This window comes from Nicotiana sylvestris, chromosome 8 (genome assembly GCF_000393655.2).
Source record: "Nicotiana sylvestris chromosome 8, ASM39365v2, whole genome shotgun sequence".
In the NCBI taxonomy this organism is placed as follows: Eukaryota; Viridiplantae; Streptophyta; class Magnoliopsida; order Solanales; family Solanaceae; genus Nicotiana; species Nicotiana sylvestris.
Genome location: NC_091064.1, coordinates 58,777,968 through 58,922,146, shown reverse-complemented (window position 1 = coordinate 58,922,146; position 144,179 = coordinate 58,777,968). Strand labels below are relative to the sequence as shown.

Here is a 144,179-nt window from a genome sequence, read left to right as displayed (position 1 = left end):
CACAACAATACCGCATATACCATACCATCCTAGCATAAACATGAGAACTTTATATCCCTTCCGGGTCACAAGCAGCTATATACTCAACTAGCCAAGAACTTTCCATTGATCCCATCTAAAAGAAAATCACCATACATCCCATGTTCCTCATCTCGTAGAAAATATTCATCTCTAACCATGGTAGAAACCATCAAGAACTCTCCGAATTCCATTTGCACAAAACTAAACTGTCAGGATTGAATCATTCTAACTCAACAAAGCTACGCAGACCACCAAAACCCAAGAGCATTGCCGCGAAACACTAGTAGAAAATCATTACCTCGTAAACACCCAAAGAACTAGTCATATCCTTACCATGGCGATCCCGCCTACTACCAAGCTATCCCATCTATCCAAGTTCCTTCTGATTTACCTTCACTTGATACTTCTTCTTGCTATAACACCACAATTCCTCAATCCAGACTAACCATTTGAGACCCAATCATAAAACCACACTGTCTAAGGCTCATAAGACGCTGGATACTCTCTTAGATATTCCCAAATGCACCTCATTCAAAATACCTACCTTGAAGTGACTCCCTGCAAACCCAAAGCCATTACCTTCACCTTCCTGATACTGATACATAGAATCCCATAATGATATAGAAATACCACGATTCTTGACACCCTTCAATACAAACCTCAATTTCTAGCCAAATATACAACCTGAAAATCTCCAATTATTACATGTAAAATCTTGAACCCATTATAACTGTTCTCGAGAGTCATCCACCTTACTTAGACCTCAATTAGACTGATCAAATGAACCAAACAACATGTGCCTCTTCTTAATGCAACCAAGCAACTTCCTGTTCTATACATTGTACATGTCACGACCACGGTTCGCCCTTTGTGAATCATCATGATGGCACCTAATCTCTATGAATAGGTAAGCCTATCAATGCGGAAAATAAACAAAACTTGCAAAAGAAATAATTTAAAAGACAAAATAATCGAATAAAACAGTATTTAAAATGCCGCTCGGCATATACAATACGACTTCTCGAAACTAACAACATTTCCCAAAACCCGGAATCTCATGAAACCACAAGCCTTAGAATGTCTACCAGTGTCTAACTCCAGAATATCTAACAAAGAAAAGAAATACAGAAGGGCTAATACAATAGGGAGAGTAGAAAGGGATTCCTCGATCTGCGGACGCGGCAGATATACCTCGAAGTATCTGGAACAGTCGCCTCGCCTCAAGGGTGATAGGACTGAGTCGGAGTACCTGGATTTGCACATGAAAAACATGCACAGAAAGGGCATGCGTACACCACAACGGTACTCAGTAAGTGCCAATCCTAACCTCGGTTGGGTAGTGACGAGGAAGGTCATAACCCTACTGAGGTTAAATAAAATATAAAGTTCGACAGTGTAGAACAGAATAGTATAAGTAAGTATAGCAATAAAAGTAACACAAAATATAAAGGACAACAACAACTATTACAGAGGCAAAGTAACACAGGAAGAAATACAGCTCAGCACCAAAAATAACAATCGGGGACCTCCCAGGATACTGTCTTGTAGTCCCAAATATACATATCCAATGGATCTCCCGGGATACCATCCCGTAGTCCAACTCATAGTACGCAGGGATCTACCGGAATCCCGTTTTGTAGTCCTAAATTTAAATACCTAGTACTAGGGGAATCTACCGGGTGCAGTCCTGTAGTTCCATATAGTGGTGCAGGGGAGATGTACCGGAATCCCATATCCGTAGTCCCAAATATAAACAGACAAAGGGGAGCTACCGGAATCCCACATCCGTAGTCCCAATGTAAATACACAGCAGCAACAGGAAACTATTCAGAAATGTTAAATTTCATATTAAGGCAAACAAGTAATTCTAGCCTAGCATGCTGCACAGAATTTAGGTAAAGCAGTTTGAGCAAATAAAGCAATTAAATCACTTAGACATGCTTTCCTAAGCTAACAACAGGCTTAATAGTACAAGTAATAAAAACAGGAAGGGTAGCATACTAGTAATTACGTAATGAAAATCGGATTTCCAACAATTAGCACTAGTACACACTCATTACCTCACGTACAAGGAATTTAATTATCAAAAATACCAAATCCTAAGGGGAAGGTCCCCCACACAAGGTTAGGCAAGCCACTTACCTCGTACCGGCTCAAAATCAACCCGAGACCACGTTCTTGCCACAAGTACTCAATTCCAAATGGCATAAATCTATTCAATTAAATTGCATAATGTAAATAACACTTCAAGTAACTGATTCCATAAAGAAATTCTAAGCTAATACGCGAAATTAGGTAAAATGACAAAAAATCCCCTCAGGGCCATGTCTCGAAATCGGGTAAAATTTACATTTCTAGAATCCTCATACTTTCACGAGTTCAGTCATACCAAAATACCAAAATCGGACCTCAAATGGTCCCTCAAATCATCACTCAAAGTTATCTAATTAATCAAGCCCTAACCCCCAAATTACCACTGATTTTTCTTAATTTTGCATGCTTATAATGATAAAAATCACTCCAATAACGAGTTTAGGGACCAAAGACCTTACCCCAATGAACTCCTCTGAAAAATCTCTCTTGAAAATGCTCCCCAAGCCTTCTTCCCATTTGAAAAGAGGTGAAAAATAGCTCAAATTTGTGAAGGCAAGAATTTATATGTTTCTGCCCAGCTAATCCGCTTCTGCGGTCATTGGACCGCACCTGCGGTCCCTCTTTTGCAGACAAACGGTCGCATATGCGACAATCACTAACTCAGCCTGTTTCCATACCCGCGACTCCCCATTCGCAGATGCGGTACTGCTTCTACAGTAATTCTACCGCTTCTGCGGCTCCTGCTGGCTTCTCCCCTTTCCGCTTTTGTGGCTCCGTACCTACGGAACCCAACCACTGGTGCGGTTATGATAGAGATCAGCAACTTTAGCTACTTCAAACCACTTCCTATTCTTCCGACAACCATCCAAAATCATCCTGAAGCCCCCGGAACCTCAACCAAATGCACAAACAAGTCTAATACCACTGTCCAAACTTATACCAATCCTTAAAATACCTAAAACAACATCAAAACAACGAATCAACCACGGATTCAAGCTTAAGAACTCCAAAACTCTAAAAATACGCTTTCGATCAAAAGGTCTATCAAACCTCGTCCAAATGACCTAAAATTTTGCACACACGTCACATTCAACACTACGGAGCTTCTCCAACTTCCGGAATTCCATTCCGACACTCGGATCAAAATCTCACTATCGAACTAGAAACTTCAAAATTCAAATTTCAGCATTTCAAGCCTAAATTAGCTACAACCTCCAAAACACAATCTAAACACGCCCCTAAGCCCGAAATCACCCAACAGAGCTAACGGAACCTTTGGAATTCCATTCCGAGGCCGTCTTCACACTGTTCCGACTACTGTCAAATTTCTAACACTTCAGCTCTCATTTAGGGACTAAGTGTCCCAAAATCTCCGAAACTCAAAACTAAACATCCATGTAAATCACAATAGCAGAAATAAACATAGGGAAAGCAGTTGATAGGGGATCGGGGCATTAATTTTTAAAATGACCGGCCGGGTGGTTACATTCTCCCACACTTAAACATTCGTTCGTCCTCAAACGAGCATAGAGACCTACCTTAAGTAGTGAAAAGATGAGGGTAATGGTTGCACATATCCTGCCCGGTCTCCCAGGTCGCCTCCTCGACCGACTGAATCCACCACTGAACCTTTACTGATGCAATGTTCTTTGGCTCAGCTTTTGAACCTGCCTATCCAATATCGCCACTGGCTTCTCAACATATGATAGATCCTTGTCCAATTGGACTAAACTGAAATCCAACACGTGCGACGGAGCACCGTGATACCTATGGAGCATTAAAACATGAAATACTGGATGAACCCCTGCCAAGCTTGGAGGTAAGTCAAGCTCATAAGCAACCTGCCCAACATGCCGCAATATCTCAAAAGGGCCAATAAACCTCAGACTCAACTTCCCCTTCTTCCCAAACTTCATAACGCCCTTCATAGGCGAAACCTGAAACAGAACTCGCTCTCCAACGATATAGGAAACATCACGAACCTTTCGGTCCGCATAACTCTTCTGTCTGGACTGGGCTGTATGGAGTCTATCCTGGATCACCTTAACCTTCTCCAAGGCATCCTGAACCAAGTCTGTGCCCAATAATCTAGCCTCACCCGGCACAAACCAACCCACCGGGGATCTACACCGCCTACCATATAAAGCCTCATACGGTGCCATCTAAATGTTGGACTGATAGCTATTATTGTAGGCAAACTCCGCCAATGGCAAGAACTGATCCCAAGACCCTCCAAACTCAATCACACACGCACAAAGCATATCCTCAAGAATCTGAATAGTGTGCTCGGACTGTCCGTCCGTCTGAGGGTGAAATGCTGTACTCAACTCCACCCGAGTACCCAACTCATGTTGAACGGCCCTTCAGAACTGTGATGTGAACTGAGTACCTCTATCTGAAAGGATGGAAACTGGAATACCTTGCAGACGAACAATCTCCCGGATAAAAATCTCTGCCAGACGCTCCGAAGAATAGGTAGTACACATAGGAATGAAATGCGTTGACTTGGTCAGCCGATCCATAATCACCCATTGCATCGAACTTCCTCAAGGTCCGTGGGAGCCCAACTACAAAGTCCATGGTGATCTGCTCCTACTTCCACTCCCGAATCTCTATCTGTTGAAGCAACCCACCCGGTCTCTGGTGCTCATACTTCACCTGCTGACAGTTGAGGCAACGAGCTACAAACTCAACTATATCTTTCTTCACCCGCCTCCACCAATAGTGTTGTCTCAAATCTTGATATATCTTCGCGGCACCCGGATGAATGGAATACCACGAACTGTAGGCCTCCTATAGAATCAACTCCCGAAGCCCATCAACATTGGCTACACAAATCCGACCATGCATCCTTAATACCCCATCCTCACCAATAGTCACATCTCTGGCATCACCATGCTGAACCTTGTCCTTGAGGACAAGTAAATGAGGGTCATCATACTGACGCTCCCTGATACGATTAAATAAGGAAGACCGAGAAACCACACAAGCTAGAACCCGACTGGGCTCCGAAAGATTTAATCTCACAAACTAGCTGGCTAAGGCCTGAAAATCCATCTCCAGAGGCCTCTCTGATGCTGGTAAATAAACCAAACTCCCCAAACTCTCTGCCCGGCGACGCAAGGCATCGACCACCACATTGGCCTTGCCCGGGTGATACAAAATAGTGATATCATAGTCCTTCAGCAACTCCAACCACCTCCTCTGGCGCAAATTAAGATCCTTTTGCTTGAATAGGTGCTACAAGCTCCGATGGTCAATATAAATCTCACAAGGCACATCGTACAAGTAATGGCACCAGATCTTCAGGGCATGAACAATGGCAGCAAGCTCTAGATCATGGATAGGGTAGTCCTTCTCATGCACCTTCAACTGTCTGAATGTGTAGGCAATCCCCCTACCGCCCTGCATCAGCACCGCTCTAAGGCCAATCCTCAAGGCATCACAATAGACCATATAAGATCCCGAACCTGAAGGCAATATCAAAACTGGGGTTGTAGTCAAAGCTGTCTTGAGGTTCTAAAAGCTCGCTTCACACTCTTTCGTTCACTAGAACGGAGCACCCTTATGGGTCAACCTGGTCATAGGGGCTGCAACAGATGAAAATCCCTCCACAAAATAACGGTAGTAACCCACCAAGCCAAGAAAACTGCAGATCTTTGTAGCTAAGGATGGTCCGGACCAACTCTGCACTGCCTCTACTTTCTTTGGATCCACTTGAATACCCTCACTCGATACCACGTGGCCTAAGAATGCCACGAAATCCAACCAAAACTCACATTTTGAGAACTTGGCATATAACTTCTTTTCTCTCAAGGTCTGAATCACTGTCATTAGGTGTTGCTCATGATCTTCCTGACTACGGGAATACACCAGAATATCATCAATAAAGACAATGATGAATGAGTCAAGATATGGCCGGAACACACTATGCATTAAATGCATAAAGGATGTTGGGGCATTAGTCACCCCAAATAACATAACAAGGAACTCGTAATGACCATACCGAGTCCTGAAAGCAGTCTTCGGGATATCTGGCTCCTGAATCATCAATTGATGGTAAACTGAGGACAAGTCAATCTTAAAAAACACACGTGTGCCTTGAAGATGGTCAAACAGATCATCAATACGCGGCAAAAGATAACGGTTCTTCACTGTAACCTTGTTCAACTGGCGATAATCAATACACATATGCATAGAACTATCCTTTTTCTTTAGAACAAGATAGGAGCACCCCAAGGTCATACACTAAGCCAAATAAAACCCTTATCAAGCAATTCTTGTAACTGATCCTTCAACTCCTTCAACTCAGGAGGAGCCATACGATACGAAGGGATAGAAATGGGCTAAGTGCCCAGCAACATATCAATGCCGAAATCAATATCTCTATCAAGCAACATGCCCGGAAGATCAGTTGGAAACACATCAAAAAAATCCCGTACTACTAGGACTGAATCAACTGAAGGGGTATCAATACTGACATCTCTCACATAAGCTAGATATGCATCACACCCCTTCTCAACCATACGTTGAGCCTTAATGAAAGAAATAACTCTACTGGGAGTGTGATCTAAAGTACCCTTCCACTCAACACACGGCACACCTAGCACAGCCAGCGTCACGGTTTTGGCGTGACAATCAAGAATAACATAATTGGAAGACTGTCGAGCCCCATTTTCTCATGAAAGCGGGCTTAGACATTTTGACTGAGAGAACTCTTTCCTTTTGTGAAAGGGGGTTTGCATTTTTGAAGAGTCGCCACCTAATGATTTAAGGTGCGTTAAGATACCTATAGGGTTCATTTATAACTACGCTTGGAAACTAGAGATAGGGTAAGGGATTGAAATTATCCCAAGGTGAAGGTATTAGGCACCCCTTAAGATCCACTAGTATGGTTCCCGGCCAAATAGTTTTTGTGAATTTGTACAATTAACAAATAAACAAGTATGACTCAAATAGTAGGGGATTTAAGTTTAAGAACACAGATGTTTGAAAAGCAATTAATGAAAGCAAGATTTTGAAAAGAATTACAATCTAAGCATATTAGGGAATGTGAAAAGGGGTGTCCTAGGTTTGCTTATAATATGGATCACATCAATGCAATAACCGGTATGACACTCCTCCAAGAGGGGCTACACGTGGTAGTAATGCACCGGTCATCATATTCATATGTACCCTTTCCTGCCCCTTGAAGGTAATTAAAGCGAGGGTTGGTCTCGAACCCTATTGCATGTTGTTACCCGTCCCTTCCTATCAGTCTCGGAGGAATTTAGGACTCTTATCCTATGGGGGGGAGTTTCTAGGAAGACCCTCAAATTTAAAAGCAAAATTATAGGTGAAAAATAAGAACACATATGACTGTATTTAGGGGGGAAAACACATAAAACAGATAGAAAGCTCAAATATACCTCCACAAGTAATGCACATAGATAGCACGACTCATACACATATAAGGTCTAAATTCAGATCCTAACAAGATGTCTAAGCAGAACCAGATTTATTGCATGACTCAGAAAAGAAGTCCGAATCAGGCTTGCCTACTGATTTTAATGGTTGATAATTAAGCGGCATACATAAAGAAACATGTTTTTAGTTTTGACAAATTTAGCACCTAAGGCTTGCATAGGCGTAAAATAACATGCAACAGTTATTCAGAATTATTAAAACAGTTTGGAAATTGTTTGTACCTAAAACATGTTGTTCTAAATATTGCAAAGACATGCAGGGATTATTACCAGTTTGTTTATAGCAGGATGAGACTGTTGATACTCCTTTTCATGCATCAGTAGTTTAACTAAGCGTAGCTGAGTGAGTATGAATGAGAACCTAATCATGGTATCTAATGATTTATATGCAGTATTCCTAAAGCAGGATTTCTAAGTGCACAACATGATTGTAGAATTTCCTAAGAGCGAGATTTCTAAATACACAACACGATTGTAGAATTTTCTAAGAGCAGGATTTCTAAATGCATAGCATGATTGCAGAATTTCCTAAGAGCAGGATTTCTAAATGAAATTTCGGAATATGCTTACGTGGGCAGAATCACATAATAGTAGCATATTTTGTTATTATTATCTACCCTATAGACAGGATTTCTAATGTGGATGAGATGTTGAAAACAATACATATAAATCCTAAATAGCATGATCTCTAATGTATGAATCTTGAGCATAGTTTCTATTGCACAATTAGGAATATAAACCTAATAACATGTCTTCTACCCTTAACAACTATGGCATGCATGTTTACCCCATCCTTTTTCACTAGGCACCCCAATACGTGTTTACAATAGGTTTTTACAGACTAATATTGAAATGAATTACATAAGAAAAATAGTTACACTATAGAGAGCTTAGAAACAAGCCTAAACCTTCAGCACCTGATTAGGACTTCCTCCCTGAGTTATGTAACAAATCACCTCAAGTGCCAAGATTGTTTCCATAGTCTTTTCTTATCTGGGTATGTCAGAGTTACCTAAGGACCTCAAGGGATCCCGAGCAGTGCTCACACCCAGATTTCATAGCCAAGACTGAGTAAGTGCAGTGTGGAAAGGCTAGTTTTTATGTGTCCAAGTTTAGAGGGAGATCAAGGGTCCCAAGGCAAGACTCACATGAAAGGGGAAGAACCTAGTGGTCTGAGAGTATATTTGATAGTGCTTGACATAGATTTAAAAAGGTTGAATTGGAAAGCAGTTTTGAAACAACATGTTTGAAATAAGTTTGCAAAAACAACAGAAGAGTTGCTTAGGGAAAAACAGTTTTGAAAGGAGAAAGGGAATAGGAGTAACAACAACTTGGAACAAGCCAACACACACAGAACAAACTCAAAGAATAATATCATTTACAAGTGGGGAAGTAAGGGGTTGGGGACATAGAGAGCCCAAATCATAAACACATAAACATGGATGAGGAGAGAAGCATATAGACCAGCAAGTACAAAGAACAAGTAGCAATTTATTGGCCTCCAAAATACAAAACTATTACTTCAAAGTGTTAACAAGGGAATCATGCTCGAAATTAGAATAGTAATAAGACATATAGATAGGGTATTGGAGTAGTCATGTTGGGGACAGGGGTTTATTGCACATAATTAGTCATGCCACTTAGGGTTAATCAGATACATTAGGAGTCTATGATACTAACATGGCATACTAGTTGAAGGAAATAAACAAGAACTAAAGTAGACATGCTGATTACACTTGAACAAGAGAGGGCAAAACTTAAGCATGCCGATTAAAGTAGTAGACCAGAAGGGCAATTAAATACATAAGCTATTAAATTAGTGCAGAAGGAGACATGGATTTAACAGACATGGAGCACATAGAGTTGAGTTTCTTAATTGAACTAGGAACATACCAGTTTAGGAAGCAAAGTGCAGAAAAGTAAAGCAAGTAGAGTTCCACAGTCTAGCCTTGGCTTTCAACCGGCTAGACAAGCAGTTAACACAAGTAGCAGATAAGGAAGAGAGAGTTTGAGCGTGTGTGTGTGTATTATGAACTGTATTCGTGTCTTGAGAGGTGAAACAAGAGTGTATATATAGCACTTTAGAAGTAGAACAGAATAAGGTAAAGGAATCAACATTCAGTCAATTAAGGAAATCATAGGATCACAAAAACCAATCACATAAATGAGTTCAGAATAGTCCCCTTAATTAGGGGTAATTGATCAAACAGTAATAGCATGGATCTAATTAAGGAAAAATCCCAATCATGCCATGCAAAGGAACCAGTAAGAATCCACAATTATATGGGCAATCAAATAAGGTCAGTATGACCAATTACGGTCACAAACAAGGAAACACCCAAGATTTACGCATATGGATCTCTAATAGAGTAAATCAACCAGCCAAAACTTTTATAATAACACTGATTTCCAGAAAGAAATACTCAACTTCCATAAACAAAAATTAGGCTAAGTAAAACCTCACAAAGATATAGAAATTAGCCGGAGAAATAGGTTCGAACCCTAATAAAGATTAATTAGGGAAAAACCACAAAAATACACAAAGTCGAAGCAAAGATTGAAGGAACCACATAGAATCAACTAGGGTTTCATATTCTTGCAAAAATCAGCCACGAAGACGAAATGATAATTAATCAAACACTTAGAAGTCAGAAAAACTCTTTGAAAGACAACTTGGGATGAACCTAGTTTAGGAAGAGTGATTAAAAATTCGAAATAGTTAGTTAGAACAGGAGGTTTTTTAAAGGAAAATGCTTAATAATACTCAAATCACCTCAGATCTAGAAAGATCCGAGAAGAATCGAATAATAGCGAATCTAGGGTTTTCGGAAAATAGTAGAGATGAAGAAAAATCGGTTAAAAACTCATGGATATACTTAGATCTAATATGGGTCTAAAAGAAAATTGAAACTCAAGAGTTAGAGTTTTAGAGAACCCAGAGAAGACGAGAGGACCTTAAAATGTTACTGGTCTTAGCCGGAAAAGTCATAGATCTTACTCGAACAGCCATGGATGGCCGGGAAATGGCATGAACAACCATTGATAGGAGTTGAACATCTCCAGGTTCACCTGAGGACCTCAGGGTAGTGTCAAACCGGTGTGGGGTAAAGCAGAGGCCAGGAGATGATGAGAGGCCATGGATTCTGGAGAGGGAGATGGCCGGAGATGTGTGGATAGTGATTAGGGTTTGAGGGTGTCTGACAGAGAAGATAGGAGGAGAGGATTCAGAGGCAACTCAAATGAAAGAATGGGATAGGGTTTGGGGGGGTTGTTCGATTAAAAAAGGAAAGAATCGACGTGGACCGTTGATCTGAGAGATTAACGGTCGAGATTAAATAGGGTAGATGGGTTCCGGGTTTGGGTATAGGTTAGTAGTGTTTGGGTAAAGTTTTAATTATAAAATTGTGCTGGGAATTTGGGGTCTGATTTGGCTATAATTGAAAGCCAATTTGGCTATAATTTAAATAGCCAGTTTTCCCTATTTGATTTATAAAAAAATAATAGATAGTTTCTGAAAAAAAATAATTTAAAAAGTTAAAATGGTTTATTATACATAATTAGAAGTTTAAAAATACAGGATCCAATTTTATGCATATAAAACATAATTAAATCTTAAAAGGGCTAATATTGCAATTATGTGCAATTTAACTTTAAAACAAAATATAATTATAAAAATGTATAAAAACTATCTTAGCCATATTTTGGCATAAATATAGAAATCCAATAGATAAATTATCAAACAATAATTTTGGAAATAATTATTGGGGATTTTATGGATAAAAAGGGAGAAAATAAATTAATTTAAAACCTTAAAATTGTGAAAAGATAATAAAAGCCTTGGACATGCTTATATATGCATATATATGTTATTTTGAAAGTATTTTGCATATTGAAAAATATATAGGAAAAATTCTGTATCAACAGCTGCCCCTCTTTACCCGAGAAGAATGAAAGAGTTTCCGGGTAAAGAAATGATGACCAATTTTGACCGAGTGAAATGTTTTGAAGAGGTTAGGACGCACCCTATATTTTGAGCTGCCTACATATCCTTGGTTTCACAGGAATCAGGCCGTGTGTAGTTCCGGATTCATCGGCGGAGTATACCGATGAAGCGATTTCAAAAAACGGACGCAATATCTAGGGCTAGATGAGTGAAAGGTTTACGGGAATGGTTAGGTTTGATTTGGCTGAGGGAACTTGAGCAGGACTGCTCCTGCTAGGATAGCCGTTGCTAGCCGACTTACCTGCAAATAATCAATATGAGCATATATTTTGTGTAAATTTAAACATGATGCAGATTCCTATTGGACCATGAATGTTGTCTTCGGACGATGAGGATGACGTCCTTAGACCATGATGTCCTGGGCCATGAAGCGTATGATAAAGGATTCGCAGGCCATGAAATGATGTTCTTGGGCTATGATGATGGTGCCTCCGAACCATGACGCTTTTGAATAATGATATGCAAAAGATTGGAAGAGATCATCAGGCCATGACATGGTGTTCTCGGGCTATGAAGATGGTGCCTCCGAACGATGACGCCTTTGGATGATTTGGCAATATTTCAACCCATGAAGGATGCAGTAGTATGGTACGGACAAGACAAAGCTTAGTCTTGCGAATTAAAGGACAGAGCATAGCCCATAAGAGAAGCGAGATAAATAGTGCTTGGGATAGCGCTTTAGCTTTGAAAAAAAAAATGGGAGGTAGAGCTTAGCCTTGTAAGGAAGAATGATAGCCTTATTCAAAGATGCGAATGCAAATGGAGGTAGAGAATAACCTCAGAAGGCAGAATGGTAGCCTTATGCAATGCAGATGCAAATGGAGACAGCATTTAGTCTCGGAAGGCAGAATGGTAGCCTTATGCAATTTGGAAGGCAGAATAGTATCCTTATGCAATGCAGATGCAGATGGAGATAACGTTTAGTCTCGGAAGGCAGAATAGTAGCCTTATGCAAGGAATGAGGTAACAACTGACAGTAGAGTTTTCTTAGCTGGTAGCAGATCGCGACGTTGTGATTACTGGAGCCTTGTGGCATACGGAACATCGCTGGTGTGTGCTGATAGAAAATGTTGGGAACAACGTATTCTTGAACAATATTTATCCCATGGGCGTACAGTATATTTAATGATTTCTCAATCCTAGTGGCTGCATCCAAAGAAAATCGTGAGTTTTGTAAGGGGGAAGGTTTGTTCGTATCCCTGCTGGCTTTGCTTGACTCGTGCGGCTTTGATCTGGTGATACCGTCTGTGTTATTGGGGTAGCATTGATAAGCAAAGCAATTTCAATAATAACATGCATGAATTTGTAAAAGTATAAAAAAAATTAAAAAAATTAACTTTTAGATGAACCAATGACTATGATGTAGTTCAGGACATTGCAACCTCTCCTGCTATGGAATTTTGAGGGTCCTCCTCAAAATTCTGCCCCAGTTTGATGGGTTGATGTTTTTGACTGCGGGGAAATGAAATTCTTATTGAATTGTGACCGAACCCATAGGGCTGCCTACGTATCCCCTCTTAAAGGGGAATTAGGTCAGGCGTAGTTCAATTTACATCATATAAGGAAAGCATAAAGATTACACATAGTAACACTTGACTGCATCTGAATTGATCGGCTTTGGCCAAAATTCTCCGTCCATTTCAGCAAGTATGAGGGTTCCTCCTGTCAAAACCTGTTGAACAATGTACGGACCCTGACAGTTGGGAGATAACTTCCCTTTGGCTTCATCTTGATGCGGAAAAATTTTCTTCAACACCAGCTGCCCCGGTGTGAACAGTCTTGGCTTGACTCTTTTGTTAAAGGCTCTGGACATTCTGTTCTGATAGAATTGACCATGGCAGACTGCATTCATTCTTTTTCTGTCAATAAGGGCTAGTTGCAGAAAATGACTTTTTATCCACTCTGCGTCGTCGAGCTCAGCTTCTTGTATGATCCTTAGGGAAGAAATTTCCACCTCAGCGGGAATGACAGCTTCTATACCATAACCCATCATATAGGGGGTTCCCCCAGTTGATGTGCGGACTGTGGTGTGATACCCCAATAGAGCAAATGATAACTTCTCGTGCCACTATCTATGATTCTTTATCATTTTCCTCAATATCTTCTTGATATTCTTATTGGCGGCTTCTACAGCTTCATTTATCTGAGGTTTGTAGGCTGTGGAATTATTGTGTTTGATCTTGAAAGTTTTGCACATATCTTTCGTCAAGTTGCTGTTGAGGTTGGAGCCATTATCAATAATGATTGGCTCTGGGATTCCGAATCGACAAACGATATGGTCGAGGACAAAATCTGACATGACTTTCTTAGTCACTACTTTGTAAGATGCTGCTTCGACCCATTTGGTGAAATTATTGATGGCTACTAGGAAAAACGTGTGTCCATTGGAAGCGGCAAGATTAAATTGGTCCAATAACATCCATCCCCCAGGCGCAAACAACCACGATGAGCTTGTTGTGTTGAGCTCGCTTGGAGGTACCTTTATCATGTCTACATGTATCTGACAATGGTGGCATTTTTGAACATACTGGATGCAGTCTGTTTCCATAGTCATCCAAAAGTAACCAGCCCGGAGTGTCTTCTTTTCTAAGACAAAACCGTTCATATATGGACCGCAGGTCCCATCATGAATTTCCTCTAGTAACCTGGATGCTTCCTTTGCGTCGACATATCTAATAATCCTAAATTGGGAGTCCTCCTATACATGATTCCTCTACTATGAAAGAAGTTGTTGGACAATCTCCGAAGTGTGCGTTTCTGAGTAGGATTTGCAACCTCTGGGTACTCTCCTTTTGCCAAATATTCCTTGATATCATGAAACCAAGGCTTTCCGTCTGCTTTTTCTTCAACATGGGCACAATAAGCTGGTTGATTATGGGTTTTCATCAGAATGGGATCAATGCAATTCTTGTCGGGGTGTTGTATCATAGATGATCGGGTAGCCAATGTATCGGCGAACTCATTCTGGATTCTGGGAACATGCAGGAATTCCGTCTTCATGAACCTCTTTCTCAATTCCTGTACATGATGCAGATACGGGAGTATCTTGGAGTTCTTGGTCGTCCATTCTCCTCGTACCTGATGTTTAAGTTAGTCTGAATCTCCAATCACTAGCAACTCTTGAACGTTCATGTCAATGGCCATTTTGATTCCTAAGATGCAGGCTTCATACTCGTCCATATTGTTGGTGCAGGAGAACTTGAGTTTGGCAAACACCGGATAGTGCTGACCGGTTTTTGATATTAGGACTGCTCCTATGCCAACTCCTTTTAAGTTTGCTGCTACATCAAAGAACATTCTCCAACCGTCATAGGATTCCGCAATGTCTTCTCCTATGAATGATACATCTTCATCAGGAAAATACATTTTCATGGGTTCGTATCCTCCATCCATGTGGTTTTCAATAAGGTGATCTGCCAGTGCCTGTCCCTTGACCGCTTTCTGAGTTACGTAAACAATGTCAAACTCACTCAACAAGATTTGCCACTTGGCTAGCTTGCTAGTGGGCATGGGCTTCTGAAAGATGTACTTTAAGGGACCCATCATTGATATGAGATATGTAGTGTAGGCGCAAAAGTAATGTCTCAGCTTCTGAGCTACCCAAGTCAAAGCACAACAAGTGCATTCTAATAGAGAATATCGGGCCTCGTACGGGGTGAACTTCTTACTATGATAATAAATGGCTCGTTCCTTCCTTCCTGTTTCATCATGCTACCCCATAACGCATCTGAAAGCTTCATCCAACACTGCAAGGTAGAGTAATAAGGGTCTACCTGGCTCGGGCGGGACTAAGACTGGTGGTGTTGACAGGTACTCTCTGATTTTGTCGAAGGGCTTTTGGCAGTCATCGGTCCATTTGGTTGCAGCGTCCTTCTTCAACATCTTAAAGATTGGCTCACAGATAACCGTAGACTGTGCTATGAATCGGTTGATGTAGTTAAGACTTCCTAGGAAACTCATCACGTCTTTCTTGTTCTTTGGCGGTGGTAGTTCTTGAATGGATTTGTCTTTCAATGGATCCAGTTCTATTCCTCGGCGGCTCATAATAAACCCAAGCAATTTCCTAGCAGGAACCCCAAATGTGCACTTTGCGGGGTTTAGTTTCAGGTTCTATCTCCGCAGTTTATTGAAGAACTTCCTCAGATCTTCTATGTGGTTAGTGGCCTTCTTGGATTTGATAATAACATCATCCACATATACCTCTATCTCTTTGTGTATCATATCATGGAAAATGGTAGTGATGGCCCTCATGTAGGTGGCCCGTGCATTCTTCAGGCCGAATGGCATCATCTTGTAACAGTACACTCCCCACGGCGTAATGAAACCGTTTTGTCAGCATCTTCCACATCCATCTAGATCTGGTGATAACCATCGAAGCAATCTACGAATGATTGTAGCTCATGCTTGGCGGAATTATCAATCGGGATGTGTATATTTGGCAAAGGGAAGTCGTCTTTCGGAATGGCCCAGTTGAGATCCCGGAAGTCGACACAGACTCTGACTTTCCCATCCTTCTTTGGTACTGGAACAATGTTGGCTAACCATATCGGGTATTCTACTACCCTGAGAACCTTAGAGTTGATCTGCTTGGTGACTTTTTTCTTGATTTTTCAAACTTATATCAGGCTTGAATTTTCTGAGCTTTTGCTTTACCGGTGGACACATTGGATCGGTTGGCAGTTTGTGAGCCACAATAGGCGTACTCAGACTAGTCATGTCATCATACGACCAGACAAATATATCCTCATACTCCTTTAGAAATTCTATATATTCCTTCTTCTTTGAGGGCGATAGCTGAATGCGGATTTGCGTTTCCTTGATATTTTCTGCATCTCCCAGGTTGACAATCTCGGTCTCGTCCAGGTTGGACTTAGGCATGTTCTTAAAGTCCTCAACTTCTTTGACAATCTTGTCAGGTATGTCATCTTCCTCTGAATCAATGTATGTTTGTTGCGTTGTCTCATTGCATGTCACAGTCATTGGTTCATCGAGACAAGTAATAGTAATGATGTATTGGTAAAGCATGGAGAGAACAATAGCAATATTAATTCATAAGAAAAATCAAAAATGCTTTTGATAAATTGAATAATTATTTTGAACACTGAAGATCTTATTGCATGAATTGAAAAATGCGAAAAGAAAATCATTTAGTGAATAAAATAGTGAATAATGCTTGTTTTAACCTTGCTACCCCGAGACTCGTCGGGCTTTGGTTGTCCTGATGGTCCAATTCTTGAGATGTGCTCCTCTACTCACAGCCTATATGCAAGGTCCTTCCTTCCCCTCCTTTCTCGAGAATAAAACAACAGTCCATATCACTGTCCTCTAGAAACAGTAATAAAATCAGTAGGCCAATTGATTAGGTATTTACTGCCTCGCCTTAATGAAACTGCTGCATATTTTATGCTCATCTAGATATCGTGCTATAGGACTTTAAATCATTTAAAACTGTTTATTTGAGGCTTGCAATGGTTTGCTTATTTGTGGAGGTAAATGTGAGCCCTTTTAACTGTTCCATGTGTGATAGTCCTACCAGTTTTGTTTGACGCCTAGTTTTCTCCTTTTAAGAACCATACATAAGTCTAGAACCACCTTAAATAAAGGTCCTAAACACCTCCAGGGCCATAGGCAAGGGACGGGTAGTGCACGCGTAGGATACATATTTGATGTTGTTAGAACGCTTAGTTAATAATAAAGGGGAGAGTAATTGGGTAGTAAAGGATATGATGACCTGTGCGCTAATGCTACGCGTAACACCTCTATTTGAGGAATGTTTACCGAGTATTGCACATAAGTAATCCTAAAGGCTAATAAACATAGGACCCCCTTTATTCCTGTTTAAATAATCTCTATTTTTTTATCTGCTTATAAGACTAATTCGCTTAAGTTGACTTTGGCCGGGACCCACTGTTGTGGACCTCGAGGGGTGCCTAACACCTTCCCCTCAAGGTAATTTCGAGCCCTTACCCAATCTTTGGTAATGCAAATCGGTTTATGAGTTATTTGTTTTAGGTGCCCTAAAGCACCTTAAATCCATTAGGTGACGACTCTTCAAATTCCATACCCCTTCCCAAAAGAAAATGAGTTGTCCCAAAAAATGTCAAAACCTTGACTCCGCGAGAAAAAAAAAGGGTGCGATAGTTATCAAACTTGATTATGGTATGTTGGAAGAATAATGTCAGTAGTCAACTTAGAATTTGGAAATGGTTCTTATCGGTTAAGAGAGATCCACAACTTGTTGATCTAATGAGTAATCATGCGTATATGTGTGTTTCAATTATAATTGGCAGTGTATGAGGGTTTAGAATAAGGTTTTGTTTGATATGAGGTTTGTTACCAGTATTAGGCTTGTTATTGGGCAACTATTGTGGTAGAAAGCTTTTGCTATGAGTACTTGAGTTATGGGTATATCACATGATTATGTTTAGGAATATGGTTATGGATCGATACAGCTTGTTCAGACATGTAAAGTGTACAGATGAGAGAATCAAGTCTTATAATGGATTTTCGATGTTGGAGATTGGGTTCTAAGGTTTATGGACTAAGGTTAAAGTAAGGATCTTCAGTTAGGTTGTGTTGTCAGGCTTATATGGATTTGAATGACATGGGATCACTCATGGGTATGTGCATGGTGAGTTTAAGTAGTGATTTGTTGGCTTTGGAACAACTCTTGACACATTCGAGGATGAACCTATGTTTAAGTGGGGGAGAATGTGAAGACCCGACTGGTTGTTTTGAGCATTTGCATTCAGTTCAGTGGTTTGAGGTCATGAGTAGCTTCATATGGTGTATTATGACTTGCGTGTATGGTCAGTTTTAGTTTTGGAGTGGCTTAGTACTGACTTGGAGGAATAATTCTTAATTTAGAAGCTTTAAGAAGAAGGGTTGATCAAATTTGACATTTGAGTATTTGACCTCGAATCAGAGTTTTTATTATTCAGTTAGGTCTGGATTGTGATTTTGGACTTGGATATATGCCCAGATTTGTATTTGGATGTTTTTAGAAGGTTTTGGCTCCATTTGGCGAAAGTTGGCAATTTGAAGATTTGGAAAGTTAATAGGTTTTACGGAGTGTTGACTTCGAGTTTATCGGGTTTGGATTGTGGTTCTGAGAGTTGGAATAGGATCTTTATTGCATTTGGAACTTCTGTGAAAAATATGAGGTGATTTCAAGTTATTTAAATGTATTCGGCGTAAGTTATTCAAGGTATGTGCATTACGTTCGCGAGGTTTGTGACGTGAATGTATAGGGTGTTTCTTGGACAGTAACGTTTTTGCTTCACGAGCACGATCGTGAATCTCTTCCCGCGATAGCGATGGGTATCCCTTGAGCAGTGTTATAAAATTCTATTTGCGGACATTGAGTTCATTTTATCACATTTTGAGATTTGGAACTCTGATTTGGGTGATTTTGGAGTGGTTTTCACCACTTGGATTGGGATAAATATTTTCAACTTAGATTTGATTATTTTACATGATTCCATATTGATTTTGGCATTTGAGTAATGATTCTAAAAGAGAAATTGGAGGTTTTGTCAAAATATTTCTAAAGTGAATACTTGGGTTTTGAACATCGATACGGAGTCGGATTTGAGTGAAACTAGTATGGCTTGACTTGTATTTGAATGGGTTATAAGAATATGTGAGTTTTTTCATGTTTCTAGGTGTAGTCCCGAGTTGATGTTTTGGTTGACTTTGAGTATTTCATTAAAGATTTGACCTTTATCGTTTGGGTTTGCTTCATATGATAATATTTGATATTTTTGAGTTGTTTTTGCTAGTTTCGATCTGTTCGGAGGTCGATTCGTGTGGGATAGGCCTCTAGAGTATTGATTTGGCTTCTTTAAGATAAGAGTCTTACCTAAACTTGGTTGAGGCACTAGTTGACTGAGTTATTTATGATAGCTACATGCTATGGGTGGGGCACATGTATGGGGATTGAGCCCATGTGAATGCACCAGGGTATTATTCATGCTCGGGTAGTTCTTAGGCTATAATATGCCTTGAGTTGATTGCTAAGTTTCATGCTATAATGGTTCTTATATTTGTACCCCTATTAGCAGCTAGTTAAGCATGTTTGAGGTTAACTAGAGAGTAATCTCCTGATTGAACCTGATAATTGCTACGTTTGTGATGTATTTACTTGATTTGAGCTATGATAGTCCACTTTGGACGTACATATACCTTAGCATGTCGCTTATTAAAATTTGATGTTCTTTGATCATGTACACGTATTCTTGCATATATGTTTTTGTGTGATATGGATTCCAGTAGCAGCCTGTGACCATGCTGGGCAAATTATGATACTGAGCATGTGACCATGTCTGACGGAAGGTGTTATTGAGATCGTAACCATGCCGGGCAGATTGTGATATTGATCTTGTGATCACACCGGGCTGATTGTGATATTTAGCATGTGACCACGTTGGTTGAATCTGTAATAATTAGCATGAGCGAATTATGATATTGAGTCAATGATCATGTCAGGCAATTTGTGATAGCACGTGAGTTTTCCTTGTTGTGCATAAATATGGATCCATCCCCCTAGGGTCACCCTCTTATGTTACTTGATGATGGTGTACACGCAGATTGTGAGAAACCGACGAGTTTCACGTTGATGTGGGCCTTGGGAAGGATGATTAGTGCTTTGGCTTGGTTATGTAGATTATGATGTGGGCCTTAGAGCTGAATTGTTATTTCTAATTGGATCAGGTTGAGCGCGACAAAGAATTGATATTTTGTCATTGCAAATCATCTTTACTTGAAATTTTTCCTTGGTCGTTTACCTAATTTAGTTGCATATCTTACTTATATATTGGATTGTTGACTGAGCAGAGTAATGTTAAGGAAATTGTGTGCACCAAGGTGGTCTTATCTGTGATTTCATGATTTGTTCATATTATTTTTCTGTACTTGTTGGAATTTATGACTTGTAGAGGTGATTGGCGCGCATCATTTATAATTCTTGCTTCTATTACCTCATCGAGGTTAGTTATGATACTTGCTGAGTATATGGGGTTGGTTTTACTCATACTAGACTTTTGCACCTTGATCTTGGAGCTGAGATGTTGTAGAGGATATGAGCTGGCTCTAAAGATGTACTTTAATTTTGGATATATCTACCACTTGTCCTTGATATTTTTAGATTCGAATTTTTTTATGTGCATTCTAAACAGACGCTGTATTCATTTGATACCATCTTTTTAAATATAAGTCTTAGTAGCTCATGACTTGTACTATCAATCCTTGGGTTATTGTATGAAATTCCAGATATTTCACTTATAAATTTCTTATTATTTTCATTAGACTTGTGTTGACTGTTATTTGACTTACCTAGCAGGTTGGGTTAGGTGTTATTTTGACTAGGCAAATTTTGGGTTGTGACATAGAATTAGAAGAGTGTTTATTGCTTTACCCGAAATTCTTGTGATGTGCTGCAGAAGTTAAGCGACATGCCTCATCTTCCATTTAATGCTCGAGACACATAGTGCAATGTGATTGGATCTATAATTTATAGTGTTTTCTTCAGGCACGGACGGCTCTGTGAATTCAAAGTGACACTCCTATGATGATGGTTCATGATGACATATTTGTCTTATAAATACGAAACCCTCAAACTTTTCCTTTTCTTGCTACTTTTTTGTATTCGTTTATCTCCTTCTTCTCTGCTTTATCTATGTTTTTTCCATACTTTTCCTCTATTTTATTTTCTTCATCTTAGTCATGGCCTCTCAAAATAGTGCCTCTTCTGTGTCTTCTAACCCTGAAGCCTCTCCTCATCATGCTATCATAGCCTATGAGTTACAAAATCTAGAAGCCCCTGTTAGGTCTAGGAGAAGAGGAGGAAGGCTTTTCAGTCTTGGCTACAAGGATAATATATGAGGTACCTCTACTATGAGGTCATCTCCCAAGAATCCAAGGATTGGAGCAATGTTTAAGGCAATTTTTACCATGTGGATTGGGGTAAGTGTTCTCTACTCGATTTTGGTTATATTTTTGTGAATCTATCTACGTTTTGGTAATTGGATTGTGAATTTTAAAGAGAAAATTGGGGGGTTTTGCCTAAAGTGTCATAGAGTGAATCTTTGAGTTTTGAACATCAATTCGGAGTCAGATTTGAGTGAAACTAGTATGGTTGGACTCTTTATTGAATGGGTTATCGCATATTGTAGTTTTGTCAGGTTTCTAGGTGCGGATCCGAGTTTGACTTTGGGATTTTTATTAAATATTCAAACTTTATTGGTTGGGTTTGTTTCCTTAGGCATTATTTGATGTGTTTGAGTTACTTTTGGCTAATTTTGAGCCGTTCAGAGGTCGGTACGAGCGGGATGGAATTTTTGGAGCTTGGTTGGCTTACTCAGTATTGGATTTGGCTTGTGCAAGGTAAGTAACACTTCAAACTTGGTGTTGAGGGTATGAACCCCCTAAATATACATGTTATGTGTTTGATATTGAGGTGACGTGCATGCTAGGTGAAGGTTGTACAGGCGTGCACCATGTGAATTATGACTCGATTGATTATGTGGTACTTTGTAGTGACCTAATCTTATTTCTATTCATGAAATTGCTATGTGCTAGAGTAATTAAGTTGTGATACATGTAAGAAACCATGTCTAGGCTATATACTTATCCTGTTGGGACCCACTAAGGTTATTTCTGTTGTTGAGTCATTAGTTACATTGCAATTACATACTGAGTCATACACATTCATTTGCATATCATATCTCAGTCTTTATTACCATTTATTGATACATCACATCATCTTTTTTGGGTTAATTTTCATGACATTGTGATCCCGATAGACTAGAGAGATTGATGACTGAGTAAGGTTGAGGGCCTGATTGTGAGGTTGTTATGGGATCGGGTTATACGCCGCAATAGGTATTATTGATTCATAATAGGATTTGAATGCACGCTGCAGCAGGTATTATTGATTTATACCATGATTGTCTTATTATAGCTCTTGGGCTGGATCTGCCCCTTCTGAGTTTGCACACCCACAGTAAGTGCATTTCCTATTGGTTTTTTTGGCTGGATCTTCTATGTACAGTGTTGAATGCGAGTTCGGAGTGACTGTGAGGACTGAGTGACTGTGAGGACTGAGCGACTGTGAGGACTGAGTGATTGGGAGGAATGAGAGAGTTGTTAAACCGAGAGTATGCATATGGTTACATCATTGCATTGTACTATAGTTGGCATGCATACTTGGCTTGTAGGCATTGAGATGCATTTCCTCGAGATGTACGGTATAGGGACACACATGACATTCACATGAGCATTGACATGTAGGCATAGAGAAATATTTTCCTTATGCTATCTGAAAATGAAACACCTTATTTATTGTTGAAAGTTTTTGAGAAAAATCACAAATTTCAGACTTACTCATATTTTGGTATTTTCGGTGAAAGATTTGGTATTTATTGTTAGACTTGAAAAGTATGCCTATTTTCCCTTAATTGTGAATGAGTTGAGCATCATATCTCTTAGTTATTACTTGTACCACTTTGATTACATTGTTATGAACTGTTGCTGGTTATTGGTGTTGGACTCTAACCTTTGTCCCAAATCATCACTACTTTCAAACTAAGATTAGGTTTGCTACTTATTGAGTACATGGGCTAGGTTGTACTCATACTACAATTCTGCACCATACATGCAGATTTTTGATGTTGTTAGTGTTGTGTATGGTAGGAGCTTGATTTAAAGACGTACCTACATTCCGGTCATAGCTGCCTCTTGATCTTGGTAGCTTTAGCATTTTAATCTGTTCATTTACATTTTAAACAAATGATGTATTTATTTCATACCAGCTTTGTAAATACTAAATCTTCAAAGCTCATGATTAGTACTACCAGTGCTTGGGAAATGTATAAGTTTGAGATATTTTATCATTTATTTGTCTCAATAAATCTCATTAAATTAGATAGTTCTTAATTGGCTTACCTAGCGGGTTGAGTTAGGTGCAATCACAACTACTAGAGTTCGGGTCGTGACAAATGGTTACCGCAATTACATTTGCAATCCTCTCTCATAATATTCTAAAAATATCTGAGTCCTAAATATTTAGATAAGAGACCACCATACATTATTCACGACCAATTTCATTCAACCAAACAATATCGAGCTGATCAACTTCTAATCGTTGTGATTGTTTTATCATCGGATAACATTCCATTATGTGAGAAGTTTATAAATACATTGCGTCAATCCCAAGTAAGGTTAGTCGAATATACCTCATTCTTCACACGATTGAGTGGTGGGTGAAATAAATATACTATTGTAGTGCTTCAGAATCAGTGATATCTGTTGCCGACCTAAGGTTGGCCAAGGCATAAGCTTCGGTATTCTCTTTTTGTGGTATTTGAATTACTTTTAACTCCTAGAATTTATTCAGTAGATTTTTTTAATTTCTCCGAATATTGTTGATTTTGAGTCTTTTATTCCATATATGTTCCTAGTACTTGATTTACCACCAATTAAGAATCATGTTTCATCTCGATTTTGTTATATGCCGAGCGCTCTAACAAGCTCTATACCTGCAATCGCAGTCTCATACTCGGCTTCGTTGTTAATGATATGATCACATTTGATTGATTGTCTAACGACATCCCCTGATATGCCAATATCATTATTCCTAACCCATAAACCTTTTCATTAGAAGATTCGTCTGTGTATAGGGTCCAAGTGCCCATAATAACTTTTAGAAGCGATATGTGCCTTTTTTAGATTCGGAGAGTATGCCCGAGCTCAAATCAACAACAAAATATGCTAAAACTTATAATTTTATAGTTGTGTGAGATTTACAAATGATATCGTACTCACTAATTTTGACTACCCATTTAGCAAGCCTACCCTAAATTTCTTGTTTATGAAAAATGTTTTGTAAGGGAAAGGTTATAAAAACAAAAATCGGATGAAAATGAAAATATGGTGTTAACTTTCTAGCTAATAATATTAATGCTAAATCTAATTTTTTCAAGTAAAGATACCTATCGTCATCTAGCAACATAATAAATAGGTGATTGCATACTTTTATCTTCTCAAAATAATATTGCATTTACAAAGTATTTCGATATTGCGAGATATACAACCAACTTTTCTCCCTTTTATGGTTTTGAGAGCAATGACAAGTTAGATAAGTACTTTTTCAAGTCCTTTTATATATGCTAACATTTGACATCCATTCATTTTTTCAGCAACAAGAAAAATTTGAAATGTCTTTCAGAAGTTCTCAATATGAACCTTCCCTGTTATTCTTCCTGTTAGCCTTTATACTTCTTTTCTTTTATGAGTCTGTCTTGAATTTCTTTGATCACTTTGATTTGGATGGATTAACTTAAATACCCCTGTTAGAAATAAGAAAACTCAAAAAGTTAACTGAAGCATCATCGAATGCATCTTTTTTGGATTCAACTTTATGTTATATCTTCAAAGAATGGCAAAAGTTTCTCTCCAATGTTTGACATGAACTCCTGCTTGAGTTGACTTCACCAACATATCATCGACATACACCTCAAATATTTTTTTCCAGATATTGATTGACATTCTGCTTAAGAGAGTTGAGATGTAGTCCCGACATTTTTTAGCCCAAAGGGCATAACCTAATATCACTAAGACCCCATGTCTGTACAAAAAAAAAGATGTTTTATCTTGAACTTTGGGGTCTATTTTAATTTGATTGTTCCCGAAGTAATCATAAAAAATTCAAAATTCATGACCAACAGTAGAATCTATCAATTGATCAATATGAGATTAATTGAAAGAATCCTTGGACAATGCTTTATTTAAATAAGTGTAATATATGCATAGTCTCCACTTACCATTCGTTTTTTGTACTATTTTAGCATCATCTAACAAATTGTGATATTTTATCTCGCAAATTGATCTAATCTTCAAAAGCTTGCTTTCTTCCTCTTCTATGACTCGATTCAAGAAGATCCTTGGTTACTCTTCTTTCGCTTAACAGGAGTGCACAATGTATCCACATTAATCTTGTGCGCAATCATTTCAAGTGAAATACCTGTCATATCTATAGGCGACCAAACAAAATAATCAGAGTTAGCTCCAAAAATTTTAATTAATTTACTTTTCTATTCTGGGACGAGCCTTGATCCTATATACACTTTTTCCTTTCTATAAAATCTATAGAAGAATATAAAAGCTCTCAATTCTTCCAATGTTGTTTTTATTGTATCATCTTCCTACATTTCTACGATTGTGTCTAGTACCATTTTATCTTCCTCACTAGCTCATACCTACCTTTGCCTTTATAACCGATTCAATGACTTCTCAGGAAGTACCCAGTTCTGCAGCCGATTTTCTTAATTGTTATTCGTCATTTTTAGCTTTAGCTGACCCATTGGCAATAGTCACCGAGTTTATCTCTCGTGAAGATCGTTGATCTCTCTTAAACTGACTTATGCCCCACTTTGAAAGGAATATGATCACTTGATTTATCATGTAGGGTACCGCATCCATTTTATGTATCCATGATCTTGCCAAAATTATATTGTAAGCCATGTGCATTTTTATCATCTGAAATAAGGTATCTTTCACCACTCGTTCGGCAAAGGTGGAGAGAGTAACTTCTCTTCATGTAATTACACTTGATTTATCAAACTCGGACAGAGATCGAGCCTTTGGAATGATCTGGCTTGTCACTTGCATCTCTTCTACCACCCCATAACTGGATGATATTAGTCGAACTTCCTAGATCAATCAAAACTCTCTTAACATCAATATCTCAAACATGTAAAGTTACCACCCTGGCATGTTTTGTGGTATTGTTAATGTCACAACCCGAATTTCCTACCTTCGGGATCGTGATGCGCCTAACATTGAACCTGCTAGGCAAGCCAACGTTACTGATTTGTTTACCTTTTTACTTTATCTTTTAGCAATTCACAAGTTAACATAACATAAACAATGGAATAAAATGCGGAAGAACGAAATATAACAATTTAACTAAATACTAGTATGAAATCAAAAATACAACTCCACCCAGAACTGGTGTCACAAAGTCACATACTGTCTACGAATACTACAAACAATGGCATAAATAGGAAAACACAAGTCTGTCTCAGAAATAGATAAAAAAGAAGGAAATATGATAGAAGGGAACGCCAAGGCCTGCGGACGCTTGCAGGACTACTTCGGGTCTCCACTGAAGGAAACAACCTCGAACTATAATCCGTAGAGTCCAGTACTGGGATCTGCACAAAAGAGTGCAGAATGTAATAACAGTACAATCGATTCCATGTACTGGTAAGTGTTGAGCCTAACCTCAGCGAAGTAGTGACGAGGCTAGGACACAACAACCATATAAACTTGTGCAATTTAATCATATACGATAAAAAATAATAACAAGAACTAACAGATAAGACGGAAAAATAGGGAAAATACTGTGAGAGATATCAGGTTATGACAATGATAAATTAAAGTGACAAACTAAACATCAAACTTGAAGAAACGGGAATAATAACACAGAAACAAGTGCACGACATCACCCTTTGTGCTTTTACTCTCGTCCTCACCATAGATTCAAAGGAAATGACACGGCATTACCCTTCGTGCTTTTACTCTCTCATAAGCATGGCACAGAATTACCCTTCGTGCTTTTAATTTTATTAATATGGCACGACATCACCCTTTGTGCATTACCACTCACAATATCGGCACGACATCACCTGTCGTGCATTATCTCTCACAATATCGTGAGCGTCATCACCCTTCGTGGTTTACAATCTTCCTTACCCAAACAAATGCAATGATAACATCCCGGCAAGGGGAATAAACAATAGGAACATCAAATAGAAACCATACTGTCCTGACAAGGGAGTCAACAATAGAAACAATATCATCCCGACAAGGGAATCAGCTATAACCAATCTAGTTTCAACAGTTACTTCACAAAATAAACATCAACTTGAACCAATACTCGACAATGGTTAATTACCAATAATTTATCATAAGTCTTGTTCCACAGTGCTAATCATCAATTTAAGCATGATCAATAGATAATAAAGACACAACAATATTAACATAAGACTCACGGACATGCTTGACACCAACGTATAGATACTCGTCACCTCACCTATATGTCGTACTCGTCACTACCACATAGAAAATAAGACACAACACCTATTCCCTCAAGCTAAGGTTAGGCCAAACACTTACCTCGGATTCCATGGCCAAACTCAAGCCTCAAATACCGCTTTTCCTTTTGATTCCACTTCCAATTCACTTGTTTCTTGTCATTATTAACTTAACAACATCAATAAATGCTAAAAAAATTCAACTCCAATGCTTAATTATGGGGTTTCTATCATTTTCCACAAAAAAGCCAAAAATCAACCCCAGCCCCCCTTGGTCAAAACTCGAAGTTCGGACCAAAACCCAATTACCCATTCACTCACGAGCCCGAATATGTAATTAGATTCGAAATCTGATCCCAAATCGAGGTCTAAATTCCAATTATACAAAAAGCCCTAACTCTATCCAAATCCCCAATTTCTACCATGAAACCCCTAGATTTTTGGATGAAAAATGATGAAATGTAATAGGTAATTGAAACAAAGTTGTTTATAATCATATACCAACATTTTGGGGAAGAACTTGTCTCTTGAAAATCACCTCTATGCCTTTTAGTTTTTGAAAATATGAAATTGTGGCCTATTTCCCATTCTGCTACTGTTTTAAGTGTTGGGTGACAGTGGTCATCGCGTTCGCGTGAACACTGTCGTGTTCGTGAAGAGCTTCCCACTAAGGACTTACGCGATCATGGAAAGGCTACGCGTTTGCGAAGGTTTAGCCCAGCCCTGCCTTCGCGTTCGCGATAAAGGGGTCACATTCGCGTAGGTTACCTTAGGTTCCCTGACCAGCCCATCCTAAAACTATGCGTTCGCGGTTGACCGGTCGCGTTCGCGTAGAGCAGTCCCCCCAATGCTTCGCGTTTGCGACCTTGGTCTCGCGTTCGCGTAGGGTAAACCCTAATACAAGTTTTTTCTAAGTCAAAAACACCCCAAGCCTATCCGAAAGGCTCTGAACCAAACATGCACACAACCCTAAAAACATCATACGAACTTACTCGTGCGATCAAATCGCGAAAATAACACCTAGAACTACTAGTTTAGCATTAAAATCAAAGGAAAATCTCAAGAGCTCTTAAAGTTTCAAATTTTACAACTGAGGGTCCGAATCATGTCATATGACCTCTGTTTCATACCAAATTTTACAGGCACAACTCAAATACCATATTAAACCTGTACTGGGCACTGGAACCTAAATATCGACCCGATACTATCAAATTCAAACATCGTTAAAGTTCCATAAACTCTTATAATTTCAATTAAACATTTTCTTTCAAAAATTCATTTCTTGGGCTAGGGAACTCGGAATTCAATTTCGGGCATATGCCCGAGTCCCATAGTTTTCTACGGACCTCCGGGACTGTCAAATCACGGGTCCGGGTCCGTTTTCGCAAAATGTTGACCAAAGTCAACTTAAATTTAATTTTAAAGGTAAAATTAGCATTTTTCTCAAATTTTCACATATAGGCTTTTCGGATATATGCCCGGACTGCACACGTAAATCGAGGTGGGACAAAAAGAGGTTTTTAAGGCTTCGAAACACAAAATTGACTTTTAAAACCTTAGTCATGGAAAAGATGGGGATATCAACTCCGCATATTAGACTCGAACTCCCAGGTAGCTGCCTCAGCAGGATGACCTCTCCACTGAACATGAACTGAAGGATAACTCTTCGATCTCAACTAACGAACCTTCCGATCTAGAGTAGCTACCGGCTCCTCCTCGTAGGTCAAGTCCTTGTCCAACGGGACAGTGCTGAAGTCTAACACGTGGGATGAATTGTCGTGATACTTCCGAAACATGGACACATGAAACACTGGATTCACAGCTGATAAATTTGGCGGCAACGCAAGCCTGTAAGCCACCTCTCCCACTCTATCAAGAATCTCAAAAGGACCGATGAATCTAGGGCTTAGTTTACCCTTCCTCCCAAATCTCATCACGCCCTTCATGGGCGACACCCGAAACAACACTCGTTCTCCGGCCATGAATGACACATCACGAACCTTGCGGTCGGCATAACTCTTCTGCCTGGACTGAGTTGTACGAAGCCTATCCTGAATAATCTTAACCTTATCCAAGGCATCCTGTACTAAGTTTGTACCTAACAACCGAGCCTCTCCCGGCTCAAACCACCCAACCGGCGACCGACATCGCGTACCATATAATGCCTCATAAGGAGCCATCTGAATGCTCAACTAATAACTGTTGTTGTAGGCAAACTCTGCTAATGGCAAGAGCTGATCCCAAGAACCTCCAAAGTCAATAACACATGCTCGGAGCATATCCTCCAAAATCTAAATAGTACGCTCGGACTGTCCGTCCGTATGAGGATGAAATGTTGTTCTCAACTCGACCCGCGTACCCAACTCACACTACACTTCCCTCCAAAAATGCGAGGTAAACTGCGTACCTCGATCAGAAATGATAGACATGGGCACACCATGAAGGCAACGATCTCCCGGATATAAATCTCTGCTAACTACTCAGAAGAATTGGAAACAGCCATAGGAATGAAATGCGCTGACTTTGTCAGCCTATCCACAATAACACATACTGCATCGAACTTCCTCTAAGTCCGGGGAGTCCAACAATGAAATCCATAGTGATACGCTTCCACTTCCACTCAGGAATCTCGATCTTCTGAAATGAACCACCAGGTCTCTGATGCTCGTACTTTACTTGCTGGTAATTCAAACACCGAGCTACATACGCAACAATATACTTCTCCATCCTCCTCCACCAATAATGCTACTGCAAATCCTGATACATCTTAGCGACGCCCGAATGAATAGAGTACCGGGAACTATAGGCCTCCTCAAAAATAAACTCACGAAGTCCATCCACATTAGGCACACAAATACAACCCTACATCCTCAAAACTCCATCATCTCCAGTTGTAACCTGTGTGGCACTCCCGTGCCGCACCGTGTCCCTAAGGGCAAGCAAATAAAGATCATCATACTGCCAATCTCATATATACTCAAATAATGAAAAACGAGCGACTATGCAAGCTAGCATATGGCTGGGCTCAGTAACGTCTAACCTCACGAACTGGTTGGCTAAAGCCTGAACATCCAAAGCAAGCGGTCTCTCACCGACTGGACTATATGCAAGGCTGCCCATACTGGTTGACTTCCTACTCAAAGCATCGACCACTACATTGGCCTTCCTTGGATGATACAAGATGGTGATATCATAGTCTTTCAATAGCTCCAACCACCTTCTCTACCTCAAATTTAGCTCCTTCTGCTTGAACAAGTATTGCAAACTCTTGTGATCTGTGAACACCTGACATGACACGCCATGTAAATAATGCCTCTAAATCTTTAGCGCATGAACAATGGTTGCTAGCCCCAAATCATGGACTAGATAGTTCTTCTCATGAATCTTGAACTGCTGTGAAGCATAAGCAATAACCTTGCCATTCTGCATCAACACCACACCAGGTCCAATACGAGATGAATCACAATATACTGTATATGGCCCTGAACCTGTGGGGCAATACCAACATCGGAGCCGTAGTCAAAGCTGTCTTGAGCTTCTGAAAGCTCTCCTCACAATCGTCCGACCACCGGAACTGGGCACCCTTCTAGGTCAACCTGGTCATCGAGGTTGCAATAGATGAAAATTCCTCCACAAACCGATGGTAATAGCCTGCCAAACCCAAGAAACTCCGGATCTCTGTAGCTGATGCAGTTCTAGGCCAGTCCTTGACTGCCTCAATCTTCTTAGGATCTACTTTAATACCCTCTACAGATACAACGTTAACCAATAATGCTACTGAACTCAACCAAAACTCACATTTTGAAAACTTAGCATACAACTAACTATCCCTCAAAGTCTGAAGAACGACTCGAAGATGATGCTCGTGCTCCTCTCGGCTGCGGGAATAGATCAAAATATCATCAATGAAGACAATCATGAAGGAATCCAAATAAGGCTTGAACACTCGGTTCATCAAATCCATGAAAGTTGTTGGGGCATTTGTCAACCCAAATGACATCACTAAGAACTCATAATGCCCGTACCGAGTGTGAAAAGATATCTTAGGGACATCGGATGCCCTAATCCTCAACTGATGGTAGCCAGATCTCAAATCAATCTTCGAAAATACATTGGCACCCTGATGCTGGTCAAATAAATCATCAATCCTCGACAATGGATACTTGTTCTTAATGGTGACTTTGTTCAACTACCGATAATCTATGCACATCCTCATCGATCCATCATTTTTCTAAACAAACAACACCGGTACACCCCAAGGCGAGATACTAGGTTTAATAAAGCCTTTATCCAGCAAGTCCTGCAACTATTCTTTCAATTCTTTCAACTCTGGCGGGGTCATACGATATGACAGAATAGAAATGGGCTGAGTGCCTAGAGCCAAATCAATGCAAAAGTCAATATCCCTTTCAGGTGGTATCCCTGGCAGGTCTGAAAGAAATACCTCTAGAAACTCATGAACAACGAGCATATAATCCATAGAAGGAACCTCAGCACTAGAATAACGAACATATGCCAAATAGGCTAAACATCCCTTATCAACCATACGTCGAGCCTTGATATATGAGATAACCCTACTAGTAGAATGACCAGGAGTCCCTCTTCACTCCAAACAAGGAAACCTCAGCATTGCTAAGGTCACGATCTTGGCATGACTGTCTAATATAGCATGATAAGGGGATAATTAATCCATCCCCAAAATGACATCGAAATCCACCATATCAAGTAGGAGATTTACACTAGTCTCAAGACCCCCAATAACAACCACACAAGCACGATAAACACGACCTACTACAATAGAATAACCTACCGGAGTAGACATATATATGAGAGCACTCAAAGAATTACAAGGCACAACCAGATAAGGGGTAAAATAAGATGACACATAGGAATATGTAGACCCCAGATCAAATTGAACTGAAGCATCTCTATTGTAAACTGAAACCGTACCTTTGATAACTGCATCAGAGGCCTCAGTCTCAGGTCTGGTTGGAATAGCATAACATCGAGGCTGGGCCCCACCACTTCGAACTGTATCTCGAGGACGTCCTCTTATTGCCTGGCCTCCACCTCTAGCTGCTTGACCTCCACCTGTAACGACCTGACCTCCACCTCTAACACCTCGACCCCTAACTCTAGCTAGCTGAGTAGGTGGTGGAACACCCTGTGCTGGAACCATAGCACGAGAACCCTGGTACTGAGATCTGCTCGGAACCCGAGGGCAAAACCTAGCAATATGCCTCATATCGCCACAAGTATAATAAGCCCTTGGCTGCTGGGACTACTGACTCTAACGGCCTGAGTAACCACCCGAAATACTTTGGAGCAGAGGTGCACTGATAGGTGCTGGTGGTGCATCGTAGGGCAATTGATAAGAATACTGCATATGAGAACCACGGCCACCTGGAGCACCATGAGAAGCCTGAAGGGCTTAATGAAACGGCCTGGAAGGATGGCCCCTATCAAAAAAATTCCTACCTCTAAATGAGGCACCACTTAACCTGCCAGAATGATGGGGCCTCTTGTCAGACCCTTGACCACTCCTCTACAATAGAACCATCTCAACTCGCCTAGCCACATTGGCTGCATCCTGGAAAGAAATCTCACTCACTATCTCCTTAGCCATCTGCAATCTAATAGGCTGAGCTAGTCCCTTAATAAACCACCTCACCCTCTCTCTCTCTCTCTCTCTCTCTCTCTCTCTCTTTCTCTCTCGGTGGAAAGTATGATAAGAGCATGACGGGACAGATCAATAAATCTGGTCTCATACTGAGTGATGGTTATACAACCCTACTGAATACACTGAAATTGCCTCTGATAGCCCTCTCTTTGAGTGATAGGAAGAAACTTCTCCTGAAATAGCTGAGAGAACTAATCCCAAGTCAAAGTCGATGACCCAGCTGGTCTAGCCAAACAATAATCACTCCACCAAGTCATGGCGGAACTTGACAGACGAAGAGCAGCAAAGTCGACCCCATTAGTCTTCACTATCCCCATGTTCCGTAGAACCTCATAATAGTTGTCCAAATAGTCCTAGGGATCCTTTGAAGATGTACTACCATAGGTAGTAGTGAAAAGCTTGGTGAACTTGTCTAACCTCCATAAGGTATCAGCAAACATAGTTGCTCCATCACCGGTCTAAGCTACAACACCCGGCTAAACTACCCCAACTAGCTGAGCTGCTGGAGTTTGAAATGGAGGAGTCATCTGCTCCGGAGTGCGAGTAGCGGGAGTTTGTGCTCCTCCCCCAGCCTGAGAGACGACTGGTGCTGCAGGAAGTAAGCCTGCCTTGGTAACACTCTCCATAAGTCCCACTAGATGGACCAGAGCATCCTGGAGTACCAGGGTAGCGATGAATCCCTCTAAGACCTTAGCTGGTCCTGCTAGAATGGTCGAGGTTGGAACCTCATCATCAAACTCAACCTGAGGCTCCACCACTGGTGCTGCTGCTCTGGGCTGAGCCCTGGCCCTGGCCCTGCCTTGGCCTCTAGCACGGCCTCGGCCTCGGCCTTGGCCCCTCATAGGAGCTGACACTGAGGGCTCGGGCTGCTGATCAGTTGATGAAGAAGCACGTGTTCTCGCTATCTGCGAAAAAATAGAGTAGAAGTTCAATTAGCATTGAGAAATCAAATCGCACGAAAGAGAAGAATATATATGAAGTCATTTATAAACTTTGTATCCTCTGGGGGATAAGCACAGATGTCTCCGTACCGATCCCTCAGACTCTACTAAGCTTGTCCGTGAATTGTGAGACCTAAGCAACCTAGAGCTCTGATAACAACTTGTCAAGACCCAAATTTCCCATCGTCGGGACCGTGATGGCACCTAATATTGAACCCGCTAGGCAAGCCAATGTTACTGATTTGTTTAACTTTTACTTTATATTTTAGCAATTCACAAGTTACCATAACATAAACAGCAGAATAAAATGCGGAAGAACGGAATATAACAATTTAACTAAATACTAGTACGAAATCAAAAATACAACTCCACCCAGAACTGGTGTCACAATGTCACGGACTGTCTACGAATACTACAAATATGATAAAAACAGAAGCAAATATGATAGAAGGGGACGCCAAGGCCTTCGTACGCTTGCAGGACAACCTTGGTTCTCCATCGGACTGAAGGTAGCAACCTCGAACTACGGTCCGTAGGTTCCAGTACCAGGATCTTCACAAAAGAGTGCAGAGTGTAGTATCAGTACAACCGACCCCATGTACTAGTAAGTGTCGAGCCTAACCTCGGCGAAGTAGTGATAAGGCTAGGATACAAAAACCATATAAACCTGTGCAATTTAATCATATACAAGAAAGAATAATAACAAGAATTAACAGAATAGGATGGAAAAGGGGGAACATGTTGAGGGAGATATCAGGTTATGAAAATGATAAAGTAAAGCGACAATGTAAACATCAAACTTGAAGCAATGGGAATAATAACACAAAAATAAGTGCACGACATCACCCTTCGTCCTTTTACTCTCGTCCTCACCATAGATTCAACGGAAACGACAGGGCATTACCCTTTGTGCTTCTACTCTCTCATAATCATGGCACGACATCTCCCTTTGTGCTTTTAATTTCATTAATATGGCACGACATCACCCTTCGTGAATTACTACTCACAATATCGGCACGGCATCACCCTTCGTACATTATCGCTCACAATATCGTGCACGGAATCACCCTTCGTGCTTTACACTCTTCCTTTCCCAAACAAATGCAATGATAACATTCCGGCAAGTGAATCAACAATAGAAACATCAAATAGAAACCATACCGTCCCGGCAAGAGAGTCAACAATAGAAACAATATCATCTTGGCAAGGAAATCAGCTATAACCAATCTAGTTTCAACAGTTACTTCACAAAATAAACCTCAACTTGAACCAATACTCGACGATGGTCAATTACCAAGAATTTATCATAAGTCTTGTTCCACAGTGCTAATCATCAATTTAAGCTTGATCAATAGATAATGAAGTCACAACAATATTAATATAAGACTCATGGGCATGCTTGGCACCAATGTATAGATACTCGTCACCTCACCAATACGTCGTACTTGACACTAACACATAGCAAATAAGACACAATACCCATTCCCTCAAGCTAAGGTTAGGCCAAACACTTACCTCGGATTCCATGACCAAACTCAAGCCTCAAATATCGCTTTCCCTTTTGATTCCACTTCCAATTCGCTTGTATCTAGTCATAATTAACTTAACAACATCAATAAATGCTAAAGAGTTCAACTCCAATGATTAATTATAGGTTTTCTATCATTTTCCCCAAAAAGCCAAAAATCGACCCCGGGCACGCTTGGTCAATACTCGAAGTTCGGACCAAAACCTGAATACCCATTCACCCACGAGCCCGAATATGTAAATAGTTTCAAAATCCGACCCCAAAATCGAGGTCTAAATTCCAATTATACCAAAAGCCCTAACTCTACCCAAATCCCCAATTTCTACCATGAAAACCCTAGATTTTTGGTTTAAAATTGATGAAATGCAATAGGTAATTGAAAGAAAGTTGTTTAGAATCATATACCAACACTTTGGGGAAGAACTTGTCTCTTGCAAAACTCCTCTATGCCTTCTAGTTTTTGAAAATATAAAATTGTGGCCTATTTCCCGTTCTGCTACTGTTTTAACTACTAGGCGACAGTGTTCATCGCGTTCGCGTGAACACTGTCGCGTTCTCAAAGAGCTAACCACTGAGGACTTGTGCGATCGCGAGAAAGGCTACGCGTTCGTGAAGGTTTAGCCCAGCCCTGCCTTCGCGTTCACGATAAAGGGGTCGCGTTCGCGTAGGGTAAAATCCTCCCCATCCCAGTTTCCCCTTTGCGAACACGAGAGTGAATTCTCGATCGCGAAGCTAGAGCAATAGACACCAGATACAACAACTATACTAGATTTTTCTAAGTCAAAAACACCTCGAAGACTATCTGAAACTCACCCGCGCCCTCGGTGCTCCAAACCAAACATGCACAAAACCCTAAAAATGTCATATAGACTTACTTGTGCGATCAAATTGCCAAAATAACACCTAGAACTACGAGTTTAGCATCAAAATCAAAGGAAAATATTAAGAACTCTTAAAGTTTCAAATTTTACAACCGAGGGTCTAAATTATGTCATATGACCTCCGTTTCATACCAAATTTTACAAGCATAACTAAAATACCATATTAAACCTGTACCGGACTCCGGAACCAAAATACGGGCCCGATACTATTAAATTCAAATATCATTAAATTTTCATAAACTCTTATAATTTCAGTTAAACAATTTCTTTCAAAAATTTATTTCTCGGGCTAGGGACCTCAGAATTAAATTTCGGGCTTATTCTCGAGTCCCATATTTTTCTACGGATCATCCGGGACCATCAAATCACGGGTAATGTTGACCGAAGTCAACTTAAATTCAATTTTGAAGGTAAAATTAGCATTTTCTCATATTTTCACATATAGGCTTTTCGGATATACCCCCAGACTGTGCACGCAAATTGGGGTAGGAAAAAAGTAGGTTTTTAAGGCCTCAAAATGCATATTTGACATTTAAAACAAGTGATGACCCTTGGGTCATCACAATTAACCTATTTGTATCTTTGTCATTGAGTGTTATATTCTCTTCGTCTAGGGTTTGCTGGGTTCGCTTCTCGTGTGTCATAGAGACATTAGTAAACTTTTTCATTGCGGTAAACATTACCCCATTAATCTACTCTCCCCCGATTATGACATTTACTGTCCTTTTTGGTGAAGGAGGTTTGGGTGGCTCTTCGTTCTTTCAATTCTTGTCACGACCCAAAATACCACCTTAAGGATCGTGATAGCACCCAGTCTCTATGACTCGATAAGCCTATATAGTAATAGTACAATCACAATCCCAAAATCCATAAATTGTAGTCATAAGCTCTACAAGAAGTACATGATAAGTCTCAAAGTACATCACTATTTGGAATACATGAACAATAATAAAGAAACTGTAGAAGGTTACTCCAAGGCCTGTAAGCGGAAACAATAGTTATACCTTGAAGTCTCCACAACTCTGGCTCAACTCTGTAGCGACCATCACGATCAGAGGTGCCTGAATCTGCATAAAAATATGCATAAGCATAGTATAAGTACAACACAATTGTTACCCAGTATGTATCGAGACTAACTTCGGTAAAGTAATGACGAGGTTCAAGTCAAGACACTCACTCAACAAATAACATGTGCACAATATCAATATGAGACTAACAACAAAAAAACTTAACCAAATAAATAGAAACAAAGAATAGGTATGTGATAATGATAACTAGGATTCTAGCCTATTTTATGCTCCTTTTTGCTTAGGTTCTGGATTAAAAGTGTGTACAAGTATTTCTGAAAGCTAACTTATTGTGCTTGTTTGCAATGTTTAGTAACAAAGAGACAATAAAGTCATAACCAGCTCATAAAAGAGTGACACCTGCACAAGTTCAAAATTGAGTCAAAAGGGTGAGAACAACAAAGAAATAGAAGCGGATGCGAAGGTCTCACTGCTGAGGCGATCTTAAATAAGCTCTCAGCGGTAGCAAGGTTCAGAGTGTCAATTATTGGGCTTAACAGTCACCACTGCCCACGGTGAAATTGTGCAGTAGCGGTATCATCTAACGCGACTGCAGTCCAATTCTCGCCCTCAGCGGAATTAAGAATCAAAGAACTAAAGTTGGAGCTCAAATTGAAAAGGTGCGGTCCGCGATCATATTTTGCGGCCATGGTTGAAGGAGCTCTGAGGCTAGTGCTATTCCGCTCCCAGTGGACTCAAGTTTAGATCCAGCTTAGAAGAGAAGAACCGCAGTCCGCACTTGCTTTTGCACGGTCGCGGAAGTCCTAGTGCTGAGGCGACCTATTTCTTCTGTCAGCGAAATCTCCGTAGGGGAAATTTTGTCCGAAAAATTTAGCATTGTATAAATAGTTCTTTTTTAGATTTTTAGGGTATCTATAGTTTGTGGAGCACGTGAACAGCTGCTTTTTACCTTTTCGAGTAATTTTAGAACATCTTTAGCAATTAATCTTATATTTTACTCTTGTAGTTACTTTTTATGGCTTATATTTCATCTCCATCTTTGATTTCTTCTTTGATTATGAGTAGCTAAATCCATTAGCTAGGGTTGTGACCCAACCCTAGTGTGAGTATTTAATGGATCTTCAATTTTAGGGCTTACATGTTTATGGGTTAATGATATTTAGCTTGATTCTTGCTTTAGTTATTGAATTAGTGGTTGCAAACATTGATTTGTGCCTTTTTGACATAGGTTGTTCTTGAGAAAGCAAGACTAAGTCTAGGAAATTCAGGCTAACAAGGAATTGGGGTGCATTCAAGAGATTGATAGCCCCAATTAAAGGGTTAAACCTAGAGATAGTAATACCCGACTTGAGCCAATTTTGCTTGCATTGTTTAAATACCCAATTAGGCTTGAGAAAGCCAATTAGGGTAAAGTCACTCAAACTACCGAGAGGTATAAAGTGAGTAACTATGTACCATGGTTATATCATGATCCCAATCACAACAAGTATGCCCTAAGTTTTAGACCCCATTAGATACTCACCTAGGTGTAAATCACTTTCCTAGTGACTTTTTACCAATTGAGAAAACCTTACAAAAATATCATACTTTGCTTAGTTTCATTCTTCATTAGTATTAAAAGTAGAATGGTAACCAAAACAAAACATGATTGGAAGTGCAATTAAGAACATTGCACATAACTAGATTAGATAGAAACCTAATTCCAAATCAATATTAGCTCTTTGTGGATTCGATCATGACCTTTCAGGTAAAAGTTGCATCGACCACTACTGCCATTCTATAGTGGTATAGGGTTGGAGCCGATCACTTTTTGGCACTTTTGCCGGGGAGATAAATGGGTTTGGCTATCTATCTGACTAGTTTTGTGTCTTATTTTTCTTTCCTTCTGTTTTTACTAACTTGTGTGAGTTAATCAATTCAGGTACAAAATGCCAAACAATGATCCTCTCGAAAATGTTATCCCGGGGAGGAGGTAGATGATAATGGTTATGATGAGGTGCCTTTAGTACCTCAAAGTCAAAGAAGATGTCGCCAGGCCAATGACAACATTCTAGAACCTCCCCGCCTTCTCCAAGAGTGGCTCTTCGAGTGCTTCCAAATAAAGGATACGCAAGTGCAATTGTCCCACCTTGGATCCGGGCGGGCAATTTCCAAATTACAAATGCGATGTTAACTTTATTTGAGCAACGAGGGTACTTCATAGGTGCTCCCCATCAGAATGCATATAAACATCTTAAAGGCTTTGTGGATACCTGTTGGGGAAGCAAACAGACAAATGTGTCGGAGGATGCTTTGAGATTGAGATTGTTTCCTTTTTCACTTAGAGGGAAAGCTTTGGACTGGCTTGAAAGACTTCTCAACCATTCCATCACTACATGGGATGAGTTGGCGGACAAGTTTATAGCTATGTTTTTTTGCCGAGGCATATGGCGACATCGAGAGATGAGATCTTGTCCTTTAAACAGGAACCTAATGAACCACTTCATGAGATCTGGGAGAGATATCAGACAATGGTGAAAGAATGTCCGAACAATGACATGACGCAAGCAATGATCCAACAAACATTCTACCGTAGTATTAACACGACCAATCAGTGTGTAGTGAACCAGCTAGCAGGGGGTAATTTTATGAACACACATTATGCTGAGGTGTGTGAGATATTGGATGAGATGGCAGATACTTCCTCAGTTTGGCAAAGTCGAGCTAATGTTCCACAAGGTGATCCCACTATCATTCACCTGCACAAACATCTCCACAACCATGAATAGGCAATAGCAAAGTTAACTACAACAATGAACCAGTTGGCAAAAGCTCAATTGCAACAAGTTCAAGCATCGAGACGAGTTAATGATATGGAAGGTGTAAACATGTTGGTCAAGTAGAGGCGACATAGAGGTCAACAAGGTTTGGATAGGACAAGAAACCCGGAGGTGTGGCAGTAGAGGTTTTTCAGTGAGTAGTTCCTATCACAAATTTAGGGAGTGGTGGCCTCAAATGTCACTCATACATGAGCGTCGATTTATACAAAAGGATCTTCTGCCCTACAACCCCAATGTGAAGAAGCACATTGATGAAAGAGTGGGGTGAAAATACTTCACAAGCGGGCTGCCCGATGCTAATGAGCACCTAGTCAAGGAATTTTATGTCAATGTCGCCCACATAAAAAATGGCACATTTGTGACTAAGGTGCGGAACCTGAAGATCAATTTTGATGGAAAGACTCCGAACGACTATATTGGTTTCAATGATGATGATGATCCGTTGTACTTATAGAAGGTGGCCATGGATGAGGCAACCCACCCGTGGTTGGCATCACTACTTGATCTCCCGGATACTACTCCATCTTGGTTGGCAGCGAGGGTCCCTATCTACAGGAACACCCTAAACTTTGAGGCAAAGGGTTGGGAGACTTTTGTGTACAGCAAATTAGATCCCACTACTCATGATAATACATGCAGATTTCTCGGGTGATTATAGTGGCGGCTATCATGGAGGGGTACCCGATCAATGTTAGGAATATCATGTCCAGGGTGATCACTAGATTGGTCAACAAGGGTGAGAGATCCTACTCCTTTCCGATCTTCCTGACCATGTACTTGGAAGATTAGGAGGTTGAGACGAGGGATTTCGATACGAAGGTAAAACCCAAGAAGCCCTTCTCATGGTACAACCTTCAGGGTCCAGGCAACCCCAAATCTAAGGGCAAAGCCACTACTTCTACTGGCCCGTCTGAAGAGCTAGTAGTGATGGTCACTACTTCTGAGCCTCCCACTGCCATACCAGATCATTCCCATGGACCTTCTACTTCTAGGCCTTCCTCAGTTCCCCCCTCGTCATTATATCCTTTGACTGCTCATCGGTTGAACCAAACTCTATCTAACATCAACAACTGGATGCAGGCAGCAACATCAAAGCTGTCTGTACTATCCAGTTCAGTGGCAGCCCAGTCAGCTCCTGCATAGCCCCAGGTGCCAGCTTTAGTGGAGAAATTTCTCAATGAGCTTCTTGTCAACCAGAAGAAGCTCCTGGACAATCAGAATCTCATTATGGATGCTCTTGCAGTACAAGGAAAATCAATAAAGGAGTTGAGCAAGAAGACAAAGAAGCTGAAAAAGACTCGGGCCTCAAAGGAGTCAGTAAAGCTATTGAGAGGAGAGGTGGAGAAGATGAAGTCAGCTGGTGACATACCATTGGAGCTATTATTGGAGGATCCACTACCAGCAGCTCAGGCAGAGCAGGTACCGGAGCAGGAGGCTGAGGGAAAGCCTAGAAGGAGGAGATTGATTCCCCAGGCTGATGACTTGGAGATTGAGCTGGAGGACCCTGAGGGAGGTGCCTTAGGCCAGCAACATGACCCCGAGAGAGGTGGTCCAGGGATCCAGCCACTTGAACCTATGCATACAGAGGACCCATAAGGAATTTTCTTTACTCTCTAACCCCTTTTTGATCTTATTTTTGCTATTTAGCATTGAGGGCAATGCTAGTTTCATTTGAGGGGGTGGTCCTATTTTGATGATTTGATAATTGGATTGTAATTATGATACTGATTTTTCTTTATTGTTATTTTGCACTTTTGGTATGTATATAACTTTACCATTTATTTTCACTTTTCATTATTTTTCAATTTAGGTATGTATATAAAGTTACTTTTCCATGTATATATTAATTCCCTCTTATGTATATTTATCTCAATCCCCTATTGTACATATTCAGTTTACTTTCTGTATTTCACTTCATAACTTCTTTTGCAATTTTCATTAATAGCTTAACTTCTTATTTCATTTAGTAGCTTCTTTTTAAGTCCCTAGCTTCTTATTTTTACAAGTTTCCGTAATCAATAAGCCTTTCGTTTTCTTAATACCACGGTTCTTTCCAAAGGTGGAGTTTGTGTGAACCGGGTGGCTCTTCCCGATGATGGATGGCATGACAACCTTCTTAAGGGTTTGAGTCTGTTTTTCTTTTCATTTTTAGTGTAAATAGTAGATAGTGAACAATAGCACCTCAGGAAAAGCTTCACTTTGTCCTAACACATTTACCTTTGACCTTATGGTTAAAAACAAACTAATGTCTAAAGGATGGTGTTAGTTGTGACCTTTAGACTCTTGTGTTGACTAAACAATAATCGAGTGGTTTCTCGAAACCATTTGTGTTGCTTAAATCTTAGCCAAGGTTGTTGTGGGCCCTAGACTCTATCTCTTTAGCAATCCAATAGCTTGTGAGGTGAGGTTTTGATTTGCAAGTCCAAGTCCCGTGCCAATAAGTCTAGAACTTGCATGAATGTTTGTCTAGGTGAAATCCTAAGTGTAGCTCGACTTGAGAAGTGATTATAGGCTCTCCTAAACCCAAATTGAGACTTTAAAACATCCATAGCCCACCAAAACTGATATCCCTAGTCAACCCCGTTGAGCCATAACCCTTATTCTTTAAAAAACCATGGTACAAGCCTTTATCCGTTCTATCATAATCCTCTCTTGGCACCCGATTTTTCCTTAGCACAAATTGGAAAAAGTATAAATTTGGGGGAAGAGACGAGGAATGCAAAAGTGATAAAAGGTACAAAATAAAGAAAAAGTAAGGCAAAAGGAAAAAGAAAGAAAATGCAAAAAGTCAAAAAGAAAATGAATAATGTAGAAAGACTGAAGGGATTCAATACAAGCAAAGATAAAAGGCTTGGAATGATTAGAAAGGAGAAAAAGGATTGACATGATAAAGAAAGAGTGACAATTGTCTCTCTAGCCCCCTAGGAAAGAAGTAAATGACTCAAAGAGTTAATAAAATGTGAGCCAAAAAGAAGAAAATGAAATGTTTAAGGAAATATGAAACCTTCATAGACCAATATATCCTACCTTGAACCAAAAAACTTCATTACATTCCCGCAAAAGCCCTATATGATCTTGAGTTGAGTAAGCTTACATTAGTGGTTACTTACATAAGGGACAAGCTTATGGTACTTAGAGCCGGACTTGTGATCTTCCTTTGAAAGAGATGAGTGAATTTTTCGCAAGCCTCATTCTGAGCGCTACAATCCAAAAGTGAGGTTTGCATATGGAGAGTCGAGGAGTATGAGTTTGGGTTCCACAATGACCAATGTAGTAGAGAGAGTTTCCCGGATGAGTTGAGTCAACTCTTGATGCTTTTGTGTCTCACTAAAGCCATGGTGCTAAAAAGGTTGTGTATTGTTAATAATTGCATTTGAGTTGAGGGTAATTGTTAGTCCCAATCGATTCTTGATGAGGTTACTTTAGGACAGCTAAAATTTTCCTTTCTTGTATCTTGAGGAGGTGGGAATTAATTTGTTTGCTTGAGGACAAGCAAAAGCTTAAGTTTGGGGGAGTTGATAGCTAGGGATTCTAGCCTATTTTATGCTCTTTTTGTTTGGGTTTTGGCTGGAAAGTGTGTACAAGTATTCCCCAAAGCTAACTTATCGTGCTTGTTTGCAGTGTTTGGTTAAAAAGAGACAAGAAAGTCATAACCAGCTCATAAAGGAGTGAAACCTGCACAAGTTCAAATCTGAGTACAGCGAATAAATAGAAGCGGACGCGGAGGTCTCACCACTGAGGCGGTCTTAAATACACTCTCAGCGGTAGGAAGGTTCATAGAGTCAATTATTAGGCTTAACACTAACTGTTGCACGCGATGAAATTGTGCGGTAGCGGTATTATCTAACGCGGTCGTGGTCCAATTCTCGCCCTTAGAGGAATTTTGAATCAAAGAACTAAAGTTAGAGCTCAAATTAAAAAAGGCGCGGTCCGCGATCATATTTCGTGGTCGTGGTTGAAGGACCGCTTAGGTGGGTGATTTTCCATTCCCAGCAGACTCAAGTTCAGATCCAGCTCAGAAGAGAAGAACCGCGGTCCGCGCTTGCTTTTGCGCGGCCGCGGAAGTCCTAGCGCTGAGGCGACCTATTTTCTGCTGTCAGCAGAATCTCCGTTGGGGCAATTTTGTTCGAAAAATCTAGCTGTGTAAGAATAGTTCTTTTTTAGATTTTTTCAGGTATTTGTTGTTTGTGGAGCACGTAAACAGCCGTTTTTTACCTTTTTGAGTAATTTTAGAACATCTTTAGCAATTAATCTTAGATTTTACTCTTGTGGTTACTTTTTATGGCTTATATTTCATCTCCATCTTTGATTTCTTCAATGATTATGAGTAGCTAAACCCATTAGCTAGGGTTGTGACCCAATCCTAGTCTGGGTATTTAATGGGTCTTAAATTTTATGGTTTAAATGTTTATGGGTTAATGATATTTAGCTTGATTTTTGCTTTAATTGTTGAATTGGTGGTTTCAATCACTGATTTGTGCCTTTTTGACTTAGGCTCTTCTTGAGAAAGAGAGACAAGTCTAGGAAATTCATGCTAACAAGGAATTGGGGTGCATTCAAGAGATTGATAGCCCCAATTAAAGGGTTAAAGGGCTTGAGAAAGCCAATTAGGACAAAGTCACTCAAACTACCGAGAGGTATAGAGTGAGTAACTATGTGCAATGGTTATATCATGATACCAATCACAACAATTTTGCCCTAAGTTTTAGACCCCATTAGATGCTCACCTAGGTGTAAGTCACTTCCTTAGTGACTTTTTACCAATTGAGAAAACCATACAAAAATATCATAGTTAGCTTATTTTCATTATTCATTAGTGTTAAAAGTAGAATAGTAACCAAAACAAAGTATGATTGGAAGTGCAATTAAGAACATCACACATAACTAGATTAGATAGAAATCCAATTTCAAATCAATATTAGCACTTTGTGGATTTGATCCCGACTTTTCGGCTAAAAGCTGCATCCACCACTCTTGCCATAATATAGTAGTATAGGGTTGGAACCGATCAGATAACACGACAAATTAACCAAAACTTGTAAAACACAAAGTCAAATCATTTAAGGTGACATATTCAAAATCATCAACCCATTCCAACACAAGAATAACATCAAGAATCACCCATGAATCACCACATAACAAAATCACAAATCATCCTTATGATGTGACATGAGCTTCACATTTAAATATTTTCCCTTATACAGCTACAAGCATATAAGAACCCTTATCTCGCTACGTGTGCATCACAACGAAGTATTTCTCCTTACTTGAAACAGGCGCATAAGGCCCTTTTGCTCGCCGCATGCGCATCAATAATCACCCCCCTGATATTACCGTATGCACATCTCATTCACAACACATCAATCAACACGTGCACATATGCCACAACATCGCCCAAAAAACAATACCAAAACCACAACAATATATAGCCCACCACTCAACAATAAGGTATACAAAAATCAGAATAATAACATAAGGGTACGGGGAGTGAACAACAATAAAATGTGCTTCATATAACAAACAATATCCAAAACAAAGCACATTAATAGACTAAGGTCTAATCCGGTCAGTTAACACACATACGCATGTATACGCATTTGTCATCTTATGTACACATCGTTTCACGTAGTACAAATAATGCAATTAGATCAAATCCTAAGGGGTAATTCCTCCATACGTAGTTAGACAAGATACTTATCTCAATTAGACCAATTCAATACTCTAAAAATGCTTTTTCCTTAATATTCATCTCTGCTCGGCTCAAATCTAACCAAAACTGATGTAATAATATCAAACAATGCAAGAGAAATCAATATCGATTAATAAAGTTAAGATCTGTACACAATTCCTCAAAATTCAGTCAACCCCGGGCTCCCGGGCTCCCTCGGTCAAAATCCAAGTCGAAGGGTAGATATTGATTATCCATAACCCCACGAGTCCATATATGTGTTTGGTTTTCAAATCCGAGTCCAATTCAACTCTCAAATCTCAAATTTTTATTTTTTAAAACATAGTTAATATTCCCAATTTTTTAATTCAAATCTCATGATTTGGATGTTAAAATTCATAAACAATCATGTTACATAATAAAAACTGGGTCAAAATCACTTACCAAATATCTTTGTACGAAAATCTCCTCCTAAAATCGTCTCCCACCGATTCTAGGGTAAAAATGTGATAAAATAAGACTGTCCCAAAATCCCACTATTTGTTAGATGTGGATTTCACAAATGCGACATTGCGAACCCCGCAAATGAGACCATTACATCGCAAATGCAATGCCTGCTGAACCCAGGAGACATCGCAATAATGATAGACTTCACATTAGTGAAGCTTGTCCCCTCCACAAAAGCGATCACTTGATCGCAAATACGATCGTCCCTACTCAGATAACCAATCGCAAATGTGATACAAAAGTCACAAAAGTGAACACTTCTGCCCCAACCCACCTTGCAAATGTGATACCCTCCTCGCAAATACGAGTTCCACAAAAGTGAACAGGATCTCACATTTGCGAGATCTGCAGCATCAGCCCAGCACTAGTAAATCTTAACTCTCTCAATATACTTCGAAATGCGTATGAAACTCACCCGAGCCCCAGGGCTCCACACCAAACATCCACACAAGTCCAAAATCATCATACGAACCTGCTCGCAAACTCTAAAAACTAAGATAACATCTGGAACCACGAATTGAACACTAAAACACGTAGAATTCATAATAAAACTCAAGAACCGCTAAAATCACAACCAAGCATCTGATTCCTACCAAACCAATTCGGAATGACACCAAACTTTGCACAAGTTCCAAATGACAAAATAGACCTATTCCAAGTCCCTAAACCAAAATCTGAACATGATATCCATAAAGTCAAATCATGGTCAAACTTAGGAAGTTTCTAAACCTTCAAATTGCCAACTTTCAGAAAAAACGAGCCAAATCAATCTAGGAATCTCCAAATCCAATTTCAGACAGACGCCTAAGACAAAAATCACCATACGAACCTATTTGAACTATGAAAACATCATTCCAGGGTAATTTTCACGAAAGTCAAACCTCAGTCAACAACTCCAACTTAAGCCTCTAAACTAAGAATCAATTATTCCAAATCCAGAAAAGAAACCAACCATCCCCGCAAGTCATAAAACTAAAAACACACATACGGGAAGCTTCAAAAGGGAAGATGGGGATAAAATTCACAAAATGACCAACCAGTTCATTACATTCTCCCCTTCCCCCTTAAACAAACATTCATCCTCAAACGAGTGTAGAGACAAACCTAAGGTGCCAAAAAGGTGAGGATAACGGCTCCTCATATCATGCTCGGCCTCCTAGGTCGCCTCCTAGACCAGTTGACCTCTCCATTGGACCTTTACAGATGCAATGTTCTCCGACCTCAACTTTTGGACCTACCAGTCCAAAACAGCCTACAAGTCCTCAACATAGGTCAAATCCTTGTCAAATTGCACTGAGCTAAAATCTAACACATGAGACGGATCACCGTAGTGCTTACAAAGCATGGAAACATGGAACACCGGGTTAACTCCCGATAAGCTAGGTGGAAATACAGGGATGTAGGCTACCTCACCCACTCTCTTAAGAATCTCAAAACGACCAATATACTGAGGGCGCAACTTTCCCTTATTCTCGAACCTCATCACACCTTTCATGGGTGAAATTCTTAGTAAAACCCTCTCACCCACCATGAATGCCACATCAGGAACCTTCTGATCAGTATAACTCTTCTTCCTGGACTATGTTGTATGAAGCTGATTTTGAATCAACTTCACATTCTCTAAGGCATCTCAAACCAAATTAGTGCCCAAAATCCTAGCCTCCGCAGGCTTAAACCAACCAACCGGAGAACGAAATTGCCTCACATATAAGGCCTCATATGGAGACATATGGATGCTTCACTACTATTGTAGGAGAACTCTGCTAGCGATAGAAAATGATCCCATGAACCCCCAAAATGAATAACATAGGCACATAACATGTCCTCCAAAATCTTAATATTGCGCTCGGGTTGCCCGTCCGACTAAGGATGAAATGTCATACTTAGCTCAACTATGTGCCCAACTCACGCTGCACAGCTCTCCAAAAAGGCAATGTGAATTGCATGCCTCGATCTAAGATAATAGATACGGGGACACCATGAAGGAGAACAATCTCACAAAAATAAATCTGAGGTAGCTGCTTTTAAGAGATTAGGTAGTCATGACTGGAATAAAGTGTGCAGACTTGGTCAGTCTGTCCACAATGAACCACACGACATCGAATCTCCTCACGGTCTATGGAAGTCCAACTACAAAATCCATAGTGATACGCTCTCACTTCTACTCTACAATATCACGCCTCTGAAGCAAACCACACGGTTTCTAATGCTCGTACTTAACCTGCTGACAGTTCAAATACCAAGCAACATACTCCCCAATATCTTTCTTCATTCTTCTCAACCAGTAGTGGTGTTTCAAATCATGGCACATCTTCATGGCACCCAGATAAATGAAATACCGCGAACTGTGTGCCTCATTAAGAATCTGCTCCCCCAACCCATCCACATTGGGCGCACAAACCCGACCCTGAAGCCTCAATACCTCATCATTACCAATAATTATCTCCTTGGAATCATCATGATTCACCGTGTCCTTAAGGAAAAGTAAGTGGGGATCATCATACTGATGCGCCTTGATGCGTTCAAACAAATAAGATCGTGAAACCACACAAGCAAGAACCTGGCTAGGCTCCGAAACATCCAACCTCATAAACTTGTTGGCCAAAGCCTGAACATCCAAAGATAATAGTCTCTCCCCAACTGAAATAAAATCAAGACTCCACATGCTCTCAGTCTTCCTACTCAAAGCATCAGCAACCACATTAGCCTTCCTGGGATGATAAATAATAGTGATATCATAGTCCTATACTAGCTCTAACCACCTCTATTGTCTCAAGTTCAGATAATTTTGCTTAAATAAGTATTGTAGACTCTTTTGATCTATGAATAACTCACATGACACACCGTGGAGATAGTGTCTGCAAATCTTGACCGCATGAACAATGGTAGCCAACTCCAAATCGTGCACTAGGTAGATCTTCTCATGGGATTTAACTAACAAGAAGAATAAGCAATAACACTATCCTCCTACATCAAAAGGCACCCAATACCAATCCCTGAAGCATCAAACTAGACTATATAAGAACCCGATGTTGAAGGCAAAACCGGAACTGGAGCTGTCGCCAAGGCAGTTTTGACCTTCTGAAAGCTCTCCTCACATTTACCCGACCACCTCAATGGGGCAACCTTCTGAGTCAATCTAGTCAAATGAGCTACGATGGATGAAAAACGCTCCACAAAATGGCAATAACACCCGGCCAAGACTAGATAACTTCGAATCTCAGTATCGGTAGAAGGACTAGGCCAACTCTGAACTACCTCAATCTTATACGGATCCACTTTAATCCCCTCACTTTGACACTACGTGGCCAAAGAATGCCATCAACTCCGTCCAACATATGCACTTAGAGAATTTAGAATATAGTTTATTCTACCTCAAATTCTAGAGCACGGTCCTTAAAAGTTGTTCATGGTCCTTTCGACTGCGAAAATACACCAAAATATTATCAATGAACACGATGATGAAGGAATCAAGATATGGATGAAATACATTATTCATCATGTGCATAAAGGCTACTGGGGCATTGGCCAGCCCAAAAGACATCAATAAGAACTCAGAGTCATAGCGGATCTTGAAAGCCATCTTCGGAATATTCAAAGCTCGGCTTTTTAGCTGATGGTACCATGATCTCAAATCAATTTTCGAGAATACCCTGCCACCATAAAGTTGATTAAATAAATCATCAATACGTAGTAGTGGGTACTTTTTCTTGACTGTAACCTTGTTTAACTACGTATAGTCAATGCACATCCTCATCAAGCCGTCTTTCCTTCACATATAGAATTGGAGCACCCCAAGGTAACTCAACGGTTTGAGTATCAGTTACGCCTTCAGAAAAGACACCACCCTACTAGGAACATGACCCAATATACCTCTCCACTTCAACCTCGACAACCCTAGCATCACCAATGTCACGGTCTTTGAGCGACAATCAAGAATAGCATAATATGGTGACAACCAATCCATGGACAAAATCATATTAAAATCAACCATATTGAGTAATAGTAGGTCAACCATAGTCTTATAACCCCCAATAGTGACTAAACAAGAATGATAGACATGGTCTACCAGAATAGAATCCCAACAGGCATAGACACACAAACAGGGGTACTGAAAGAATAACGAGACATATCCAAATATGAAGCAAAGTAGGATGGCACATACGAATAAGTGGAACCCAGATCAAATAAAATTGATGCATCATTATGACAAGCCGGAACAATACATGTGATGATGGCATCTAATGGAAGAGGTTCAATCCTTCCAAGTAAAGCATAACGGGCCTATCCTCTCCCTCTAAGATTTCTTATATCCACATGTCCTCCACCCCTAGATGGTTGTACAAGTGGAGTAGTAGCTGGACCAGAAACCATAGCTTGAGTACCATGCGGAGGTCCACCACTCTAAAATCTGGGACAATATCTCACTATATGCCTCGTATCACCATACTAAGAAACCCTCTCTGCAGGCGTGGGTGCTGGTACAGAGTCTGACCTAGACGGCTAGAACAACCGCTATAAAAACCCCATTCAAGAGGTGCACTAGAAGATGGTTTTCCAAAATGAGTACTCTAAGGTCCCTGAATAGATGGAGCACAACGAGTAACCTGAAGTGCAGACTGGACTGGTCAACTAATATTACCTCTGCCATAACGTGGTGAAATTGCAGACCGGGAACCACTAAATCGTCCAAAATCTTGAGGCATCCTAGCCTCCCTATCCCTTCTTTCCTAGTCGTAGATACACTTCAACCTCCTAGCAATCTCGACAACTTGCTAAAATGGAGTACCAGTCTCCTAATCCTGTGCCATCCTAATTTTGAGACCATAACCAAGTTACTCAATAAATCTGCGGACTCTCTCTCTAATAGTGGAGACCAAAGTAGGGGCATGATAACATAACTCACTAAACCTCATAGCATACTCGGACACAATCATCGTCCCTTGGCGCAACTACTCGAACTTGGTGCGCAACGCATCCTTGAGGGTCAGTGGAACGAACTCCCTAAACATAGATCAATGGATGGATCCCAAGTGGCAATGAGCATGCTGGCCTACTCTCCTTATATACCTGCCACCATCCATATGCCGATCTTGTCTGCTGGAAAGTAGTAAGATTGACCTCGCTCAACTCCGGTATGCCCATAGTGCGTAGAATATAGTGCCATTGGTCTAGAAAACCATGTGCATCGTCAGAAGCTATGTCACTTAAAGTAGGAGGATGATAGTTCTTGAACCTCTCTAACCTCTTCTACTCCTCCTATGATGACACTGGTCTGACCTCGGATTGAACTGCAATCATGGGTTGCACTGGCATAACACCCAAAGCCTGATCAACATGAGCTTGCTGCTCTAGAGTACGGGCGGCAAAAGTTTGAGCTTCACCCCCAGCCTGAGAAGTAGTTGGTGCAACTAAAATCAATGCTGCATGAGCCAAGGTACCAAACATGCTCAGGAAGTGCACTAAAGTCTCCTGAAGTCCAGGAGTAGCAATAGGCGCCTCAGGTGAGTGCTTCCCAATCGGCCCTAAAATGACCCCTCACTGTAGCACATGCTCCACCTCTTCCTCGGCATCTACCACGGCATCTAGTAACACCGGTACCGATGGAAGCATCATCAGTAACTGAAGCTCATGTCCTCACCACATGTGAGAGAATAAAAAGACAAATGCTCAAATTCCGAAATTAATAAATTCGCACAATAAGGAATGAAAGAAATGGAATTTCCTAATAGTTCTGTAGGCTCTCAAAGAGAAGTACAGATATCTCTGTACCGATATGCAAGACTTTACAAAAGTTGCTTATGAATCGTAAAACCTATGAACCTAGAGATCTGACACAAACTTGTCACGATCCAAAATCCCACCTTAATAATCGTGATGACACTTAGTCTCTAAGAATAGGTAAGCTTATCACACAACATCAGAAAGAATATAACAACTTAATATTAAATACAGTTGAGAATGCGGCCCAAAACATAGGCAATATAGTAATACAACAATCATAATTCCAAAACCCGATAATACGGAGTCATAAGATCTACAAGTCTCAAAGTGTACATCATTGTTTGGAATACATGAACAATAATAAAGAAAATAATAGAGGGTGACTCTGAGGCCTGCGAGCGAGAACAATACGCATACCTTGAAGTTTTCACAACTCAAGCTCGACTCTTTAGCGACCAGCACGATTTGAGATACCTGGATCTGCACAAGAATAAGCAGAAGTGTAGTATGATTACACCAAAATCAGTACCCCAATAGGTATTGAGACTAATCTCGATGGAGTACTGACGAGGTTAAAGTTAAGACACTCACTACACAAATAATTTGTGTAGAATATCAATAAAACTAACAGCGGAAAAATTTAATAAAATCAATAGCAATAAAGAATAGGTTTGTGATGACACGGCAAATTAACCAAAACTCGTAAAACACAAAGTGAAATCATTTAAAGAAAATAATAACATATTCAAATCATCAACCCGTTCCAACACAAGAACAACATCAAGAATCACCATCAAAGCACCACATAACATAATCAGAAATCACCCATATAATGTGGCACGAGCTTCTAATTTAAATATTTTCCATTATACAGCTACACGTGCATAAGCACCCTTATCTCGCTACATGTACATCGTAATGAAGTACTTCCCCTTAATTGAAATACGCGCATAAGCCACCTTATCTTACCGCATGCGCATCAATAATCGCCCCCTTATATGATTGCATGGGCATCTCATTCACAACACATCAATCAACCTGCACCACACGTTCATATATGCCAAAACATTGCCCAAACAACAATACCAAAATCACAACAATATATAGTCCACGGCTCAACAACAACGTATACAAGAATCATAACAATAACACAAGGGTACAGAGAGTGAACAACAATAAAATGTGCTTCATAAAACAAACAATCTCCAAATCAAAGCATATTAATAGCTTGATGCCTAATCCGTTCAATTAACAACGTACTCCCGTGCACACACTTGTAACCTTATGTACGCATCATTTCACATAGTACAAATAATGTAATAAGATCAAATCTTATGGGGTAATTCTCCGACACAATGTTAGGCAAAATACATACCTCAGTTAGGCCAACTCAATACTCTAAAAATACTTTTCTCTTAAAATTCATCTTCGTTTAGCTCAAATCTTATAAAAACAACTTAATAATATCAAACAATGTAAGAGAAACCAATATTGATTAATAAAGTTAAGATCTTTACACAATTTCTCAAAAGTCAAAAAAAGTTAACCCCAAGCCGGCTCGATCAAAATTCGAGTCGAAGGGTAGATCTCGACTACCCATAACCCTACGAGTCCAAATATATATTTGTTTTCAAATCCGAGTCTGATACGACTCTCAAATCTCAAATTTTTTATTTTATAAAATATAGTAAAAAATTCCTAAAATTTCCTTCAAATCTCATGATTTAGATATTACAATTCATAAACAATCATGTTATATAATCAAAATTGGGTCAAAATAACATAGCCAATAGCTTTATTTGAAAATCTCCTCTTAAAATCGCCTCCCGCCGAGTCTAGGGCTCAAAATATAATAAAATGAGACTAATCCCAAAATTTCACTATTTGTTCAGTTGCGGATGTCACAAATGTGACCTGGGGTTTGCAAACCCCACAAATGTGACCATTTACATCGCAAATGTGATGCCTATTGAACCCAAGGGACGTATCCAAAGTGACATAGACTTCACATTTGCAAAGCCTGTCCCCATTGCAAAAGCGATCACTGATCGCAAATTCGGCCGCCCCTGCCCAGTTGGCCAATCGTAAATGCGATACAAAAGTCCGCAAAAGCGAATACTTCAGCTCCCACCCCCCAACCCTACCTCTAAAATTCAATACCCTTCTTGCAAATGCTAACAGGATCTTGCATTTGCGAGAACTACAACATCAGCCAAGCACCGGCAAATCTGAACTATCTCAAAAAAAACTAAAACTCGTCCAAAACTCACTCGACCTTCGAGGCCCCACACCGAACACCCACATAAGTCCAAAAATATAGTACGAACCTGCTCGTAAAATCAAAATACCAAGATAATATCAGGAACCATGAATTGGACACCAAAACACATGGAATTCACAGTGAAACTCAAGAATCGCCAAAATTACGACCAAGCATCTGATTCCTACTAAATCAACTCGAAATGATAGCAAACGTTTTACATAAATTCCAAATGACAAAACGAACCTATTCCAAGTCCCAAATAAAATTCAAACCCGATAGCCATAAAGTCAAATCATAGTCAAACATAGAAAAATTTTAAACCTTCAAATTGTCAACGTTCCACAAAATGAGCCAAATCAACCTAGGAACTTTTGAATCCAATTACAGGCATAGGCCTAAGTCTAAAATTATCATATGAACCTTTTGGAACCATCAAAATAGCGTTGCAAGAATGTTTTCACAAAATTTAAATCTCGGTCAACATCTCCAACTTAAGCCTCCAAACTAAGAACCAATTATTCCAAATCAATCCAAAACCTTCCCGAAATAAAACCAACCATCCCCTCAAGTAATAAAATCTCAAATACACATATGGGAAGCTTAAAAGGGGAAGACGAGGCTCAAATACACAAAACGATTAGGCAGGTCATTAGAATTATTCATGTAAGTCTATTTGCCTTTCTCACTAAACAACTCAGTAATATAATCTTTTTTCAAGAGATAAACAACTTCATTTCGCAGAAAGATGGAAATTTGTTGTTCTATGGCCATGTTTATTAAAGAACTAGCACCAAAATATTTTACTCTATTTGATGGGGTTTGATCTAATTTCCTTGGGGCATCTTACCTTATCCCACATATCTCTTAACACTACTACTAGCTCGGAGGTACTTACACTAAATTGGTAATCTGCTAGCTTTGGCCGAAAATAGTAGTCATTGTGTTTTGATGTGTTCGAGTCTTTGCTAGCCCTTTGAGGTAAAGTGGTATTCTTTTGTATGAATCCTTGAGTTACCTATGCTGGCTATAGCTTTCTATAGTTGTCACATCGATATGGACTAGTATATGGTTCATATCAATTCCTCCAAACTCTCCTTGAAATTCTTTCTGTTTGTTCATTGAACATATTTCAAACTTTTTACTGAACCACAATCTCTTTATATATTTGAAGCTTTTTACTATAACGGTTATAACGTCGTTCCCCGTACATGGAGGAAATTTGTGAAGACTTTCTTTTAATCTTCTCGTAGCCTCAGAGCTTCTTTCATTCAAGTTTCTTGCGAAAGCTATTGCTGCCCAATTATCAACGACGGGTGGAAAGAGCATTGATGTCGTGCTATAATTCCATATATTTTTTTGAATTTATTTAACCTACATACTTGTTGTTTGGATGGTTATTGTGCGACAATTAAGCTTAATAGAGTTTATTTTATGCATAGGAATGCTTGGACATGAAGTAGAGAAAAATTGCACGAAATGGTACCTCAAAGCTACAAAATGGGGCAATAAAAGAAGATGTGCAAGGCAATGAAAAGTCATGGCCATAGACAGTGCAAGGCATTGTCCAGAGCACTATCATTGGTGCCCCAAACATTTCCTCGGGCGCCCCAAATAGTGCCTCGCACAGAAACATTGGTGCCTCTGGCAGTGCCTCGCGCCGATGATACTATCCGAGGAAATTTTATTTCCTCACTATTTTTGGACATGTAAACGTTGGCCCTAGCCCTATAAATACCTCTTAAATTTAGTTTTTGAGGGTGAAGACACTATTGGAGAGGTAAGAAGGCTATGGTAAGACTTGGAAGCAACGAATCACAAGAGTTATCTCTTCCGTTCTTCCTTAATCTGTACTTTAGTACTTTCAATTATTATCATGATTGTTAGTATGGTTATGAGTAGCTAAATTTTCTCATCTAGGGTGAATTCTTGTTCCATTTTAATATATTTTTTCCTTTGAATATCCCTAGTTGTTCAACTACATGTATATTATTATTGATTGAATGACCATCAATTGACTGCACATATCTATTATATATTGCTTGAGAAAGAGTGCATATTTAAGTTTTTGTCGAACAGTTTCACTCCCAAGGTATATGAGAGATCAATACTGTTACACCCCATATTTTCGTACATGAAAGTACACCATGAATAAATTGATAAAAGCTTGGAAATAAGGTATTACATCCCGCAATTTTTGTACGTTAAAGTTTTGTCGTAAGTTAATCAACATAAACTCGGGAATGAGATTATTTTGGGATTATAAGTATTATGCTATTTCAAACAAGGGATAAGTAAATTAGTGAAGGTGAGAGGGTAAACAAGTCGAAAAAAAATAAAATGAGTTTGTCAAAGTTTGGCATTTTGGGATAAAATATGGCCCGAGCTAAAATACCCGATAATTATGAAATAATACTATACAAGGTACTACAAGGTCATAATAGTAAGGTGTATAAGGTTTTTTAAAAGTGAGTAGTGTTTAAAGTAATTTGAGATAATTCTTAATTATATGGGTAATTGGTTAATTATTGATTTTAGTGGGAGATTAACAATTAATTAATGAATTAGTGGTTAAATAAATCAAGATCTTAGATAATATTTAAGACAAAACGTGGAAGCCATGAAAGCCACCAATAATGACTCATTAAGTCCATAAATAGGTGGTTGGATTAAATAAATCCCAAAAGTGGGGCCCAGAAGTCTTAAAGATAAAAGCTCATTTTGTGTATATAACATTAAATGATTCTTTTCTCAAAACAGGCTAATGGCTGGATAAGCTCATAATTTTGAAAAACCTTATAAGACTTCTCCAAACGTGAGGATTTTTCTAAAAGCCTTCAACCAAGTCATACAAGGATTCCAACGTTGGCAATGTGAATTCAATGAGATTTCTTATCACCTTAGCAACATGAGATTTTGCAATTCTAAAATAGCACGGTATAATCTTTTTCAAGAATATCATATGGATTTTTTTCTACTTCAATCCGCCGTTACGTGTTGTCATAATTGACGTGTGTTAGAGGGATTATTAAGACAATCGGCTCAGGTATGTTAAGACTATCCCTTCTTTCTTTTGGCATGATCTATACGACATAAATGAAACGAGTAAATGCACAAATTCCATAAATGACTCTGTTCATACAGTATTAGAGATATCTATGTTCTTGAATTTCCATGTGTCATAATATTCTATCATTTGTTCATGGGTCTCAGAAAAATATGAAAGTTGAAAAGAGTTTACTTTATGATATTACTCAAAGGCAAAATGGTCTTATGACATTCCGAAAGGTTTTATTAACATACTTTTCATACATTGCATTCATGTGCACTGGCTCATGACCAGATGGCGTTATATACGCGCATATATGTATGTATATATATGTATATGGGATATGGGAAAGGTTATGGCATTATATACGCACCACCACCTGATCAGCTGGTATACGTTGATAATTTTGCCCACAGTGGCCGAAATAATATGATGGGATGCTCTCAGAGGCTTGATGATGTGATGAATACATGTACCTATGAACGTCATGACATTCATACTCATATGCATGACACTATAAGTATTTCATAATTTACAGAGTTATCCAGACTTATAGGTTGAGTCATTTACTCTATGTTTCTTCCATGTCTATTATGTACTTATTTATGTGCCTTACATACCTGGTACATTATTCGTACTGACATCCCTTTTTGCCTGGGGACGCTGTATTTGATGCCCGCAGGTCCTGATAGATAGGTCGTGAGCCCTCCAAGTAGGTTATCAGCTCAGCGGAAGATATTGGTGCACTCCATTTGCTTCGGAGTTGCTTGATTTGTTAGTATAATTTAGACGTGTATTGTTTGGTATGGCGAGACGATATTCCAACCTTTATGAAAATAATGTATTCTTAGAGGCTTGTAGACAAATGTCATCTACGTAAAAGATTGTATGACCTTATCGTCCCATGTTCAGTACACGAGTGGCTATTTTGGTATTATAGGTCGTACTTCATATGTATAAGTTTGTATTCCCTCACGCTTTGCTCCGGTTCATTTATCTATGATAGAATGATATGAAAGATACGTTACGTTGGTACTCGGTTGAGTAAGGTACCGGGTGCCCGTCGAGGCCCATCGGTTTGGGTTGTGACAAAAGTGGTATCAAAGCGAGTTTCTATCTTAGGGAGTCTACAAGCCGAGTCTAGTATAGTCTTATTTATGGGTGTGTCGTGCACCACACTTATAAGCAGGAGGATACAGGGCATTTAGGAATGTCACTCTTTCTTCTTACTCTAGATCGTGTGGTAGAGCTCACTTATAAGAATTCAAATTCCGAAATTTTATTTTATTCGTAATAAGATGATACCTACATCTGAAAAGAAGATTGTAAAGAGAGATAGCTATGGAAGAGCTGAGTTAGAGGAATTCGATTTTTGTATGGTGCCTATGTTAAGTAAATGTGCGATCTTTAGCTGATCATGGGTATACTGAAAGGTGTAAGCTTCCTGATAATAAGCCTTAAGGAAAAAATGTCTATCCACCTTTATGGTGAAAGACAATGAGAGATTAAGAAGATAAATACAAGTTTCAATAAGAAAGAAGCAAGATGAACAAGGGTACGAGGCGCCCAGTTAATGAAGGTTAACAGTGTTTATAATTAGGGCAGAGGAACATAAGCATTTTGAGTTACCTTCAACAGTGACAAATGTATGTTCAATCGGCCACACCGATCTCAGTTATGCCTTATGGGAGCTAATAAACATAGTTTAAGAGAAGGACGAGTTATCAGGATCTGGTTGGGGATAGAGTAACACAAAATAGTGGATGTATTGGTAGACTTAGTTGACATTTCCAAAGGATAGTGCAAACGTGGTGATGGATCTCCTTGTGAGACACCTTGATAGTGCACCCTAAAATAGTACAGCTAGATATGAGTACTACAAAGATAACTACTGGAAGCCTGGAAGGGATGAATATTACCTTAGTGTGGCTCCCAACCTTGGTAGAAAGAGAATGTTAGGCAATTCGAGGAGCCAATGGATGGAGCAAGAGGGGCTAAAAGAAAAAGAATGTTTTGTTCGAGGTTTTAGAATAATGTGATAGATAGAAATGTTAGCAAGAAAATAAGAAGAGAGTTAATGAAGTAGTATGAGTAAAATGTGGTACATGGATAACAATGGTAGATCAAAAAATGATAGTATTACAGAGTCTATAGTCAAGTGAAGGAAAAGACGAGAGGTGAAAGGCCTTGAAACAACAAGGGAGTATAGGCCACAAAGTCATACCCTCATTTCGAGAAATAAGTTCGTGACTCCAACACGACTACCAGAAAGGAGAGATAAACCCCAGCATATTAGAAATCACTATGGGCTAGTGAATAAGATAAAATAAACATGAATTAGGGATCGAGGGATTTGATAATAGTCAGGATCATGATAATTTCAGAGTTGTGTTCCGGCAATAATAACAGAAGACGATTCATGAGAAATTCAGAGAATGGTCATTCAGAAGGACACTTCCCTAAAGCAAGCAATATGAGCAAAGTTAAGCTTAAGGGATTATAGATGCCAGTTACACTAAATGTCACCATTGCGAGTGAGGAATTTTGTTATCCTTGGTACAAAAGGATTACTGTAAGTAAGGGTCATCGATAATGTGAAAGGACGCCAAAGATGAAGGGGAAAAACATCTATCGGCAGGTTGTCATAGCTCCTAGTCTTAGTACTCCCCTAAAGGGGGGAATATGGAATGACAAAGGAAGAATGCGATAAAAATGAGAAAGGGATGAGATTGCACTTATCCAAATGTTACAGATATGCTATGATTCTAGGACGTTATGTAAGCACGAAGTCAAAAAAAGGGAAGTAAGGGTTCCTGTCCGGGTTATTATTGATAGATAAGGATCCAACACATGAGGTAAGTTAAGACAAGGAAATAACCCAAGATAGATTATGTAGAATATGGATATGAGAATGGGCCGACGAGTAATTAGTAGTTGATTTAGGAAGAGCCTAGGCATGACTAGGCAAGAAGTTATAGACGAGTCAGCAGATCGTGTAAGATAAACATAGTAAAACCCAATATAGTGAATTTAGCCTCACAGTTATGACATCATAACCTTAGAAAAGATACCGTATGAGTGTTACGGAAATAAAAAAGAGTTCCACTGGAAAGACAATCAAAATATCAGTTCAGAAGCAACCCTACAAGTACAAAGATGTGGAAGTAAGTAACTACGGGTAATTATAGGCGAGAAAGAACATCAAAAATTTCGTAAGGCATATGATTTGATAAGCTCGCAACCTTACAAGAGTCAGAGGATCTCCCCCCCCCCAAGTACAACAATGAAAGACTAGCTGAGGAAATAAGGAAGAAGGTTTCAACTAAAGCACAGTGACCTAAAGAGGAAATGGTTGTGTAATAACAGTCTCACTACAAAATTATATGCACTCCCTAAGAAAGTGGAACCTACCATGGCTAATGAGCAGGGAGTAAAACGAAAAGTAATATTCAAAACCATATGAGTTGCACAAAATTCTAGCATGCGTGGGAACTAAGATAAGCTAAGTATGGATGCAACAATGGGCAGAAAGACAAGGAAAAGTAATAGCTTACATTGAATGAAAGCTAAAATGGAACGAAAGAAATTATTCGAACAATGATCCAGAGTTGATTACGTTATGAATGCACTTAAGGGTTCGGAGTTTTATACATGCAACAGATACATCCCTAGAAGATTCTGGTATACATTAAAAGAAAGAATGAGCCCAGGTCGTAGACGAAGGATTAAATTGTTAAAGGATTGTATCGTAAATATTCCATAGCACCATGAAAGGATAAAAGTAATAACTAACACCATGAGTCGCAGATCAGAAGATAGCTTAAGCCTATATAAGGGTTGATCAGAGGAAAGAGGAAACTAAAGAGTTGCATCAACTAAGTAAATCAGTAGTTTTATTATTGTACCCAGAAAATTATGGACATAGTGACTGAGAACATTGCAGGGTCACTCTTAATATCAGAGGTCCAGGTAGAAGAATACCGGCCTCATAAGATATCAGTATAAATCTCTCAATGAATCATGTAAAAAGGTGCAAGTATTATAATAGAAGTTCAAGTTGTGGATGTGAATTCTACCTATATGGAAGGAAGGTCATGAAAGAGATAGAAGATGTGATGCGAGACTTCAAAATAAGTAAGGTAAAGGTGAATAACGTATGAGATACCCAAATGCAGAAGGTCGTGAATAGTCCATACATTGGATAAAAGGCTAGAAGTGCGGGAATTCAGTATCCATGAATGATAGCAGCGTCGTTAGTGGCATGTCTTCCAGCCTATGGTATCTAGGTATCGAGAAGCCTGATTAAGAAAGTAAAGAAGAGTTATAGACGATACGATATCTCGTTTGATGTTCCAGAATGACATAAGAAAATCTATGATGCATGTAAGTTGAAAGGTTGCGAGTAATATACATAGATATGTATAAGTCGCAAGCTAAAGTATGGTAAAGCGACAAGGTTTTAGGAAGACGGGAATAAGGACAAGAAGGGGTGAGTGAGAAGGTGACGAGAAGCGAAAAAGTTATCGAGATTAAGCCCCAAGAAAACAAAAGAGCTGACGGTTTCTCTAAGTTATAGAAAGCTCAGTATAGCCTGAAAGAACTCAAAGGAGTCTAAGATAAGTAGCAATTATAAAATATGGAATGCTCCCCTAATAGTAGAATAAAAGTGTAATTGTGGTAGATAAAGGATGAAATTTGGGCCTTTAATTGAGTAATGATTTGAAGAAAGGGATTCTTGAATTTTACGGGATTAATTCACCCACGTAAGGTAAATCAACAATGAATGGACAAAAATCACAAAGTATGAGATGAGATTAAGCCATCATTCTTAAGATGAATAGTAATGAGAGAGCATTAAAGGACTTGGATATATGCATATGAGATAAGCAACAAAAGTATCTAGGAGTTTGGTAGCAGACCTCAATAAGGATAAATCGAGGTTATGGTATAGTATGACCTAACTAGGTGCAATAAAGTCATATGAATGGATAAACAAAATAAGGTATAGCAATATTCATGAGTTCAACAAACTACCAAACGAAGAACTTTGGTATACCTATAAATACCCAAAGAGACTTATCAAGCTCTATATATGCTTATAAAGTGACGCTTAGAGAATGGCTAAAGGCTGGGGAAAAAGGAAAGAAGAGTCGCATAGGCGTACATACAAGGTCAAAGTCGTACAGACTGCATGATAAAAAGTAGCAATAGTTACGAGATTGAAAGGATTCCGACTACAAGTCGTGGTGTGTGAAGGAGGCCTAAGGGAGGAATACCTTGGACTTTAGATTTATTCACAGAATAGTCACCTAGATGGCAAGGAAAGTACTGAAGTATTCGGAAGACGTAGGTTATGAAAATGATAAGTGCACCAGTCAACATTTGAGGATGAATGTTCCAAAGATGGGAATAATGTTACACCCTATATTTTCGTACATGAAAGTAAACCATGAATAAATTGATGAAAGCTCAAAAATGAGGTATTTCATCCCGCATTTTTTATACATTAAAGTTTTGTCGTAAGTTAATCGACATAAACTCGGGAATGAGATTATTTTGGGATTATAAGTATTATGAAATTTCAAACAAGGGATAAGTAAATTAGTGAAGGTGAGAGGGTAAACAAATCAGGGAAAAAAATGAAATGAGTTTCGTCGAAGTTTGACATTTTGGGATAAAATATGGCCCAAGCTAAAATACCCGATAATTATGAAATATTACCATACAAGGTACCACATGGCCATGATAGTAAAGTGTATAAGGTGTATTAAAAGTGAGTAGTATTTAAAGTAAGTTGAGATAATTCTTAATTATGTGCGTAATTGGTTAATTATTAATTTTAGTGGGAGATTAATAATTAATTAATGAATTAGTGGTTAAATAAATCAAGATCTTGGATAATATTTAAGCCAAAACGTGGAAGCCATGAAAGCCACCAATAATGACTGATTAAGTCCATAAATAGGTGGTTGGATTAAATAAATCTCAAAAGTGGGGCCCACAATACTTGAAGATAAAAGCTCATTTTGTGTACATAACATTAAATGATTCTTGAATCAAAACAAGGTAATGGCTCGATAAGCTCATAATTTTGACAAATCTTATAAGACTTCTCCAAACATGAGGATTTTTTTAAAAGCCTTTAACCATGTCATACAAGGATTCCAACGTTGGCAACGTGAATCCAATGAGATTTCAACGAGATTTCCTAGCACCTTACCAACATGAGATTTTGCAATTCTAAAAGAGCACGGTATAATATTTCTCAAGAATATTATACGGATTTTTTCCTACTTCAATCTGCTGTTACATGTTATCGCAATTGACGTGTGTTAGAGGGATTATCAAGAGAATCAGCTTAGATATGTTAAGACTATCCCTTCTTTCCTTTGGCATGAACTATACAACACAAACGAAACGAGTAAATGCACAAATTCTATAAATGACTATATTCATAGAAGTATTAGAGATATCTATGTTCTTGAATTTCCATGTGTCATAATATTCTATCATTTGTTCATGGGTCTCAAAAAAATACGAATGTTGAAAAGAGTTTACTTTATGATATTACTCAAAGGTAAAATAGTCTTATCACATTTTAAAAGGTTTTATTAACATACTTTTCATGTATTGCATTCGTGTACATTGACCCATGACCAGATGGCATTATATACGCGCATATATGTATGTATATATATGTATATGGGATATGGGAAAGCTTATGGCATTATATACGCACCACCACCTGATCAGCTGGTATCCATTGATGATTTTGCCCACAGTGGCCGAAATGATATGATGGGATGCCCTCAGAGGCTTGATGACGTTATGAATACATGTACCTATGAACGACATGAAATTCATATGCATATGCATGAACTATAAGTATTTCATGATTTACAGAGTTATCCTGACTTATAGGTTGAGTCATTTACTCTATGTTTCTTCCATGTCTGTTACGTACTTATTTATGTACCTTACATACTCGGTACATTTCGTACTGACGTCCCTTTTTGCTTGGGGACGCAGTGTTTCATGCCCACAGGTCCCGATAGATAGGTCGATAGCCCTCTAAGTAGGCTATCAGCTCAGCGGAAGATGTTGGTGCGCTCCATTTGCTTCGGAGTTGCTTGATTAGTTAGTATGATTTAGACGTGTATTGTTTGGTATGGCGGGATTCTGTTCTAACGTTTATGAAAATTATGTATTCTTAGAGGCTTGTAGAAAGATGTCATGTACATAAAAGATTGTATGGCCTTGTCGGCCCATGTTCAGTACACAAGTGGCTATTTTTGTCTTATAGGTCGTACTTCATATGTATATGTTTATATTCCCTCATGATTTACTCCAGTTCATTTACCTATGATAGAATGATATGAAATATACGTTACGTTGTTACTCGATTAAGTAAGGTACCGGGTGCCCGTCGCGGCCCATCGGTTTGGGTCATGACAAATATGGTGGGTGTAAAAGTGGGATTAAAGATAACGAAGCTTTGACATGATCATAGTAAGCGGTGAAAAAGTGCGAGCTAGTGTAATTCGAGAGAATATGACTAATAAATTATTAAAGTTTCTCGAGAGAGAATTACGATAAGTGGAGTGCTCATGATCAATAGAGAATACTTACGCAAAATTGTAGGAGACGTAGGGGGAGGATTCCGACAATAGGGGAAATCATAACTCTTGGCTTTTCCAATCTTGTCTCCAATCCTTAGTATCCCTAGTTGTTAATTTACTTCTTTAATTTGTTAGTTAATTTGTTAGACATAAGAATCTAAATATTTATAACTTAGGAATTATTCGAGCATGTCTTTTGAGTGATATTGAATAGTTATAGTGAACCATTAGTTCTCTGTGGGATTCGACTCCAAACTCTTAGACGAAATTATATTTGCAGCAACCACTTATCCTTTTTAGGAATAGAGTTGGACGTGATAAAATTTTGGCGCTGTTGCCGGGGAGCTAACGGTGTAGTTGTAGTTGTATATATTGCTAGATTTCAAGTTTGAACTTTTATTTTGTTTTTATTTTTTATTTGAGAGACATGACATCTTGGAATTAGGGGAGTTTTGATGTTGGTAATACTACTTTTGATCTTCCTTATGTATATTGTGGAGGAAACCACTCGTGTCAAAATTATCAATATATTCTCGAGAGCGAGTTATGTACACCAACTCAATCTCATATGTGGAATGTGTGTGATATGTGTTATGGTCAAGATGATCACTTTTATGGTTCTACTTATATTTCTTATCCTCCCCCACCTCTTATTATGATGGTTCTACTTGTGAAGTTAATAGGAAAAAAAGAACTTGGGGATGCAGACCTGAAGGAGATCAAGGATATGTTTAAGTGCCTTCTGGAAAAAAATAATAAGAAACAACTGCAAATAGAAAGGCAAGAGGCAACTATTCGCAACTAGGAGGCTCAAGTGAGTCAAGTGGTCAAAGTTTTTAATGCTCAACAAGCCAGTATTGGGATAGTAGCCAAGAATAGCGTGAATTTGAGGTGCTATTGGAAGAGGTCAGAGTAAAACATCAAAAACCTAGCCAACTACAATTTGAGGATGTCGATGTTGAAGATGTGAGACTAGAGTCAGCCAAGGACATTGAGGATATATATTTTATTTACTCTAGTATTATTGATGTTGAGGATGTTGAAAGTCCTGAAATTCATGTATTTGAGCGCATTGGTCCTCACTCCAAATATTTTCTACATTGTGTTTGGATGATGATATGGAAATAGAGTCATCCAAGCAGATTGAGGAGTCAAGGAATAAGAAACAAGATCCCTACATTCTAAATTTTTCTTGTCGTAAAGACATGACTACATACCTCATCTAAAAGCCAAGAAGTGCAGAATAGTACAATGGTTGCTTGGACCAATTAGATTTGTTCCACCACCCCAGGAGCATAATCGTAAACTTGAAGCCAAATTGGGGGTTCAATTCATAAGTAGGGTGGAGGCAAAAAGTTGTTCGCGTCGTGCCTCGGCGTTAAATCAACCACTTGTTAGGAGGCAACCCAACTTTACTGCTTTCTTTATTTTTAGTTTTTTTAAAATTAATTTCTTATTGTATTATTTTTGTAGTGTCGTTTTTAAATTTTTAGGAGAATGGGATGCATAGATATTGGAAGGATGCAACAGCTAGCCAGATGGTTAGAAGTAAGTGTAGGGCGCCTGCACAGAGTAAAATATCCGGGGAGAAGTCTAAGTACCCCATGAGTTGCTAGTGCTTCAGCCTTTGGTCTACCAGGGAGTTTCTTTGTTAGAAGTAAGTGTGGGACGCCTACACAAAGTAAAATATCCGGGGAGAAATCTAAGTACCTCGTGAGTTGCTAGTGCTTCGGCCTTTGGTCTAGCAGGGAGTTTCTTTATAACGACCCGGCCGTTTGTTTCATGAGTTACCACTCTGTTTCCCCCATTTTTGCATCTTTATGTCTTGTTCAGCTGTGTTATGTGGTATTGGGTTAGTTGATTTGGGTTCGGAGTGGTTTTGGAGAGGTTTGAGACACTTAGTCTCTTTTGAGTAAGCTTAAGTTGAAAAAGTCAACCAGACATTGACTTATGTGAAAAGGGCTCGGATGTGAATTTTGATAGTTCGGATAGATTTGTTAGGTGACTTGGGACTTAGGAGCATGATCGGAATGTAATTTGGAAGTCTGTGGTAGATTTAGGCTTGAATTGGCGAAGTTGGAATTTTGGCACTTTTCGGTTGGTAGTGGAAATTTTGATATCGGGGTCTAAATGGAATTCCAAAAATTGGAGTAGGATTGTTGTGTCATTTATGACGTATGTGCAAAATATTAGGTCATTCGGAGGTGGTTTGATAGACTTTTTTATTGTTTGCGGAATTCGGAAGTTTTGGGAATCTTAGGCTTGAATCCGAGGGTGTTTTGATGATTCGATGTTGTTTGGAGTGTTTTGGAGGTTGGTATAAATTTGAATAGTGTAATGTGACTTGTTCGTACTTTTGGTTGAGGTCCCGGTGGCCTCGAGGTGATTTCGGGTGGTTGACGGGAGGTTTGGAGTTGGAATTAGCAGCTGAAGTGCTGAAGCTCATGTCATAACTGCAACTGCGACTTGTGGACCGCAGGTGCGGGCCTGCAAAAGTGGAAGAGGGAACGCAGATGCGGTCAAAGGAAAGAATGACTAGAGCCACAGATGCGGGGTTTTGATCGCAAGTGCGGTCCTTGGGCGGATAAGTGGAATCAGCAGGTGCGAGATTTCGACCGTAGAAGCGGTTTAGCTGGGGCAGAACATATAAATTTAGCCCTTCGCAAATTTTGAGTGATTTTGCACCATTTTCATGCGGGTTTGAGCTTGGGAGAGCAATTTGAAGAGAAAATTCAGGAAGGTTTCATGGAGGTAAGATTTTTGGACCCTAAACTTGTTTCTATAATGGTTTTTGACTGATTAAGCTTGAAACCTATGAAAAATTAGTAGCAAATTGGGGGTTTAAGGCTTGGAAATTGGAGATCTTAATCTAGGGATTTGAGGGGCCATTTGTTGTCGGATTTTGGTATTCTTGATATGTATAAACTCGTGAGAGTATAAGGATTATAGTTTTGTGATTTTTATCAAAATCCAAGGCGTGGGCCGGGGTTGGATTTGACCAACTTTGGGATTTTGATGTAATTTAATTATTTTCGAGTGGGCTTTGTTCCCTTAGCATATTTTGATGGATATATAATGATTTTGGTTAGATTTGGGGCATTTGGAGGCCGAATCGAGAGGCAAGGGCGTCGTGGTCTAGAGTTTGGCTTGTCTTGAGGTAAGTAACATTTCCAAACTTGGTTCTGAGGGTTCGAAACCCCGAACTGTGTGTTCTATGATTACTATTCAGGTTACGCAATGCCAAGTGACGGGCGTGTAGGAGTGCATTGTGAGAAATGCAGCCTGGATCATTCCATGGCACCGCTTAGTGACTCTTTTATACTAATATCTGTGTCGTAATGATGTGACTAAGTTAATAAGCTGCAAATCATGGGAATTATCATATTAAGGCTTCACGCCAACACTATTGAAACCCGGGAAGTCGTTTCTTGCTGTCATGTTATTAGTTTCATTTATATTCTTTACTCAGTCTGTTCATTCATATTATATCATGCCTCAGTCTCGATTATTGCTATTTGACATATCATATCATTGTTCGGGCTTGTATCATGATATTTTTAGCCCGTGTGTGTGAGACTGGAGAGTATTGACTGAGTGAGGCTGAGAGCTTGATATTGATTGACAGTATGGGATCAGGCTGCACGCCGTAGCGAGATGTTGATCATGCCTTCACTGGCATTGATATAGCGCTTGGTCTTAGAGAAGCCCCTCCGGAGTCTTTACACCCCAGTGAGCGCAGTTGATGATATTGAGGGATGGATCTTCCTTGGACATGGATCTTGTCCGAAGTATTAGTATGGAGATGGATCTTCTCCATGAGGCTGTATTGGCCTGTTTTCCTCGGTACTGGGTTACTTATAGTCAGTGATGTATATATTTCGGGATGGATCTTCCTTGGGCCGAATGGGCCATATACAGACTGAGTAGTTGAGCACTATGAGTGGAAGTATTATACGCAACAATGATCATGCTATATGTGCATTGGTACTTAGGGGTTCCTGAACTTTATACTCTGCATTTTTCATACTGTGTTTAATCAATGCTGAGGATTTACTTGAACTGTAAGCATGTCTACTTTTCTGTACTATTAAATGTTGCTGCCTATTGAGGTTTTGGTTCGCCACTACCGTCATTCCATAGTTTGGACTTGTTGCTTACTGAGTTGGTGTACTCACGTTACCCCCTGCACCCCTGTGTGCAGATCTAGGTATCTCGGGCCACGGCAGCGGTTGTTCATCATACTAGTTGGAGACTTTCTGTGGAGATTGCGAGGTAGCTTCTTGGCTACCGCAATTCCGCCTTCTCCTTTCCTTATCTTTCTTTAGTATATTTATTTGGATATTATCATACCGTGTTGGTTATGTTATTTCGAACAGATGCAGTAGTTTTAGCTCATGACTTAGTGACACCCGAGGTCGGGATTGTGTTTCTTTCCGTTAGATTTTGATTTCTACCTTTATCTTATTGAATTTATATTAAAATTATGATTTTTCTTAAGTTTTTATTTGTAAAAGTGGATTATTTGGAAATAGGTGGATGGCCTAGTATCACGATAGGCACCATTACGATATGGTTAGATTTTGGGTCGTGACATTCTTTTACCCTCTTATTATTTATGTTGTGCATTGAGAATAATGCACAATTTTAAGTATGGGGTGAGGAGATTCTATACTATTTCAGTTGTGTTAGGTAAATTGATGATTTTTGTTTTTATAAAACAAATTTGAACTTTTCCCAATGATGGATCTCCTAGACATTTTTCTTGAGGTATTTAAGTCTAAACAAAAGAAAATAAGAAAAATTTAGAAAATAGAAAAATACAAAAACATATTTTTTATTTTTATATTCCTTAGGTAGTAATAATCCCCCGTAATTTTTTTCGTGCCTCAGTTCTTTTCCATGGGATGTAACTTGAACCGAGTAGTAATTTTTTTAGAGTAGTATGTACGAAATAAAGGAGAAGAAATGATGTGATTCACACCTTTTGACTTGTTTGATGGTTGTATACTTAAGTTCTGGCATGTGTTTCACCTTCCCTTGATTTTAAATATATGATGATGCCTTGATAAAAAATGAATAGCATGTGGTATGACTCCTATATCTTGGTTACTTGACTTATATTCACGTTGTGCTTTATGCTTAATATATCTCTTGGCTTTGTGAATACTTGTTTGATGGAGAGTCGGAATAAGACCGTCCTTAGGGAGTCATGTGCCATGTGTGAAGTGAGTTCTTTTCATAGTCCAAGTTATTGCATTTCAGTCTAGAACTTGCCCAGAATATGAATTGAATCGAAATCTTAGGTGTTGCTCGGTTTAAAAAGTGATGTTATCCTTTCTTTGATCTTTTCGGGTTTTGTTGCTTATCACAAATAAAATCATCCCTAGTTTACCCTTTTGAGCCTATAAGTCTTTCTTTTGAAACCCACATTACAAGCCTCTCTCCTTTTGTTCTTAATTGAATCATATGTGATGGCGCTTACTCGTGAAAGCTAGGCAAGCCAACTATTAAGGTTCTACACGTTTAACATTCAACCCAACAGATATAAGTCAAAACTACAGTTAAACAGATTATAAGTGCGGAAGAGTTATAGCATAATCAAATAAACCAATACAAGTCTACCCATGAATCTGGTGTCACAATATCACGAACATCTATGATTTTTACTACAACCATTGGTCTAGAAAGAAAGATACAACTGTTCTCAGAATGAAAGAGACAGCAGAAAAACTAAAGAAGGAAAGGGGACTCTAGGCTCTGTGGACGCTAGCAGATCTACCTTGGTCTCCCTGGACTGAAGGCAGCTACCTCAGCTACTCACCGGGTCCGGTACCAAAATCTGCACAAAAGAGCGTAGAGTGTAGTATCAACACAACCGCCCCATGTACTGAGTAAGTGTCGAGTCTAACCTCGGCGAAGTGGTGAAAAGGTTAGGACACGACAATCATATATATACCTAAGTAGTTAAATCATGTACAAACAGAAACATAGTAATAGAAATCAACAGAATAAAGTACGAAGGGGACATGCTACGGGGGAACAACAGATTCTAACAATAATCCAGTAAGGAAGCATTAATAAGGAGCATAATGAACATCATATCAAAGTCAATCAAAGAAATGAAACGGTAACACGTTCACGATATCACCCTTCGTGCTTTACTCTCGTCCTCACCATATGAAACATCATAAACGGCTCGACATCACCTTTCGTGGATTACCTCACATAATCATGACACGGTATCTCCCTTCGTGCATTATACCTCACATTATCGGCATGGCATCACCCTTCATGCATTAACTCTCAAATCATGGCACGGCATCACCCTTCGTGCATTAACACTCATAATATCGTGCACGACATCATCCTTCGTGCTTTACACTCTCTCACAATAACATGCACGGCATCACCCTTCGTGCTTTACACTCTTCCTCACCTAAACAATAGAAAACAACATGTCCCGATAAGGGAATCAACAATATCAACAAAACATCCCGGCAAGGGATTCAGCTACAACCAATCTCGTTTTCAACAATTACTTTACAAAAATGAAACTGAACTTGTGCCAATTCACAACAATAATAAATTACCAAGAAACTTTCATAAGCTTTGTTCAACATTAAAAATCATCAATTTGAGCATGATCGGTATATAATAGAGTCACAAAAATCATGATATAAGACTCACGGGCATGCTTGACACCAACATATAGATACTCGTCACAACACCTATAAGGTCGTACTCGATACAAACACGTAGAAAATAGACCACAACTCCTATTCCCTCAAGCTAAAGTTAGGCCAAACACTTACCTCAATTCCACGGACAAATTAAGCCTAAACTATCGCTTTACCGTTCGGTTCCACTTCCAATTCACTTGTATCTAGTCACAATTTACTTAATAACGTTAATATATGCTAAATAAACTAATTCAAATGCACGAAAATAGGCTTCCCATTGTTTTCCCCAAAAAGCCAAAAATCGACCCCGAGCCCGCTTGGTCAAAACCCGAAGTTCAAACCAAAACCCGATCACCCACTCGTTCATGAACTCAAGTATGTAATTAGTTTTGAAATCGGACCTCAAATCGAGGTCCAAATCCCCAAAATTTGAAAATCCTAACTTCTACCCAAGAACACCCAATTTCCCATGAAAAACCCTTGATTTTGAAATGAAATCATGTAAAAAAATGTTATAGATTAAAGAAAGTAAGTTAGAAATTACTTACAAATGATTTTGAAAAGAATCTTTCTTTGGAAAATCGCCCAAGAGAGTTTAGAATTTGAAAGAGTTTGAAAAATGGATGAAATCCCGTCAAAAATCTCATTTAGCAATTGCGAACCTCTTTGGAATCCTGTCATCTTCGCAATTGCGAAGGAGAACATCGCATATGCGGTGGGAAGGCTTCGGAATTCCCACCCAGTGCTCGCATTTGCGAAGAGGGTCTGCCCAGGCTTGGTTCGCATTTGCGACACTGGGGTTGTATTTCTCAAACCTGAGCACCTCGCATTTGCGATATCAAAGGCCTGTTACATAACTACAACATATCAACAATTTTTCTAAGTCCAAATTCACTCTGTGGCCTATCCAAAACTCACTCGAGCCGTCGGGGCTTCAAACCAATCATGCACGCAAGTCAAAAAATATCATATGGACTTGCTCGTGCGATGAAATCATTAAAATAACATCAACAACTACGAATTAGACTCAAATTCATGAAATCACTCAAGAATTTTGAAATTTCTATTTTCTCAACTATAGGTCTATTTTATACCAAACCACTTCCGATTCTTACCAAATTTCACAGATTCAACTTAATTATTATTTTAAACTTGTACCGGGCTCCGAAACAAAGATACGGGCTTGATACTATCAAGAAAATGCATCAATTCACATCTAAAAGCCCTTATACTTTTTCAGCAAACAATTTTCTTTAAAAATTCTTTTCTCAGACTTAGGACCTCGGAATTCGATTTCGGACATACGTCCAAGTCCCATATTTTACTACGAACCCTATGGGACCGTCAAATCACGGGTCCGGGTCTGTTTTCCAAGAATGTTGACCAAAGTCAACTTTAACCAATTTTAAAGGCCAACTTCATTATTTTCTTATATTTAACATAAAAGCTTTCCGGAAACGCATCTAGACTACGCACGCAATACGAGGTAAGACAAAAGAGGTTTTCAAGGCCTCAAGACACAGATTTGACTTTTAAAACAAAGGATGACCTTTAGGGTCATCACATTCTCCACCTCTTAAACAATCGTTCGCCTCTAACGGACATAGAAAAGTACCTAAATCGGTGAAAAGATGAGGGTAACGGCTCCGCATATCGAACTTAGACTTCCTGGTCGCTGCCTCAATAGGCTGACCTCTTCACTGCACACGAACTGATGGGAAATTCTTCAATCTCAACTAACGAACCTATCGATCTAGAATAGCTACCAGCTCCTCCTCATAGGTCAAGTCCTTGTCCAACTGAACAGTGTAGAAGTCTAACACGTGGGATGGATCGCCGTGATACTTCCGAAGCATGGACACATGAAACACTAGGTGCACAACTGATAAACTCGATGGCAACGCAAGTCTCTAAACCATCTCCCCCACTCGATCAAGAATCTCAAAAAAACCAATGAATCTAGGGCTTAGCTTGCCCTTCTTCCCAAATCTCTCTTCAGTCCCTTCATGGACGATACCGGAAGTAACACCCGCTCTCCGACCATGAATGCCACATCACGAACCTTGCAGTCGAAGTAACTCTTTTTCTTGGACTGAGCTGTACAAAGCATATCCTAAATGATCTTAAACTTGTCCAAGGCATCCTGTACTATATTTGTACCCAACAACCGAGCCTCTCCTAGCTCAAACCATCCAACCGGTGACCGACACCGCCTACCAGATAAAGCCTTATAGGGAGCCATCTGGATGCTCGACTGGTAACTGTTGTTGTAGGAAAACTCTGCTAATGGCAAGATTTGATCCCACGAACCTTCAAAGTCAATATCACATGCTCGGAGCATATCCTCTAAAATCTAAATAGTACACTCGGACAGTCCGTCCGTCTGAGGATGAAATGATGTGCTTAACTCGACTTGTGTGCCCAACTCACGCTGAATTGCTCTCTAGAAATGCAAGGTAAACTGCGTACCTCGGTCAAAAATAATAGACACAACACACCATGAAGACGATAATCTTTCGGATATAAATCTCTACTAACTGCTTAGAAGAATAGGAAAGTGCCACAGGAATGAAATGCGCTGACTTAGTTAGCCTATCAACAATAATCCATAGTGATACGCTTCCACATCCACTTAGGAATCTCAATCAACTGGAACAAACCACTAGGTCTTTGATGCTCGTACTTTACCTACTGACAATTCAAACACCAAGCTACATAGGCAAAGATGTCATTCTTCATTCTCCTCCAACAATAATGTTGTCGCAAGTCCTGATACATCTTAGAGGCACCCGGATGAATAGAGTACCGAGAACTATGGGCCTCCTCTAAAATCAACTTACGAAGTCCATCCACATTAGGCACACAAACTCGACCCTACATCCTCAAAACTCCATCATCTCCGACTGTAACCTGCTTGGCACCTCTGTGTCGCACTGTGTCCCTAAGGACAAGCAAATAGGGATCATCATACTATTGATTTCGGATACGCTCAAATAATGAAGAATGAGCGACTGTGCAAGCTAACACACGGCTAGGCTCAGAAACATCCAACCTCAGTAACTGATTGGCTAAAGATTGAACATCCAAAGCAAGCGATCTCTCACCGGCCGAAATATATGCAAGACTGCCCATACTGGCTAACTTCCTAGTCAATGTATCGGCCACTACATTAGCCTTTCCCGGATGATACAAGATAGTGATATCATAGTCTTTTAATAGCTCCAACCACCTCCTCTGCCTCAAATTTAGCTCCTTCTTCTTGAACAAGTATTGTAAACTCTTGTGGTCTGTGAACACCTCACACGACATGCCATATAAATAATGCCTCCAAATCTTCAGCGCGTGAACAACGGCTGCTAGCTCCAAATCATGAACTAGAAATTCTTCTCGTGGATCTTTAACTATCGCAAAGCTTACACAATAACCTTGCCATTCTGCATCAACACTGCACCAACTCCAATACGAGATGCATCACAATACACTATATATGGCCCTGAACCTGTAGGCAATACCAACACCGGCATCGTAGTCAAAGTTGTCTTGAGCTTCTAAAAGCTCGCCTCACACTCATTCGAACCCCTAAACTGGGTACCCTTCTGGGTGAACCTAGTCATCGGGGCTACAATAGATGAAAACCCCTCCACAAACCGACGGTAATAGCCCACCAAACCAAAGAAACTCCAGATCTCTGTAGCTGATGTGGGTATAGGCTAGTCCTTGACTGCCGCAATCTTCTTAGGATCCACCTGAATACCCTCTGTTGATACAACATGACCCAAGACAATATCATTAATGAAGACAATCACGAAGGAATCCAAATAAGGCCTGAACACTCAGTTCATCAAATCTATGAAAGTTGCTGGGGCAATTGTCAACCCAAATGACATCACTAAGAACTCATAATGCCTGTACCAAGTGCGAAACGTTGTCTTAGGGATATCGAATTCCCTAATCCTCAACTGATGGTAGCCAAATTTCAAATCAATCTTCGAAAACACTTTGGTACCCTGAAGTTGATCAAACAAATCATCAATCCTCGGCAATGGATACTTATTCTTGATTGTGAACTTGTTCAACTGCCGATAATATATGCACATCCTCATCGATCCATCCTTCTTCTTAACAAACAACACTGGCACACACCAGGGAGAGACACTAGGCCTAATAAAGCCTTTATCAAGCAAGTCATGCAACTGTTCTTTCAATTCTTTCAACTCTGGCAGGGCCATACGATATGGCGAGATAGAAATGGGTTGATTGCCCAGAGCCAAATCAATAGAAAAGTCAATATCCCTGTCGGGTGGCATCCCCGGCAAGTTTGAAGGGAATACCTCTTGAAACTCATGAACAACGGGCACAGAATCCATAGAAGGAACCTCAGTACTAGAATCATAAACATACGCCAAATGAGCCAAACACCCTTTTTCAACCATACCCCGAACCTTTATATAAGAAACAACCCTACTGATAGAATGACTGGGAGTCCCTCTCCACTCCAATCGAGGAAAACCCGGCAAAGATAAGGTCACAGTTTTGGCGTGACAATCCAATACAGCATGATAAGGAGATAACTAGTCCATCCCTAAAATGACGTTGAATTCTACCATATTGAGAAGTAAGAGATCTACACGGGTCTTAAGACCCCCAATAATAACCACACACGAGCAATAGACTCAATCTACAATAATAGAATTATCCACCGGTGTAGACACATATACAGGTACACTCAAAGATTCATGAGACACAACCAGATAAGGGGAAAAATAAGATAACACATAGGAATAACATGATCTATATATAATAGAGTCACAACAATCATGATATAAGACTTACGGGCATGTTTGACACCAACGTATAGATACTCGTCACCACACCTATACGTCGTACTCGATACAAACACATAGCAAATAGACCACAACTCCTATTCACTCAAGCTAAAGTTAGGCCAAACACTTACCTCGATTCCACGAACAAATTAAGCCTCAACTAACACTTTCCCCCTCTGTTCCACTTCCAATTCGCTTGTATCTAGTAATAATTACTTAATAATGTTATTATATGCTAAATAAACTAATTCAAATGCATGAAAATAGGTTTCCCATTATTTTCCCCAGAAAGCCATTTATCAACCCCCGGCCCGCTTGGTCAAAACCTGAAGTTCGAACCAAAACCTGATCATCCATTCGCTCATGAACTAAAATATGTAATTAGTTTTGAAATCAAACCTCCAATTGAGGTCCAAATCCCCAAAATTTAAAAATCCTAACTTCTACCCAAGAACACCCAATTTCCCATGAAAAACCCTTGATTTTGAAATAAAATCATGTAAAAATATGTTATAGATTGAAGAAAGTAAGTTAGAAATTACTTACAAATGATTTGGAGAAGAATCTTTCTTTGGAAAAACACCCAAGAGAGTTAAGGGTTTGAAAGAGTTTGAAAATGGATGAAATCCCGTCAAAAATCTCATTTCGCAGGTCTTAGATATCACAATTGCGACCAGGTTTCGCAATTGCGAACCCCTTTGTAATTCTGTCATCTTCGCAATTGCGAAGGAGAACATCGCATTTGCGATGGGAAGGCTTCGGAATTCCCACCCACTGCTCGCATTTGCAAAGAGGGCCTACCCAGGCTTGGTTCACATTTGTGATACAGGGGTCGCATTTCCCAAACCTGATGACACGACCCAAAATCCCTTCGAAGGAGTCGTGATGGCACCCAGTCTCTAAACTAGGTAAGCCTAACACTTACTAAAATAACATTAACATTTACTAACTTCAAATTAAATAACACTCAATAAATTACAATTCCCAAAATCGGTGGTACAAGTCATAAGCCTTTCTAAGAGAAGTTATACAAAATAAATACAACAATGTTCCAGAACGAGAATGAATCAATGGAACGTAAGTAGAAACTAAGGTGACTCTAAGGCCTGCGAATGCAGCAACAGGTTATCGAGAGGCTCCACCGCGACGACCCGCACAGCTACTATCGATCAATACCTGGATCTGTACACAAAAATGTATAGAAGTGTAGTATGAGCACACTACGGTGGTGCCCAGTAAGTATCATGACTAACCTCAGTGGGGTAAACAAGGAACAGTCAAGACACCTACTGGTCAAATGAAATGAACATGATATGATAATAAAATGTCGAGATAAAGATAACGAGGTAATATCAACAGCGGAGAGAAATCAAAATACAAATAGTAGGAACAATAAAGGGAGAACACTGGTAGTAACGAACGATAACCAAGTAAATCAGATAACCAAGTAAATCGGATAATCAAGCAAATAAGATAACCAAGTAAATAAGATAACCGAGTAAATCAGATAACCAAGTAAGTCAGATAACCAAGTAAATCAACATTGGCATAACAGAAACAGAGACAAGTAAGAATGTATTCAAATAAAGAAGGCAATGCCAACTCAATCAATCACATCCTGTCTAGTATACAATCACGACCATCTCAACCCTCGATTTCTCATTTCATAATCTCAACTTCCGAACCTTCAGCACACATGGCACCTTGTGCCCCCATATTTTTCATCTCACTTTTAACAACAAAATTCACATGCTATACAATATATAATGTATACAATGCACTCAATATGTCCAAGTCTCATTTACCTAATATAAGTAAAATTACAATTTCTAAACAATTAGGAAAGCCAGCGAGAAAAGATGAAGTTGTTTCTTTTGAAATCATTTGAGTAAAGAAAGTACCCCTTTTAATTTAAAATAAAACATCGAATGGATTATTACCTTTAACATGAGAGTTAATAACTTAAAACTTAGTAGAAATTCATTTTTAAGTAAAATACAACCTCAGACGGTTTAAGGGGATATAATTGAGAAACTAATTGTATTAAGGATGTAACAGTTATTGAAGTTTGAAGTATTGGAATGTATATATATATAAATATACGATGAGGTATTGAAAATACTGTAGGTTCTAACACAAAGGAACATAGCAATAAAGGAATTTAAACAGTTTAAATACTTGAATTGATAACAACAAATAAACACAGCAGCAGAAATTGCACGGCATCACCCTTCGTGCTTTTACTCTCGTTCTCACCATAGGAATCAATATTCACTTTTATTCTTTGTTGTTGCAGCGTGCAACACGATCCCAATCATATAGTACTACTGCGGCGTGCAACCCGATACAAATCATATAATGATGTTGCGGCGTGCAACCCGATCCAAATCATATAATATTGGCGTGGCGTGCAAACCGATCCAAATCATAAAATGATGTTGCGGCATGCAACCCGACCCCACTTGTCCACCCTTATTACTCCTTGTTGCGGCATGCAACGTGATCCCAAATAATATTGTTGAGGTGTCAAACCCGATCCCATATAATATTGTTGCGTCATGCAACCCGATCCAAATATACAAATCATCACCAATCACAAAAGAATCCCGGCAAGGGAACAATAGTATAACAACAATACCCCGGCAAGGGAAACAATATCATAAGCAATAACATCCCGTCAAGGAAATAATAGTATGACAACAATATCTCGGCAAGGGAAACAATCATAAGCAATAACATCCCGGCAAGGGAAACAACAAGTACATAATAAGGGTCACGAAAAAACCAGATGTAACAACCAGTCGGTCGTTTTAAGAATTAATGCCCCAATCCCCTATTAACTACTTTTCCTATATTTATTTCTGCTATTTTGATTTGTCGGGATGTTCGGTTTTGAGTTTCGGAGAGTTTTGGGACACTTAATCCCTAAATGATAGCTTAAGTTTGGGAAATTTGACCGTGGTTGGAACAGTGTGAAGACGGCCTTGGAATGGAATTTCAATGGTTCTGTCTGGTGGGTGATTTTGGGTTTAGGAGCGTGTTAGGATTGTGTTTTGAAAATCCCTAGCTAATTTAGGCTTGAAATGCCGAAAGTCAAATTTTTGAAGGTTTCGGTTCGATAGTGAGATTTTGATCCGAGGGTCGGATCCATAGTTGAAAAAGATCCATAGTGTTGAATGTGACGTGTGCACAAAATTTCAGGTCATTCGGATGAGGTTTGGTAGACTTTTTGATCGAAAGTGTAAATTTAGAGTTTGGGAGTTCTTAGGCTTGAATCCGTGGTGGATTCGTCATTTTGATGTTGTTTTAGGTGTTTTATGGGTTGGTATAAGTTTGGATAGTGGTATTAGACTTGTTTGTACTTTTGGTTGAGGTCCCGGGGGCCTCAGGATGATTTCGGATGGTTGTCGAAAGAATTGGAAGTGGTTTGAAGCAACTGAAGTTGTTGATCTCTATCATAACCGCACATGCAGTTGGGTTCCGCAGGTGTGGAGCCATAGAAGCGGCGGAGTCATCACAAAAGCTTAAAAGGGAGAAGCCAGCAGGGACCGCAGAAGCGGCACCGCATCTGCGTAAGGTTTACCGCAAGTGCAGAAGCTGGGCTTTAAGTAAAATGTCACAGATACGACCATGTCCTCGCAAAAGCGAGACCGTAAATGCGGTCCCAGAGCTACAGAAGCGTATTAGCTGGGCAAAAACATATAAATGCTTGCCTTCACGAGATTTAGCTATTTTCACCTCTTTTCAAACGGGAAGAAGCCTTGGGGAGCATTTTCAAGGGAGAATTTCAGAGGAATTCATTGGGATAAGGTCTTTGGTCCCTAAACTCGTTATTGAGGTGATTTTTATCATTATAAGCATGAAAATTGAAGGAAAATCGGTGGTAACTTGGGGGTTAGGGCTTGATTAATTAGAGACTTTTGAGTGATGATTTAAGGGACCATTTGAGGTCCGATTTTGGTACTTTTGGTATGACTGAACTCGTGAGAGTGTGAGGATTCTGGAAATGTAAATTTTACCCGATTCTGAGATGTGGACCCGAGGGGCATTTTTGTTATTTTACCTAATTTCGCGTATTATCTTTGAATTTCTTTATAGAATTAGTTACTTGAAGTGTTATTTACATCATGTAATTGAGTTGAATAGATTTCGGCCATTTGGAGTCGAGTACTCGTGACAAGAGCGTGATTTCAGGTTGATTTGAGCTAGTTTGAGGTAAGTGGCTTGCCTAACCTTGTGTGGGGAACCTTCCCTTTAAGATTTGGTATATTTGATAATTGAAATGCCTTGTACGTGAGGTGACGAGTGCGTACTTGAGCTAATTGTTGAAAAATCTATTTTCTTTAAGTAATTTCAATTGTGTTCTTTTTTCCTGTTTTATACTACTTGCAATTTAAGCCTGTTGTTAGCTTAGAAAAAGCATGTTTAATTGACTTAATTGCTTATTTGCTTAAACTGCCTTAATTGCACTATGTGAAGCATGATAGGTTAGAATTACCTATTTTACTTGGTACAAAATTGAGCTTAATTGAGTATTCCTTGTGTTGTTGCTGCGTGTTTTACTTTGGGACTAAGGGAAGGCATCCCCGGAGATCCCCTGCACGTATTTATGTTTTGAGTTGAGGTGCGGCATACCGAGAGATCCCTAGCACGTATATTGAGGATACCAAGAGATCCCTAGCATATATTGAGGATACCGAGAGATCCTCGGGATACCAGAGATCCATAAAATAGATTGAGGATACCGAGAGATCCTCAGGATACCAAGAGATCCCTAGCATATACTGAGAGATCCCTGGTTATTATCCTTGTGAAGAATGGTATCTCCTTGTGATTGTTTTTGCCTCTGTTTCAGTTATTGAGTTCCTTATTTTTCCTGTATTAAATTCTTATTGTTAGCTTTCAACTGTACTGCTTATCTTATTTTGTCATACCATATATTTTTTATTTTATCTCAGTAACGCCCTGACCTTCCTCGTCACTACCCGACCGAGGTTAGGCTTGGCATTTACTGAGTACCGTTGTGGTGTACTCATGCCCTTTCTGCGCATGTTTTTCATGTGTAGATCCAGGTACTTTGACTCAGTTCGATCACCCTTGAGGCGAGGCGACTATTCCAGAGACTTCGAGGTATATCTGCCGCGTCCGCAGACCGAGGAGTCCCTTTCTACTTTCCCTATTATATTAGCCCTTCTATATTTCTTTTCTTGTTAGATATTCTAGAGTTAGACACTGGTAGACATTCAAAGGCTTGTGGTTTCTTGAGATTTCGGGTTTTGGGAAAATGTATTAGTTTTTGAGAGTTAATATTGTGTATGCCGAGCGGCACTTTTAAACATTGTTTTACTACACTATTTCTGTTTTAAATTGTTTTCTTCCGTAAATTGGTTTATCTTCCGCATTTTAGGCTTACCTAGTCGTAGAGACTAGGTGCCATCACGAAGGTTCACGGAGGGCGAACTGGGGTCGTGATACCAAGAAGCACGATAACCTCAACAAAACAACAAGACATAATAAGCACATGATAACTACACTGGTAACCACAACAATTGGACATGTAACCTATTTGCACAAAGTCATAGAGAAGCTCACAATCAGAAGTATCAAAACAATAAGGAAGGCAATCACTTCAATTAATGCAATTAAGGGTCAATGTAACACATAAGAATTAGAGAAAAGCTAACAACATCATATGGAGCATATAGAGACAATTTAAGCAATTATTAAATCCAATCATAATGAAATAATTTCCACATAATGAACATAAGGACCTAAGAACCCTAGAGCGAATTTCCCATAAATAAGTCCGAGCACACACTCGTCACCTCGCATGCACGGACTACAATTAGCATAGAAGACTCAAATCCTAAGGGGAAATTTCGCACACAAGGTTAGGCAAGATACTTACCTCAATGACGACAAACTAATACTCTAAAATGCACTTCTCGGGTGAAAAGACCTCCGGATGGCTCAAAACTAACCAAATTAACTTCAAATCACAAATAAAATACATAAGAAACTATTCAGGACCATAAGGTCTCAATCTTTAACAAAATTAAAAAAATCGGTTCAAACGTCGATCCCCGGGACCACACCTTAGAACCCGACAAATTTTACAAAAAATGAATACCCATTCCAATATGAGTTTAACCATACAAAATTTATTAAATTCCGATACCATTTGGCCCCTCAAATCGTGATTTTTCATTTTAGGAATTTCTTCAAAAACCAACATTTCTCTCAACCCAAAACACAAATTAAATGATGAAAAAGAAGATAAAATCATGGAATATGTTTGATACTAGGTGAATAACACTTACCCAAACGATTTGTGTGAAAAGCCCTCAAAGAATCGCTCAAAACCAAGCTCCACAAGTTAAGTTATTGTGAAAATAGTGTAACCCTCGATTTGGAAATTATATTCTGTCTGCCCAGATTTTGTTCATCACGAATGCGGAAGGAAAATTGCGTTCACAAAGAAGGGAAACTGAAGCTGCCAAGAAAAGCCATCGCGAATGCGAGCTAAGGGACGTAAATGCGGAGAGTAAAGGACAGATGCTTTCGCGAATGCGAGGGAGTGGTTGCAAACGCGAAGAAGACGCGAACACATGGCGAGTTACGCGAACACGAAGAAGGAAAATGAGGCGACCAGCAACAACACATCACGAATGCGAAAGACTGTTCGCGATCATGGAGAAGGAATACCAGAAGCAGAATACAACAGTCCAAACAATGGGAAAAATGACTCGTAGCCTACCCGAAACACACTCGAGACCCCCGGGACCCCATATAAACACACAAACAAGTCATATAACCTAACACGGACTCGCTTGAGCTCTCAAATCATATCAAACAAAGTCGAAACAACGAATCACGCCAAGAATCGAACTTAGGAACTTTCAAACCTTCCAACTTCCAAAACTCGTGCCGAAACCTATCAAAGCAACCTAGAATGACGCCAAATTTTGCAGATAAGTCCAAAATGACATAACGGAGTTGTTCCAACTCTCAGAATCGCATTCTGACCCTGATATCATAAAAGTCAACTTTGAGTCAAACCTCTCCATTTTGCAAACTTTAACTTTTCCAACTTTCGCCGAAACGCCTCAAATTACCCTACGGACCTCCAAATCCGAACGCGTGTCTAAGTCCAAAACCACCATACAAAGCTGTTGAGATCACCCATGACCCATTCTGGGGCTATTTACTCAAAAGTCTAATTCCGGTCAAATTCTCATCGTTTAAACTTTCAAAACTAGTTTCCTTCTTCCAATTTGACTATGAATCATCTGTTAATTGAATTCAACCATGCACGCAAATCGATACACATATTATGAAGTTGCTCGAGATCTCAAACTGCCGAACCGGGTGTAATTACTCAAATCGACCAATCGGGTCGTTACACTTGAGCACCTCGCATTTGCGAGGCCTAATCTCGCAATTGCGAGATCAGAGGCCTGTTACACAGCTGCAACATACCAGCAATTTTCCTAAGTCCAAATTCACTCTATGGCCTATCCAAAACTCAACTGAGCCCTCGGGGCTCCAAACCAATCATGCACGCAAGTTTAAAAACATCATATGGACTTGCTCATGCAATCAAATCATTAAAATGACATCAACAACTACGAATTAGACCTCAAAGTCATGAAATCACTCAAGAATATTGAAATTTTTATTTTCTCAACTATAGGTCCATTTTATACCAAACCACTTCTGATTCTTACCAAATTTCACAGATTCGGATGAATTATTATTTTAAACTTGTACCGGGTTCTGGAATCAAGATACGGACCCGATACCATCAAGAAAATGCATTAATTCACTTCTAAAAGCCCTTATGTTTTTCCAACAAATAATTTTCTTTAAAAATTCTTTTCTCGGCCTTGGGACCTTGGAATTTGATTTCGTGCATACGCTCAAGTCCCATATTTTACTACGGACCTTACGGGACCGTCAAATTACGGGTCTGGGTCCATTTTCCAAGAGCTCTAGAAAGAAGTAATGAGAAAACTTGGGGTAGCTTTTGAGTGGGACCAATAGAAGGAAGGAATATGCACTTGTATTTTAATAAAACACTTCTAGCGGCAAGGCAAAAATACAAAAAGAAAAGAAAAAAAGAGAGAGAGAAAAAAAGAATAAATAAATATATAAAGGTTTCTTATTTTTTCTAGTGGATCTGATCTAAATCGGTGTGCAAAGAAGAAGAAAAATTATTCCGGGGTGAGCTATCTTATGATGATTGAAGTGGATTGAAGAAATTGGTGCTTAAAGTTGAATACGTGATGTGTTAAAGTGCTTAGGAGGGTTAGTCACTATGTCCTAAATATATCCTACCCGTTCCTTACCCTTTTTACAACCATAATAAAGTCCTAGTTGATTTCGGACCGAGCAGGGCTACATTAGTAGAGGTTTATATAATGGGCAAGCCTATGGTACCTTTTGTATGCATGTGACTTTTTTGAATGAGTGAGTGATTTTCTTCATATGTGCAAGTCCTTCGATCATGTGAATTGTATATGTGCAAGTCTTTTGTTTTTATTGTAAGGGCACATGGTTTCACAAAGAATAGATAACATTATTAGACTTATCTGTTAGATTAAGTATTCAAGCCTTGGGTGCACTGTAACATTGAGTTAGTTTTCGAGGATAGGATTGTTATAATCGTGTTGTTCCTGTGTTGGACATTTTGAAATTGGGCGTAAGCACGGGAAGTGTAGTTTAATCTCATATGCTAGAACTTAATTATTACTATCAACCATGGTCATAGGTGTAGTGTGTTGTGATTGTGTGGGGTCCTTGAAGAGGAAGTATTTGATTGGTTGACTCGAGGGCGAGCAATATTTAAGTGTGAGGTGTTGATGGCGTACTATAATTTCATATATTTTAACGTTATTTACCCTACTTTCTTGTTGCTCCGATGCTAATTTGTGTGACAATTTATTTAAATAGAGTTTATTTTATGTATAGGAATGCTTGGACATGAAGCGGAGAAAAGTTGCATGAAATGGTACCTCAAAGCTACAAAATGGAGCAATAAAAGAAGACGTGCAAGGCAATGGAAAGTCATGGCCATAGACAGTGCAAGGCATTGTTCAGGGCACTGTGATTGGTGCCCCAGACAGTGCCTCGCGCTGAAACATTGGCGCCCCAAACAGTGACTTGTGCAGAAACATTGGTGCCTCTGACAGTGCCTCGTGCCGATGATGCTATCCGAGCCAATTTTAATTCCTCACAATTCTTGGACATGTAAACTTTGTCCCTAACCCTATAAATACCTCATAAATTTAGTTTTTGAGGGTGAAGACACTATTTTAGAGGCAATAAGGCTACCGGAAGACTTGGAAGCAGCGAATCACAAGAGCTGTGAGCACCTAATTTTGCCCCACATGAAAATAACTCCTAAAAATAGATCAAAATTAATTTTAATATCTAGAAGTTTTTCTTTATTTAGTCGCGTTTCATGCATGTTTAATATTTTAAAATCATGAGGGAAAAAAATATAAAAATTGTCACATTCTAATTTCATGTCATCTTAAGTTTAATTTGTATTTTTAGGAATTAGATACTCTTTAATTGTTAGAATTAATACATAAAAAAAATAAACAAATTATTTCATGCATTTGTTATTAGATAAATAGAATTTGCCAATAAGATTTAAGTTAGGTATTAATTTAGGATTTAATTTGTTAGAATTTTAAAATTAAAAGAAAAACAAAGAAAAAGAAATAGATTTGGTCATTTAATTTTGTTTGGGCCAGCTTAAATTGAAGCCCAAAAATTCCAAATAACCCAATTGCCTACATTCCAGCCCAATTATTATTAGCCTAGTACCCATTTCCTACCATTAAAATAACCTTCACCCAACACACATTAAAAGACCTAGCTAAGACTTAAATGAGATCAGATCACCCCCCCCCCAACCTAGCCCAAGTCTCTAAGCTTCAGCGGCCAGAGTGCCTCTCTCTCTCTCTCATCTTCAACAGAAGAACGGCGCACCCCCTCCCTATTTCCCTTCACTCTCTCTCTCTCTCTCTATGAACACAAACGGGAAATCCAAGCAGCCTTCTTCCTGTAACCAAAGCAAGAGCCCCCTCCTCTAACCAAGAATCTTAGCCAGATTTGCAAAAAAAAGTGGGCAAAAAAAGAAACAAGGCAAAAGGAAAGCAACTCGAAAAGGGATCTATTGTAAATACAGTTGTTCATCTTCAATTTTCTGGCTTTCAAACCTCAATTGGTCAAAAAATCGCTGCTGGCTATTGCTATTTCTTGTTGACTGTGACAGATCTCCATCAGTTTCTCTAGTTCAATTTCTATTTGGTTTACAGTGATTTCTTTTAAACATCAAGTAAGTTCTATGACCTCCATGTATTTGTACATGCAAATTGATAAATGAAATCTGATATTTTGTCATACTAGATGTGGCTGATGAGTTCAATACGCTTATTCTATGATTTGGTGTTGCTGATGTTTTGTTTTATCAGTTAGTATGTTGCTTAGTAATAAAATTAGTGAGGTTAAATTGTAATATTTGAATTGAATTCATTTGTTATAACAGTAGCTTTCTAATTTAGTAGTTGAAACAGAAGCAAGATCAACGCTCAGCACGTTCATGTCTCAACTTTATTTGTTTTGTAAAGTACTAAATTGATGGGCTGTAAATGTAAGTGCTCTTAAGCGAGACTCTGAGTTTTTAATGTGTCAGAGAGTAGACTTTTTTTTGGCTATAGGATTATGATTTAAGATGAGGGAATTGATGAAGCCGTTTCATGTATTTACACTATCTAAAAGAAGGCATAGTCTGCAGTTGTTGAGGACTTAATTGTTTTCTTTCGAATTATTTGTTCCGATCAACTTGCGTACAAGAAATGCTTTGTGTCAACTTTTTTTCTCGCTTTAATTCCTCTCTTTGTAAATTTACGTAGTAGTAATACATTTGCTTTTTTTGTGGTCTCCATTTTTACTTTCCGTGAATGATGTTGTGTTCTTAAATATATTTCCTGACTCTCACATCAATTTTCATAACCATAAGTCATGGCCTCATAATAATCTCAAAGTAGTCTTAGAAAGAATAATTCATGAACATCGTAGCTTGCTTTAGGCACGATTAATAATAACTCATCATGGCTATGGGTACAGTTCCCATGGCATGGTCGTGATGCTTAATCCCCTATTAGGTTGTGCATTTCATGTGATCCGACCACAACTTCGAATAATATTAAAATAAATATGTTGTAAATCGCAGGTGTATTTCATGTGACGCGATTTGCAATATGTACAAAAACAACGACTGCATGACATCGTGACTCGTTCAAATAATTCCATAAATAAATAAAAGTGGTAATAAAGTTAAAAATGCAAAATAGGTTAAAAACATGTAATAAATCAGATAATGAGGCCAATTATTAATAGTTGAGCGACCGTGCTAAAATCACAGAACTCGAGAGTGCCTCACACCTTCTCTCGAGTTAACAGAATCCCTTACCCGGTCTTCTATGTTCGCGGACCATAAATAGAGTCAAATTTCCTTGATTTGGGATTTAAAATAAACTGATAACTTGGGACACCATAAACTATTCCTAGTGGCGACTCTGAAAAATAAATAAATAATCTCATTTCAATTAATGTCACTTTAATTGGAAAAATTCCCTTATACCCCCCTGCGGGTAAAAGGGAGGTGTGACAGCTCTGGAGACTCTGTTGGGATAAGAACCCCGAACCTCTGGTTCAGGATTCAGAATTTGAGCTTAGAATAACTATTATTCTTGGCTTTTATCTATTATCTGATTTTTGCGTGTTTGAGTCTAATGTGCTAAATACCGCTTTTTACCGCTTTAATATTGATTGAACTGTATATAAACTATTACAAACTCTTCTTCTCTCGGAGTCTTCTAAATCTTTTGGGAAGTGCACGCTGGCGTGACTTCTTTTCTGTTAGAGTCATATCCTAATTTAGAACGAGGATCGGAGCAGTTACAAAGCTGGATGGCCTTTTGGTTACCGGTACGTTTCCCCCCTTGACTCGAGTTGTCCACTCGGGTAAGCCAGGTCTAGAACAATACACCCAGATTTTAAACCTAGAATAACATAGCCTCATGTCGGATCCCTAGTAGGAACGCTTGTTTGCATCACGTGCATTTGACTTTGGGGACTCAACACAGGGGTTGGGTCCGTCTAGGACAGGTGTACCCGAAATAAAAAGATCATCCTGATGCATCTTATGTGCTACTTGAGCATTTATTTTCTTCGGCTTGCATGTTGACCGGCTTCTAGAATAAGGAAATAAAATCAAAAAAAGGACAAGAAATGAAAAACAAGAGTGAGATAAAGGAATTTGCAATTTCGAAACATTGCCGAAATTCTAGAAAAAAAAGAGAGAAAAGGAAAAGTCATTTCAAAATGAGCCAAAATTTTCAAGTATCATGTTTCCCTGTTCCTTCAAAATTTCCCAAACTACGCGGGTCTGATTCTTACCGGATATGAGATACGTAGGCAAACCTTATCCGTTCCAACCCCAATTTTAAAAAAATCCTAAAATATTTTCCTTTAGTTCCTTCTTTAGAAATCTTTCCTTAGAAAATTCAAAAAAAGAAGTTTTTTAAACTCAAAAAAGTAGTTTCTTTCTGTCACGCCCTGGATTTCCCACCCTCAGGAGTCGTGTTTGCGCCTACTAGTGAAAGCTAGGCAAGCCAATCATTACAATTATTTTACCTTTTCCATTTTAAATCCTTTAACAGTTGTGAATTAACATTATATAAAAAGCGAAAATAATAAAGCGGAAGAATAAAATGTAATAATTTAATAATAATACTGATACCAATCCATAAACATAAGCTACCCAGAATTTGGTATCACAATGTCATAGACTGTCTAAGAATACTACAAATAAGGTCCGAACAAAACAGATACATGTCTGTTTCTGAAATAGTAAAGAACAAATGAAAAACTTGGTAGGAAGGAAACCCCAAGGCCTGCGGACGCCTGCAAGACTACCTCGGGTCGCCTGATGGACTGAAGGTAGCAAACTCACTATAGTCCAAAAGCTGCAGCACCGGGATCTACACACAATGCAAAGTGTAGTATCGGCACAACTGACCCCATGTGCTGGTAAGTGCCTAGCCTAACCTCGGCGAAGTAGTGATGAGGCTAGGACAAGACTACCAAATAAACCTGTGCAGTTAAATCATATACATCGAAAACATAAAGGTAGAAATTTACAGTTAAAGATAGGAGGGGGGAAAACATGCTGCGGGAAATATCAGGTAACAACAGAAAACCAATAGAAGAATGTAAAGAAAGCCTTAATTCAATTATTAGCAAGAATCAAGAACTCAATAACACGTGCACGACATCACCCTTCGTGTTTTTACTCTCATCCTCACCATAAAAATCAATAGAATCGGCACGGCATCACCCTTCGTGCTTTTACCTCACATAATCATGGCACGAAATTATCCTTCGTGCATTATCACTCATATCATGGCACATAATTGTACATCGTGCGGCACAACATCACCCTTCGTGATTTTACCTCACAATATCGGCACGGTATCACCCTACGTATATTAACACTCCCAAAATCATGCACGGCACCACCCTTCGTGCTTTACACTCTTCCTCACCCAAGCAACAATCACAAAGCAATTTGGGCAAGGGAATCAATAATATCACAATAAAATCCCAGCAAGGGAACAATAGAATAACAACAATATCCCGGAAAGGGAAACAATATCATGAGTAATAACATCCCGGCAATGGAGATAATATCAAAAGCAATAATATCCCGGCAACGGAGGCAAACCTCTTTTCTTTTTCACAATTACATCACAACTAAAGTCTCAACTTGAGCCAATGCTCTACAATGTTCAATTACCAATAATACATCTACAAGGCTTGTTCAACAATAGAAATCATCATATAAAGCATGAACAATACGAAACGGAGTAACATTAATTATAGGATAAGACTCACGGGCATGCTTGACACCGACGTATAGATACATGTCACCATGCCTATACATCATACTCAACAATTAACACATAGCAAATAAGACAAAACTCCTAATCTCTCAAGATAAGGTTAGACCAAACACTTACCTTAATGCCACGAACACAATTCAAGCCTCAACTATCTCTTTACCTCTTGTTTCCACCATCAATTCACTTGTATCTAGCCACAATTTACTTAATGATATCAATAAATGCTAAATGAATCAGTTCTAATGCATGAAAATAGGTTTTCAAATGATTTCCATAAAAAGTCAAAAATCGACCCCGGGCCCACATGGTCAAAACCTGAGGTTCGAACCAAAACCCGATTACCCATTCACCCACGAACTCAAATAAATAATTTATTTTGAAATCGGACCTCAAATCAAGGTTCAAATCCCCAAAATTTGAAAATCCTAAGTTCTACCCAAAACACCCAATTTCCCCCATAAACCCCTTGATTTTGAATTGAAATCATGTTAAAAGATGTTATTGATTAAGGAAAATGAGTTAGAAATGACTTACAATCGATTTGAAAAAGAACTTTTCTTTAGAAAATCGCCTAAGAGAGCTTAGAGTTTGAGGGGGTTTGAAAAATGAAGAACTTTCGGCTAAATTTCAATTTACACAAGCACAGATATCGCATTTGCGATGACATGTTTGAAATGCGCACTCGCAATTGCGGCCAAAGCTTCGCAATTGCGAAGGAAGGCCTGCCTCTGATTTCTTTGCAAATGCGAACAACTGTTTGCAATTGCGGTGCCTGCTAAGGTCGCATTTGCAACATAAGCTTCGCAAATGCGAAGGTTCCCTGCCCCATCCCATCATCGCAATTGCGATGTTTCTTCGCAATTGTGAAGCCTGCAGACCTTCAACATAACAGCAGTTTTCCTAAGTCCAATTTCACAGCACGGCCTATCCAAAACTCACCCGAGCCCTCGGGGCTCCAAACACGCAAGTTCAAAAACATCATACGGACTTGCTCGTGCAATCAAATCATGAAAATAACATCAATAACTATGAATTAAACTTCAAATTCATGAAATGTCATGACCCATGTTCGCCCTCTGTGAACTGTCGTGATGGCATCTAATCTCTACGACTAGGTAAGCCTAACAATTTTGGAAAAAAGAACCAAAATGCAGAAATACTAATAAAAACTGAAGATAAACAAATATAGAAGTGTTTAAGATGTCGCTCGGCATATACCAATACAAGATCTCAAAAACTGAACAATTCCCAAAACCCGGAATCTCATGAAATCACAAGCTATGAGTATTACATTGTGCTCTAACTCCAGAAAGAGAGAGTGGAAAGGGACTCCTCGGTCTACGTACGCGACAGATATACCTTTAAGTCTTTGGAGGATCGCCTCGCCTCAAGGGTAGTAGGACTGAGTCAAAGTATATGGATCTGCACATGAAAAACATGCGCAGAAAGGGCATGAATACACCACAGCGGTATTCAGTAAGTGCCAAGCCTAACCTCGGTCGAGTAGTGACGAGGAAGGTCAGGGCCCTACTGATTATAGCTGAAAAACTAGGTAAAACAGTGTAGAATACAACAATATAATTAAATGCTAACAATAAGAAGTAACACAGGATAATAAGAATAACAACAACTATAACAGAGACAAAATAATCACAAAAGGAATACTGCTCAACATAGATATAACGATCGGGATCTCTCAATATCTCGAGGATCTCTTAGTATCCTCAATATGTGTGTTGGGGATATCTCAGTATCCCGAGGATCTCTTAGTATCCTCAATATATATGCTGGGGATCTCTCGGTATCCCAAGGATCTCTTAGTATCCTCAATATAGGTGCTGGGGATCTCTCGGTATCCCGCACTACAGTCCAAATCCATATATGTGCTGGGGATCTCTCGGTATCCTGCACTACAGTCCAAATCAATATATGTGCTAAGGATCTCCCGGGATACCGTCCCATAGTCCCAAAGTAAACACACAGTAGCAACATGAATAATGCCCAATTAAATTCAATCGCATGCCAAGGTAAAATAGGTATTTCTAACCTAGCATGCTACACATAATACAAATAAGGAAGTTTGAGCAAATAAAGCAATTAAGTCAATTAGACATGCTTCCCTAAGCTAACAGTAGGCTTAAATTTCAAATAGTATAAATAGGAAAGGAAACACAATTAAAGTTACTTAATGACAACAGGATTTTCAACAATTATCACAAGTTATCACTCGTCACCTCACGTACAAGGCATTTCACATATCAACAATACCAAATCCTAAGGGGAGTTCCCCCACACAAGGTTAGACAAGCCACTTACCTCGAACCGGCTCAAAATCAACCCGAAACCACATTCTTGCCACGAATACTCGACTCCAAATCGCCCAAATCTATTCAATTAAATTGCATAATGTAAATATAACTTCAAGTAACTGATTCCACAAATAAAATTTACATATTCAGAATCCTCATACTCTTACGAGTTAAGTCATACCAAAAGTATCAAAATCGGACCTTAAATGATCCCTCAAATCATCACTCAAAGCTCATTAATTAACCAAGCCCTAACCCCCTATTTACCACTGATTTTCCTTCAAATTTCTTGCTTAGAACGATAAAAATCACCATAATAACGAGCTTAGGAACCAAGGACCTTACCTCAATGAATCCCTCTAAAACTCTCCCTTGAAATGGCTCCCAAAAGCTTCACCCCGAATGAAATATTGAGAAAAATGGCCAAAAATCGCGAAGGGTGAAATATATACCTTCTGACCCAGGGATTCCGCACCTGAGGTCTTTTCCTGCTTCTGCGGTCTCGCTTCTGTGGTCTAAACCACCGCACCTGCGGTTTTCACTTAAAGGTCTGGGACCGCACCTGCGGTCACTCTCTCGCACCTGCGCCATTGTAGATGCGTCCATATGTCCAATTTTGCGGCTCCGCCTGACTCACCTATTGGCCGCTTCTATGACTTGCTTCCGCATCCGCGGGAGTCGCACCTACGGCCTCCCAACCGCAGATACGGTTATGACAACAACCATAAAACTTCAGCTGCCAAACTCAACTCCAAACCTCCCGTCGTCTATCCGAAATCACCCCGAGGCCCCCGGGACCTCAACCAAAAGCATGAACAAGTCATATAACAATATCCAAACTTATACAAATCTTCAAAACACCTCAAACAACATCGAATCAACCAATTAACATCGGATTCAAACCTAAGTACTTCAAAAACTCTCAAATTACGTTTTTGATCAAAAAGTCTATCAAACCTCGTCCGAATTACCTGAAATTTTGCACATACGTCACATTCAACACTACAGAGCTACTCCAACTTTCGGAATTCCATTCCGACCCTTAGATCAAAATCTCACTATCGAACCGGAAACTTCAAAAATTTAACTTTCGACATTTCAAGCCTAAATAAGCTAGAGACCTCCAAAACACAATCCGAACATGCCCCTAAACCCAAAATCACTTAACGGAGCTAACGGAACCAGCGGAATTCCATTCCAAGGTCGTCTTCACACTGCTCTGACTACGGTCCAAATACTAAAGCTTAAACTCTCATTGAGGGACTAAGCGTCCCAAAACTCTCCGAAATTCCAAATAAATCCTCTCGGGAACTCACAATTGCATAAACAAACACGAGGAAAGTAGTTAATAGGGGATCAGAGCGTTAATTCTTATAACGACCGACCGGGTCGTTACATGAAATCACTCAACAACATCAAAATTACTATTTTCTCAACTATAGGTCCGTTTTATACCAAACCAATTTCGATCTTTACCAATTTTACAGATTCAACTTAATTATTATTTCAAACTTGTACCGGGCTCTGGAACCAAGATACGGGCTCAATACCATCAAGAAAATGCATCAATTCACTTCAAAAAACCATTATTTTCCAGAAAATACTTTTCTTTAAAAATTTATTTCTCGGGTTTGGGATCTCGGAATTCGATTATGGGCATACGCCTAAGACCCATATTTTATACGGACCCTACGAGACCGTCAGATCACGGGTCCGGGTCCGTTTACCAAGAATGTTGACCAAAGTCAACTTTATTCAATTTTAAAAGCCAATTTCCTTATTTCTCTTAGTTCACATAAAAACTTTTCGGAAACGAGCTCGGATTGTGCACGCAAAACGAGGTGAGACAAAAAGAGGTTTTTAAGGCATTGGAACACAGAATTTACTTTCAAAACGAGTGGTGACCTTTTGGATCATCACACCACACCTTCTTTTTGAAGTCTTTCATAGGAAAAAAGAAAAAACAAAATCAAAAAATCAAAATCCAAAATATGGGTTTCCTTTATTTTAAAGTTTCTTTTTTCTAAAATTAAAAAAAATCAGAAAAAAAAGAATCCAAAAATAAATGTATTTTTTCCTTCTTTAAAAGTCTTTCTTTCGTAAATGTCATAAAAATATTGATTGAAAAATTGAAGTCCAAAAATATTTTCGTTTTTTCTTTAGAAGTACTTTTGTACTAATAAAAAAAACTTAGAAATCCAAAATATTTTCTTAAAAGTCCCTCTTTCAAAAATTAAGAGGCACCATCCAAAATTCAAAAATATTTTCTTTCTTCTTTAGAAAAGAGAAAACAAATGAAAATTCAAAAAAAAATCTTTTTACTTTTGAAATTCTCAGAATTCAATTCAAAAGAAAAGAAATTTTTAAAAGTCTTTCTTTCCAAAATCAAATCAAAATCAAATCAAAATCAAAAATTCAAAAAATATTTCCTTTCTTCTTTTAAAGCATTTTTTTTGAAAATTCCAAAAGAAATATAAAAAAACAAAATTTAAAAAAATATTTTTCTTTTGTCTTAAAGCTTTCATGGTCTGAGTTTTATAAAAAGTTAAAAAAAAAAGTTAGCTTATTTACTCCATTCTAGATCTTCCCAAACTACGCAAGATCTGATTCATGCGGCGTCATGATACGTAGGCAATCCCCATTGAATTTGAACAGAGCCATAAAATTAATTTAGTGAAAAATAAACATAAAAAAAAGAGAAAAAAATTAAGTTAAAAAAAAGAGTGACAAAAAAGAAAATAAAAAGAGAGTGACAAAAAAATAAAAGAGTGACAAAAAAAAGGCAAAAAGAGTGCAAAAAGTAAAAGAGCAACATAAACAAAATGAAAAAAAATCAAGAGTGATTAAAGAGAGGCAGAAATAAAAGAAAAGAGGTACATACTGAAACGGTTAATTAAGGCCAGGATAAAACATGCAACCGTTCAAATACACGGTAGAAGCGTTTAACTGTTAGGTGCATTGCATCCTAACATGCGATTTCTATATGTTAAATGTCTCAAAACTAACAAGCTTGTGGTGTGGGCAAAATTAGCCAGGTTCTGTTCAGGTAGTTGGTTTTGTTGGTATGCAGTGATGAACGGGCAACCTTGCACGCGGCCATAACATTGTACACAAAACCGAGCTGCACCTCCCAGAAATGTCCATCCTTACCAAGCTCTATATAATCCCCAATCAAATATTCCCCAGTACAATCCTCGCCCAAGAGAGCCTTCCAAAAAGAATCAGTTCACCCCTATTGGCAAATCATACTCGATTTTATTCCAAAAGCTAGTCAGGCGAGGTATGCTGCAGTCAGAAGCCCCAAATTGGCCAAACCCCGAGTCCCCCTCGCATCGAGCTAATGCTGCATGTGAATACCACTCTGGATCAGTGGGACACAGTACATAGGGCAGTTGAAGACTTGATTGAAGCTGAAAGAATCGTTCTTCGGGACGAAGAGTCTCCTGTTGTGATGAACAATTAGTTGCCTGCTCACAACACCGGTCCAAGAGTCGGAATGATTTTTGAAAATGAGGAATTTGATCCAGCATTGAAAGCCATTATCTGCATTTCGGTTCAGTGGTTTTCTTGGGGCATATGGTGTCCAGTGAAGGTATTTAGGTTGACCCGAAGAAGATAGAGGCAGTTCAGAGTTGGCCCAGACCTCATCAGCCACAGAGATTTGCAGCTTTCTTGGATTGGTAGGCTATTATCGCCGGTTTGTTCAGGGATTCTCATCTATCGCATCACGCTTGACCAAGTTGACTCAGAAGGGTGCTTTATTTGTATGGTCGGATGAGTGTGAGGAGAGCTCTTAGAAGCTCAAGACAGCCGTGACCACGACTCCAGTGTTAGTTTTGCCATCAGGTTCAGGTTCATATACCATGTATTGTGATGCTTCGAGAGTTGGTATTGGTTGTGTAATGATGCAGGAGGGTAGAGTTATTGCTTATGCTTCTTGTTAGTTGAAGCCCCATGAGAAGAACTACCCCGTTCATGATCTGGAGTTGGCTTCCATAGTTCTATGCATTAAAGATTTGGAGGCACTATCTGTATGGTGTGTCTTGTGAGGTGTTTACTGATCATCATAGCCTCTAGCACTTGTTCAAGTAGAAGGATCTTAATTTGAGGCAGTGGAGATAGTTGGAATTGATAAAAGATTATTATATCACTATATTGTACCATCCAGGAAAGGCCAATGTGGTGGCCGATGCTTTGAGCCGAAGGGTGGTGAGTATGGGGAGTTTGGCATATATTCTAGTTGGGGGGAGACCTCTTGTAGTTAATGTTCAGGCCTTGGCCAATCGGTTCGTGAGGTTAGATATTTTAGAGCCCAGTCGGGTATTGGCTTGTGTGGTTTCTCGGTCTTCCTTATATGATCGCATCAGAGAGAGCCAGTATGATGATCCGAATTTGCTTGTCCTTAAGGACAGAGTTCAACATGATGATGCCAGAGATGTGACCATTGGTGATGATGGGGTGTTGAGGATGCAGGGCCGGATATTTATGCCCAATGTGGATGGGCTTCGGGAGTTGATTCTGGAGGAGGCCCATAGCTCGCGGTATTCCATTTATCTGGGTGCCGCGAACATGTATCAGGATTTGAGTAGCATTATTGGTGGAGGAGAATGAAGAAAGACATTGTGGGATTTGTAGTTCGGTGTCTCAATTGTCAGCAGGTGAAATATAAGAATCAGAGACCGGGTGGCTTGCTTCAGCGGATAGATATTCCAGAGTGGAAGTGGGAGCTGATCACTATGGACTTTGTAGTTGGACTTCCACGGACTTTGAAGAAGTTCGATGCTATTTGGGTGATTATGGATCGGCTGACCAAGTCCGCGCACTTCATTCCTGTGTGTATTACCTATTCTTCAAAGCGGTTAGTAGAGATCCATATCTGGGAGATTGTTCGTTTGCATGGTGTCACAGTTTCCATAATCTCAGATAGGGGGACTTAGTTTACTTCGCAGTTATGGAGGTCTGTGCAGCGAGAGTTGGGTACTCAGGTTGAGTTGAGCACAGCTTTTCACCCTCAGACGAACAGGCAGTCTGAGCGCACTATTCAGATATTGGAGGACATGTTGCGTGCTTGTGTCATTGATTTTGGAGGGTCATGGGATTAGTTTCTACCGCTTGCAGAGTTTGCTTATAACAACAGCTACCAGTCGAGTATTCAGATAGCTCCATATGAGGCTTTGTATGGGAGGCGATGTAGATCTCCAGTTGGTTGGTTCGAGCCGGGTGAGACTAGGCTATTGGGGAGATGGCTTATGAGCTTGCTTTTCCACCTAGCTTGTGGAGTGTGCATCCGGTATTTCATGTTTCTATGCTTCAGAGGTATATTGGAGATCTGTCTCATATTCTGGATTTCAGCATGGTTCAGTTGGATGGTGATTTGACTTATGTTGTGGATCCAGTAGCTATGTTGGGTCGTCAGGTTTGAAAGTTGAGGTCAAAGGATATAGCTTCGGTAAAAGTGCAGTGAAGAGGTCGGCCTATGGAGGAGGCTACCTAGGAGACCGAGCGGGAGATGCGGAGCAGATATCCTCACCTGTTTGAGGCTTCAGGTATGTTTTTTGACTCGTTTAAGGACGAACGTTTGCTTAAGTTGGGGAGGATGTGACGGCCCGGCCAGTAGTCTCATGAGTTACCGCTCCGTTTTCCCATTTCTGCTTCTTATTGCTTTGTTTGTCGATTCTAAATGTGATCAAGTTGGTTGGCTCGGGTTCGGAAATGATTTGGTAAGGTTTGAGACACTTAGTCTCTTTTGAGGAAGCTTAAGTTGGAAAAGTTAATTGGATGTTGACTTATGTGTTAGAGGGCTCGGATGTGAATTCCGATGATTCGGATAGCTTTGGGAGGTGATTTGGGACTTAGGAGTGTGATCGGAATGTGTTTTGGAGGTCCGGGGTAGATTTAGGCTTGAATTGGCGAAATTGGATTTTTGACGTTTTCCAGTTGATAGGTGAGATTTTCATATAGGGGTCGGAATGGAATTTTGAGAGTTGCTTTAGTTCCTTGTGTCATTTGGGATGTGTGTACAAAATTTCAGGTCATTCAGACGTGGTTTGGTTGGGTTTTTGATCAAAAGCGGAATTCGGAAGATTTTTGAAACATAGGCTTGAATCCAATGTGTTTTTTTTTATTCAATATTGTTTGAGATGTTTGAAGATTGGTACAAGTTTGAATAAGGTTATGGGTTATATTTGTGCTTTTGGTTGAGGTCCCGGGGGCCTCGGGGTGATTTCGGATGGTTGACGGAGAGTTTGAGATTTTGTTAAAGCTGCAGATTTTTTTGCTTCTGGTAATTCCGCACCTGCGGATTGGGGACCGTAGGTGCGATGCCGCAGAAGCGGTGAAAGGGACCGCAGAAGCGAAAAATGGCTGGAAAGGCAGGAACCGCAGATGCGGTTGTGGGACTGCACCTACGAAGGCGCAGGTGCGGAATGTTCATCATAGATGCGATTTTGGTCACTTTAATGAAAACTGTAGAAGCGGTTCATTGGCCGCAAATGCGGTACCGCAGAAGCGGGAATTAGGCCACAGATGCGAAATCCCTGCGTCAGAACATATAAATTGTTTCCTTCGCAATTTTTGAGCTATTCCACCATTTTTAAGTCGGCTTTGGAGCTTTTTGGACGATTTTGAAGAAGGATTTTAAGGGAACTTCATTGAGGTAAGGATTTTGGACCTAAAACTCGTTTCTATGGTATTATTTCACGGATAGGCTTGTAATTAATGGAATTTAAGGATCAAAGTTTGGGGAAACTAGGTCTTGGAAACTTAGACCTTTGATTGAGGATTTGAAGGACCATTTGAGGTCGGATTTCAGAACTTTTGATATGTATTTACTCGTGGGGAGATAAGGAATCTATTGATGAAAAAAAATTATCTAATTCCGAGACGTGGGCCCGGGAGTCGAGTTTTGGTAATTTCGGGATTTGTGTTGTAAATTGATTATTTTCGCTTGGGCTTCATTCCCTTAGCATATTTTGACGCCGTAATTCTGATTTTGGATAGATTCGACGAGAGTGGAGGCCGATTCGAGGGGCAAAGGAGTCACGGGCTAGATTTGGACCGGATTGAGGTGAGTAATGATTGTAAATGATGTCCTAAGGTATGAAACCCCGGATTTGCACGGCGTTGTGCTATATTGAGGTGACGCACACACTAGATGATGAGCGTGGGGTCATGCACTGTTGGGGATTGTGACTTAGTTTGTCCCGAATGATTGTTTTACCGCGTATTTGACTGAAAACTATTTGCTATCATCATGTTTTGGGCTGAATGCCATATTTGGGCTTCGTGCCAACTATTTGAACCCTTAGGGAATTTTTATTGATATTTCCTTATGTTTTGACTTTATACTTGAACTCAGTCATGCTATATTCCACTATTTTCATAAATCCGCCATGTTTACTCTGTTTTAACACTTAAATGATCTTTTAAATGATATTTTGGGTTGAGAATCTTGTTTTACTATTGCCCGAGTGACTTGTGAGGATTTTGACTGAGTAAGGCCGAGGGCCTATGTTGTGAGGAAACATTGTCTATGATTATGAAGCCTAGGGCCTAAGATTTATACGCCATGAGATGGCTTGTTGATATGAGGTCGAGGACCTAGTGATGATGCCACGAGATGACTTGATGTTGCGCTTGGGCCGTAAGGGCCCCTCCAGGAGTCTGTACACCCTCAGTGAGCGCGGGTACCCATTGTGATGTGAGATATAGCCCGAGGGCCTGATATTGTTAACATTGTGCCCAAGGGGCAATCCTTTATGTGCTTTTCTGTCTTAGTTGTCTGTCATTTACCTGCTTAATTATTAAAAAGGCATTTCATGAAGTTTCAACTTAATTAAAAATGACTTTACACATTATCACTGCTTCACTGCTTCTACTGGTTTTACTGCTTCATTATAACATGTAATGTGTCTTGCGTGTTTTCATATCTCTTAGTTGTTTATTTATGATTATTACTCACTTAGTTGGAGTACTCACTTTACTTCATGCACCCAGTGTGCAGATTCAGGTGTTACTGATCCTGCCAGCACGAGTTAAGAGCTCCGGCAGACTTCGGAGTCCAGGTGGTAGCTGCTTGGCGTCCGCAGTCCCGTGTTTTTCCCCCTTTATCTCATTTTTATCTCTCGATCAGTTATTCTGTAATAGTTTAGTAGGCATTTTAGACTTGTAGCGTACTGATAGATGCTTATGAATAGTGACACCCCAGTATCAGGCTGTGTTGGGTTGTATTCCGCAAATTGTTCTGTATTGTCACTGCTTACTTTTGGATTTATATCATGTTTAAGACTAAATGCTTATTGTTTAATTTCTTAAAACTGATTTGGAAATATGTCGGTTGGCCTTGTCTTCACGAGAGGTGCCATCACGACTGGGTCCGAGTTTGGGGTCGTAACAATAAATCGATGACTTTCCAACATAGGGTCCCACTCCCTAGTTGATGTCGGCATAACCCGATGACTTTTTCCAACATAGGTCCCACTCCCTAGTTGATGCCGGCATAACCCGATGACTTTTTCCAATATAGGGTCTCACTCCCTAGTTGATACTGGAATAACCCGATGACTTTTCCAACATAGGGTCCCACTCCCTAGTTGATGTCGGCATAACCCGATGACTTTTCCAACATAGGGTCCCACTTTCTAGTTGATGCCGGCATAACTCGATGACTTTTCCAACATAGGGTCCCACTCCCTAGTTGATGCCGGCATAACCCGATGACTTTTCCAACATAGGGTCTCACTCCCTAGTTGATGCTGGCATAACCCGATGACTTTTCCAACATAGGGTCTCACTCCCTAGATGATGAGCGTGGGGTCATACATTGTTGATGATTGTGACTTAGTTTGTCCCGAATTATTGTTTTACCGCGTATTTGACTGAAAACTATTTGCTATCATCATGTTTTGGGCTGAATGCCATATTTGGGCTTCGTGCCAACTATTTGAACCCTTAGGGAATTTTTATTGATATTTCCTTACTGTTTTGACTTTATACTTGAACTCAGTCATGCTATATTCCACTATTTTCATAACTCCGCCATGTTTACTCTGTTTTAACACTTAAATGATCTTTTAAATGATATTTTGGGTTGAGAATCTTGTTTTACTATTGCCTGAGTGACTTGTGAGGATTTTGACTGAGTAAGGCCGAGGGCCTATGTTGTGAGGAAACATTGTCTATGATTATGAGGCCTAGGGCCTATGATTTATACGCCATGAGATGGCTTGTTGATATGAGATCGAGGACCTAGTGATGATGCCACGAGATGACTTGATGTTGCGCTTGGGCCGTAAGGGCCCCTCCAGGAGTCTGCACACCCTCAGTGAGCGCGGGTACCCATTGTGATGTGAGATATAGCCCGAGGGCCTGATATTATTAACATTGTGCCCAAGGGGCAATCCTTTATGTGCTTTTCTGTCTTAGTTGTCTGTCATTTACCTGCTTAATTATTAAAAAGGCATTTCATGAAGTTTCAACTTAATTAAAAATGACTTTAGACATTATCACTGCTTCACTGCTTCTACTGGTTTTACTACTTCATTATAACATGTAATGTGTCTTGCGTGTTTTCATATCTCTTAGTTGTTTATTTATGATTATTACTCACTTAGTTGGAGTACTCACTTTACTCCATGCACCCCGTGTGCAGATTCAGGTGTTACTGATCCTGCCAGCACGAGTTAAGAGCTCCGGCAGACTTCGGAGTCCAGGTGGTAGCTGCTTGGCGTCCGCAGTCCCGTGTTTTTCCCCCTTTATCTCATTTTTATCTCTCGATCAGTTATTCTGTAATAGTTTAGTAGGCATTTTAGACTTGTAGCGTACTGATAGATGCTCATGAATAGTGACACCCCAGTATCGGGCTGTGTTGGGTTGTATTCCGCAAATTGTTCTGTATTGTCACTGCTTACTTTTGGATTTATATCATGTTTAAGACTAAATGCTTATTGTTTAATTTCTTAAAACTGAATTGGAAATATGTCGGTTGGCCTTGTCTTCACGAGAGGTGCCATTACGACTGGGTCCGGGTTTGGGGTCGTGACAATAAATCGATGACTTTCCAACATAGGGTCCCACTCCCTAGTTGATGTCGGCATAACCCGATGACTTTTTCCAACATAGGTCCCACTCCCTAGTTGATGCTGGCATAACCCGATGACTTTTTCCAATATAGGGTCTCACTCCCTAGTTGATACTGGAATAACCCGATGACTTTTCCAACATAGGGTCCCACTCCCTAGTTGATGTCGGCATAACCCGATGACTTTTCCAACATAGGGTCCCACTCTCTAGTTGATGCCGGCATAACCCGATGACTTTTCCAACATAGGGTCCCACTCCCTAGTTGATGCCGGCATAACCCGATGACTTTTCCAACATAGGTCCCACTCCCTAGTTGATGCCGGCATAACCCGATGACTTTTTCCAATATAGGGTCTCACTCCCTAGTTGATACTGGAATAACCCGATGACTTTTCCAATATAGGGTCTCACTCCCTAGTTGATGCTGGCATAACCCGATGACTTTTCCAACATAGGGTCTCACTCCCTAGTTGATGCCGGTATAACCCGATGAATTTCTAACATAGGGTCTCATTCCCTAGTTGATGCCTTCCAACATAGGGTCCCACTCACTAGTTGATGCCCGCATAACCCGATGACTTTTCCAACATAGGGTCCCACTCCCTAGTTGATGCCGGCATAACCCGATGACTTTTTCCAACATAGGGTCTCACTATCTAGTTGATGCCGGCATAACTCGATGACTTTTTCAACATAGGGTCCCACTCCAAAGTTGATGCCAACATAGGGTCTCCACTCCCTAGTTGATGCCAGCATAACCTGATATCAGCCTAACCTGATGCCAACATAGGGTCACCACTCCCTAGTTGATGATTTTCCAATAATAGGGTCTCTAATCCCTAGTTAATTTCATTTTAGATATAGGGTATCCACTTCCTAATCTCTTTTTCCCAAGGATATACAATCCTGATTTTATTGCTTTCAATAATGAAGTAGTATAGAGTTTTGATTACAAATAACTCATGAAATTTTCCTAATGAAAGCTGGGGCAGAAAAATATTCGTTCGTTTGTTTTGGTGTCTGAGCAGGTTATACCTCGAGACACAGGGTTCGAGACAACCAAAAGAATAAGTCTCAATTTAGAATAAAAAAAAAGAAGAAAAGAAAAAGAAGTGAGCGCAAAGTGTAGAAGCGGAGAAAAGATGTGGACTGCTCAAGACATGATTGAAATCACAAGCTTTGCATGTCCCGTCTTGATCCAAAAAAGCTGAAGAAGATTGAACCAGCACCTGCAGCTAACAAGCATCAAGATTCAGATCAGAGTCTGCGTGAAGAACCAGCGAAGACTCAAGATCAAGCTTCAGAAGACTCATAGATATGAATCTTGTAACTCGTAGGTGATAGGTTTAGTTAGTCTTTACATTTTGATTTTGGTATAATAAGGAGCTAAGAAAGCAGTAAAAGCAGCAACAGTAGTGAAATCACAGCTTCTCGGTAGTCCCAGCTACCAAAATTTCCAGAACTACACTAACCTGATTCCTGTAAAGCCAAGGATATGTAGGCAACCTCCGAAGTAAGGTTCGGTCAGAATTTTTCAAAAAAAAATGATTCCCATGAAGTTTCAAATAGGCAAAAATTGCTCGTAATTGCTCTTTTTATCTTTGCCCAAAAACTCTTTATGTTTCCGAGCAAAGAGGGGCAGTTGTGAGTACCTAAATTTTGCCCCACATGAAAATAACTCCTAAAAATAGACCAAAAAATAATTTTAGTGGATTTTAGAAGTTTTTCTTTATTTAGTTGTGTTTCATGCATGTTTAATATTTTAAAATCATGAGGGATAAAACATAAAAATTGTCACATTCTAATTTCATGTCATCTTAAGTTTAATTTGCATTTTTAGGAATTAGTTACTCTTTAATTGTTAGAATTAATACATAAAAAATCAAACAAATTAATTCATCCATTTGTCATTAGATAAATAGAATTTTCTAATAAGATTTAAGTTAGGTCTTAATTTAGGATTTAATTTGTTAGAATTTTAAAATCAAAAGAAAACAAAGAAAAAGAAGTAGATTTGGTCTTTTAATTTCGTTTAGGTCAGCTTAATTTGAAGCCCAAAAATCCCAAATAACCTCATTACCCACACACTAGCCCAATTGTTATTAGTCCAATACCCATTCCCTACCATTAAAATAACCTTCACCCTACACACATTAAAAGACCTAGCTAAGACTTAAATGAGATCAGATCCCCCCCCCCCCCCAACCTAGCCCTAGTCTCTATGCTTCAGCGGCCAGAGCGCCTCTCTCTCTCTCATCTTCAACAAAAGAACGGCGCACCCCCTCCCTCTTTCCCTTCACTCTCTCTCTCTCTCTCTCTCTCTGAACACAAACGGGAAATTCAAGCAGCCTTCTTCCTCTAACCAAAGCAAGAGCCCCCTCCTCTAACCAAGAATCTTAGCCAGATTTGCAAAAAAAAGTGGGCAAAAAAAGAAACAAGGCAAAAGGAAAGCAACTCGAAAAGGGATCTTTTGTAAATACAGTTGTTCATCTTCAATTTTCTGGCTTTCAAACCTCAATTGGTCAAAAATCGTTGCTGGCTACTGCTATTTCTTGTTGACTGTGACAGATCTCCATCAGTTTCTCTGGTTCAATTTCTATTTGGTTTACAGTGATTTCTTTTAAACATCAAGTAAGTTCTATGACCTCCATGTATTTGTACATGCAAATTGATAAATGAAATCTGATATTTTGTCATACTAAATGTGGCTGATGAGTTCAATATGCTTATTCTATGATTTGGTGTTGCTGATGTTTTGTTTTATCAGTTAGTATGTTGCTTAGTAATAAAATTAGTGAGGTTAAATTGTAATATTTGAATTGAATTCATTTGTTATAACAGTAGCTTTCTAATTTAGTAGTTGAAATAGAAGCAAGATCAACGCTCAGCACGTTCATGTCTCGACTTTATTTGTTTTGTAAAGTACTAAATTGATGGGTTGTAAATGTAAGTGCTCTTAAGCGAGACTCTGAGTTTTTAATGTGTCAGAGAGTAGGATTTTTTTTTGGCTATAGAATTATGATTTAAGAGGAGGGAATTGATGAAGTTGTATCATGTATTTACATTGTCTAAATGTAGGCACAGTCTGCAGTTTTTAAGGCTTTAATTGTTTGCTTCCGAATTATTTGTTCCGATCAACTTGCGTACAAGAGATGCTCTGGGTCAACTTTTTTTTTCTCGCTTTAATTTCTCTCTTTGTAAATTTAAGTAGTTGTAATACATTTGCTTTTTCCGTGGTCTCCATTTTTACTTTTCGTGAATGAAGTTGTGTTCTTAAATATATTTCTTGACTCTCACATTAAATTTCATATCCATAAGTCATGGCCTCACAATAATCTCATAGTAGTCTTAGAAAGAATAATTCATGAACATCGTAGCTTGCTTTAGGCACAATTAATAATAACTCATCACTGCTATGGGTACGGTTCCCATGGCATGGTCGTGATGCCTAATCCCCAATTCGAGTGTGCATTTCATGTGACCTAACCACAACTTCGAATAATATTAAAATAAATATATTGTAAATCGTGTGTGCATTTCATGTGACGCGATTTGCAATATGTACAAAAACAACGAGTGCACGACATCGTGACTCGTTCAAATAATTCCATAAATAAATAAAAGCGGTAATAAAGTTAAAATTTCACAATAGGCTTAAAACATCTAATAAATCAGATAAATTGTATTGATCAAAGTAGATTTTCTTTCGTATCTCTTTCTTCTTGCCTTGCCAGAAATATAATTAGTAATTAGGGAGTAAAAGAATAATTTCTTAGATTGGATACAATGCACGAAAAAGGGATTTAAATAATAAAATTATTTGTAACCGCAACCCTAATAAATCTCCTGCCTATTACACCCTTTAATTGTGTTTTCTACATGTTACGCTAAGAATGTGTAATTGATCGAGGAATTACAATAAATACTGTTTTATAAGAGACTCACGACCCCAAATCCCACCAAAGTCGTGTTGGCGCCTAACACCGCTTGCTAGCAAGCCAACCTTCAATATACAGAAAGAAACTTCAATAACAATAAGGAAATAAACTCAAAAGCGGAATGAGATAAATAACAGTAGCAATATAGTGGTACAACTAAAATACCATCCCAGAACGTGTGTCAATGAGTACATAAGCTCTATAGAGTAAATAATACAATTGTCTGAATAATAATACAATATTATCTGAAGTACATAAAGAATAATAACAAAAGTAAAGGAAAGCAGTGCTACCTTGAAATCACCAATAAGGACCAGTGCAACTCCCGACAATCAGCTCTATCAGCAGCAGCTGGATCTGTACATAAAGTGCAGACTGTAATATGAGCACAACCAATCTTATATACTCACTAAGTATCAAGCCTAACCTCGAATTAAAGATAGTGACGAGATTAGCAAAGTTCGCTACTCACTTTCAACAGTCAACAAACAGGAAATAGGCATCCTTTCCAATCAAATATGTTAAAGCAACAACAACAACATCAAATATGTTAAATCAAATATGTTAAAGCATCAATAACAACAACAACAACAACAACAATATCCTTTCCAATCAAATATGTTAAAGCAACAACAACAACAATAATAAAGGAAAACAACTTCAATTTATTCACGTTAACATGAAATAAGCATCCTTTCCAATCAAAAATGTTAAAGCATCATCATCAACAGCATCAACAACAACAACAACAACAACAATAATAATAATAATAATAATAATAATAATAATAATAATAATAATAATAATAATAATAATAAAGGAAAGCTTCAACTTATTCACGTTAACATGAAATAGGCATCATTTCCATTCAAATATGTTAAAGCATCAATTTCAGGATATAAAGTTTCAATTAGCATGAAGAAGATGTATTTCTATGCCCACATAATAAGTAACAATGCCAAATCAATAAACTAACAGTGAAATCATAAAATAAGTACACTCTCAACACTGCACGAGTGCCTGGAATAAAGCCCCTCACTCATCACATACCAAGTGCCAGCACTTATAAGGCCCAAAGCTCATGGGTTATCACCAGATTCTAGAGGGGCGGACCTAGCCCAAGCTCTGATGATCCGAACAAAAGTAAACGGAACCTAAGTGTCCCGGTGCATGCATCACCTCAACATCAATAACACTTAGCTCAATAGGGGGCCTAACGTAAGCATCACCTCAATATCAATATCAATATCAATACGACTCTAATAACCCAGCTAAGTCAATAATCCGTTTAAATCACAATATAACAATATCTAACAGTGTCAGAAATCAATATAACGCGAATTATACCAATGTGCCACAGATCCACTAATACTCATAGTACTCAAGTAAGGAAACCAACATGTGAGATGACATGTAAGAAGTGTACAAAAATGGTGAATTAACATGCAGATATAATATCATGACTGAAAGTATGACTAAAATCAAGGCAAACAGCTCAATATAGCAAACTAGCTCAAGCATGTCTCAAATGGATAAGCATATGGCCTAGACATAAGTTCTAACATGAATAATAGCTCAACAGTCATACAAGTAGAGAAAACATGGTAACACAAAGGTAAGATAGAAAAATAAGGCACATAATAGCCTAAGGTATAACCAGATCATGATATTCGTGGTGGACGCATATACACTCGTCGCCATGTACGTGTTTCACCCCCAACACATAGCAAGCATCATAATCTACAGGAAAATATACCCTAAAGCCAAGCCTAGGCTTGATACTTACCATAAAGCATAGGAATCGATACTTCAAAAAGTCAATTCCATGTGAATCAACCTCCAAACAACTTGAATCTAGTCAAACATAACTCAATAACAGCAAACAATGATATAGGAATCAATTCCAAATAATAAATCTTTAATCTTTATCATATAGCAAAAAGCCAACCAAAAATTCATTCGGGGCCCAATTCCCAAAACCTGACAAAAGTAAATAATTCTGACTACCCATTCGAATACGACTCCCAATATACAAGTTTCATCCAAATTCAACTTCGAATCAAGATTCAAATCTCCGTTCCACTCTCAAAAATCGTAATCAAAACCCCCAAGTTTCTCCTTCAAACCACATAATCTATGAGTAATAATCCATGGGTAAACAAGAGATAATGTTAAAATCAAACAGAAATCACTTACCCTTTTGACTTGTATAAAAATTCCCTTCAAAAATTACCCATCTCCAAGTCTAGGGCTCAAAACATAAAATAGTTAGTTTAAGTGTCTAATTAGACAACTTATAATTTTTCCCATGATACCCTTCGCGAACACGGCCCAAACCTCGGGTTCGCGAAGCACAATCCGCCCCTAGACCAAAAAGGCTCTTCGCGAATACGGTCTGTCACTCATGAATGTGATGCTCAAGGTCCACAAGCATATGCGAATATGGTGGCTCTTTCACGAACGCATAGGTCAAACGTCTGGCTAAACCCCAACCTGCCTTACGCGAAGGCAACGCCGGCCTAAGAGCGAATGCAAAGGCCAAGTTTTCTCACCCACCGTGAATGCGACCCCTATGTCGCGAATGCAAAGAAGAAAAACATTTGCCCCCCAAACAAGCCTATGTGATTGCGAAGTACACTAGACACCAGCAGTCTTCAGCTATCCAATCAAGCTCAAATGATCTGAAGTCCATCCGAGTAAGGAAAAATTATATTTTTCTTTTTGATAAAGGTAAAATCAATATGGTAAATATGTTGTCCTTCCTTCAAGTGATAGGAAAATCAAATATGGTAAGAAAATCAGGACAAACACCCAATAATTATCCCTATTGGCCTGAATTTTCTGACAAAATAAACTTGATTCACCTTCTTAACATAACCTTCAACATGTTGCATCTCCAAGTATCCACCATAAAGTTTGTCTCAATACGAGTAACACTCTAATTAAATTTCTCCGACAAAAATAATGATTATCATCAAATAGATTGCGGCTAGAACCAAATCTGCCATGATCAACCTATCTTCAACCTTGCTCTGATACCACTTTTTAGGATCGAAATAATTAGGTGTCATGAAGAAGCTAACAAACCAAACCTTAAACGACAATATATCCGAGAATAAAAGAGAAATATATCAAAAGAGACACAGACATTTAACGTGGTATGGTCGATTGACCTGCGTCTGTAAGTGGAGATGAGCAATCCACTATATAAAAGAAAATACAACATATAGAGAGAACGACCTCACAAAGAGGCACACACAAATTGGAGGCTAACACTTATCCTGAAATTCTCCCATAAACAAGACTCTCAAATACCTTATAGCTACATTGTGGATGTACATAAAAGAGAAATATATCAAAAGAGACAGACATTTAATGGGTTTGGTCGATTGACCTACGACTGTAGGCGGAGATGAGTAATCCATTATATAAAAGAAAGTACAAGATATCGAGAGAATAATTAATCTCACAAAGATGCACACACAAATGGCGGGTTAACGCTTATCCTGAAATTCTCCCCCTAAACAAGACTCTCAAATACCTTATAACTACATTGTGGATGCACTAAATGAGAAGGAGAGATTCTCAATTTATAGAAGTCCAAAACATTTTCCTCCCAAAAAAAGAACTAGCCAAATATAAAAAAATTATATATTTTTTTTAACAAAAGATAAAAATAATTATGATAAATATGTTGTCCTTCCTTCTTAGATATAAAAATCATATGCAGTGAGAAAACTAGCACCTACCAAAATATCGCTAACTGTCCAAGAATCGACACATCTACAATCATTTTCTTTTTCTGATACTGAACACAATAATTTGAATGCATGAAAACATAGCTATCATTGATAGCCATCGCCGTAATTGTCATCCAAACTAGATTCTCTAAACAATTGTGTGTAGTATATATAATAATAAATTAGAAAGATTCGATGAATATGTTCAGTTTCTTTAATCAACGAAAATGGTCATGATCATTGTCCAGCAATTACTCATAATGCCGTAGCCACTAGACACCAAGAATAGAAATGTGTGCTTCAAAGTTGACATTTTTGACTCTTACCGAATTCCCAGTGTCAACTTTATTGGTGCTCCACTTGTGTTTGTTGTGAGTCAACATCCACCATTTTCATCCACAAATTCCTTCTCGGATAATGAGTTAAAAAACCCCTTCCCCTAATTAATTGAGCTAAGTCGTCGTGGCATATTAAGAGCGTAAATATTTGTATTATTGTACCAAGTTAAATTGTCTATACTAATTTTTCATATAAACTTGAAATTATTTAAGAAATAAAATAATATTTACCTCTGTTAATATATTAATATTTAATACAAATTATTATTTATATTAATATATTCAAAAAGAATATTACGTTAATTTATATTTGAAAATAATTTTAATTTTAATTTTTTTATTTTATTTTTTATTAGAAAACCTTATTATTCACACAAATATTATGACATATTTAAAATTATAAACTCAAAATATATTTATCTTTTCTTAAAATTGCATTAAGTTAAAATAACTTAATTTATTGACACAGAAGAAATAACTTAATATTACCGATTATATAGATAGTAGCAGTATATGTGACTAATTAAACTCTAATGAATACGAGCCATGGACCTTTATTTCTTCATCACACTCTACCCCAATAAACTACCCTCCCCACACCTCCCTCCCCCTCCCCCCCCCCAAAAAAAAAGCCCATTCTTTCATTAGAAGCGGGGGCAGAGTGTGGTGTTGGAAATGTCAAAAGCCCACATCGGTGGGTGACATATTTGGTTTGAATTTTTTCCCTATAAAAGAAGACATAATGTTTAGGATTTAAACACACCTCTTATGCCTTCTTATCTTCTTAAAGTATTTGTATCTTCTCTCTTTAGTATTATTTTACTTGTATTTTTGGTGTGGAATAAAATATTAGTTGTGTCCGAGGAAGTAGGAAAAATTGGCCGAACCTCGTAAATTCTGGTGTTCCTTTTATTGTTGTATTATTGTCTTATTTATTATTTAGTGGCTGCCATAATTTTTGGTATAGTAGTTGTGACTCATTCACACTATATATATTTGGCTTCTGCAACAATTGGTATCAGAGCCAAGGTACTGTCTAAGTATGATCTCTGGTTGCAGCATAGTCTGATCTACCACATCAGAAAAGATTTATCTTGGTAACTGAGTCAAGGTTCTGTCTGAGTATGCTCTGTGGTTGCAGCTTAGTCTGATCTTCCATACCAGAAAGGAAATAATCTTGATTTGTGTCGTCAATTATTAAATAATATTTGTGTTAAAGATGATAGACAATAAACAAGAAGAATCTACATCAAGTGTCAACAATACGTCATCATTGGCATTTTCGCTTATGACAAGAATTGTGTCAAATGCGAAATTTGCGGTAGAAATTTTTGACGGGTCAGGACATTTTAGGATGTGGAAAGGCGAGGTTCTAGATGTCCTTTTTCAACAAAGGCTAGATCTTGCTATTGAAGAAAAGAGACCAGATGTTATTGGAGAAGAAGATTGGAGAATTATCAACCGTGTTCCTTGCAGTACCATTCGATCCTACCTTGCTAGAGAGCAGAAATATCCATACACAGAAGAAACTTCTGCAAGTAAATTATGGAAAGCACTGGAGGATAAATTTTTGAAGAAAAACAGTCAAAATAAATTGTACATGAAGAAGAGACTGTTTCGCTTCACTTATGTTCTTGGTACCACGATGAATGAACATATCACTAGTTTCAATAAGTTGGTCACATATTTGTAAAATATGGATCAACTTTTGATGATGGTGACTTGGCCTTGATGTTGTTGGGGTCACTTCCTGATGAGTACGAGCACCTTGAAATTACTCTACTCCATTGGAATGATGAAATTTCTCTCAGAGAAGTTTATTCGGCTTTGTACAACTATGAACAAAGAAAGGGAGAAAAATAGAAGGGCGGAGAAGTAGAAGCACCGGTTGTGAGGGGTTGTCCTTAAAATCAAACGAGGACAAAGAAAGGAAGATCCAAGTCAAGATCTAGACCCAGCAAAGATGAATGTGCCTTTTGTCTAGAAAAGAGGAACATGAAGAAAGACCGTCCGAAGTTGAAGAATATGGCCAAACATAACAATGGAAAGGCCATTATGGATTCAAATGTAGTTGATGGTGATGATTCAGACTTCTCATTAGTTACAACAGAGCCATCAACATCATCAGACATATGGTTGATGGACTCAGCTTGTAGCTATCATATGTGTCCCAACAGGAACTGGTTCGTGGATTTTCAAGAAGGAGAATATGGAGTCGTCCACACAGCGGATAACAGCCCTCTTACCTCATATGGCATTACTTCAATAAGATTAAAGAACCATGATGGAATGATCATAACATTAACAGATGTTCGATATGTACCGAGTTTGAAGAAAAATCTCATCTCTGTGGGAGCCCTAGAATCAAAAGGGTTCAAAATCATTGCAGAAAATGGAGTGATGAGAGTATGCTCCGGTGCACTAGTGGTAATGAAGGCCAATCGGAAACAATAACATGTACTGTTATCGCGGTAGTACAGTTATTGGGACAACGACAATAACATCCAGTGACGAAAAAGAGGTAGAAGCAACCAGGCTATGGCACATGCGCTTAGGACATGCTGGAGGAAAATCCTTGAAAACTCTATCAGATCAAGGATTGTTAAAAGGAGTAAAGGCTTGTAACTTGGAGTTTTGCGAGCATTGTGTCAAAGGGAAACATACAAGGGTTAAATTTGGTACAGCGATTCATAATATTAAAGGCATTTTGGATTATGTACACTCTGATGTTTGGGGTCCTTCCAAAACACCTTGATTTGGTGGGAAGCACTATTTTGTAACCTTTGTTGATGATTTTTCCCGAAGAGTGTAGGTGTATACAATGAAGAGCAAAGATGAAGTGTTGGGAATTTTTCTCAAATGGAAGATGATGGCGGAAAATCAAACAGGTAGGAGGATCAAGTGTATTCACACGGTCAATGGAGGTGAATACAAAAATGATCATTTCAGTCTGACACTTCACTGTCAGACATACACCACAATAGAATGGAGTGGTAGAACATATGAATCGAACCTTGTTGGAGAAGGTACGGGGTATGTTGTCCAATGTTGGCTTGGGCAAAGAATTTTGGGCTGAGGCAATTACATATGCATGCCACCTCATTAATCGTCTACCATCTGCTGTTATTGATGGCAAGACACTATTTGAAAAATGGTATGGAAAGCCTGATGTAGATTATGACTTTTTGCACGTATTTGGCTCAACTGCATATTATCATGTGACAGAGTCAAAATTGGATCCAAGGGCAAAGAAGGCTATTTTTATAGGGATTACTTCTAGAGTCAAAGGATATCATTTATGGTGTCCTATGACAAAGAAAGTAATATTCAGCAGGGATGTTACCTTTGATGAATCTACTATGATAAATAAGGTAACAGAAGATACCAAACAAAATGAGGGTGCTTCTAAGCAGGTGGAGTTTGAGGGAAAATTTATTTTTCCTACACAAGAAGCAGAGGAGGAAACAAATGAAGATTATCCTCTGGAAGAAGAGACAGTGGAGAGGGAGATTCCAACCCAGGAACCTCAACAACAACTTGAATCAATAGCAACTAGCAGGCTAAAAAGGACAATAACAAAACTTGTTCGTCTCATAGAGACGGTTGCTTGTGCCGCCTCAATTGTAGCCAATGATGTTCCTACCACTTATAAAGACGCAGTCCAAAGTTCAGAAGAAGATAAGTGGAGGATTGCCATGAATGATGAAATACAGTCCCTTCATCAGAATCATACATGGAGATTGGCCAATCTCCCGAAGGGAAAGAAAGCAATTGGGTGCAAATGGGTATTTGCAAAGAAAGAAGGATTTCCTAACCAAGTAAATGTTCGCTACAAAGCAAGATTGGTGGCCAAAGGATATGCTCAAAAGGAGGGAATTGATTACAATGAAGTGTTTTCTCCAGTTGTAAAACATTCCTCCATTAGAATTATGTTGGCTTTGGTAGCACAGTTGGATTTGGAACTAGTTCAGATGGATGTAAAAACTACGTTTTTACATGGAAACTTGGAAGAGGAAATCTACATGACTCAGCCAGAAGGATTCAAAGTTGCTGGAAAAGAAAATACGATATGCAAACTTGAAAAATCATTGTACGGATTGAAACAATCTTCTAGACAATGGTACAAGCGATTTGACAAGTTTATGTTGCGGCAAGGGTACAAGAGAAGCAAATACGATCATTGTGTGTATTTACGCAAGCTTGAAGATGGTTCCTATGTATATCTTCTCCTATATGTTGATAGCTTCCAAGAATTCGGAAGAAATTGATAAGTTGAAGATTCAACTGAAGAAGGAGTTCGAGATGAAGGATCTGGGTGAGGCAAAGAAAATTCTTGGCATGGAGATAATAAGAGATAGACGTTCAAAGAAACTCTGTTTATCTCAGAACGAATATTTGAAAAGAGTACTACAATGTTTTGGCATAGATGAAAAGACTAAGCCAGTTAGTACTCCACTTGCTCCCCATTTTAAGCTAAGTACTACTATGTCGCCAAAAGATAAAGCTGAACATGAGTATATGTCAGGGTACCATACGCAAATGATGTTGGTAGCTTGATGCATGCAATGGTCTGTACGAGACCTGACATTTCATAAGCTGTTGGAGTTATTAGCAGATATATGCATAATCCAGGAAAGGAGCATTGGCAAGCTGTGAAGTGGATTCTACGGTATATTCATAATACTGTAGATGTTGGGTTAGTTTTTGAGCAAGAAGGCAATCAATCTGTAGTTGGATATTATGACTCAGATTTTGCGGGTAATCTAGATAAATAAAGATCAACTACTGGTTATGTGTTTACTTTTGCAAAGGCACAAGTTAGTTGGAAGTCTACTTTGCAGTCAACAGTTGCTTTGTCTACAATAGAGGCAGAGTACATGGTTATTACAGAGGTTGTGAAGGAGGCAATTTGGCTTTAGGGGTTGCTAAAGGAGCTTAGTATTGGACAAAAACGTATCACAATTTTTTGTGATAGTCAAAGTGCTATTCAATTAGCGAAGAACCAAGTTTATCATGCCAGGATAAAGCACATTGATGTTTGGTATCATTTCGTACGAGAAATCATAGAAGAAGGTGGAGTCAAGGTGAAGAAAATTCATACTACGGAGAATCCTGCTGATATGCTGACAAAGGTGGTGACAGCGGTCAAGTTTCAACATTGTTTAGATTTGATCAACATTGTTGAACACTGAAGATTGAAGATGAAGACACAACCAAAATTTGTTATTGAGAGAAAATTTAAGATGTGGAATTTCGCCAAGGCGGAGATTTGTTGAAAATGTCAAAAGTCCCACATCCATTGGTGACATATTTGGTTGGAATTTTTTCCCTATAAAAGGAGGCCTAATGTTTAGGATTTAAACACACCTCTCATTTGCCTTCTTATCTTCTTAAGGCATTTGTATCTTCTCTCTTTCGTATTATTTCACTTGTATTTTTGAAGTGGAATAAAATATTGGTTGTGTCCGAGGAAGTAGGTAAAATTGACCGAATCTCGTAAATTCTGGTGTTCCTTTTATTGTTGTATTATCGTCTTATTTATTATTTAGTGGCTGTCACAATTTTTGGTATAGTAATTGTGACACATTCACACTATATACGTTTGGCTTGTGCAACATGTAGGAGCCTGGTAATGATGCTTCTAATCACGAACCAGAACCACTCTCTTCAGTAGAGCTAAACAACAAAAGAGTCCATCGCGCTCATTAAGACTTTCATTTTTCATGAGTAGGGGAAAACTATTAGCTTTCTAACATTTCATAAATAAATAATATTTCAGTTTTTACAAATACTGAAGTTCAGTAATTGCAAGTAAGTATTAATTTGGCTATCAGTACTTAAATATAAAACATTTAACTTCAATATATGAAATGCCAATTAAATAGTAAAAACTTATTGAATGAGTATTTCTGTAAAATAATAGTTTCACTCACAAATCTTTAACTTTCTTTCAAGAGAAATTCAAATGAAACATAATTATGCACATTTTCCTTTTTTCAATTTCAAATTCAAATATATTTTTTTTTTCAACTTCAATCAAATCCCATTCTATGGCAATTTATTTTTATTTTATTGTTTTTTCTAGTCAATGTTAACCAATTTCATCCTGGAAAAAGAATGTCTTCTAATACAGTTTGTGGACTACGTACTTCGTTGGAACTACAAAAGAGAGTTATTAGAAGAAAACGAAAGACAAGAAAACTTGAAATGCCGCCTCATTTAAGGATGATAACACCAACTTTTCACTGATTTACATCCATGCATCATGGATTTTCACTACAGCTTGAAAATATGAAGAATCACGTGCAAGCTCTTTTTACATATAATACCATAATGGGTTTATATCTGATCTAAAAGAATTACTTTCACGTTACCCTGTCACTCATATGCATAATGTAAGGAAACACCGAAAAATAACAATAATAATATTATTTGTAAGCATACATAGGAATTGACTTGAGTCGTGCTAGGCACTGTCCTAAGAAACTATTTCAGTAATGTGAATATTTTCCCAGGATTAAACAAGTCTATCTCTATTTATTTAGAGGATACAGAAATCAGCAAAGTCAAATATTATAAACCCAGCTATTTAAAAGAGGGGAACAAGAGAAGTTAAACTACCAAAAAAAAGACAACAAAGGAAAGTTGGTGAATAATGAAATTAGAAGGAAAGAGAAGAAGGATTTCTTTTTGTCTTGATGATGATCAAAATGAGTGATTGGAAATGGCTATTTATAGCCACATTTGCATGAAGTTTTGTTGTGCATGGCAAGAAGGTGGCTAATAGATTTTGCCACTTGTCAAAAGCTTCTTGTCATTTATCTCTACCCTTCTATAAGGCTTGCCACATGTTCTTGGGTAAGACATTTGTCCACTTTACTTGCATGCATCTTGCCACATGGATGGATATTTGTCCACATTTTTAGAAATATCACAACAGTTCCCCTACATATTTTCAAAAAATTCATAAAAAAGGAGTAAGATTTACTGGATTTGTATGGTCTAAATGCAATAGGTTTGGTGTCTTCTGGACTATGAACCAAAGTTAGATCAATAAAATTTAACTCACAGAATTACTGGTGAAATATAATATTTCTATGGACCAATAATTCTTATTGTAAGTAAGAGATTTTATCAATCACATTTTGACCCCAAGTAATTTTGTTGTTCAACGTAGTTTTGCACCCAATAGGCCATGCGTGTGCCTGATTATTTCAGAGAGCTCTAGAAACTAGGCCAAAATCTCATAGGAGCGGCCCACTCCACTCTCATATAGGTGAATCATCAAGTGTATACTGCTTTTAAATACACCATCCATAAAGGACTATGAATTTCATTAATAGTTATAACTCAACCTCTCAATTAGTAGCAATCAAGCACTCTCTTTTAGTGCATCAGTGCCAATATTGACTTGTTATTACCCATATAAACCTACTTTATGGGATCTCCAATCACATAGGTTGGGTTACCATCTCTATTGATAACATGTCGGTCTTAACCCCATCTCTTTTGAGGTTTGAAGAATTAATTTTCTTCCCACGGGTTTAGTCAGAGGATCAGCCAAATTAACTTCTGACTTCACATAATCAATGGAAATTAACAGCTGCTTTATGACATCATGTCTCAATTTCATGTGTCTACTTTTACAATTATAAGATTTATTCTTTTCTATAGCTATTGCCGCTTGGCAATCACAGTGTATAGACACAGGAGGCAATACATACATTATTAAAGGGATATTAACTAAGAAGTTTCTTAGCTACTCAGCCTCAGAACTAGCTAACTCCAGAGCTACAAACTCTGATTGCGTTAGCTGATTTCTAATATATTGCACCACAACCAAGGGTGAATACATAACCACTAGTGGATTTTGTCTCATCTAAATCAGAGATCTAGTTTGCATCACTGTACCCTTCTAAAGTAGAAGGAAATCCACTATATAGTATACCGTAATTCATGGTTCTTCTCAAATATTTCATTAATCTATCTAATGCAGACCAATGCTCTCTGGTGGGATAATGAGTATATATACTCAGTCTACACACAACATAGGCTATTTCAGGCATTGTAAAATTCACTAGATGCATCGGACTCCCAATAATCTGAGCATATTTAGACTGAGCAACAGGGTCACCATTATTCTTTTTCAACTGAGAGTTAACATCAAAAGGAGTGCTCACAGATGTGACATTAAAATATTCAAACTTCTTAAGAAGTCTCTCAACATAATATTCTTGAGACAAAATTATTCCATTTTCACTCCTTATAACTTTAACTCCCAATATTGTATTTACTTCACCCAGATCTGTCATATCAAAATTAGCAGACAAAAATAATTTTGTACTTTGCACAATATTTAAATTTGTACCAAATATAAGCATGTCATCAACATATAGATATATTATCACATAATCATTGTCTACCACTTTAGTATAAAAACATTTATCCACCTCAACTGAAGAAAACCGCCTCTTAGTAAGACTTGTTCAGATTTCTCATACTACTTCTTAGAAGCTTGTTTAAGGTCATAAAGAGATTTAATTAGTTTACAAACTTATTTTTCTTGTCCAGGAATGACACAGCCTTCAGGTTGAACCATATAAATTTCTTCTTCTAAATCACCATTCAAAAAAGTAATTTTGACATCCATTTGGTGGATAAAAAGCTTACGGATTGAAGCTAAGACAATTAAAACTCGAATAGAAAAAATTCTAGTCATTAGTGCAAATGTATCAAAATAGTCTATATTTTTTTTTAGAAAATCCTTTTGCTACTAACCGAACTTTATATTTATCTAAAGATCCATTAGGATTAAATTTCTTTTTGAAAATCCATTTACAACCAATAGGTTTTGCACCAGGAGGTAAGTCAGTTAAAATCCATGTATTATTTTTGATAATGGAATCAATTTTAACTTTTATTGCCTCTTTCCAATATTTAGCATCTGAAGAAGATATAGCTTCAAAATAATTTGATGGTTCATTATAGACAAGAAAAGTTTGAAAATCATTTCCATAAGAAAAATATTCTTTCCTAGGCCTTTTGCTCCTTCTCAGTTCCTCATTATAGGTAATTTCATTATTTGTTTCAACAGGTTTATGAGAAATTTTATCAGATAATGGATAAATATATTCAAAGAACTCAGCATTTGTTGTCTCAATTATAGTATTGCAATCAAGCACATCACTTTTTAAAACAAGAAATCTATATGCAGCACTATGTTCTGCATATCCAATTAGCATGCAATCAACAGTTTTAGAACCTATTTTTCTCTTTTTAGGTTCATGCAAAAGAACTTTAGCAATGCACCCCACAATTTTAAATATTTTAAATTAGGTTTATAACCCTTCCACAATTCATAAGGAGTTTTGCCTGTTCTTCTATGTGGTATTCTATTTTGTAAGTGACATGCAGATAGAATAGCTTCACCCCACAAATTATGAGGAGCATTAGAGCTAACTAACATAGAGTTCATCATCTCTTTCAATGTTCTATTTTTCCTTTTAGCTACTCCATTTGACTCAGGTGAATAAGGCGGAGTTACTTCATGAATTATTTTATTCTTTTCACAAAAATCATTTAAGGTTAAATATTCTCCACCTTTATCTGATCTAATTCTCTTGATTTTTCTACTAAGTTGATTTTCAACCTCAGTTTTATAAGAAATAAAAGCATTAAATGCATCATCTTTATTTCTAAGCAAATACAACTTAGTATATCTAGAAAAATCATCAATAAAAGCCACATAATATCTTTTACCACCTCTAGTCATAGTCTGCTTTAAATCGCTTAAATCAGTGTGAATTAAAGATAATAATTCAATTTTTCTATTTACAGAAAAACAAGTATTTCTTGTACTTTTAGATTTAACACATATTTCACACTTATTAATATGACTTGAGTCTAAACCAAATATTAATCCTAGCAACTGCATTTTCTTTATATACACGACATTAACATGTCCTAGTTTAGCATGCCACAAAGAAATTGACTCAACTATATAAAGTGATGTACATTAACATGCATTTTCATTGCTAGTATCAAAAATATTAAGCACAAATAAACCATAGTTACAATATCCATTGCCCACAAAAATATCATTTTTGGTCAATATGACCTAATTATTTTCAAATGAAACCTTCACTCCAACTTTTCCTAATAACCCCACAGAAACCAAATTGGTTTAGATATTAGGAACATGCAATACATCACTCAATGCTAGAGTTTTACCATATGTGAGTTTGAGAAGAATTTTTCTTTTCCCAAGAACACGAGTTGTTCTTGAGTCACCAAGATAAATAGTTTCTTCTCCTTCCTCAACTTGAGTGTAAGACAAAAATTCATTTTTGTTTGCACAAATGTGCCTAGTAGCACCAGAGTCTATCACCCAATCTCTCACACTGGACACATTATTTATTTGAAAAATGACCGCAACAATTATATTATCCGCTTTAGTCAAATTTAATTTTGACTTAGCGAGATTGTCATTTATCCCAACTCTACTATTGCATTGAGGTGCATTTTTCTTGAAGGTTTTAATATTAACATTGGATATGTAACCATGTCTGTTCACATACCTGTGTTTGGATATTAGTGTCTGCCAAAATTATGGATGCAATAACGTATTTGCAACACCATAGATATATGGCAGGACAGCTGGAACAGTAGCAGTAAAGACAACACCAAAATTGGTATCACCATAAAAAATTTCCGTAGTAGTATTACTTGCCATAGTTTCTTAGATTGTAAGGAAATGACACCGATGAATAACAATAATAATACTGCAATAATATTATTTGTAAACATACACACGAATTATCTTGAGTCGTGTTAGGCGTTGTCCTAAGAAACTATTTCAGCAATGTGAAATATTTTCCAAGGATTAAACAAGTACATCTCTATTTATTTAGAGGATACAAGAATCAGCAAAATCAAATATTACAAACCCAGCTATTTAAAAGAGGGGAACAAGAGAAGTTAATCTACCAAAAAGAAAGACAACAAAGGAAAGTTGGTGAATAATGAAATTAGAAGAAAAGAGAAGAAGAATTTCTTTTTGTCTTGATGATGATCAAAATGAGTGATTGGAAATGGCTATTTATAGTCTCATTTGCATGAAGTTTTGTTGTGCATGGCAAGAAGGTGGCTAATGGATTTTGCCACTTGTTAAAAGCTTCTTGCCATTTATCTCTTCCTTTCTAGAAGACTTGCCACATGTTCTTAGGTAAGACATTTGTTCACTTTACTTGCATGCATCTTGCCACATGGATGAACATTTGTCCATATTTTTAGAAATATCACAACACATAATAACGAACATATAAACTTCATTGGCTATTTGACTGAGTTGTCGCATGTTCCGACAAATTAACCTCATTCTAGGTTTTAACTTATTATCTTTAATTAATATTTTCCAACATCTTGATATCTTTCCGTACGTACGCAGTATTTCCTTTAACCAATATAAAAAGATTTTTGCGTTTAGAACAACTTAATAGCGGTATAAACTATTCAACGACTCGCATTTATTCGTATCTCTTGGGGACAAAAGCAAAGCGAAGTAGAAAGTACAGAAAACAAGTGTACGTGAAAAGAATAAAATGGAACAACATACGAAAAAGCATCTTTTAAAAGGAGAAACTAAAAGATGCCACGTTACTCAGGTTAGCGTACACCTCTGCATGAATTAAAAGATCCCAACTACTAATTCCGTTTACTGGTTTAAGTAAATAGTAGGTTTTCATGTTTAAGTAAGAATATTTTAAAAACAACTTCATTGTGTATCTATTGCATAATAATAATCTGTTTTGATGCAACTCCGTTTTAAAGTTGTTTACCCTAAGATGCGGATAACAATTGAATTTATAAGTGATTTTAAGGATACATGGATTAATTTGACACAAAGTGATAGATTGAACTATAAATAAAGCAAACAGTAATAAAGTAAATTCAAACCGTATGACTTGAACAATTATAGCCTTGAGAAATAAATTTCACTTGGACTGAATGCGATTTAAATGATGTCAAATATAGAAGAACAATCGCTTGCAGAAAGAAAATAATATTATAAATGTTTTGGGATGTGTGTTACAGTATCTTTTACAAATAACCAAACCCACTTTATATAGTAGGAGAATCCTACGTTAGGTACAATTCTATAAAAGGTAAAAGATCACATGATTTGCTAATTAACCAGTTTCTCATTGGTACATGCCGAGATTTTTGCCGTGATATCCGACCAGATACGGATATTTCGGCCTTTCGTTATCCGGTCCGAGAATGTTTCCTCGAGCTCATTCGAAGTCGTTTTTCCTCGAGCTCATTCGGAGTCCTGGTCGATTCAGGGGTCACGGACTCGGTAATCTCGATGACGGGTTTTCTAACCTCGTATCCTGGTTCAATGGAACTCGACATCGATCTTTAATTCACTACATTTTAATCCCCATCTGTCATACAATAAATGAGCCTGATCTCGATCGTATACAGATAGTCCCCTCATTTTTCGGAGTGTAAACGACGAGAAATGATATGAGTCCCTGATCCTCATCTCGTCGGTCACATCTTAATGGCATTAAATGTTCGGCAATCACTGGTCGGCCACTACAGAATTTGAACCATCATTTAAAAACTATAAAAAGTCCACCCTTCATTCATTCAAACTTTATGTTTAAACCTCTTATACTCTTGTTTCTTAAAAATATCTTTGAACTCTCTAACACTTGTATAGATTTCTTGTGGTTCTTGCAAGAACTTTCACTTGTCTTTATTCTAAAACATTATGCGTAACATTTTAACTTCCTCCTCTTCATCTTTATTCAAAAGAAAAATGGCGAAGACTTCTAAGATAGTTCCACAAAAAGAAACTGCCTATTCATCACGGTCAACCGGCAAGGAACCAGCAGTGGAACCTCACCGTGAAGTGTTTGCTCCTGGTAGGTGCTCGGCCGGTGCTGATTTCAAGGTCGAAAAAACTTCCTCTGTACCGGGTCGATGCGAGCCAGATCAGTCTCGAGATATATATGCTAGGTCACCGACTCTCCAAGGTCAAGGAGGATTGCAACTAGGTTGGTAAGCACGTGGTGGTGCCTACGCCTGAGGAAGCGATTACTACCCATGTGGAGGGTTTTTTAAGTGTTTACACTTATCCCTTCACGTTGGGCCCCTTGAACCCGGTCATCATCGCCTTCTGTAAAAGGTTCGAGGTGACCCTCGATCAAATTCATCCCTCCTTCTACATGATAGTAATTCTCTTCTGCTTCTTCGTAGACAAAATTGAGGGGTGTCCCTTCACCATCGATCATCTCATGCATCTTTACAGTCCCCGACTCTATCAAGGGGGATTAATAAAACTTGCATGTCGGGCTAGTAAGGCCCCATTCTCAAGTATAGACGAGGATCGGGACCAAGGCTGGTTGGACCGATTCGTTCGAGTGAGAACCTCAGATTTAATCTCGGTCGAGGACATGCCATTTCCCGAGAAATGAAACATAAAATTTAAGTATAATCTTGTTTTTAAGATTTTGGTTATTGCCTTTCCTTTTCCTTCCTTCTTATCGACGTTTTGTGGTACAACTGTTTCTCTGATTCCAGATGCAGTTCCTTGACTCAAGAAGTGGGTCGAAGGCATCGTGTCATAGAAACCATATTCCGAGCGCGCATGGAACGAACTTTTAATGGGCCATGGTAAGTTTCCTTTTCCAAGTTGATAATACTTAATTTTTTTCCTCGTGTCGTTGAGTTCTTATTCGTCCCGTTTTCTTTTGCAGGGTTTCCCAAGGATGTTGCTATGAGGCCTTCATCCGATGATGAATGGATGTCGAGTCCCCTACTCCAAGGTAGGGTGATGAGAAGAAAAGGAAGAGGGCCCCGAGTTCTCCGAGCTCGGAAAAGAAGAGAACAAAAAGAAGTCTGGTGTGTAAATCTAATGGTAGAACCAGTGCTCTAGCGCCCTCCTCGAACTCACTCCACTGGCTGAGGGATAAGTCAGAAGACGACAAAGAAGCCTCCGAACTAGTGGACTGTGTACGGTCAGGTCTCGATATATGAGGGGCCTCCGAACCAGTGAGAGCTGAAACAGAATTGCCTCTACTCGGGGAGGTCAATGAGGGAGCTTTAGCCGAAGCTTCCGAACCAGAAGAGGGCGAGGCCGCTTTGCCTCGAGATAGGGAAGTCGATAATGAGGTCATAACCGGTTCTTCCTGGATAGCGAATATTGTTCTGAAGGGCGTACCCGCAGTGATAGACCTCTATGGTTCACCATTATTTACTGAGTCTATGTTTACCGAGGCTCAAACGTTGAAAAAATGACCCAACAAAGATCCACAAGGGGAGGTAGACCCCTTTCACAACTTTTTTGATGGCATAGACTTTACTGCTAAGGAGGACTTCACCGGGTTGGGTAATTTACCGGTACCGAGGAAAAGTTTGTCATTGGGGAAGAGTGGACCTTCCTCGAGCCCGAAGCTAGTCAACTAGTTCCCAGCCCTGAGTTTGAATCCTGACCGGAAGCGGTCAATCTTTATATCCATCCCGGAAGATGCCCAGGTTCTTTCTGCCCTCATGGGGATTGTTAGTTACCTTCGGTGCTTGGTGACCGAGGAAGATCAGACCAAGATGAACGAGGTGGAAGTGCCTTGCTTGTTCATGAAGCCCAATAAGCATTAAATCGGGTATCCTCAGATACCTCTTAATAATTTCTAGTGTGTACTTAGATTATTTTGTCAGTGATTGTAACTCCTCTCTCTGTGTTTGTAGGCTTCGGTACTTCACCATGAGACGTTCCTCTAATACCGAGAAGAGTTGAACCAGTACGAGGCCGAGATTCGAGGGTTCACTGAGAAAATCAATGCTTACAATATTCGTAGTGAGCAAAGAGAAGGGGGGCTAAGGGCCTCCGGGGTAAGTTAAAGGTGGCTTGTAAAGAGCATGCCAACCTGGCTGAGCAGGTAAGAAGAGTTTTTGAAGTTAGTGACGACGAATCAGACATGGTGACTAATGGTCTGAACCCGCAGGTCCAACAAAAGATCGACAAAATCGAGCAGCTCTGGGAAGAGGTAGATGCGATAAAGGCTGAGGCTGAAGAATGGAAAAAGAACATGGATCGCCTGGCCTCAGAAAAGGAGACCGCCCAGGCCCAACTGACTTCGGCTGAGGTCCAGCTCTGAGGTATAAATGATAAGTCCTTGGTACATGCCAAGAAGATCGAGGAGCTCCAGTCCCAATTGAATTTGGCCATCTCTGATTGAGATAATCTGGCCACAGAGCTTGAAGTGGCCAAGTCGGGGACAAAAGTAATTAAGGCTGATGTCGATAAGATGGTGGCCGTTTATAAGGCCGATGCCGAGGCAACTCAGGTTCGAGCAACAGACATCATCGAGCACGTTAAATGGCAATCTCGAAGGGAGGCCCTTGAGTAAATTCATGCTTGGGATTTCGACCTATCAGCTAAGATCGAGAGCGCCAAAGAGCTCAAAGCCGAGGCCAAAAGATTGGCCTATCTCGAAGATGACAAGGAACCCAAAGACTTGGGAGAGTTCTAGGATGTCAAAGATCCTGAGGGTCACGATGTTGCCTCTAGTACAGACTAGGCCACTTAGGCCTTTAGATGTTTTTGTTTTTTGTTTTTTTGTATATTTGTTAACGCATTTCGGCCTTTGTAAAAAATTTCATCGGGTTGTTTGGCCCTTGTAAAAAGAACTTTGATTATAAATATAAGGCTTTTTCCCTTCAACAACTTTTGACTTTTCACTTTGCCTTATGCACTTTTATTTGCAAAGATCTAAATGCATTAGCATGAAATAGTTAGGTTTTTTTCAGAAACTCGAAGAAACCTTGCCTTCAACTTTAATTTGTTTTAAGGCATCGTGGGGGTTCGGTGTGACCGAAAGTTTTCTTTCCCCCAAGTACTTAGACTATTTTTTATGTCATAGTCTGCCGAGGGTAGCCTCTAGAACTAGTTATGAAAATTTTCTGTTTGAAGGCTTTGTTTCTATTATGGGTCTCGGACGTCTTCGAACCGTGTTAATGTCATTGTAGCCTTTTAGTTCGTGTGCCTCCTAGTGGGCTTGCTTTCCCACGTTATCCGGGCTTGCCTAAGAGTCCATGAGTGGAGGTGGTCGTGGCCTTTAAAATTCAGTGGTTGCCTAATAGGTCTTATGTCCTCTAGGTCTAATAGCTTGGACCGTGCGAGTTTATTTTCGGATGCCAGTCCCCGAGTGAGAGAGTGATTGTTCGATCTCAGGTTAAAGTAGCCCTTGGGCTCGTCACCTTTAGGGGATCAGAAGCGGGAATTCCTTAAGAAATGTAAAGAATTTTTTTTTAAAAGACAAGATGATTGAAAGGAAGATATTTCTCTTTATTCTTTTATATAATAGCAATATATGTGTACATGATTTGTGTCAGGGCTCGAGCAATCTATGCGGGCACGGTTTGTTTGACCATTTGGACCTTAAAATAAATCCTACCTATCGAGACCCTTCCATCACGAAGTACTTTCCTTGCTAAAGTTGATATCCGATGATAATGCCCCCCAGTATTCGAGGTTGATCATAGAGAGAAGCCTCCAATACTGATGATGCGATCTTTGACACTAATTCATGACCAACCTTCTATTCTAAATTAGCACAATCCACTATTGCCTTGTTAAGAACCTTACCAGAAAACCCATTTGGGACAAAACTGGTTCAAGGGAAAAAGAGTGCAACACATGATTTCAACCTAAAATCTGTATCACTTCTTGTCGGTTGCCTGCAAGTGTTAGTTCCAAAAGACGTAAAAAGGAAATGAATGGGGTCATACCTTAGCAGTAGTATCTCTTCAAGTGAGTTATATTCCAGTTATTGGCAGCCTTTCGTCGTTCATTACCCCGAGCTTGTACGATCCTTTCTTGGTAATTTCAAGAATTTGGTATGGTCCTTCCCAGTTCGGCCCTAACTTCCCTTTGTTCGGATTCTGGGTGTTTAGTGTGTCCTTCCTTAGTACCAAGTCCCCGATATTGAAGTGCTGAAGGTTAGCCCTTCGATGTAGTACCTTTCTATTCGTTGTTTTTGCACGGCCAATCGGATGAGGGCGGCTTCGCGCCTTTCATCTAAAAACTCTAGACTCGTGTTCATAGCCTCATCATTCGATTCCTTGGTAGCATATCAGAACCTGATACATGGTTTACTGACCTCGACCGGTATTAGATCTTTGGCGCCGTAACCCAACGAGAACGGGGTGGCCCTGATACAGAACTTTGAGGTCGTATGGTATGCCCATAGGACTTCGAGTAGGATTTCTTTCCATTTTCCTTTGGCGTCGGTTAACCTCTTTTTGAGGTTTTAGAGTATGGTTTTGTTGGTTGATTCAGCTTGTCCGTTCCCACTAGGGTGATAAGGTGTTGAGAGGATCCTTTTGATCATATGATCCTCGAGAAACTTGGTCACTTTGTTGCCGACAAATTGTTTCCCATTGTCATATACTATTTCGGACGGCATTATGAACCAACATATGACATGTTCCCAAACTAAGTCAATGACTTCCTTCTCCCTGACCTTTTCGTACGCCTGGGCTTCAACCCACTTAGAAAAATAGTCAGTCATAAATAATATAAATTAAGCCTTACCGGGTGCCCATAGAAGAGGGCCAAAAATGCCTATTCCCCACTTCATGAATGGCCATGGTGACAAGACCGAATGTAGCAACTCTCCTGGCTAGTGAATCAGCGGAGCATGTCTCCAGCATTTATTAAATTTTCGTATGAAATCCTTTGCATCTTTTTCCATGTCGATCCAGTAATAGCTGGCTCTGAATATCTTTCGAACCAATGATTCGGCACCAGAATGATTCCCGAAGGTGCCCTCGTGGACTTCCCTAAGAACGTACTCAGTATCTCCTAGTCCTAGACGTATTGCTAGCGGGCTATCGAACATTATTCTGAACAAGGTTCCATCTTTTGACAAGATGAATCGGGTTGCCTTTGTGCGTAGGGTCCTCGATTCTTTTGGATCTAAGGCAGTTTCTTAGTCTTCAAATATTCTACATATTTGTTTCTATAAATCCCAAGTCAAGCTTGATAGGTTTTCAATATCTTTGTCTTATGCTTTGATGATCTAACAAACTTAATGTCAAGAACCATATAGGGAACCTGACTCACTTGGAATACACTACATCTAACGGATTCCAGCCAAATGTGAACTTGCTACAGCTTCAGGAAAGCTTCAGAAGGTAGGAAACCAAATAAGGACCTGATACTCTTGTGGGTTCCTCACGAAAGTACAAAGTCAATTCGACATAACTGGAAACGAAGATTTTGCCGCACTGGATTGTTTCCAGCACCCACTCATTCTCTGATCAACTAAATTACAATGATTCAAGTTACTCAACTCAAGACAATCTGCGCAGTGTGTAAAAGTACCAGATTAGGAACCTGATTCCTTGGTTCTCCCCTGACAGAAGTCCAAGTCAACTATACAGCTGGAACACAACTATAGAAAATGACTGTCCGCAAATGTACAAAGAGGAACGCAACAGGGACCTAGTCCCTTAGAGTTCTCTAACAAACGTACAAGTCAACTATACAACTAGAACGCAACTGAGTGATTGCCCACAACTTTACAAAGAGGAAGACAACAGGGACCTTGTCTCGTAGGGTTCTTAGACAGAAGTACAAGCCAACTACAGCTGGAAAGCAATTGCACAAAGTGACTGCCTGCAACAGTGCAACAGACAGTACAACAGACAGTGCAACAACCACTTTCCATTTAGATTGGACATCACTATTGAGATTGGACATCACTAAGGATGTCTTATGTAGTATAAACCTTATGCAAGGCACAAGATTCAAGTTCAACGCTTGCAAAATCAGAAAAGGAAAATATTCTCTCAAGTGTTCAAGAACCTCTCTCATGAACAAAGCTGCTTCAACCTCAAGGACCTGATCCAAGATCGAAGATATCTTAATTCCTTAGGTTGGAGTCTTTGTTATGTGTTCTTCATTGTAACTCCTATCCATCTTTCTTAGAAGCATTTATTAGGTTGAGTCATAAGAAAAATCCTTTGTAACCGTAGTGTGACAAAGTGGCTTGTGGTGGAAACATCATAAGTTAGTCAAAGCCTTTGTAACCGTAGGGTGACAAAGTGGTTTGTGGTAGAAATACCACAAGTTAGTCAAATTCTTTATAACTAGGATAGTTATATAGTGGCTTGTGATGAGAGCATCACAATTTAGTTGAAGTCTTTGCAATAGAGTTATTGTAAAGTGGCTTGTAATAGGGAGATTGCAAGTTAGTGAAGTTAAAAGCCTACAGGTGTAGGTCATGGTTTTTTGATCCTCTTGTGTGGGATTTTTCCATGTAAAAAACCTCGGCCTTATTTACATTCTGCTTTACTAGCATTCACTGCAGAACCCGATAAAGGACCAAGTACTCTACTATTTGGTGGACTCAAACAAACTTAGCACTGTACCAAGATGATATAGGACCAGATCGCTATACAGTTTGGTTTATCAGTACTTTTAGAGAAAACACAACACATAGAGAACCCAGTTCTCTATACAGTCTGGTGGACGCACAGTCTGTAACAAGTGGTATCAGAGTAGGTTCTTTCTATCAGGCTAACACATAGGAAGGATCCTCATGGCTGCTCCACCAACTTTTGAAAGGAGAAAACCAAAGAAGGAAAAGTACCGGGTACTTAAAGCTACTAACAATGATTCGAATGAGGAAGACAATTACTTGGCTTACTTAAATAAAAGGTTTAAGAAGATGGTTAGAAGAAATAGAGAAGTGCTAGAATAGGACAGCTCTAACAGATCAAAGAACAATGATCTTTGTTACAAGTGCAGAAAGGGTGGACACTTCATGAAACATTGTCCTCTCTTGAAGCAAGAATTCTCCAAGAACTTCAAGAGAAAAAGATCAGTTGAATATGACTCAACTGTTGCTTTAATGTCTCGATCAGATGATGATAAAGACGATCACAACAAAGAGGTAAATTTCAGGGATGTTCAGAGAAATCTGAAATCCTATTCTCCAAGAAAGTTCATGTCTCTAACTAATGTATTAATCAATGCATTTCATAGTCTTGTGGAGGATAGGGATTTTTTGACCTTAGAGTTAGCAGAATCTGAACAAATTAGAGTCGTCTTAGTGGCTGTAGTTACTGACAATAAGAAAACCATTGAAATTTTCAGAAAAGAAAAGAATGATCTTGGCAGAAATTACAGACCTAAGGAAATCAATAGTGAAACCTGAGATTAAGTCAAAACCGGAAAATCCTGGAAAAGGAAAGGAGAGAGCCAGTGAGGAACATATTAGGCTTGAAAATGAGTTGAAAGCTGCTAGAACTAGGATATGTGGTGGACTCGAGAAAAATAAGTAGATTCAAGATGAATTGAATACAGTAAAAAGTGACCTTGAGAAAACTCTCAAATGGACCTTGTCCTCAGATGCTGTCACTTCCATGTACTTCAAAAATAGTTGAAACAGGTAGGGAATCGGGTTCCAAAAGGAGAAAACTCCTTACAACCCTCACAGCAATTACGTCACAGTTCCTGGTAACTGGTCGTGTACCCACAGTGGGAACAATGGGCACTTCAAAGAAAATTGTCTGGCCAGGGCTCAATCTGTTCAGAAAAACAAAGTGCTTACTGACAAAGTAACTACTAATAGGGGACCAGGTACCGCTCATAAGAAACCAATGCTTCCTGCATGGACTAGAAAAAGCCCTTATCCATCCCTTCTATCATAACAAAGGACCCAAATTAGTTTGGTTTCCTAAATCTAACCCATAATTTAGATGTGCAGGGAACAGTGGGAGGAAGCGGACTACAATGGATCATGAACAGTGGATGCTCAAAGCATATGACTGGAAATACCATGGATTTTCTCTCATTAAAAGCCCTGCAAGGAAGGGATGTACCCTTTGGAAAATGGAAAGAAGGGGTACATTCTAGGTATGGGGAAGAAAAAAAAGGTAGAAGTTCGTGTCTAAGCTGGTGATATGAGATGCTTGAATGTAGTTGATAATGATTCGAAGACTTGGAATAAAGGATTAGGGGGATACACGTTTCTCACTTCTAGAGATATTAATGAAGTAGGACCTAGTCCATGGTCTGTCAAATTCAAAGTTCAAAGAACATAGAGCATATAATTCCTATGGGAATACTGAGCAGGAGTGAAAAGAGATGCATGATCAGACCTCTCCAGAATCCTATCCCCTATGAGTTGCTGACTGGAAGGAAACCCAAGCTTACTCACCTAAGAACATTTGGGTACAAATGTTATGTTCTCAACAATGGAAAGGATCAGCCTGGTAAATTTGATGCCAAGAGTGATAAAGGAATCCTTCTGGGATATTTCTCTTAAAACAAAGTCTACAAGGCTGCAGCAAAAGGTCGCAATGTGTGGAAGAAAGTGATCATAATCTATTCAACAAGACTCCTGCTTCTGACAAAAGAGGAAACAATGATTATCAAAATAATGAACCACTTTTAGCCCTTAGGGAAGTATCTGATGTTTTAAATGGCAAGGCTGATATGATGAGTGAGATGAAGGAGACAGGTGAAGACAATGCCGCGTCTTCTTTCACTTCTCAAGAGGAACCTGGTACTTCCATTATTACCGCTGAAGCAGAAGAAAGAGTTGGAGATGTAGTGCAAGGCACTCCCCAAGTAACTGAACAAGGAGTGCAGGGAAATCCATTTAACTTACCCAGTTTCTCTACCAATCAATCCTCAGTCCCAAATTGGAAACACAAAAGCTCCCATTCACTTGACAATATAATCACCCCTTGATTCTAGAAGATAAAAAAATAGAAATTCCCTAGCCTTCTCAGCATTTCTATTCCAAAAAAAACCCAAAAAATATCAAGGATGCCTTGCAGGATGAAGACTGGATTACTGAAATGCAAGAGGAACTGCATCAACTTGAAAGAAACAAGGTATGGCACCTGGTACCTAGACCCTCAGACAGAACCATCATTGGGACTAGGTGGGTATTCAGGAATGAGATACATGAACATGGAAATGCTACAAGGAACAAATCAAGGCTTGTTGTCCAAGGATTTAATCAAGAGGAAAGATTGACAATACATTGTCTTTGAAGAAACAGGGAAGGAACCTGCTCATTGATCAGATTTATGTGGATGACATCATATTTGGAGCTACAACTAACTCATTATGTGAAAAAATTTTCTAAACTCATGGGAAGTGAGTTTGAAATTAGTACGATGGGGGAACTGAATGTCTTCCTGGGTCTTCAAGAGAAGCTTTCCATAAAGGGAACGTATATCAATCAGAAATGCATCAAAGAACTCTTGAAAAGGTTTGACATGAGAGCATGGTAATCATTGGATCTTTACTCTACCTTACTGCCAGCAAGCCAGACATTGTATTCAGTGTGGGATTACATGCAAGGTTCCAATCAAATCCTGAGGAATCTCATCTGAAGGCTGCTAAGAGAGTTTTGAGATATTTTAAGGGCAGACAGAACTTGGTTCTGTACTATACTTCAAGTGATAATTTCAACCTTATTGGTTATGCTAACACTGATTATGCAGGTTATCTGGTGGACAGGAAAGGCACATCTGAATGGCTCATTTCCTTGAATTATGTCTGCCTCGTGATGTGCTCATTCACTATGGATCAAGCAAAAATTGGAAGATTTTGGTGTATACATTGATTGTGTACCGCTTCTATGTGTCAACACCAGTGCTCTCAACATGGCAAAGAAACCGGTTTTACACAAGAAAACCAAGCACGCTGATGTTAGACACCATTTCCTCAGGGACAATGTGGAAAAGGGTCTTATTTTATAAGATTTTGTTGCACGAAAGATCAGATTGCAGATGTTTTCACAAAGCTCTGAGCAAGGAACACTTTGAGAAATAAGATGGCATTGGGATTACTTGAACCTAATTGAGAACCTAGTTCTGCTGACATGACTGTGATAGTCACACTAAGGTAAAATTGGCTAAAGTGTTTTTTGACTCGGCCCAACTCACATCTACACCGTTGCAGGTAAATATGCATGTTGATCATAGAAGCTAAAGGTACAATGTTGAACTTCGGAGGAGAGCTGCAAAAACCCTTTTACAAAATAGATCAGGAAGCTGGTTCCTGCACCACAGGTTAGTAGTAATGTGTTTTTCACATGCTTATTCTAACAAAAGGATAGCAAAATTAATTCAACTGCCACATCATCCAACTTTTCAGACCAACAGTTCTAAACCGTTATCTCCCTCTGCATCTCTTTAATTTTTTTTCCATAACTTTATACCACTTCCTTCACCATGGCCAACGAACAATCGTCTCCTTCTCCTGCCATCAACATCACTCCCACATCTCCACCTCCATTAACACTACCACCAAAAAAACACTTCTTCACTATCCCTGATACTACTGTACTCATACTGGTTTCATCCTCATCTCCAGTCACCTTTACTCCTTCGTCTCATGTCCATGTGTTGCAAACCCTACTTCTCATCTGTTCCTGAAACTCAACCTAACTCTCTTTTAGCTGAAACAAACCAGGTGGTTGTCAAAAAAAAGGAAGCTTTTGATTCTGCCCTGCAGAAGAGTAAGCAGAGTATTAAGAAAAAGGAAGAAGAGGTTGATGAAATAGGGGGAAGTTGTGGCTGATAAACACATTTCAGTAGTTGAGGTTGATAAAGATGTTGTGGAGGAACCTAGTTCCTTAGTGAAAAGATCTACAAAAGGTTGTGGCTGAGATAGATTTGTTTGAGGGTGACATTGTGGCTGTTGCGAGCAGGAATGAGAAGTTTATTGAAATATCTAGAAAACAAAAGTAGGAAACTGTGGGAGGACCTGTTTCAATGAAGACCATATGGCAGGTATGAGACAAGTTCTGGACTTAGGCAACTAGTGGAGAACCTACGGGAGAAACTGCTTGACTAATAGTTGTCTGCAACTACCCATATGGACTTAGCTCTCAAAACCATTGCTGCCTTCTCTTCCAAGCCTCCCTCTTCTAGTGCCCCCTAGGATCCTCTCAGTGGCTAGTTATCTTTTGCTCTGATGATTCTGTGGCTGTTGTTTTTCTTTTTGTTTGTCTCTTTGTGATGGCATGTTGGATTTCACCGTTCTTCTCTTGTTGAAACAGTCAACTTTCTTATCAATAAAACAACTCTTCTTTTGCTTATACAATGCTTGTTTTCCCTTTTGCTTCTCTTTTCTATCATGATTGTGTGCACATATATGGCATGAGTTAGCTTTGTTGGACTTCTTTATGCCTTTTTGTCTGACTGTGTCTTTTTGTTGATGCCAAAAGGGGGAAGAATAGAGTCAAGGGGAACATATGTCAGTGGGAAAAATAGAGTTAGGGGGAACATATGCAATTGCTGGTACCTTATCTGGTTAAGTCAAATAGTCATCAATGTTCAAAAGTTTATCATCATCAAAAAGGAGGAAATTGATAGGCTTAAAGTCTTTTGAGCTATGTTTTGATGATCCAACAAATTTTTTGTATAGAACCAGATAAAAGACCAAGAATGATAGCAAAAAGTTAGGGGGAACATATGAGGAAACATATGTAAGTAAGGGCATAAAGTCAGGGGGAACCTGAGGTATCCTGTTATCCAATCTGGTTCTCTAAACTCTAACTTCTCGTATTCAATGCTAAGTTTGTCATCATGAAAAAGGGGAAAATTGATAGGTTTTCAATGATGTTGGCTATGCCTAGTGTGCCACAGATTGAGTGGTGAGGTTCGATTGATTTTGTCCCCAGTAGGGTGATTTCATTTCCGAAGGCCCAACGGATGGTTGGGAAGGGTTGTCTTTCATACTTAGACTTTGTGAGGGATGTCAGTGCAGAGACTCGTAGTATTGATTTTGTTCCTTTTGTGAGGAATTTTCCCGATGTTTTTCCTGCAAACCTACCGGGCATAACACCAGACATGGATATTGATTTTGGTATTGATCTGGTGTTGGGCACTCATTCCATTTCTATTCCATCGTATCGTATGGCATCGACAGAGTTGAAAGAGTTGAAGGACCAGCTTCAGGAACTCCTTGATAAAGGGTTTATTCGGCCTAGTGTGTCACCATGGGGTGCGCCTGTTCTATTCCATCGTATTGCCTCGCATTGATGATTTATTTGACCAACTTCAGGGAGAGAGGGTGTTCTCTAAGATTGATCTCCATTTAGGGTATCACCAGTTAAAGATTAGGGACTCAGATATTCTGAGTTCCTTGTGATGTCTTTTGGGTTGACCAATGCCCCAGCAGCGTTCATGCATTTGATGAATAGCGTGTTTAGGCCTTATCTCGACTCGTTCGTGATTGTTTTCATTGATGATATTTTGGTATACTCGTGTAGTCAGGAGGAGCATGCGGAGCATTTGAGAGTTGTGTTACAGAGATTGAGGGAGGAGAAGATTTATGCAAAGTTCTCCAAATGTGAGTTCTGGCCTAGTTCAGTGGCTTTCTTGGGGCACGTGGTATCCAGTGAGGGTATTCAAGTTGATCCGAAGAATATAGAGGCGGTTCAGAGTTGTCCCAGACCGTCCTCAGCCATAGAGATTTGCAATTTTCTTGGTTTGGAGGGTTATTACCGTCATTTTGTTCAGGGATTTTCATCTATTGCATCACCCTTGACCAAATTGACTCAGAAGGGTACTTTATTCCGGTGGTCGGATGAGTGTGAGGCGAGCTTTTAGAAGCTCAAAACTGCCTTGACCATATCTCCAGTGTTAGTTTTGCCATCAGCTTCAAGTTCATATACGATGTATTATGATGCTTCAAGAGTTGGTATTGGGTGTGTGTTGATGCAGAAGGGTAGAGTTATTGGTTATGCTTCTCGTCAGTTGAAGCCCTATGAGAAGAACTACCTTGTTCATGATCTAGAGTTGGCTTCCATTGTTCACGCGTTGAAAATTTAGAGGCATTATTTGTATGGTGTGTCTTGTTAGGTGTTTACTAATCATCGTAGCCTCCAACACTTGTTCAAATAGAAGGATCTCAATTTGAGGCCGCAGAGATGGTTGGAGCTGCTAAAGGATTATGATATTACTATCTTGTACCATCTGGGAAAGGCCAATGTGGTGGTCGATGCCTTGAGTAGGAAGGCGGTGAGTATGAGGAGTTTGGCATATATTCCTATTGGGGAGAGACCTCTTGTAGTTGATGTTCAGGCCTTGGCCAATCGGTTCGTGAGGTTGGATATTTCGGAGCCTAGTCGGGTATTAGCTTGTGTGATTTCTCAGTGTTCCTTATTTGATCGCATCAGAGAGCGATAGTATAATGATCCTCATTTGCTTGTCCTAAGGGACAAAGTTCAGCACGATGATGCCAGAGATGTGACTATTGTTGATGATGGGGTATTAAGGATGTAGGGCCGGATATGTGTGCCCAATGTGGATGGGCTTCAGGAGTTGATTCTAGAGGAGGCTCATAGCTCGCGGTATTCCATCCATCCCGGTGCCGCGAAGATGTATCAGGATTTGAGATAGCATTATTGGTGGAGGAGAATGAAGAAGGATATTATGGGATTTGTATCTTGGTGTCTCAATTGTCAGCAGGTGGAATATGAGCATCAGAGACCGGGTGGCTTGCTTCAGCAGATGGATATTCCAGAGTGGAAGTGGGAGCGGATCACCAAGGACTTTGTAGTTGGGCTCCCACAGACTTTGAAGAAGTTCGATGCCATTGTGGTAATTGTGGATCGGCTGACCAAGTCCGCGCACTTCATTCCTGTGTGTACTACCTATTCTTCATAGAGGTTGGCAGAGATCTATATCTGAGAGATTGTTCATTTGCATGGCATCCCGATTTCCATCATTTCAGATAGAGGTACTCAGTTTACTTTTGTAGTTTTGGAGAGCTGTGCAGAGAGAGTTAGGTACTCAGGTTGAGTTGAGTACAGCTCTTCACCCTCGGACGGACGAGCAGTCTGAGTGTACCATTTAGATATTGGAGGACATGTTGCACGCTTGTGTCATTGATTTTAGAGGGTCATGGGATCAGTTTCTACCGTTTGCAGAGTTTGCTTATAACAATAGTTATCAGTCAAGTATTCAGATGGCTCCATATAAGGCTTTGTATGGGAGACGATGTAGATCTCTGGTTGGTTGGTTTGAGCCATGTGAGGCTAGGCTTTTGGGTACAGACTTGGTGCAGGATGCTTTAGACAAGGTAAAGGTGATTCAGGAGAGGCTTCGTAATGCGCACTCGAGGCAAAAGAGTTATGCTGACAGGAAGGTCCGTGATGTGTCTTACATGGTTGGGGAGAAGTTTCTACTGAAGGTTTCACCCATGAAGGGAGTTATAAAATTTGGGAAAAAGGGTAAATTGATTCGTCGGTTCATTGGGCCTTTTGAGTTGCTTCGGAGGATTGGGGAGGTGGCTTATAAACTTGCATTGCTACCCAGCTTATCGAGTGTGCATCCGATATTTCATGTTTCTATGCTCCGAAAGTATATTGACAATCCGTCTCATGTTTTGGATTTCAGCACGGTTCAGTTAGACGATGATTTGACTTATGATATGGAGCTAGTAGCTATTTTGGAGCGTCAGGTTCAAAAGTTGAGGTCAAATGATATAGCTTCAGTGAGAGTGTAGTAGAGAGGTCGGCCCGTGGATGAGGCTACCTGGGAGACCGAGCAGGAGATGCAGAGCATATATCCTCACCTATTTGAGACTTCAGGTATGTTTTTTGACCCGTTCGAGGACAAACGTTTGTTTAAGAGGGGGAGGATGTAACGATCCGGCCGGTCGTTTCACGAGTTACTACTCCATTTATCCCATTTTTGCTTCTTATTATCTTGGTCAGCTATATTATGTGATATCGTATTGGTTGGTTCGGGTTCGGAGAGGTTTTAGAAAGGAATGAGACACTTAGTCTCTTTTGAGTAAGCTTAGATTGGAAAAGTCAACCGGATATTGACTTATGTAAAAAAGGGCTCGGATATGAATTCCGATTGTTCGAATAGCTTCGGGAGGTGATTTGTGACTTAGGAGCGCGATCAGAATGTGTTTTGAAGGTCTGGAGTAGATTTAGGCTTGAACTCCGAAATTGTAATTTTGGTGTTTTCCGGTTGATAGGGGAGATTTTAATATAGGGGTCAGAATTGAATTCCGGATGTTGCAGTAGGTCCTTTGTGTCCTTTGTGACGTGCGCGCAAATTTCAGGTCATTCGGACGAAGTTTGTTAGACTTTTTGATCGAAAGCGGAATTTGGAACTTTTTGGAATTCTTAGGCTTGAATCCGATGTTAATTTAGTGTTTTGATGTTGTTTTGAGCGATCTGAAGGTTGGAACAAATTTTAATGATGATATGAGATATGTTGTCATGTTTGGTTGAGGTCTCGAGGGCCTCGGGTGAGATTCGGGTGGTTAAACCTATCAAATTCATGTTTGAAAAGTTGCAGATTTTCCTTCAGGTCTATTGCAGACCGTTGTTCATTGCGATCGCGTAGAGGGGTCCGCGATCGCGAAGGTTTTGTGGGGTAGAGGTGGAATTTGTTCAGTGTGATTGCGAAGGTCTGTATGCGATCAGGTTTGGTTGAGAGTTTGTTCTTCGCGAACACGTGGTCAATGTCGGGTTCGCATAGGAGAGAAGGAGCTTGAGTGAGAGGTGAGGTTTGTTCTATGCGGTCGCGTGGGTTGGACCGCGATCGCGTAAGGTAGCCAAGGGAGTTCTATGCGATTGCGTGGAGTGTTATGCAATCGCGTAGGGTTAATTTGAGGCCAGTCATCATTTGTGCTATGCGACCGCGATTAAGGAATTTAAATCGCTGGGCAGAATGTTTAAAATGCCATTTTCGCAATTTTTGTCCATAGTTCACCATTTTTGAGTCGGTTTTGAAGCTTCTTGAGGGAGATTGAAGGGGGAATTCAAGAGAACTTCCTTGAGGTAAGGTTATTGAACATAAAACTCGATCCTATGTTGATTCCTACTTGTTTAAACATGAAATTTGGGGGATTTGAAGCCTAAAATTGCGGAGTTAGGGCATGAAAATTGGAGACCTTAACCTTGGGATTTGAGGGGTCATTTGTGGCCGGATTTTGGTATTCTTGGTATGTATGAACTCGTGGGAGGACAAGGATTCCATTGATGTGACTTTTATCGAATTTTGAGACGTGGGCCTGGGGGTCGGGTTGGACCAATTTCAGGATTTTTGGTATAATTTGATTATTTTCGCATGGGCTTCGTTCCCTTAGCATATATTGGTGTTCTAATTCTGATTTTGGATAGATTGGATGCGAGTTGAGGACGAGGCAAGAGGCGAGGGCATCGCGGAGTAGCATTTCATCCGGTTTGAGGTAAGAAACCATTGTAAATTTGGACCTAAGGGTATGAAACCCCGGTATTTTGTATTGTTTTGATAAATGAGGTGGCACACATGCTAGGTGACGAGCGTGTAGGTGTGCACTGGTAGGGATCTGTGACTTGGTCCATCCCGTAGCTGCTATTAAACTGCGTATTTGATTTGAAATCTTATGATATCCCGTATTTTAGAGATTGATACTATATTTTGGGTTATACGCCATGTTTGGGGCCTTGTGCCGACCTGTTTAGACCCTTAGGGGTATTTTTACTACTTTCCTCACTCTATTTGTTTTGAAACCATATTCTCAGTCATGTTTTACCTGTTTATTATTTAAATCCGGTTTCATCACTCTATTTCTTAATATATGAAAACTGTTTGGGTTGAGTTCCCTGATTTCCACTGATATGCTCGAGTGGCTGTGAGGTTAATGACTAAGAGAGGTTGAGGACCTAATGGTGAGGATTATATATATATATATATATATATATATATATATATATATATATATATCGGGCTGCACGCCGTAGTGATATTTATATGGATCGGGCTACACACTACATCGATACATATTGGATCGGGCTGCGCGCCGCAGCGATATGACGCTTGGGCTGTAGGAGCCCCTCCGGAGTCTGTACACCCCCAGTGAGCGTAGTCGACTATAAACTATGGATCGGGCTGCATGCCGCAACATTTATTATGATTATTATTATTAAGAGATATTATTAAGCCCGACTGCTGAGTGTGAGTACTGTTTGAAAAAGACATGACATACATTATATTGCAGAAATTGTAGAACAATTATAGAAAAATTGTTGACTGTTGTTTATTTATTTTTATTTTATTCATTTAACTATTGTATGAAAGTTGAACAACATTGTATAAAAATTCTATTTAAGTGGTATTATATTGTAGTTGTGTTATGCCCTGCAGTATTACGTCAATGTTATGCCCTGCAGTATTATATTACGATGATGTTACACCTTGCAGTATTACATCAATGTTACGCTCTGTAGTATTAATTTATAACGATGTTGCACCTTGTAGTATTGTACGTTGAATTTGTCATAAGGTAATTGACATTAGTCCAAGGAAAAGATTATTTGGATATTATAAAGATTATGCTATTTCAAACAAGTGATGAGTTGATTCGTGAAGGTGAGAGGGGAAGCAAGTCAAAGAAAATAAATTTTCTTTCAAGTTTGGCATGTTGGGATAAAATATGGGCCGGGCGTTAATACCTGATATTTATAGACTAGTACCATACAAGGTACCATATGACCATGATAATATGATGTATAAAAGTGTATTAAAAATAAGTAGAACTTTATGTAATTTGAGTCAATTCTTAATTATGTGGGTAATTGATTAATTACTATTAATTACAGGGTAATAGAATATTACCTAATTAATTAATTGGCTATGGGATAAGATTAAACCCCCCTCCCCACCCCCACGTGGCAGCAAGACATTAACCAAACAAATGACTCTTGTTCATTTGTAATTAGGTGGCAACCTAACATATTAATTTCAAGACTCCTCAATTCTAGGATTTTGAATACAAGGCAACATTTTTCATTCTCAAATCATACGTGAGGTTTGGTGATTACAGGATTTTGAATACATGGCAACATTTTTCATTCTCATACACTACATCAGATGTGAGGTTTGGAGATTACAGGATTTTGAATACAAGTGTAACAACCCGATCGGTCGTTTTGATCTTTTGCACTTCGCTCACCAGTTCTCGGGCATGACTAGCCCCGTGTGATGTATTATGACTTATGTAAACTGTCGGTTTTGATTTTCAGGATAATCAGAATGAATTTGGAAGAACAGTTCTCAGTTTGAAGCTTAAAATTTGAAAGGTTGACCAAGTTTTGACTTGTTAGTATATAATCACGGATTGGAATTCTTATGATTTGGTTAGCTCCGTTAGGTGATTTGGGACTTAGGAGTGTGATCGGATTGTATTTTGGAGGTCCGTGGAAGTTTTAGGCGTGAATTGCCGAAATTGGAATTTTGGCGTTTTCTGGTTGATAGGTGAGATATTGATATAGGGCTCAGAATGGAATTCCGGAAGTTGGAATAGATCCGTTGTATCATTTTTGACGTGTGTACAAAATTTCAGGTAATTCAGAGTTGAATTGATAGGTTTCGGCAACGTTTGTGGAACATGAAAGTTTCTAAGTTTTTAAGCTTGAATCCAAAGTTGATTTGGTATTTTGGCGTTGTTTTGAGTGATTCGAAGGCTCGACTAAGATTTAATGATGTTATGGGAGGTGTTAGTATATTTGGGTTGAGGTCCCAAGGGCCTCGGGTGTGTTTCAGGTGAGTTTTAAGTGAGTCTGGGCATTACAGGGACTCAGGCATTGGTTCTGGTGCTTAAATTTACAGCTGGGGTGGAAGTTTTACCTCTGGGCGCGGTGGTTTTTCTGCGGTCGCGGAAAATGGTCTGCGGTCCGCGGTCATGAAGAATCCGCAGGTCATTGGTCCAACTTCGGAAAACTATATATTTTGATCTACAAGAAATTTTGTGATGATTCTGAAACAAAAGTTGTAGCCCTTCGTGTCTAGTTTCCAGAAAGGTTAAGAAATCATAATTTGGATATTTGTAGAGAAAGTTATGGCCAAAATACTAAAGCATGTCACTGCAGTCAACATTTTCCACTGTAGCAATGGTTTTACCGAAGTCAGCAATGGTTTTACCGCGGTCAACGGTGGTCACCGCGGTCAACAGTGATGGGGATCTGGAAGGTACTCTATAAATACGAGATTTAGGGTTTTATTTCATATTTTGACCTAGAGAGCTTAGGCTTTAGTGATTTTTCGAGGGATTTTCAAGAAAATCATCGGGGTAAGTGATTCTAACTCATTTTTGGCTAAAATACATGATTATAATGGTGGATTCATCATTTGAGTAGAGATTTGGGATGTAAATTTTGGAATAATTGTGGAACTTCATAAAATGAATTTTTGGGATTTGAAAGCCGATTCGAAGTCGGAATTGAGTGAAACTAGTATGGATAGTCTCGTAATTGAATGGGTTGTCGGATTTTGAGACTTTGGTCGGATTCCGAGACGTGGGCCCGGGGCCGGGTTTGAGCAATTTCGGGATTCTTGAGTTAATTTGATTATTTTCGTCTGGGCTTTGTTCCTTTAGCGTATATTGATAATAATATACTGATTTTGGTTAGATTTGGAGAATTTGGAGGCCGATTCGAGAGGCAAACACAATTCGGGCTAGAGTTTGGACCGGTTTGAGGTGAGTAATGATTTTAAATATTGTCCTGAGGGTATGAAACCCCGGATTACACATCATTGTGCTATATTGAGGTGACAGACATGCTAGATGACGAGCGTGAGGTTGTGCACCGTTGGGGATTGTGACTTAGTTCATCTTGAATGACTGTTTTACTGCGTATTTGACTGAAAACTATTTGCTATCATCATGTTTTGGGCTGAATGCCATATTTGGGCCTCGTGCCAACTATTTGGACCCTTGGGGGATTTTTACTGATATTTCCTCACTGTTTTGACTTATTCTTGTACTTAGTCATGCTATATTCTACTATTTTCATAACTCAGCCTTGTTTACTGTGCTTTAACACATTAAATGATATTTCAAATGATATTTTAGGCTGAG

At 39.1% G+C, this 144,179-nt stretch overlaps 1 protein-coding gene across 1 annotated transcript; it reads right to left on the bottom strand.

Moving 5' to 3' along the window:
- Positions 1-48,932: 48,932 nt before the first annotated feature.
- LOC138875087 (uncharacterized) lies at positions 48,933-111,052 on the bottom strand. The gene is made up of 2 exons (XM_070153907.1): positions 110,943-111,052; positions 48,933-49,440 (listed from the first exon to the last, which is right to left on the bottom strand). The coding sequence occupies exons 1-2, from the start codon at positions 111,050-111,052 to the stop codon at positions 48,933-48,935; spliced, it is 618 nt and encodes a 205-aa protein (XP_070010008.1).
- Positions 111,053-144,179: the final 33,127 nt, after the last annotated feature.

Coding starts and splice junctions, on each gene's coding strand:
- LOC138875087 (XM_070153907.1), bottom strand. CDS start 111,052: ATGGCTATCAATGATAGCTATGTTTTCATGCATTCAAATTATTGTGTT. Junction 49,441..110,942: donor GGACAGTTAGCGATATTTTG/GTAGGTGCTAGT, acceptor TTATCATCCCAG/GAAGGCTAATGTGGTTGCTG.